The sequence below is a fragment of the Caloenas nicobarica genome, chromosome 1 (genome assembly GCF_036013445.1).
Source record: "Caloenas nicobarica isolate bCalNic1 chromosome 1, bCalNic1.hap1, whole genome shotgun sequence".
NCBI lineage: Eukaryota > Metazoa > Chordata > Aves > Columbiformes > Columbidae > Caloenas > Caloenas nicobarica.
In genome coordinates, this window is record NC_088245.1 from 214,826,736 (window position 1) to 214,948,908 (window position 122,173).

Below are 122,173 nucleotides of genomic sequence, written 5' to 3' on the forward strand. Positions count from 1 at the left end.
AAGGCTGCCCAAAAACAGATTTAGTGCAAACTCTGCAGGCAGAGAGAAGCAACTAAGGCAATAGTACTCTCTTTCACTTTGCCAAGCTCTCTGCTGAAAAAAAAACCCAGCAGTTTTGTATTTTATTTAAACAAATTGGCGAAGTCACACACTGAGGCACAACAAACCAGCTCAGCCCATTCCTATTAGTCTAACTCTGTAACAAATGTTCCCATTTTTTACTCTTTCCTCTTCGATATTTTGAGATTAAAGTATTTCTTTTCCGGAGAGATTTGGAAATAGCCTTAAAATGTTTCTTTTGTTTCAACTTAAATGGTTGTTTCGGTTGTTGTCTTCATTCAGACCTCGGTATTTCGAAAACGCTCCGAGTTATCTGTAGTAAGGGAGGGTTTTCTCTTTTCCCCCACTTACCCACTTTGCTCCCCCAGTCATCTGGAAAGATAAAGATAAAATAGAAAGCGAGAACGTGCAGAGAAAATGTTTTTCAGGCTCCCAGCGCTTCCTTTGATATTTCTCCTTCTCTCTGTTCTCACACATTGTTGGAGGAGAACGTTGCGCTGACTTGGCCGCTCGTCCGCCTCGGGCTAAGCTCATGCCCTGCAATTAGTGCACAGATGAGAAAAAGAGTTGATGGGACAAGGTGACACAAGGGTGACACAGCTCTGAGCCCACGAAGTGCCACATCTCTGTGCTCTCAAGTGCAGCGGGTGCTGTCACAGCTCCATGTCCCGGCTCACTCCAACAAGCCTCGCAGGTTTCTATCAAATGTATTGTAACAGTCATACGATTTAGATTAAAAAAAAAAAAAAAAGAACAAAAACTGCAGAGCAGGAAGTTTCTTTCAGGTTCTTCACAAGATGTTTACGCAACACATTCTTTTTGAATCACGTATATGAAAAGAATCAGTAAGACAAGCCTTTTAGTGAATTTCAGATTCTTAGAATCATAGATTCACAGAATCATTTTGGTTGGAAAAGCCCCTCAAGCTCATCGAGTCCAACCGTTCCCCAGCCCTGGCACTGCCCCATGTCCTGAGAACCTCATGTCCGTCTGTCCAACCCCTCCAGGGATGGTGACTCCAGCACTGCCCTGGGCAGCCTGTTCCAATGCCCCACAGCCCTTTGGGGAAGAAATTGTTCCCCACATCCAACCTCAACCTCCCCTGGCGCAACTTGAGGCCGTTTCCTCTGGTCCTGGCACTTGTTCCTTGGGAGAAGTAGCTATTTTACAAAAATAACGTGAGCATTTGTGAACTGAGATGAACAAACTCAGGGCCGACAGGTCTGTAAGTGAATTAAGCAGTAAAAGCGCTGGGAGGTGGTACCTGCCCAGGTATGTTTATGGGCTAAGGAAATCCCAGGCACAAATACAGGCTGGACGAGAATGGATGGAGAGCAGCCCCCAGGAGAAGGACTTGGGGGTGCTGGGGGTGAAAGATTGGCCATGAGCCGGCAACGTGCGCTTGCAGCCCAGAAATCCACCCGTGTCCTGGGCTGCATCCCCAGCAGCGTGAGCAGCAGGTGGAGGGAGGGGATTCTGCCCCTCTGCTCCGCTCTGGGGAGACCCCCCTGCAGTGCTGGGCCAGCTCTGGGTCCTCAGCACAGGACACACATGGAGCTGCTGGAGAGGGGCCAGAGGAGCCCCAGAAATGACCCGAGGCTGGAACAGCTCTGCTGGGAGGACAGGCTGGGAGAGCTGGGCTGTTCAGCTGGAGAAGAGAAGCTCCGGGGAGACCTTAGTGCGGCCTTTCAGTGCTTAAAAGGCGCCGAGAAGAAAGATGGGGACAGACTTTTGAGCAGGGCCTGTTGTGATAGGACAAGGGGTGTTGGTTTTAAACTAAAAGAAGGAGATTCAGGCCAGACATGAGGGAGAAATTGTTGGCCCTGAGGGTGGTGAGAGCCTGTCCCAGGTTGGCCAGAGAGGTGGTGGCTGAACCATCCCTGGAGACATCCCAGGCCAGGCTGGACGGGGCTCTGAGCAACCTGAGCTGGTGCAGATGTCCCTGCTCATGGCAGGGGGGCACTGGGGGAGCTGGGAAGGTCCTTCAACCCAAACTATTCTGTGATTCTCTCCATCCTTTCTCTGAACGGTTCTAATACCTGTGTATCTTGAAGCAACAAAGTAGACTATCTTGGGAAAATAACCAGAGGTGAGGCAAAGTGTTTATCACATCAACCAGTCCCAGTTTCTGCTTCCAGAGCAGAGTCTCAGTTGAAGGGCTCTGGCTTTCCATCCGTGTTTTCACAGCGCTTCTGCCTCTGTCTCTGCTTTTGCCCTCGCTTCTCTGTCCCCGCTGTCCCGGCAGCCCTGAATTAGCCCCAAGCACAGAGTTCAGACAGCACAGCCCGAGCCTGAACCCGTCACGTCACCCAGAATGTCCAACCACCTCTCCGAGCACGGCAGGAGCCCAAGAAATCACCCGACAAAACCGCCCAAAGCGTCTCCATCCCTCTGCGACAACTCCTGCATTGACCGACACCGACAGTGCGCTGGAAAACGAGGGGGAAACAAACAGCACAGAACGTCAGATAACACAGGAGACACCACACAAAGTAAGAGATCCAAATTCGGATGTATTTCTCTCAAAACAAGCCATTTTTCTGATTATTCCGGCGCCGCCTCAGAAGCCGGAGGCTGCCACCTTGCAGTGTGACAGAAAACACACGGAAAACAGACACAGCTTGCTTCCCAACGCCAGCTAAAACCCGGCCAGAAGGCAGAAAAAAGCACAATAATCTGTAATAAACTCCCAAATGTCACCGCCGATCCCAAAGCGTTGCTGTTAGCAGGCGGCAAGTCCGCAGAGGGAAGCAAGTTAGTGGCACCGACCCTTTGAGTCTGCGCTGGAGAGGAACGGAGACGGACGTACGGCTGAAAGAGCGACCAGCGAGGCCCAGCCCGGCAATCCCGGCTTGAGCAGCATCCCCTGGGCACGGGAAACCACAGATGATGGGATGACACACAGCAGGAAAAGAGTGAAATATCTAAGAATGACATGTTGTTAAAAATTAAAAAGGAAAAGTGTATCAGAAGGGGGGTGGTCAGTAGGTCAGAGAGGTTCTCCTGCCCCTCTGCTCTGCCCTGGGGAGACCTCATCTGGAATATTGTGTCCAGTGCTGGGCCCCTCAGTTCCAGAAGGACAGGGAACTGCTGGAGAGAGTCCAGCGCAGCCACAAAGATGCTGCAGGGAGTGGAGCATCTCCCGTGTGAGGAAAGGCTGAGGAGCTGGGGCTCTGGAGCTGGAGAAGAGGAGACTGAGGGGTGACTCATTCATGGGGATCAATATGGAAAGGGGGAGTGTCAGGAGGATGCAGCCAGGCTCTTCTCAGTGACAACCAGTGATAGGACAAGGGGCAATGGGTTCAAACTGGAACACAGGAGGTTCCCCTTAAATTTGAGGAGAAACTTCTTCATGGTGAGGGTGCCAGAGCCTGGCCCAGGCTGCCCAGGGAGGTTGTGGAGTCTCCTTCTCTGCAGACATTCCAACCCGCCTGGACACCTTCTGTGTAACCTCATCTGGGTGTTCCTGCTCCGGCGGGGGGATTGCACTGGGTGAGCTTCCGAGGTCCCTTCCGACCCCTGACATTCTGGGATTCTGTGAAAACTTAGGGAAGGGTCAGGTGGGATCCAGCGTGTAATCACCACGTTGTAGAGGCACTGGCATAAACGGGAGAGATTAGGCTGGATTTTACAAAGATTTGGGAGGCTTCTGAATTTATCACCGTGCCCGGTCGTGGATACTTCTGTGTATTTGATAAAACACAGGTATCTGCCTCACAAGGGGAGGAGGAAAGGGAGGCGTCAAACTCTTTAGTGACCAGTGACAGAACCCAGGGAACGGCAGGAAGATGTGCCAGGGAGGGTCAGTCGGACATGAGGAAAAGGTTCTTCACCCAGAGGTGCTGGACACTGGAACAGGCTCCCCAGGGAGGTGTCCCGGCCCCAACCTGACAGTGTTCAAGAAGAGACTGGACAACGTCCTCAGACACACGGGGTGACCTGTGGGGTGTCCTGTGCAGGGACAGGAGTTGGGCTCCATGATCCTGTGGGTCCCTCTAGCTCAGGACACTCTATGATTCTATGAAAAGAGCATCACGTATTTCCTATGATTCTGTGATTACTACCTGGGTTATAATTACAAAGTCACGTGTAAACCTGCACCCCTACCTACATTTTAGAGTTCTGGTCGTTAAAATGTGTGACTGAAGTCAACGCTGCAATGTGACCTGACGGTGCTTCTCCAGCTTCCTGCTGTCCCATGCACAGAAGATCACAGAATCATTTTGGTTGGAAAAGCCCCTCAAGATCATCGAGTCCAACTGTTCCCCAGCCCTGGCACTGCCCCATGTCCTGAGAACCTCATGTCCGTCTGTCCAACCCCTCCAGGGATGGTGACTGTAGGAAACTACCACCTTGCCAATAGAATAGGCCCAGGCAGCATCTCTCAGCAAAGCAGATTTTAATAACTATTTTGCAAGACAGGGTGTTCTACCTAAAGGTAGACACAAGGAATAGGGCAAAAAGCCCCTGCTCATATCACCCCCCAAATCCCGGCCACAAATCCCCTCCCCTGCTCCCCATGGGTTGGAAGTGCAGGTTTACAGACGCCCCACCCTGCCTCAGTTTACCCGTCTCATGCACCTAATTCTGACAACCTTACTGATTTATTTAAAACGTGGATTCCTGGCTCTTTGGTTACCCTTCCCCCTCGCTTAACTTTTTAGATACAGCCATCAGTTTGCATCCCGGGATTAGTTCGGAGAGACTTCGTTTTGCATCAAGGATTTGCATTTTTTTATTATTATTTATTATTGTTTATTATTATTTATTATTATTTATTATTTTTATTATTTTATTTTATTACCTTTTAATTTATTTATTTATTACTTATTATTCATTATTTAAATATCATTTTATTTTAATTATTTTATAATTTATTATTTTTATAATTTTTATTTTAATTATTTTATAATTTATTATTTTTATAATTTTTATTTTAATTATTTTATAATTTATTATTTTTATAATTTTTTATTTTTATTATTTTTATCATTTATTATTATTTGTTATTTATTTTATTTTTATTATTGTATTTTGTTATTTTTATAGTGTATTATTTATTATTATTATTTATTAAATTAACTTGCATTAAGGAGCCTGGTGTCTCTCTGTCCTTCCCCCCTGCTGGGGTCGGGTTCCAGGTCCCCAGTTTTGTACAAACAACATTCCTCCTTCAACGGCTCCTCACGGCAACTCCACCACTTGTTCCAACGCCCGAAAGCAGCGGAAAAAACCTCAATTTTCCCCCTAAACCCCGCGGCTTTTTTCCCCCTTTAACGCAGCACCGCCCCACCGCTTTCCGACCTCTTTTGACCCTCCCCGCCACCCGTCGGCGTCACACGGGCGCGCCGCCGCGTGACGTCACGGGCGCGCCGGGCGGGCGTTGCCATGGAGATGGCGGGCGGCGCGGAGGAGGCCGCGGACGAATGGCTGATCCAGTCGCTGCGAATGTGAGGGAACCCCGGCTCCCATCGCTGCCCTCCCGGCCCCCCCGGGCCCCATCGCTGCCCCCCGGGCCCCGCTGATCTCCTGCTCCTCCCCGCAGGTACGAGGAGCTTCACACCTTCGAGCTCCAGGCGCCCACCCGCGTCATCGAATGGGCCCGGGGGAACCGTGAGTGAGGGGCTGGGGGGGAGAAAATGGGAAATGGCCACGGAGAGGGTCATCAAGGGGAGAGAAGGGAGGTCGTGGGGTCGGGCTGGGATGCCAGGGGGGTGGCCGAGGTGCAGGGTGGGACCCCAGGAGTGGGGTTGAGGGGTTGGGGCTGTGCCGGGGTTCATAGAATCGTAAAATCACAAAATAGTGTGGGGTGAAGGACCTTCCCAGCTCCCCCAGTGCCCCCCCTGCCATGAGCAGGGACATCTGCACCAGCTCAGGTTGCTCAGAGCCCCGTCCAGCCTGGCCTGGGATGTCTCCAGGGATGGTTCAGCCACCACCTCTCTGGCCAACCTGGGCCAGGCTCTCACCACCCTCAGGACAACAATTTCTTCCTTATGTTTGGCCTGAATCTCCCTCCTTTAGTTTAAAACCATCATCCCTTGTCCTATCACAACAGGCCCTGCTCAAAAAGTCTGTCCCCATCTTTCTCATCGGCCTCTTTAAACCCTAATCTGGGTTCAGGGTTTAGGATGGACCTGGGGTCTGGCTCAGGGAGGGTGGGGTGTCCCTCACCATGTCCCTGGTTCTTCATCCCCACCTCCAAGGTGTCTGTGTAGCCGGGTATGAGGACTCTGGTGGGAACGAGATCCTGCAGCTGCTCCCGCCGCCGACGCTGCAGGCAAAGGAGACGCAGGTGGGTGTTGCAGCCAGGGTGGCACCAGGTCCCTCTGTCCCCCTTGACCTCGTGTCTTCAGAGATGGAGCTGTGCTCGGCTTCACAAGCTGTTACCTGGTCTGTGCTGCTCTGACAAGGACTTGGCCAAGTTAGAGCAGGTTTGGTAGAAAGGTAAAGCACGTAATTCACCCGGCTGCTGCCCAGTTGAGGTGGCGCAGGTTGGCAGTCAGGTCCTGTAATCCCGCTGCTCTGTGGGCAGCTTGTGCCGTGAAAACTTCATCTCCAGATCGTGGAATCATAGAATGGCCTGAGCTGGAAGGGACCCACAAAGATCATGGAGCCCAACTCCTGTCCCTGCACAGGACACCCCACAGGTCACCCCGTGTGTCTGAGGACGTTGTCCAGTCTCTTCTTGAACACTGTCAGGTTGGGGCCGGGACACCTCCCTGGGGAGCCTGTTCCAGTGTCCAGCACCTCTGGGTGAAGAACCTTTTCCTCATGTCCAAATGACCCTCCTTGGCACATCTTCCTGCCATTCCCTGGGGTTCTGTCACTGGTCACTAAAGAATTCAGTGCCTTCTCCTCCTCCTCCCCTTGTGAAGAAGCTGTTGACCGTGATGAGGTCTCCTCTTAGTCTCCTCCAAGATGTGTGAATTAAAGTGTTTTGTGGGGAAATATGACAGATGGGGATGCACAGAAAAATGAAGAAGGGACTTTCTGAGCTGCCCGAGGCTGGGGCACCACGGTGCTGAGCAGCGAGGGTGGCCCGTGGGTGTGTGATGCCTACGCTGAAGCAGAAAGTGGATCTTGGTCACTGGGTAAGTGAAAGCTGCTGAGCCAGACGTGCACAGGTGGCAACAAACCCGATCAGAGCTCTTGGCAGCAGCTTTCTCCATATGCTTTTTTTCCTTTAACTATTTTGGGGTCCTTCAATCCTGTAGCTCCTGTTGAAATCATAGAGTTACAGAATCATTTTGGTTGGAAAAGCCCCTCAAGATCATCGAGGCCAACCGTTCCCCAGCCCTGGCACTGCCCCATGTCCTGAGAACCTCATGTTGTCTGTCCAACCCCTCCAGGGATGGTGACTCCAGCACTGCCCTGGGCAGCCTGTTCCAATGCCCCACAGCCCTTTGGGGAAGAAATTGTTCCCCAGATCCAACCTCAACCTCCCCTGGCGCAACTTGAGGCCGTTTCCTCTGGTCCTGGCGCTTGTTCCTGGGGAGCAGAGCCCAACCCCCCCTGGCTCCAACCTCCTTTCAGGCAGTTGTAAAGAGCATTGTGGGCGTTACTGGACAAGAACAAGCTTTCCCAAGCAAGAATGTGTCTCGTCTCTCTGTCTTTTTTTTTTTTTTGTGGTAACTGACTGCACCAAGTTCTGCACCATTAAGTGCGAAGAAATGATTTTGCCTCTTGATTTCTAGGGCCTGTGTCCAGAGAGAGATTTCAAGGTGGAATGCGGTGCATTTTCAAACCGCCCAGTGTACGGCCTGAAACACGTTCCAGACACCAGGTATGGCCACAGGATCATGGAATCACAGAATGGCCTGAGCTGGAAGGGACCCACAAGGATCATCAAGTCCAACTCCTGTCCCTGCACAGGACACCCCACAGTTCACACCATGTGTCTGAGGACGTTGTTCAGTCTCTTCTTGAACACTGTCAGGTTGGGGCTGTGACACCTCCCTGGGGAGCCTGTTCCAGTGTCCAGCACCTCTGGGTGAAGAACCTTTTCCTCATGTCCAACTGACCCTCCCCCAGCACATCTTCCTGCCAGGAGATGGAGAGGGGGCTTGTCCACTGAGATCGAGCTCCTTTTGCCTCTTCCCAACCCGGCTGGTCAATCCTGCCAGCTCTGAGAGCAGCGTGAGTCTGAGTGAGGATTTACCAGTCACTGACACATAACGTTCATCCCAGAGCCCCATCCTGGTGTTTGCAGAGGAGGTGTTTATTGGGCTGCTCAGCAAAATGGGGTGCACCCCGCTGTTGCCATACCAAAAGCTGCAATGCTCTGGCTTTTTTGGGGGGCTGGCAGGGAAACCGAAACTGCTGCTGGATAATTTGAACCCTCAGCTTCTTCCAGGGCTGCTGGCGTTGGTGCTGGCTCAGCAGGGATCCCTCCCTACCCTGTTTCTGAGCGGCGGGGGCCTGTGGAGCTTCCCGGCTCTGCCTTTTCCATCCCTGCGTGAGCAGCTTCAGAAGGTTTTTTATTTCCTGCTGTGGGTTGTAGACCAAGCAAAAACGCTTCCCTCTGGCTGATTCAATTCACTCCTTCGCTTTTCTCCTCCTACACGAGCCCCTGTTGCTGCTTTGGGGCTCTTTGCGGCGTTCCCAGTCTAGCACTTTTGGAAAATGTGCTAATTAAATGCCATTGTGTATTAAATGCTGTGTAAAGCACCCTGGTATGAGGAGTTCTGGGATTATAGTCCTTGCAGCCCCATCTCTGCTCCATGCAGCAGGAGTGGCAGAGCACAGCCATGCTCATCAGGTTTGGGGAAAAAAAAAAGGTTGTTCTCTGCTCCTGAAGAGTTTTGTGGGGGTTTTTTATTTGTTTCCTCAGCTTGCTGGTGACGAGTGGCCCACCCGACAGCTCCCTGCAGGTCTGGCAGGTGTCAGCAGAGGATTCGGGTAAGGGAACGTGTTTCTGAGCGCGAGTAGTTTCTCAATTCAGTCCTTGCGTCAAGCTCGTCCAACTTCCCCTTCTTCCTGGGTGTAAAATGACAGAATCACAGAATCATTTCAGTTGGAAAAGACCTTTAAGATGATCAACTACAACCATTCCCCCAGCCCTGGCACTGCCCCATGTCCTGAGAACCTCATCTCCGTCTGTCCAACCCCTCCAGGGATGGTGACTCCAGCACTGCCCTGGGCAGCCTGTTCAATGCCCCACAGCCCTTTGGGGAAGAAATTGTTCCCCACATCCAACCTCAACCTCCCCTGGCGCAACTTGGGGCCAGTTCCTCTCATCCAGTAGTATGTTTACACCTGTCAGCAGCTTTCCACTTATTTGTGAGCTCTTAGTCGTACAAAAAAAAAAACCTAATCATATAGTTGACATAATATTCTCTTAATAACTCCAAGCATTAGAAACAAAGCACTTCACACATCAACTTTCACGATATATTGCGATCCACCTCAGTTCTCCAAGCCCACGTCTGCCTGCTTCTAAAAAAGTATTGTTGCTTTGTCTAGTGTTGTGAAACACTTTGAAACCACCAGAAAGGAAGTGCAAAATGTTAATGCAAGCATTCTTCTTAGTTGACAATAAACATGTTGCTTGCAACTTTCCGTGCGTTTTGCTAGATTTTTTTAAATGGCTTGTTGTTCATCCGTGCTGGATGTTTTGGAAAGAGTGGATTTATTCTGGAGCGGGGTTTGGTCATAATTGGATTTCTTATGGGTTTAGTAGGTCGCTTTTAGCTTTAGGAGGCTGTGAAACAGCTTAATCTTGTGGATTACGTGACGCCTGATGCGTTTTACAACTGCTTACCTCTCTTTCAAATAGATGTTATTAAATCCGTAAGTGCCATAGCTGCAGAAAACGACATTGGCCAACCTTGGGCTAAAATCGCAACGATTTCAGCCAAAGCCCCATGGGTCCTTCACGGCTCGAGACTCGACAGCGTCCAAATTACGGAGGTTGAATCGAGGAAAAACGTCTACACAGCAGGTATTTAAGCCAAGTCTAATGTCTGGTTTTGGAAGGCTGGGGTTTGGGCAAAGCCAAAGGTAACTCCTCAAGCAGCAAACGTTTCACTGTGTGTGTTCTTTGACACGTGCCAAAGGTTATAAAGGTATTTGCAGAAAGTCTTGTGGAAAGAGGCTACAATGCTATGATGCTGATGGTGATTTCTCAAGCTTCTGCCCCAAATTTGTGCCCTACAAGAACGCGGTGGATGGTTTCAGTGCAAAGAATAGGGTTTGCAGAGTGTTTGCTGCACGTGTTGTCCCAAACGAGGGAGGTGCTGGCCCCTTGGGGTTGTTGGAATCAGCGTCAACATCTGAGCGAGCTGTGTGTTAGTCGGTGGTCTGTCCGTGCAGGTGGTAGGAGGGTTGTTAAACCTTGTTAAACCAGCCCTGCCTTACCTTGAGGTGGTTAGTCCAGGCCTGGTTTGTTGGGGATCCTGGAGACCAGCTGCCTTCACCTACACAGTATGAGTCAGTCCCCACGCGCCTCATCCCCAAGTGAGGAAAATCACAGAATCATTTCGGTTGGAAAAGACCTTTAAGGTGATCAACTCCAACCATTCCCCCAGCCCTGGCACTGCCCCATGTCCTGAGAACCTCATGTCCGTCTGTCCAACCCCTCCAGGGATGGTGACTCCAGCACTGCCCTGGGCAGCCTGTTCCAATGCCCCACAGCCCTTTGGGGAAGAAATTGTTCCCCAGATCTAACCCCAACCTCTCCTGGCGCAACTTGAGGCCGTTTCTTCTGGTCCTGGTGCTTGTTCCTGGGGAGCAGAGCCCGACCCCCCCTGGCTCCAAGCTCCTTTCAGGCAGGTCAGAGATCAGAAGGTCTCCCCTCAGCTCCTGTTCTCCAGCTGAACCCCCAGCTCCCTCAGCCGCTCCCATCACACTTGTGCTCCAGCCCCTTCCCCAGCTCCGTTCCCTTCTCTCAACGCACTCCAGCACCTCAAGGCCTTTCTTGGCGTGAGGGGAATCGCTCAAACACTCTTTGTGCTGTCTGAGATCTGCATCTCTTTCTTTTTTTCCAGCCTCGAGAACCGGCGAGGAGCTCAGCGACGTGGCGTTCCTGGACGGGAACACGGCGCTGCTGTGCTGTGCCGAGGGCCGGCTGTGCCTGGCCGACGTTCGGCAGCCGCAGGGTCCCTTGGAGGCCGCGTCCGTCCCCTGGGCGCCGTGTGGCGAGCGCTGGCGCATGGGGGTCGCACCTCAAGGCTCCGAGTCCGGCTCCCGACCCGTCGCTCGTCTCTCGAGCGGAGGGCACCTCAGCCTGACAGACGTAAGAAAAACCTCGGAGTCCTTGGCTTGGGTGAAATGCCAATTTCCTTGTCCCAGCTCGGGTGCGGAGTTCCTGCACGTTTCCTGGGCTCCTGCTCTGCAGGGCTGCCTTGCTGTCTCAGGTACGTGCTTTTGGGCAGAGATCTCTTTTTCTGGATGATTTTTTGCTCCATATTTCTGTCCAGTTCACCCCACCTTACTTTAAACACCCTGACTGTTCAGAGCAGAGATGTGAGCTGATCACCTCCAATGGGTTCTGGGGGGCTCCCGCTTCCCTCCTGGGAGAACAAAAACCCCAAATTCTTGGCACACGCTGCGCCGATAGTGCCAGCGACAGCCTGACCGCAGCAATACCACGCTGGTAAGACCGGCTGGGCAGCAAAGCTGCCTCTTGGCCAGAGCTTTGCACATTCAAACTAGGGAATTTTCAGGCTTTTTGGGTCTGGCCTGTGTTCACCCTTGGCTTGACACGAGCTCCTCGGAGGCTTGGAAGCTCCGCTGTCGCAGGTTGTCACTCTGGGCCTTTGTCCTCGTTTCTGTCTCTTGCTGGGAGATGAGCTCGAGCCTGATAAGACTAGAGCAAAAAAATAATTCCACGGCCTCTCTGATTCCCTTTTGTTCAAGGTTTCGATGGCACCGTGCACGTGTACGACACGCAGAGCTGGGACAGCTCTGGCCGGGAAGCGGAGCCGATATTTATCCACAAAGGCCACGCGTTCGGCGGAGCGGGCAGTGGCGAGGGTCCTCCCCTGGTGACAACACACACGTGGCACCCGCAGAAACCCAGAACTTTATTGTCAGCGGCAAGCGACGGTTCCCTGCACGTTTGGGAGTGGGTTCGGCCTTGAGGGAAGTGTGGGTAGGTGATACTTTCAGTGAGACGTTGCGCGTTTCCTGTTAATGTTCTCGTTTGCGTGGGCTGTGAGGCGCCTGTTTGCGTGCGGATGCTGTTTTGAGACAGTTGTAGTGAACAGAACTGGCTGTAAAGTGTCTATATTTTAATACACTAAAGCATTTTTGATTGTGTTACTTCTCCTGTGTCCCAGCTTTCAAACGACGGCACAGACTGTGGAGTAGTTCTGTTTGCGTCCACTAGTGGAGAACATCCTGCTGTCGTTTTATCGCGGACCCATGTCGTGTCTGCGCTGTATTTTCAGAAGGAAACAGCCAAAAAAAGCGCGAGCACAGTTTGAGGAAATGGGCTGTTCTGTGGCATTTTTAACGCCCTGTTTTCCAGGCCCGAAGCACCGAGGGGAAGGATGTGCGCCCTGTGGGGTGGTGGCGTTTCGTCACTCGTGTGCGTGTCATGAGTAGCGGCCACCGCTCAGGAAATAGCAGCCTTGCAAAAAGGAACAGGAACGGCATTTTCAGCCCCAGCCTGTTACGAGCTCTACCCTCCCCCTCTGTGACTGGAGAGCACCCGATCTAGAAAAAAGGACCTTGGTATCTTTTGGCTCTTTTCCCACCAGCCGAAAGTTTAAATTTGATCAAGCTAATGTGATTTCCTGGGCCCAAGGAAACCAGGCGATGACTCCTGCAACGCCTACGCTGTTACCAAGGTGTTACTTGGGGGAATGAGAACTGTCTGCTCGTTATTCCGAATATTAAAAACAAGCGTGTTTTGTGGAGGAGGGAGTGGAGAGAGGTTGGCAGCGGGGCAAGGGAGGGGGTGTCACCTGCAAAGTAGGGAGACCCTGGTTTGTTCTGGCACTGGGGGTTCTTGTGCGGGAGCAGCCAGGATGGATCTTGTAGAGCGAGAGAACAGGAGCTGAGGGGAGACCTTCTGATCTCTGAACTGCCTGAAAGGAGCTTGGAGCCAGGGGGGGTCGGGCTCTGCTCCCCAGGAACAAGCGCCAGGACCAGAGGAAACGGCCTCAAGTTGCGCCAGGGGAGGTTGAGGTTGGATGTGGGGAACAATTTCTTCCCCAAAGGGCTGTGGGGCATTGGAACAGGCTGCCCAGGGCAGTGCTGGAGTCACCGTCCCTGGAGGGGTTGGACAGACGGACATGAGGTTCTCAAGACATGGGGCAGTGCCAGGGGTGGGGAACGGTTGGACTCGACGAGCTTGAGAGGCTTTTCCAACCAAAATGATTCGATGATTATTATTGCAGCCTTTCCGTACTTAAACAGGGCCGATGAAACAGATGGGGACAGACTTTTGAGCAGGGCCTCTTGTGATAGGACGAGGGGTGGTGGTTTTAAACTAAAGGAGGGAGATTCAGGCTGGACATGAGGAAGAAATTGTTGCCCTGAGGGTGGTGAGAGCCTGGCCCAGGTTGGCCAGAGAGGTGGTGGCTGAACCATCCCTGGAGACATCCCAGGCCAGGCTGGACGGGGCTCTGAGCAACCTGAGCTGGTGCAGATGTCCCTGCTCATGGACTCAGTGAGCTTTGAAGGTCCCTTCCCACCCAAACCCTTCTGTGATTTGCTGCCCCTCGCACTCTCAAGCTCCTTTCCAGGGTTATTTCTGGGATGGGAACACAGAGGATGGATGCAGAGCGCTCCCCGTTTTTCTGGGTGTATGCTGACGCATGAGCGGAGTTGAGGAGAGGGGAGATGGGGGCGCTGGGGTGCGGGTTGTCCTTCGGGAGGCCGGCGCTGGGAATGTGCTGAGCTGATCTGCGCTGTCTCATGGCAACAGCTCTTTGCCTGCGGGTGCTGAGGCTGAAACCTCCTCCGTTCCGCGGATAACGACACCATGGGGAAGCTCCGCACAGTTCATCGCATCCCAGGTCTCCTCCCAGCAGCAGCTCTTCCATTCCACACCCAAAACTTATCCCTCCCCAGGGGGGGATTTGGAGATCTAATGCTTTGTCACCTGTCAAAGCCACAGGTCTGTGTCACCAGCTGTCATCCAGATGCAGAGATGAGCTTCTCAGGACATGGGGCAGTGCCAGGGGTGGGGGAATGGTGGGACTTGATGATCCTGAGGGGCTTTTCCAATCAAAATGATTCTGTGATTCTATGAAATTCAACTGAGGCAAGTGTGGGGTCCTGTCCCTGGGGAGGAACGACCCCTGGCACCAGCACAGGTTGGGGTTGAGCTGCTGGGAAGCGGCTTTGTGGAGAAGGACCTGGGAGTCCTGGGGGACAACAGGGTGACCATGAGCCACCAATGTGCCCGGTGGCCAACGGTACCTGGGCTCTGTGAGGAAGAGTGTGGGCAGCAGGGCAGGGAGGTTGTTCCTCCCCCTCTGCTCTGCCCTGGGGAGGCCCCGTCTGCAGAACTGGGGCCAGTGCTGGGCTCCCCAGTTTAAGGACAAGGAATCACTGGAGAGAGTCCAGGGAGGGACAAAAAGATGCTGAGGGGTCTGGAGCATCTTTGTGCCGAGGAAAGGCTGAGAGAGCTGGGGCTGCTGAGCTGGAGAAGAGAAGCTGAGAGGGATCTGATCAATGGGATCAATATCCCAGGGTGGGTGTCAGAGGATGGAGCAGACTCTGTTCAGTGGTGCCCAACGCCAGGGTGAGGGGCAACGGGCAGAGACTGGAACACAGGAGGGTCCATGTGAACATGAGGAGAAACTTCTTTGCTGTCTCTGGAGACATTCAGACCCGCCTGGGATCCTGTGTGATCTGCTCTGGTGACCCTGCGTTATCCTGACCCCATCCCACGTCACGTAGCGCAGAGAGGACAGGGAAGGAAATTCACTTGGCTTCCTAGAGATATGGCACTTAAGCGATAGCACAGTTTGCATACATCTAAACTTCCCTTTTTTTTTCCCCGAAACAACTTTAAGCCGCCTTGTCCAGCTTGAACCAGCTTTGACAGGGGACGGGAAATGTCCAAAACAGTAAGTTCTTGCAGCTGCTGGAGACGGGGCTGATACACAGAAGTGGGAATCTCCCTTTAAAGGTGATGATGGAGAACTCGCGGTGAGGACATTGCTCCCAGAATTGCGCCACACAGACCTTTGGGCAAGCGTGGAATGTCTGATCAGAGTCGGGTTGCATGACTGGGGCGACCTTGGCTTTGCTGGAGCTGGATTTGCCCTTGGTGGGGAAGGTTGGGAAGGGTCTGGGCCTTCCCTGAGGGGCCGTCCCTCAATTCAGGCTCAGAAATCAGGGATTTTTGGCTCATCCCCCCCATCCTGGCTCCTCCCAGTCCCAGGAGGGATGTGGAGCAGAGTGGTCCAGCCGTGATGCTGCTCCAGGGACATCTCCATCCTCCTGGGACACCCACCAGGGCAGCGATGGGCTTGCCCATGAACTTGAACCACCTGCAATGCGTGGGCATCTCTGTGTCCTTCCGAGCAGAAACCGGAGGGTTTTGGGGTCTCCATCCTCACTGCTCTCCCTGGTTCCTCCTCAGCCCCTTGCTGGGAAGACAGGATTTCAAACCAAGAACAATTTGGGGGGGCTGAGAAGATGGGGACAGACTTTTGAGCAGGGCCTGTTGTGATAGAACAAGGGGTGATGGTTTTAAAGTAAAAGAGGGGGCGCAGGGGGCTCTCCCATGCTTCCCCCACATCAAAGACAATTTAGTTCACATCCCGTGGCACTTCAGCATCGATTTGTGTGTTTTCTCCGGCAGTCCAAAGCTCGCAGGCTGCAAACACACATACACACACATGGGGACATTGGGATGACACGCCAAATTGGCATCTTTGCTGGCCAAAGTCCCCTGCAGCCAGATAAGAGGGTTTTTGGGGGGGAAACCGAGGCAAATAAAGACCAGAAACCGAGCAGGGGGGTCCCAGCGCCGAGCTCGGGTCAGGCAGCAGCCGCCGGGAACCTTAATTACATATTAATCATGAATAAATTAATTTCCCAGCGCAGCTGAGGACGGGAGCGGTGGGACCGTGAGACGCTGCGCCAAATAAATCTGTTCTTCTGAGTCTGGGTTTGATTTTTGGGGTGGAAAGCGGCAGGGGGGGTCACAACCTTCCGTACCCCCCAAGCACCATCGGGTGCCACAAAAACCCCGGTTTTGCACCAGCAAAACCAATAATTGTCCAGGCGCCAGGACTCTATTTTATATATTTTTTTTTTCTTTTTTTTCTGAGTTTAATAAACTAGAATAATTTATTTGACAGAACACGGAAACATCACAGATAACGGTGGAGAAACCAAAGGAGCAGGTACCCATGACCAAGTACAAAGAAACCACTTTACAAAAAATAAAGAAAAAGAAAGAAAAAAAAAAATGTACCACGCTGCCCAACAGCTTTACCCAAAAATAACAGGGGGGGACACACACATCTCTGTGTCCCCATGGGGTGCTCTGAGGTGACAACGGCGACGGCACAATAAATAGTGAGGAACGGCCTCTGGGTGGGTGGGGGAGACCCAAAATCCATGGTGGGGGGACCCAAAATCCCTGGGGAGAACCCAAAATCCTGAGGTGGGGGAAGAGGCATTTTTGGAGCCCCCCCCAGGTGCTGGCACCGTGCGGGAGGTGACACGGAGCCCCTGTCCCCCCGTGTCACCTCCGTGTCCCCTGGTCTCACTCGGGTGCAGTGGTTCCGAGCCCGGTTCCTCCAGGGGTGTAAAAACCGAACAAACCCCTAAATTTGGGGAGGGGTTAAGGAGGATTTTGCGGGGGGGAAAAGACCCGGGGAGGGGAGACACCCACCTGTCTTCCCAGCTCCAAACCTCAGGCTGAGCTTTTGATGGGGATAAGCCAGGCTCAGGTCTTAGGCGGGGTCTAAGGGTTAAGCCAGGCTCGTGCATCCCGGGGAAGGGGACACATGCAGCAAAGGGCCAGATGGGGTGGGGGGGGACAAAGGGGACGTGCCCTTTCCCATGAGCTGGCTTGCCTAGAAAACACCCCCCCCAAAATTCTCCTGCAACCCCCCCCAGTAGCAAACTGGTCCCCTCCCAGTAGCGAGACTGGACTGATATAAAAGAGGCGGCTCATAGGAAAGGGGGGGATGGAAGGGGAGGTGGGGGGGACAAGGTGAGGGGTGCTGTGCCCCACCCCCAAAACCTCCAGCACCCCCCGCAACGGGGAGGGGAAACATCTGGATGAAAAGTGACAACACGGCACAGCTGGATGGTTATAATTGCTGTCGCCATCGGGCGATCCATAGGCTCCCGGTACAGGTAGAAATTAAAAAACAAAAACAAAACACCAAAAAAATCAAAAATTAATAATTATACAAAAAAAAAAAAAAAGCCGAATGCGACGGACGTTCCTGGCGGACGCAAAGGGGGGGACACACTCGCTTATCTGTCGTTGAGCTGGGGGGAGTTTGTCCGCTCGTCCTCATCCTCCTTGTCGTCCTTCATGCCCTTGAGCCGCTGGCGGGCGAAGTCTTCGAACACGATGTCGTCGTCGCTACAGTTTGGGGACAAAAAGGGAGAAAACGGGGGCGGGGGATTTACCGGAGGGGGGGGCGAACCCACCGCTGAGGTTTGTCCCCATGTGTTTTGGCTTCACCACGACGTTTTGGCTCTTAAACCGCCCCCCCGTTCTTCAGCAAAAAATAAACTGGTTTCTCCAAGTTTTGCCAATATTTATGCTCCGCAACCCCCCTCAAAAAAAAGCCCCCTGGCTCGGCGAGGTGGCACCTCGGGGGTGTCACCGGGGGTGTCCCCAACCCTTCACCCCTCGCAGCAAAGAATCGCAAACAACATCCCCCCCACCCCCAAAATCCACTTTTTCCGACCCAAACGCAAAGCCCGGGATTAATGGAAAGCGGGGGGGTGCGAAGCGGCCACGGCATCGCCAGGCGTGGGGACACCATGGGGACAGCGCGGGGACGCCCCCCCAGCACGACACGATCCCGGCGGGTGTTTTCTTACTGCGGTTTCTCCTTTATTTTGGTTTTATTTTTGGAAAGCCATGCAGGGGGGTGGCGAAAAGCCAGGCGGGGGGGAAGAGAAGAGAGACGGGTACGAGGTGCGATTGGGGCGACGTGCACGGTGTGGGGGGGGGGTCAACGTATTCCCCTGGGGGGGGTCCGAAATGTACATTTTTTAATCGTCTCTTACTTTGTGTCGAGCTCTATGAGGTTCGTATCAATGGGCGCTTCGTGCTCTGGAACTGGAGAGAGGCGACGGGGTTTAGTCATTGATGTCACCAACGGGGTGTGACCCCCCCCTAAAAAATCTTTGGCTGTTTGGGGGGGCGATGGGGACACCCCTGTGGTTTTAAACTTTTAAACCTGGGATTTGCTGTCCCGTGGGGCTCAATGCGGGGTGAAAATCTCCATTGGGTGTCGCTCCGGAGCGAACTGACCCCTCTGCCCCCCCCAAAAAAAAGTATTGACCCCCCCCCCCCCAAAAAAAACCCACCCCATGGCCGGGGGGGCTGTCGGACACTCACCGTCCCGGTGCGGAGGTTCCTCCTTGGGTTTGGGGTGCATGAGCGTGAAGGGCAGCTCCACCGCCACGTCACTGCAAAAATCACATTGTGGGGGGCGGAAATTTGGGCTTGGAAGGGGGAAATTTGGGGTTGGGGGGGGGGAAACTTGGGGATGGGAAGGGCAGAGTAAGATCCCACGTTTTGGCAGCCGGGGGGGCCACAAAGGTGGGTAAAAAAATGGTGTTATGGTCGTTAGAGTGATCACGTTTCTTGGTTGAGCTTGACCTAGTGGTTTGGGCTTGGCTTAAACCCCCCCTGGCTGCCAGAGGGCACGAGGGGGGGGATCAGCGGAGGAATAAAATCTGGTTTTTAGCAGCTTATCAGCAGCTGGGACAGAAAATCTGCTGGGGCTGGCGGGGGGGGACACCAGCGGGGTTGGGGGGACACACAAACACATTTTGGGGGGGACACTGGTGGGATTAGGGGGGACACGCGGGCAGGGTTGGGGGGATGTAGCAGCAGATTTGGGGGACACGCCAGCCAACTTGGGGACACATCCAAGCCACGGTGCCCATGGTGACCCCAAGGTTGGTGACACCCTGAGGACAAGCGTGGGGTGCGGGTTGCAGCGGAAGGGATGAGAGAGGGGGTGCGGTGGCAATTTGGGGGTGTCCGGGGGGGGTTACCTGGAGGCGAGGTCTCCCAGCAGGCTGGTGTGGGACAAAGGGCACAACACATCAGTCACCATCACCTAAGGACACCTCCTTGTCCCCAACCTTGTGTCCCCTCCACCCCATGAGCTCCAGGGGAGGTTGGGGGGGGGGGGGGTCCCCAAAACTCACCCTCCTCGTGACACCACCAGCTTCACCTTGACCTTGTAGGAGACGATGATGCCCAAGATCTCCTTGTTGGCTCCGTCCCGCAACCTGGAGAGGCGGGGTCATGGGGACAATCTGGGGGGGTCACAGGGTATAGGACACCAGGGGTGGGTTTTGGGGGGTGCAGGAGGCCCAGGAGTGGTTTTTTGGGGGGGGTCACAGGGTGCTGGAGCCCTAGGGATTATTTTGGAGGGGCTTGCAGGATGGTTTTAGGGGGGGTCACAAGGTGCAGGATGTTTTTAGGGGGCTCACGGAATGCAGGAGCCCCAGTGATGGTTTCTGGGGGCTCACAGGGCACAGGATGGTTTTTGGGGGGGTCACAGGGTGCAGGATGGTTTTGGGGGGCTCAAAGAGCACAGGATGGTTTTTGGAGGGCTCACAGGGTGCAGGATGGTTTTGGGGGGGTCACTGGGTACAGGATGTTTTTGGGGGGTCACAGGGCACATGATGATTTTGGGGGGTCAGAGGGTGCAGGATGGTTTTGGGGGGGTCACAGGGCTCAGGATAATTTGGGGGGTCACAGGGTGCAGGATGGCTTGGGGGGCTCACAGGGTGCAGGATGGTTTTTGGGGGGCTCACAGGATGCAGGAGCCCCAGGGATAGGCTTTGGGGGGGGTCACAACATACAGGATGGTTTGGGGGGGGCTCCCAGGGCTCAGGATGGTTTTGGGGGGTCACGGGGCTCAGGATGATTTGGGGGGTCACAGGATGTTTTCAGGGTGCTCACAGGGTGCTGGAGGCCAGGTTGGTGTCCTCGTGCTTGAGCTTCCCGTCCAGCGCCAGCCCCCGCTTCTCCCGGTTGTTGGCCAGGAAGGGCGTGAGGGTGTAGACCTTGCAGAACGTCGAGCTGGGGGCCACCATGTCGCTGGAGGGGACAGTCACCATCAGCCCCAGCTCCAAACCCCCCATCTCTGACAACCCCAGCCTGGACATCTCCAGCGCAACCTAGAGAACATCTCCATCCCATCTTCAACCTGGAGAACATCTCCTTCCCATTCCCAGCCTGGAGGACATCTCCATCCCATCCCCACCCTGGAGAACATCTCTATCCCATCCCCAACCTGGAGAACACCTCCATCCCATCCCCAGCCTGGAGGACATCTCTTTCCCATGACCAGCCTGAAGAACATCTCCATCCCAATCCCAGCTTGGTGAACATCTCCATCCGAACTTCAGATCCCACCCCAGCTTGGTGAACATCATCCCAACTCCAGATCCCACCCAGATATCTCCTTCCCAGCCTGGTGAACATCTCCGTCCCAACTCCAGCCCCAGCCTAGAGAACATCTCCATCCCACCCCAAGCCTGGAGGACATCTCTTTCCAAAGACCAGCCTGAAGAACATCTCCATCCCAACTCCAGACCCAGCCCAGATATCTCTGTTCCAGCCTGGAGGATGTCTCCATCCCAGTCCCATCTTGGTGCACATCTTCATCTGAACTTCAGATCATTCCCCAACATGGTGAACATCAACCCAACTCCAGACCCAGCCCAGACATCTCCATGCAGCCTGGTGAACATCTCCATCCCAGCCCCAGCCTGAAGAACATCTCCAGCCCAGTCCCAGCTTGGCAAACATCATCCCAACTCCAGACCTAGCCCAAACATCTTCATCCGGCCTGGTGAACATCTCCATCCCAACTCCAGATCCAACACAGATATCTCCATCCCAGCTCCAGATCCAACACAGCAACATCTCCATCCCTGCCCCAGCTTGAAGCTCATCTCCAGCTGGTGGGATGCACAGGTTGACATCCCGCATGGTGCCATCAAAGAAGGGTCTCCATCTCCCCACTCCTCCCACCAGGACCTGCTCGTTGGATGCACCATCCCACAGCTCTGAAGGTTCTGCACCAGGGCAGGAGACCCCCAAGGCTCCTTTGATGTCCCCAGGTCCCCTTGGCATGTTCCCAGTACTCACTCAGCGTCCTCCACAGCCACCGGACACTTGTACTGGGCGGTGTTGAAGAGGCAGATGTCGGCGTACTGGCGCACTGGGGGGAGAGATGGAGACATGGGGGTCGGGGACATTGGGGACGGCCACCATGGGGACAGGGACATCAGCCGGGGCAGGGGATGACATCCCGTTCCTCACCTGAGATCTTGATCTTCTTCACCGTCTTATTGGTGTTGTTGGTGACGTGGACGTTGACGCTGATGGGTTCTCCGTGGTAGTAGATCTGCGAGGAGCAACGGGCGGGGCGGTGAGGTCCATGTCCTCGCCAAGGTCACCCCACCAGTGTCCCCAGCCTGTCCTCTCCCACCTCCTTGTCCAGGGACGCCTCGAGGTGCAGCGGTTTGTCCGACATGAGGAACTGCCGCGTGGTCTCTGCCATGGGCTGGGGACCGGGTCGCTCTGGCGCATATTGGACCTTCCGGATGACCAGGCGGACCGAGTTCCTGTGGGGGGACACAGCCACAGGAGAACCCAGGCGTCCGGCTGCCCGTGGGCAGCCCTGCCCGCACGCTGCCCACGCTGTCTTGGCCCGTTTTGGGGCCAAATCCCTTTCTTCTTCTGGTCTGGGGTCATGGCAGGTTGGGGTGGTGGGTGTGTCCATCCCAACCCCGGGATCATCCCTCACCCATCCCAAGCCTGGAGAACATCTCTGGCCCAGCCCCAGCCTGGAGAAAGTCTCTGTCACTGCCCCGGCTTGGGAAACATCTCTGTCCCATGACCAGCGTGGAGGACGTTTCTGTCCCAGGCCCAACCTAGAGGACATCTCTGGCCCAACTCCATCCTGGTGAACATCATCATGCCAACTCCAGTCCCAGCTCAGCAAACATCTCCATCCCAGGCCCAGCCTGGAGAACATCTCCACCCCAGCCCCAACCTCAAGAACATCTCCATCCCACGACCAGCCTGGAGAACATCTCCACCCCAACCCCAACCTCGAGAACATCTTCATCCCAGGACCAGCCTGGAGAACAGCTCCATCCCAGCCCCAACCTAGAGGTCATGTCCATCCCATGACCAGCCTGCAGAAGATCTCCATCCCAGCTCTAGCCTAGAGGACATCTCCATCCCAGACCCAACCTGGAGGACATCTCTGTCCCAGGCCCATCTAGAGAACTTCTCCATCCTAGCCACAGCCCAGAGGACATCTACCTCCCAGGCCCAGCCTAGAGGACTTCTCTATCCTATTCCAAGCCTGGAGAGCATCTCCTTCCCAAAACCAGCCTGGAAAAGATCTCCATCCCAGCTCCAGACCCAACCCAGACATCTCCATCCCAGCCTGGAGAACATTTCTGTCCCAGGTCCAATCTGAAAGACATCTCCATCCCAGCTCCATCCTGATGAACGTCATCATCCCAAATCCAGGCCCAGCCTAGCAAACAACTCCATCTCAGCCTGGAGGACATCTCCATCCCAGTCCATCCTAGAGAACATCTCCATCCCAATCCCAACCTAGAGGACATCTCCATCCCAACCCCATCATGGAGGACATCTCCATCCCAGCTCATCCTGGAGGACATCTCCATCCCAGCCCCATCTCACCCATCGTGGGTACCAAACCGGGGTGCCCCTTCCCCACCGCCAGGTCACAGCTCCCACCAAGACCCTGAAGACGCCACCACCCAGGCCGGATGGATCCTCTCCACTCACCTCTTGTGGATTTTCTCCTCCAGGTTCTCGGCACAGAAAGCTTTGACCTCGTAGTCCACCCCGCAGGCCTGGACACCAGGAGTGGGCAGAGAAGGTGGCACAGAACCCCCTTGTCACCCCACCGTGAGGTGACCCCAACCATCTGGCCGGTGACACCGGGACGGGTGGACCTTACCTTCCCCGTGTCCTCCGGGCCCGGCTGCAGCGTGACAGAGCAAGGCAGGTTGGGGGGGATCTGGGGAGGAAACGGGGGGTCAGGAACGGGGTTGGGACCTCATTGTCCCCATTGTCACCTGCAGCCACCCTACCTCGAAGGTGAAGGGGTAGGCGTGCTCGCCCAACTTCTTGATGAGCCGCTCCTGGAGCCGCGTCAGGGGTTTCTTCTCCTCGGGCAGCGGGGGGAAGGCCTGAGCGTTGGCCACAAAAAGGTCCTTGCGGAATGTCAGGCCCAGCACGTCCAGGTCCTCACGGCCATAGCGGAAGGCGCAGGTCAGGGTGACGAAGACTGGGGAGGGGGACAAGGGGGTGGTGATGTAATGATGTGGTGGCATCATGGTTTATTGGCATCATAACGTAGTGGCATCATGGTTTGGTGGCATCATAGTGTGGTGGCATCATAACATGGTGGCATCATAACATGGTGGCATCGTGGTGTGGTGGTATCATGGTGTGGTGGTATCATAACATGGTAGCATCATGGCATGGTGGTATCATGGCATGTGTCATCATGGCATGGTGATATCACGACACGGTGATATCATGGTTTGGTGGCATCATGATATAGTGATACCATGGTTTGGTGGCATCATGACATAGTTGGTACCATGACATGGTGGGATCATGACGCATTGACTCCATGGCATGGTGACATCATGGCATGTTGGTATCGTGGCGCGGGGACATCACAGAGTGGTGACATCACAGCACAGTGATATCATGTTATGGTGACATCACAGCATGGTGGTATCATAGCATGGTGGCATCGTGGCATGATGGCAATCATGGCATGGTGACATCACAGCATGGTGATGTCACAGCATAGTGACATCATGGTGTGATGACATCACAGCACGGTGGCATCACTGCACAGTGAGATCATGTCAATGTGACATCATGACATGGTGGTACCAGGGCACAGTGGCATCATGACATGGTGACATCACAGCGTGGTGGCATCATGGCACATTGACACCATGGCATGGTGGCATCATAACATGGTGGTACCATGGTGTGGTGGCATCACAGCGTGGTGACATCACAGCACAGTGATATCACATCATGGTGACATCATGGTGTGGTGGTATCATCACGGCATGGTGATACCACAATGTGGTGACATCATGCCATAGTGACATCACAGCATGGTGACATCATGGCACATCGACACCATGGCATGGTGACATTATGGCATGGTGGCACCATGGTGTGGTGGCATCACAGCATGGTGACATCATGACATAGTGGTATCATGGCACGGTGGCGTCATCACGTGGTGGCATCATGGCACGGTGATATCACTACATGGTGACATCACAGCATGGTGACATCATGCCAGGGTCACATCATGGTGCGGTGGCACCATGTTCTGGTGGCATCACGGCTCACCCCAGTGCCACCGGCACACGGTGGTGGCTCCCAGGAGGTGCCGTGGTAGGACATGGGGACACAGCCCGGGGACCAGCGCTGGGACACCCACTGCGGGGACCCCCATTCCCAGGGGGCTGCAAAATGTCACCCGAGCCAGCCAGGGCTGGACCGGGTCCCCTGTGGTGCCACCTGGGTGTCCCCCATGGTGCCACCCGGGTGTCCCCAGGCGTGAGGGGCCCGTGGGAGCTGTTACCTTTCCTCTCCTTCAGGTACTCGGGGTCCACCAGCACCACACCATCTGCGGGGACAGCAGCGTCAGGGGACACGCCGCGGGGACAGGGGACACTGTGGGGTCAGGGGACACGTCGTGGGGACAGGGGACACACTGGTGGGGACAAGGGGACACACGCAGGGATGGGGGACATTGCAGGGTCGGGGACACGGCAGCAGGGATCAGGGACACCCCAGGGTCAGGGGACATGCCGTGGGGACAGGGGACACACTGGCAGGGACGGGGGGACACTGCAGAGTCAGGGGACACAGCTTGAGGCAGAGGGACACTGCGGGGACAGAGGGACATGCCGTGGGGACAGGGGACACCACAGAGTCAGGGGACATTCCATGGAGACAGGGGACACTGCAGGGACAGTGGGACATGCCGTGGGGACAGGGGACACCGCAGGGTCAGGGGACACCACGAGGTCAGGGGTCACGCCACGGGGACAGGGGGACACTGTGGGGACAGGAGGACACCGCGGTGTCAGGGGACATGCCAGCTGGGATGGGGGACACCCCAGGCAAACGGGACACACTGGCAGGGACAGGGGACACCACAGGGTCAGAGGACACTGTGGGGTCAGGGGACACTGCAGGGCCAGGGGACACATTGCGGGGACAAGGGACATGCCATGGGGACGGGGGGATACCCCAGGCATGCAGTGGGGACAGGAGAACACCACATGGTCAGGGGACAAGTCCAGGGGACAGGTGACACCAGGGGGTCAGGGGACACGATGGCAGGGCCAGGGGACACTGCAGGGTCAGGGGACACACTGTGGGGACAGGGAACACCCCACAGGGTTAGGGGACATGCCATGGGGACACAGGGGACACCACAGGGTCAGGGGACACTGCGAGGTGAGGGGACACGCCACAGGGACAGGGGACATACCATGGGGACAGGTAGGGACACCACAAGGTCAGGGGACACGCCATGGGGACGGGGGGGACACCCCAGGGTTAGGGGACACACTGTGGGGACAGGGGGACACCACGAGGTCAGGGGGAGATGCCAGCGGGGACAGAGGGACCCCCAAATTGAGTGTCCCACCCATGTCCCCACGTACCCACGGGGTCCACCACGTCGATGTGATCCACGAAGTCCCTCTTGCCCAGGTAGACAGTGAGCTGGGGGGGGACAGAGGGGACAGGGGTCCCTGTCACCACCCACTGGGGTCCGTCACCCCCACGGTCCCCACATGCCACCCCATCCCGGTGGCACCTAAAAGTTGGTGACATCTCCCAGGCCTGGAACCCACCCAGATGTTCCCACACCTGGTGGCACCTGGTGGCACCTCCTAAAGCCTGGAACCCACCCAGATGTCCCCAGACTTGGTGGCATCTGGTGGCACCTCCAAAACCTGGAACCCACCCAGATGTCCCCAGACTTGGTGGCATCTCTAAAACCTGGAACCCACCCAGATGTTCCCACACCTGGTGGCACCTCCAAAGCCTGGAACCCGCCCAGATGTCCCCAGACTTGGTGGCACCTCCAAAGCCTGGAACCCATCCAGATGTCTCCAGACCTGGTGGCACCTCCAAAGCCTGGAACCCACCCAGATGTCCCCAGACCTGGTGGCACCTGGTGACAAGCCCCTCCCCACCCCCGTCGTGCCTCAGTTTCCCCTCCTGCTGGCTCAGGCAGCTCACGGGGCATCTCTGGGGTGTGGAGATCCGCCTGTGCCCCCCTGGCAGGATTTGGGGGGTGTCACCCTCTGTCCCCCCATGTTACCTCCCCCTTACCTTCCCATTGGGACTGGCTTTCTTAAACACCCTGCAAGAGAGAAAAGGGGGTCAGCGGGGAGCACGTTCACCCTATAGACCCTATAGATCCTACAGACCATAGGGGGCCGGAGACCCTATAGACCATAGGGGGCCACAGAGACCCTATAGACCATGGAGGGGCACAGAGACCCTATTCCTGCCCCATATGGCACTGGGGAGCCTGTATGGTCACCCCTCAACCCTAGAGACCATAGGGGGCATAAGGTGCGTGCAAAGTGTGTGCAAGGTGCGTGCAAGGTGCGTGCGAGGTGCACACAATGTGTGTGCAAGGTGTGTGCGAGGTGCGTGCGAGGTGCGCACGATGTGTGTGCAAGGTGTGTGCGAGGTGTGTGCGAGGTGTGTACCATGTGTGTGCAAGGTGCCTTGCAAGGTGTGTGCAACGTTTGGTGCAAAGTGTGTGCAAGGTGTGATGCAAGGTGTGTGCAAGGTTTGTATAAGGTGCGTGCAAGGCGTGTGTGCAAGGTGCTGTGCAAGGTGTGCATGCAAGGTGCATGCAAAGTGTGTGCAAGGTTTGTGCAAGCTGTGTGCACGGTGCCGTGCAGGGTGTGTGCAAGGTGCGTGCAAGGTGTGTGTGCAATGTGTGTGTGACATGCCTTGCAAGGTGTGTACAAGGTGCGTGCAAGGTGCACACAAACTGTGTGCAAGGTGCATGCAAGGTGTGTGCAAGGTGTGTGAAAGGTGTGTGCTAGGTGCGTGCAAGGTGTGTGCAAGGTGTTCTGCAAGGTGCGTGCAAGGTGTGTGTGCAAGGTGCATGCAAAGTGTGTGCAAAGTGTGTGTGCGAGGTGCCTTGCAAGGTGTGTACAAGGTGCATGCACGGTGCGTGTGAGGTGCGTGTGAGGTTCACAGACACTGGGAAAGCCGGAGGGCCGGGCAGGGCCAGGCAGGACAGGCAGGACAGGCAGGGGCAGGCAGGGACGGGCAGGGGCAGGCAGGGACGGGCAGGGGCAGGCAGGGACGGGCAGGGATGGGCAGGGACGGGCAGGATGGGCAGGAGGGGCAGCGCTGCCTGCACACAGCCTGGCAGCGGCCGCTGGCTCAGGCTGTGCCAGATTATCCCTCCCGGCTGCCAAATCCCATTAAAACCATCCGAGCGGATTAACGGCGTCGGGAAAAGCACCTCCCGGGGCGGGCGCTCGGCTCTGCCCAAACCTGGGGGGTCCCGAGGGCTGCCGGGGTGGGCCTGAGTCCTGCGGGCAAGGGGAGCTGCCTGCAACCTGCTGCTGTGTGCTGCATGCAACCTGCTGCCTGTGTGCTGCCTGCAACCTGCTGCTGTGTGCTGCATGCATCCTGCTGCCTGTGTGCTGCTTGCATCCTGCTGCTGTGTGCTGCCCGCAACCTGCTGCTGTGTGCTGCATGCATCCTGCTGCTGTGTGCTGCCTGCATCCTGCTGCTGTGTGCTGCCTGCAACCTGCTGCTGTGTGCTGCATGCATCCTGCTGCCTGTGTGCTGCTTGCATCCTGCTGCTGTGTGCTGCCCACAACCTGCTGCTGTGTGCTGCATGCATCCTGCTGCTGTGTGCTGCCTGCATCCTGCTGCTGTGTGCTGCATGCAACCTGCTGCCTGTGTGCTGCCTGCATCCTGCTGCTGTGTGCTGCCTGCATCCTGCTGCTGTGTGCTGCCCGCAACCTGCTGCTGTGTGCTGCCCGCAACCTGCTGCCTGTGTGCTGCCTGCATCCTGCTGCTGTGTGCTGCCTGCAACCTGCTGCTGTGTGCTGCCTGCATCCTGCTGCTGTGTGCTGCCTGCATCCTGCTGCTGTGTGCTGCCCGCAACCTGCTGCTGTGTGCTGCCTGCATCCTGCTGCTGTGTGCTGCCCGCAACCTGCTGCTGTGTGCTGCCTGCAACCTGCTGCTGTGTGCTGCCCGCAACCTGCTGCCTGTGTGCTGCCCGCATCCTGCTGCTGTGTGCTGCCCGCAACCTGCTGCTGTGTGCTGCCTGCATCCTGCTGCTGTGTGCTGCCTGCATCCTGCTGCTGTGTGCTGCCCGCAACCTGCTGCTGTGTGCTGCCCGCAACCTGCTGCTGTGTGCTGCTTGCATCCTGCTGCTGTGTGCTGCCTGCAACCTGCTGCTGTGTGCTGCCTGCATCCTGCTGCTGTGTGCTGCCTGCATCCTGCTGCTGTGTGCTGCCCGCAACCTGCTGCTGTGTGCTGCCTGCATCCTGCTGCTGTGTGCTGCCTGCATCCTGCTGCTGTGTGCTGCCTGCAACCTGCTGCTGTGTGCTGCCCGCAACCTGCTGCTGTGTGCTGCCTGCAACCTGCTGCTGTGTGCTGCCTGCATCCTGCTGCCTGTGTGCTGCCTGCATCCTGCTGCTGTGTGCTGCCTGCAACCTGCTGCTGTGTGCTGCCTGCAACCTGCTGCCTGTGTGCTGCCTGCATCCTCCTGCTTGTGTTCTGCATCCTTCTGCCTGCATCCTGCTGCTGTGTGCTGCCTGCAACCTGCTGCTGTGTGCTGCCTGCATCCTGCTGCCCGTGTGCTGCCCGCAACCTGCTGCCTGTGTGCTGCCTGCATCCTCCTGCTTGTGTTCTGCATCCTTCTGCCTGCATCCTGCTGCCTGTGTGCTGCCTGCAACCTGCTGCCTGTGTGCTGCCTGCAACCTGCTGCTGTGTGCTGCCTGCATCCTGCTGCTGTGTGCTGCCCGCAACCTGCTGCCTGTGTGCTGCCTGCATCCTGCTGCTGTGTGCTGCCTGCATCCTGCTGCTGTGTGCTGCCTGCATCCTGCTGCTGTGTGCTGCCTGCATCCTGCTGCTGTGTGCTGCCTGCAACCTGCTGCTGTGTGCTGCCCGCAACCTGCTGCTGTGTGCTGCCTGCGTCCTGCTGCTGTGTGCTGCCTGCATCCTGCTGCTGTGTGCTGCATGCAACCTGCTGCTGTGTGCTGCCTGCATCCTGCTGCCTGTGTGCTGCCTGCAACCTGCTGCTGTGTGCTGCATGCAACCTGCTGCTGTGTGCTGCCTGCATCCTGCTGCTGTGTGCTGCTTGCATCCTGCTGCTGTGTGCTGCCCGCATCCTGCTGCTGTGTGCTGCCTGCATCCTGCTGCTGTGTGCTGCCCGCAACCTGCTGCTGTGTGCTGCCCGCAACCTGCTGCTGTGTGCTGCTTGCATCCTGCTGCTGTGTGCTGCCTGCAACCTGCTGCCTGTGTGCTGCCTGCATCCTGCTGCTGTGTGCTGCCCGCAACCTGCTGCTGTGTGCTGCCTGCATCCTGCTGCTGTGTGCTGCATGCAACCTGCTGCCTGTGTGCTGCCTGCAACCTGCTGCTGTGTGCTGCCTGCATCCTGCTGCCTGTGTGCTGCCTGCATCCTGCTGCTGTGTGCTGCCCGCAACCTGCTGCTGTGTGCTGCCTGCATCCTGCTGCTGTGTGCTGCCTGCATCCTGCTGCTGTGTGCTGCATGCAACCTGCTGCTGTGTGCTGCCTGCATCCTGCTGCCTGTGTGCTGCCTGCAACCTGCTGCCTGTGTGCTGCCCGCAACCTGCTGCTGTGTGCTGCCCGCAACCTGCTGCCTGTGTGCTGCCCGCAACCTGCTGCTGTGTGCTGCCTGCAACCTGCTGCTGTGTGCTGCCTGCATCCTGCTGCCTGTGTGCTGCCTGCATCCTGCTGCTGTGTGCTGCCCGCAACCTGCTGCTGTGTGCTGCCTGCAACCTGCTGCCTGTGTGCTGCCTGCATCCTCCTGCTTGTGTTCTGCATCCTTCTGCCTGCATCCTGCTGCTGTGTGCTGCCTGCAACCTGCTGCTGTGTGCTGCCTGCATCCTGCTGCCTGTGTGCTGCCCGCAACCTGCTGCCTGTGTGCTGCCTGCATCCTCCTGCTTGTGTTCTGCATCCTTCTGCCTGCATCCTGCTGCTGTGTGCTGCCTGCAACCTGCTGCTGTGTGCTGCCCGCAACCTGCTGCCTGTGTGCTGCCCGCAACCTGCTGCCTGTGTGCTGCCTGCACCCTCCTGCTCATGTTCTGTATCCTTCTGCCTGTGTCCTGCATCCTCGCTGCCTACATCCTGCTGCTTGTGTTTTGCCTGCATCTCGCTGCCTGCATCCCACCACCTGCATCCCACTGCCTGTGTGCTGCCTGCATCCCACTGCCTGCATTTGCTGCCTGCACTCTGCCTGCAACACGCTGCCCATGTTCTGCCTGCACCCCACTACCTGCATCCCGCTGCCTGCGTCCTGCTGCCTGTGTTCTGCCTGCAACATGCTGTCTCCATCCCGCTGCCTCCATCCCACTGCCTGCATTCTGCCTGCATCCCGCTGCCTGCATTCTGCCTGCACCTCCCCTCTGGTCTTTGACAGTGGCTCCCAGGGACCTGCTGCGTGTGACGAGGTGACCCGTGTGCCAGGGTGACCGTCACCCTCCTGCCTGTGTGTCCGGGTGACCGTCACCCCCACCCCTGCATGTTCCCACATCCCTGGAACCCTGTGTCCCTGTCCCCGCATCCCTGCATCCCCACATCCCTGTGGCCCCACGTCCCTGTGGCCCCACATCTGTGTGTCCCTGGTGCCCCTACATCCTTGTCCCCCTGTGTCCCCACATATCTGCATCCCTGGAACCCTGTGTCCCTGTTCTTACATCCCTGTGACCCCACGTACCTGTGTCCCTGGAACCCCGTGTCCCTGTCCCCTCATCCCTGCATCCCCACATCCCTGTGTCCCCACATTTCTGTGACCCCACATCCCTGTGTCCCTGGAATCCTGTGTCCCTGTCCCCTCATCCCTGTCCCCCCACATCCCTGTGTCCCTGTCCTTGTGTCACTGTATCCCTGTGTCCCTGGAACCCTGTGTCCATTTGTCCCCACAACCCTGCATCCCCACATCCCCAGAACCTTGTGTCCCTGTGCCCACATCCCTGTCCCCCCACATCCCTGTATCCCTGTGTCCCCACACCCCTGCATCCCTGTGTCCCTGTGTCCCCACATCCCTGTAACCCCATGTCCCTGTGTCCCCACATCTCTGCAACCCTGTCCCCCCACATCCCTGTATCCCTGCATCCCCAGAAATGTGTCCCTGTGTTCCCACATCTCTGCATCCCCATGCCCCTGTAACTCTCTGTCCATGTCCCCACATCCCTGTAGCCCCATATCCCTGCACCCCTGTATCCCTGGTACTCTGTGTCCCCACATCTCTGCATCCCCATATCCCTGGAACCCCATGTCCCCGTCCCCGCAACCCTGCATCCCTGTGTCCCCACATCCCTGCATCCCTGTCCCCCCTCATCCCTCTATCCCTGTGTCCTGACACCCCTGCATCCTCGTGTCCCTGGTACCCTGTCCCCCTACATCCCTGTGTCCCCACATCCCTGTGTCCCTGTGTCCCCAGATCTCTGCATCCCCACATCCCTGGAACCCTCTGTCCCTGTCCCCACATCCCTGCACCCCTGCATCCCCACATCCCTGAAATTCTGTGTCCCCATATCTCTGCATCCCTGTGTTCCTGCGACCCCGTGTCCCCAAATCTCTTTATCCCCGTGTCCCTGGAACCCTGTGTCCCTGTCCCCACATCCCCTTCCCGGGTGGCCTCTACTTGGGTTTGGGGACAAAAGCTGAGTTTTCCCAGAGGGGGCGGGATGAAAAGGCAGCGCTAACGCTGCTGTGATTAAATAAATGAGGGGAAAATAAAGGGCCTGGGCTGACTGAGGAAGGGCAGAGCGTCGTTAATCAGCATTTCCCCCTCCCCACAATTAATTAATTAATTAATCAGTTTTTAAGGCCGAGGGATTGGCAGAGCACCCAGCCCCGAGAGCTGGGGATGGAGGGGGCGATGCCACCTCCTGAGGGCAATTAACCCCGGGGTTTTTTCGGGGTAATTAACGAGGCGTTATAGAAAAGAGGGATGGGGAGCACCCTCTGCCACTCCACCGCCCTGGGGACACCCTGGAGAGGTTTCGGGGTGCCGCGAACCCCTGGGAAACACAGCCAAACGCGGGGTGGGGTGGGGAGCGGCGCTGGCTCCTGCCCAGCCCTCGTTACACAAACGAAGCCGCTAACGAACCCTGGCCAAGGCCGGATCGATGGCGGGTGCGAGCAGGAAACAATTACTCACCCGCCGCTCCACCCCGGCACCGCGGCACCCGCCCCACGGCCCCACGGCACGGGGGGAGCCCCACGGAGCCGGAGACCCACACGACCCTGAGCTATGGGTGCAGGAGCCCCACAAAACCCCATGCTATGGGTGCAGGAGCCCCACAGAATTCAAGACCGACACGACCCCACGTTACGGGTGTAGGAGGTCAGGGGTGACCCCAAATAATGGGTGCAGAGACCCACAGAGCCCAAGACCCACATGGTCCCACACTACGGGTGCAGGAGACATTCATGGTCTCGTGCCATGGGGGCAAGAGACCAGGTTGGCCCCACACTATGGGGGCAGAGAACCACAGAGCCTGAGACCCACAAAACACCATGCGATAGGTGCAGGAGCCCAAGACCTTCACAGTCTCATGCTATGGGTGCAGAAGACCAGGCTGGCCCCACATTATGGGTGCAGGAGCCCCAAAGGGCCCACAACAAACATGGTCCCACGAAATGGGTGCAAGAGACCAGCCTGGCCCCACACTATGGGTGCAGGAGCCCCACAGAGCCCAAGACCTTCATGGTCCCACACTATGGGTGCAGAAGACCAGGCTGGCCCCACATTATGGGTGCAGGAGCCCATAGAGCCCAAGACCCACATGGCTCCATGCTATGGGTGCAGGAGACCAGGTTGGCCCCATACTATGGGTGCAGAGACCCACAGAGCCCAAGACCTGCACAACCCCATGCTATGGGTGCAGGAGCCCTGCCCAGCCCCACACCATGGGTGCAGGAACCCCACAGAGCCCAAGGCCTTCATGGTCCTACGCTATGGGTGCAGGAGCTCTGCCCAGCCCCACATTATGGGTGCAGGAGCCCCATAGAGCCCAAGACCCACATGGCCCCACACCATGGGTGCAGGAGACCAGGTTGGTCCCACACTACGGGTGCAGAGACCCACAGAGCCCAAGACCTACACAACGCCGTGCTATGGGTGCAGGAGCCCTCCATAACCCCATCCTATGGGTGCCAGAGACCTGCACAGCCCCACATTATGGCTACAGGAGCCCCACAGAGCCTGAGACCCACATGGCCTGATGCTATGGGTGCAGGAGCCCTACACAGACCCACATTATGGGTGCAGAGACCCACAGAGCCCAAGACCTACACAATCCCACACTATGGGTTCAGGAGCCCTGTGGAGCCCCACACTATGGGTGCAGAGACCCCACAGAACCTCAGACCCACATAACCCCATGCTATGGGTGCAAAAGCCCTGCCCAGCCCCACACCATGGGTGCTGGAGCCCCACAGAGCCCAAGACCTTCATGGTCCTACGCTATGGGTGCAGGAGCTCTGCCCAGCCCCACATTATGGGTGCAGGAGCCCCATAGAGCCCAAGACCCACATGGCCCCACACCATGGGTGCAGGAGACCAGGTTGGTCCCACACTATGGGTGCAGAGACCCACAGAACCTCAGACCCACATAACCCCATGCTATGGGTGCAAAAGCCCTGCACAGCCCCACATTATAGGTGCAGGAGCCTGGGCTGAACCCATGCTATGGGTGCAGGAGCCTGGGGTGACCCCACATTATGGGTGCAGGAGCCCCACAAAACCCAAGACCTTCAGGGTTCCATGCTATGGGTGCAGAAGCCCCACAGATGCCCATACCATGGGTGCAGGGGCCCCAAGGAGCCCAAGACCCACACGACCTCATGCTATGGGTGCAGGAGCCCTGCACAGCCCCACATGATGGCTGCAGGAGCCCTATGGAGCCCCAGACCTTCATGGTCCCATGCTATGTGTACAGGAGCCCCACAGAGCCCCACACTATGGGTGCAGAAGCCCCACAGAGCCTGAGACCCACACAACCCCATGTTATGGGTGCAGGAGCCCCAAGGAGTCCAGGACCCACATCGCCTCATGCTATGGGTGCAGGAGACCAGGCTGGCCCCACACTATGGGTGCAGAGACCCACAGAGCCCAAGACCTTCGTGGTCCCATGCTATGGGTGCAGGAGCCCCACAAAACCACATCCTATGGGTGCAGGAGCCTGGGGTGACCCCACACTACGGGTGCAGGAGCCCCACAAAGCCCAAAACCTTCATGGTCCCATGCTATGGGTGCAGAAGCCCCACAGAGCCCCATACTATGGGTGCAGGAGCCCCATAGAGCCCAAGACCTTCATGGTCCCACACGATGGGTGCAGGAGACCAGGCTGGCCCCACGCTATGGGTGCAGAAGCGCCACAGAGACTGAGACCCACAAAACCCCACGCTATGGGGGCAGGAGCCCCACGGAGCCCCACGCTATGGGTGCAGGAGCCTGGGCTGCCCCCCAGAACACGAAAAGGAGGAAACCCAGAGCATTCCCTCCCGCTCCGGCCCTTCCTGGTGTGGAAACGCCGGAGCCACCAGGCAGGAAATCCTGTCACCGCCGGTGACTTCCCGGTGTCCCCCGTGTCACTTGGCATCGCCGCCGCGAGGCCACATCCTGCCCGCCTCGCCATTGATCCGGTGCCTTAATGAGCTCGTTAGGTACACGCTAACGATCGCTTTATTTGGCGGCTGGTAATCGAGCGGGGTCCGTTTGATGTCTGTTGGGGAGATTGAGGAGGGTTTGATTTCCCTCGGGGCCGGGGTGGGGACATCGATCGCCTTTGAACTTGGGGGCGGAGGAGCTGGACGGACGGACAGACAGTTTTTTACAGGCTCTCACGCTAATGGGGCCGGCGGGCAGATCTAATTAGTCAACGTCCTCGTTAGAAGGGACCCCCGGGGATAACGGAGCCGCCGCCGTGCAACCACATCTGCACAACCACATTTGCACGCCCCGGCACGAGCCGGCAGCGGCCGGTGGCTCCCGGCCAGGGGCGAGCCCGGAGAAAATAATGGGAGTATCGACCAGGGGTGAGCCCGGAGCGTCGCATCCCAAAACAGTGAGAGTATCAACCAGGGGTGAGCCCGGAGCGTCGCATCCCAAAAAACGAGAGCATCCTCGTGCGGCTGAACACTGCATCCCGCTGCATCCTGTGTCCCCCCACATCCCCCTGCATCCCCCCTATATCCCGCATCCCCACTACATCCTCCCTATATCCCACATCCCCCCTATATTCCCCATGCATCCGCCCTATATCCTGCTGCATCCCTGCATCCCCTCTATATCCCGCATCCCACTGCATCCACCTGCATCCCTGCATCCCCCCTACGTCCCACATCCCCCCTACATCCCACATCCCCCCTACATTCCCCTTGCATCCCACATCCCCCCTACATCCCACATCCCCCCTATATCCCACATCCCGCTGCACCCATAGCGTGGGACCGCGAAGGTCTTGGGCTCTGTGGGTCTCCTGCACCCATCATGTGGGGCTGTGCAGGGCTCCTGCACCCATAGCGTGGGGTTGTGTAGGTCTTGGATTCTGTGGGGCTCCTGCACCCATAGCATGAGGCCACTCCAGGCTTCTGTACCCAGAGGATGAAGTTTTGTGGGGTTCCTGCACCCATAATGTGGGACCATGAAGGTCTTGGGCTCTATGGGGCTCCTGCACCCATTATGTGGGGTCAGCCTGGTCTTCTGCACCCATAGCGTGGGACCATGAAGGTCTTGGGCTCTGTGGGGCTCCTGCACCCATAGCGTGTGGTCAGCCCAGGCTCCTGCACCCATAGCGTGGGGCTGTACAGGTGTCCTGCACCCATAGGATGGGTTTTTGTGGGGCTCCTGCACCCATAGAACAAGGCTATGTAGGTCATGGGCTTTGAGGGGCTTTTGCACCCATAGCATGAGATTTTGAAGGCCTTGGGCTCTGTGGGGCCCCTACATCCCGCATCCCGCTGCATCCCACTGCATCCCACTGCATCCCTGCATCCCACATCCCGCTGCATCCCACATCCCGCTGCATCCCGCATCCCCTGCCAGGCATCCCCCGGCCGGCTTGGAATTCCGCCGGCTTTTTTTTATTTTTTGCCTTGGCAAGGAAACGGCCTTGGCCGCGGGAGCCGGGATGTGTCTGGATCCTGCTTGTGATTACCGAGGAGTTTGTTCTCCAAACAACGCGCAGGAAGCGGGAGGTTCCCCCCGGCCTGGGCCACCTTCCAGGGCTCCTTCTCCTCCCCGCAACAATCCCAGAGCATCCAAGGGACACCGGAGCATCCCTGGGGACACCAGAGCATCCCGGGGGACACTGGAGCATCCCTGGGACACTGGAGCATCCCTGGGGACACTGGAGCATCCCAGGGACACTGGAGCATCCCTGGGGACACCAGAGCATCCCGGGGGACACCGGAGCATCCCGGGGGACACTGGAGCATCCCTGGGACACTGGAGCATCCCTGGGGACACTGGAGCATCCCAGGGTACCAGTCCCAAGAATTATTTGACGGGACAGGATGGGACCGTGCGGACAGCCCGGTGACATCCCACCGTGGTGCTTCCAGCCACTGGGAAGCCACCACAGGCCACCAAAGGAGTGTCACCACAGCCACCCCTGGGTGCTGGGTGAGAGGAGCCGGGTGGGGGAAATGGGGTTTTTTTGGATAAGCTGCAAATAATAAGGTGACACGTTTGGTGGTGGCTCCACCAAGTCACTTCCTCCAGCTCTTCCCACCTTTGAAGGGGGTTCGGCAAGATGTTGGGGACGGCGACACGATGACGCACGGAGTTGCACCCCCCCAAACCTGGAGACAGCTCCTGGGGATCCCCCCCACCCAAAATCTGCTCCTTGCCCCGCGTGGGGCACCCGGGGCCGCGCGAGGACCCCAAATGTCACCGAGGCCGGGGGGTGACAGACGGAGCGGTGACACCCAGGAAAAGCGGGGTGACCTCGTGGAAACCAGCAGAAATGATGCGTTTTGGGGTACCCGGCGCTAAACCAGCTCCTACCACCAAACACCCCGACCCCTCTTTGGGGTGAATCCAAGCGGATTTGGGGCTGGAGCTCCAAAAGGGACATGAGGGGGGAATTTGTCACCCTAATCCCCCCTTCCTCCAGCTCACCGGGGCACCCCAAAAATCTCCCGGGGGGGCCAAAACCGGCTGCAGATCTCAGGAACCCCAGGGGTGCTCCAGCCTCACCCCCGCTGCTCCAAAAACGCGGGGTGTCCCCCCCAACCCCCCCAATTCTGGGGGTGCCCTCCCGCTCCAGTTCTCCAAAACTGGGGATGCTGGGACGCGGGGGGATGCGGGTGCTGGGCCAGCAGCACCCCGGTATCAAACCCCCCACCCCAAAAGCTTTGGGGGGGGGGTCAGTGGGAACCCCCAAACCCCATCGTGCCCCCCGAAAACGCTGCAGCGTTTCTGGAACGTTCTGCCAAAACCAGGCCAGACCCCCCCCTCCCGTGCCGGGGTGGCATCGGTGTCACCCCCCCAGGTCGTGACACGGGTGGGGACAGAGGGGAGGGTGTGGGGGACCCCTAAGAACCCTCAATAATTAATAGTGGGGACACCCAGGGGGACGACGAGCTGTCACCGAGGGGTGACAGATGGCACCGGAGTGTCACCCCCGCCGTGACACCCGGGGAGGGGGTGTCTCAGCCCCCCCATGCACGGCCTGGGGGGGTCACCAGGGTCCCCAAACCCCAAAAAGCCCCTTCCTGGGGTGGGGTCCCCCCGGGGGTGGCCAGACGGTCCCCAAATGACGACGGTGGCAGCGCTGGCTCCCGGGGACCCCCCGAATGCCACCGGGGGTCACTCGGGGGTCCTGCCCGAACCACGAGCGGGGAAAAGCCGGGGTGCCCCCCCCCCAAACAAAAATCGCAACGACGCGACGGGACCCCGGGGGCGACCCAGGGGACCCCCCGGTAGCCCCGGGCAACCGCGGCGGGCTCGGCGCGGACACCCCCGGGGGGTCCCCCCCCCAAAACTCACCGGGTGCCTTTGTCTCCCATGGCCCCGCCGATCCGGGCAGCTCCGCCGGGAAGCGCCGAGCGGGGCTTGGAAAATTACTGGCTGGATGGTGGAGGGGGAAGAGGCGGCGGCGGCGAGGGCGCTGGGCCCGGTCCGGCCCGGTCCGAGCTCGGCTGAGATCGGCCGCGCTCGGCCGCGCTCGGCTCGGTTCGGCCGCGCTCGGCTCGGTTCGGCTCCGCTCAGCCCCCCGCTCGGTTCGGTTCGGCCGCGCTCGGCTCTGTTCGGCCGCTCTCGGGTGGGTTCGGCCCCTCTCGCTCCCCCCGGCTCTCTCAGCTCGGCCCCGTTCGCCCGGGTTCGGTCCCGCTCGGTTCGGTTCGGCCGCGCTCGGCACCGTTCGGCCGCTCTCGGGTGGGTTCGGCCCCTCCGCTCGGTTCGGCCACGCTCGGCTCGGCCGCGTTCGCCTGGGTTCGGCCCCGCTCGCTTCGGTTCGGCCCCGCTCGCTTCGGTTCGGCCCCGCTCGCTTCGGTTCGGCTCTCCTCGGCTCGCTTCGGTTCGGTTCTCCTCGGCTCGCTTCGGCCCCGCTCGGCCCGGGCGCCGCCGAGCGCAGCCCCGCGGCGCTGCCGCTGCCGCCGCCGCCTCCGCCCGCCCCCGAGCGAGCGCGGCCCCAGGGCGGGGGGCGGCGGCACGCGCGGGGCCGCAGGGGCGGGGGGGGAACGGAACGGGGCGGGGGGAGGGGGGGGTGACCGGGCTGCGCGCGCGCGGGGACACCCGGAGGGACAGAGAGGGGGAGGGGCGCCCCCGCGTGCCCGGAGAGGGACGTGCAGGGGGGGGCGGGGGGGGGGGGACACACACAGAGCGCGGGGACACGGGCACACGGGCACGTGCGTTCGTGCGTGCGCGTACACGCACCCATGTGCACGTGCATCTGTGCACGCAGCACGTGCACACCCGTGTGCACGCGTGCGCGCCCGCACAGGTGCACGCACGTAATGTGCACACAACGCGTGCGCACACGTGCACGCACACCCCCGTGCGTGCACACACTCACGTGCACACACACATACCCTCCATGTGCACACACACGTACACACGTTCACACCCATATGCACGCATGCTCACATGCACAGGTGCACGCACATAATGTGCACACTACGCGTGTGCACACACCCCCGTGCGCACACACACTCCCTCCATATGCACACACACATACACACGTTCACAACCATATGCACGCATGCACACATGCACAGGTGCACGCACGTAATGTGCACACAATGCGTGCGCACACGTGCACACATACCCCTGTGCGCACACACACTCCCTCCATATGCACACACACGTACACACGTTCACACCCATATGCACACATGCACACATGCACAGGTGCACGCACGTAATGTGCACACAACACGTGCGCACATACATGTACACACACACCCCTGTGCACACACGTGTGCACACACACATACGTGCACACACACATGCACACACACCCTCCGTGTGCACACCCCCCCCCCATCTGCACACGCACGCATGTTCACACACACGCATGCACACACACCCGGCCTTGCGCACATGCACACAACACGTGCACACACACACCTGTGCGCACACGCATACACGTGCACAGATGCACACGCGCAAACACACGTGCACACACACCCCCATGTGCACACACACACAACACGTGCACACACACTCCCATGTACACACACACTGCAACACACCCATGTGTGCACACGCATGAATGCATGTGCACACACACCCCCATGTGCACACACATGCAGACGTGTGCGCACACACGCATGCACACCCCTTCATGTGCACATGCACCCATGTGCACACACACACACGTGCATACGCACACCCCCATGTGTGCACACGCACATACACACACATGCACACACCCCCCATGTGCACATGCACACAACACATGTGCACACACACATGTGCACACACACGTGCACACACACGTATGCACACACCCCCCCCCATGTGCACATGCACACAACACGTGTGCACACACACACGTGTGCACACATGCTCCATGCAGGTCCCACGTCCCCTCTGTGGGACAGGGCACCCGACACAATGGTCCCACCAGGTCCCCAAGCCCCAGCTGCCACCGGGAGCCCTGGGGACACTGGGGACACTGGGGACTGTCACCCCATTGCTCCCGGCCCGCTCCAGCAGTGGGACCTGCCTTCACCAGCTGGGGACATGGGGACAAAAGGGCATGGGGGGGTGGGAACATGGGGGCCTGGGGACACGAGGACGTGGGGATGTGAGGATGTGGGGACATGGGTGACGTAGGGTCATGGGGGACATAAGGACATGGGGACATGGGGGACATGAGGATATGGGGACATGGGAGACATGAGGATATGGGGTTGTGGGGACATGGGGACACAAGGACATGGGGTCTTGGGGATATGGGGGACCATGGGGACTTGAGGATGTGAGGTCATGGGTATGTGGGGACATGGGATGTGCGGTCATGGGGGACATAGGGACGTGGGGATGTGTGGGACCATGGGGATGTGGGGACATGGGGGATGTGGGGTCGTAGGGGACATGGGGACACAGGGACATGGGTTTATGGGGGACATAGGGACACGGGGGATGTGGGGACACGGGGACACCCCCACCCCGGTGCTAGGCAGGGACAGGGACATCCCGTCTCTGTTCCCTCCTCCAATCAAGTACAGCCCCGCCTGCCGGCCGCCCCTCCCCTGTATCCTCATTGGCTGCCTGCCCCCATTGGCCCGCCTCCTGCAACGGAGCGGCCAATCAGAGCCGCCGTGGGAAACCCGCCACCCACGGGCAGGAGTGGGCAGGGACGGGCAGGGACGGGCAGGAGCGGGCAGGGACGGGCAGGGATGGGCAGGGATGGGCAGGAGGGGGCAGGGATAGGAAGGAACGGGCAGGGGTGGGCAGGGATATGCAGGGACAGACAGAGCAGGAGCAGGCAGGGATGGGCATGAGTGGGCAGGAGCGGGCAGGGATGGGCAGGGATAGGGAGGAATGGGCAGGGGGGGGCAGGAATGGGCAGGAGCAGGCAGGGATAGCGGGGACAGACAGGGCAGGAGCAGGCAGGGATGGGCAGGACAGTGCAGGGACAGGCAGGACAGTGCAGGGACAGGCAGGGACAGGCAGTGTCCCCACTGGACTGTGGCACTTCCCACCTGCGGCTTCACAACCCTGAGGCCTCCGGGGCAGGAGTGAGCGCAGGCAGCGGGGGGGGCCCGCCTGCAGCACCCTGGGGTGCACCCCCCTCCTGGGCAGCGTCTGCCTGCGCTGGGGGCAGCGGGGCCGTGCAGTGCAGTGCAGTGCAATGTGTTCCTGTGCAGTGCGACGTGTTCCTGTGCAGTGCAATGTGGCACAGCACAATGCAGGGTGGTGCTGTGCGGTGCAGTGCGGTGCTGTGCAGTGCAATGTGTTCCTGTGCAGTGCGACGTGTTCCTGTGCAGTGCGACGTGTTCCTGTGCAGTGCAATGTGGCACAGCACAATGCAGTGTGGTGCTGTGCAGTGCAGTGCTGTGCTGTGCAGTGCAGTGCAGTGCTGTGCAGTGCTGCAAGGTTCCGCGAGGGCACGAGACTCTTAATCTCAGGGTCGCGGGTTCGTGCCCCACGTTGGGCGCCAATAAATCTGCTGAGGCGCGGAAATTACTTTACAACCTATGAGATTGTAAAGAAGGTATGTTTGTTTACAGCGCTGGACACACGGGGGATAACTCCGCCTTAGTTCTTTAAGTGTTAGTTCTTTAAGTGTTAGTTAATTAATTAGTTAATTCGTTAATTCCCTGTATCACTGCCGTGGTTTATTGTCGCCCCGCAGCAAACAGTGACAGTGGCACATCGCCTTGCCGTGCAGCGCCGTGCAGTGCAACATGGCGCTGCGCAGTGCGCTGCCATGCATCTGCGTGCACAAGGGACACATCCCGCGCACAGGGGGGACATCCACGTGTCACCTCCCATGCACGACGCAGGTACGAGCCCCGCATGAGCAGGATAGCACCAATGGGAGCACAGCACCCTGCGGCAAGGCTGCCTCAATGGGTGCAAAGCACTTAGGTGCAGGATGGCACCCATGGGAGCACAGCACCCTCCTGCAGGATCGCACCCATGGGTGCACAGCACCCTGCTGCAAGGCTGCCTCAATGGGTGCAAAGCACCTAGCTGCAGAATTGCACAGAGGATTCACAGCACCCTGCTGCGGGATGGCACCCATGGGTGCACAGCACCTCACTGCAAGCTGCAGGCAGGCACCCATGGACGCACAGCTGCAGGCAGGGACCCCCACCCCGGGGCTGGGGACACTGCAGGGAACAGGGATGGGAGGGACACAGGGGGGTGCTGAGCAGCCCCCCCAAACTCACCCTGGCTCTGGGAAGGGGCTGGCCCGAAACTGGAGACATGCTGGATGGTGACCTGAGGGTCACTCGGGTGGGATGCCCTGGGGACACCTGCACCCCACCCAGGGGACACCGGCACCCCATGGACGTGACGAAGGGATGCCACCCGCTGCTGGTGGGATCCTGTCCTGGGGGATCCCCTTGCCCCATCACATCCCAGCACGGGGCTGGACACCAACCAGAGCCATATCCTCACCAAGTGTCATTCGAGGCGGGGGGTCCTGCACCCCAATCCCAGCCCAGGCGTGGGGCAGTTGTGTTCTGGGGGGGGTCCTGCACCTGAGCACATGGGGGATGGAGCATCCCGGGGGGGCCTAGAGCATCCCAGGGGTCTGGAGCATCCTGGGGGGGTCACAGCATCTGAGGGAGTCAGAGCATTTTGGGGCATCGAGCATCCCAGGGGGCCAGAGCATCCTGGGGGGCTTGGAGCATTTTGGGGGACTGGAGCATCCAGGGGGTCCAGAGCATCCTGGCAGGGTCAGAGCATATGGGGGGGTCAGAGCATTTTGGGGGAATGGAGCATCCCAAGGGATCAGAGCATCCCGGGGGGGTTTGGAGCATCTGGGGGGGCAGAGAATTTGGGGGGAATGGAGCATCTTGCAGGACTGGAGCATTTGGGGGCATCAGAGCATCCCGGGGGTGTCAGTGCATCCCAGGGGACCAGAGCATCCTGGGGGGATTTGGAGCATCTTGGGGGGGTCTGGAGCATCCTGGGGGTGTCAGAGCCTGAGTCCCCCCGCCCCCAGGAGGAGTTTTGGGTTGTGTAAGTGTCAACTGGGGCCACCCAGTCCCCACTGAAGCTGTGACGGGCTGGGGGTCCCCTTGCAAGACACCCGCTGCCTGCACCCCAAAACCCCAGCCTGCACCCCAAACCCCTGCCTGCACCCCCAAACCCTCCCTGCACCCCAAAACCCCAGCCTGCACTCCCAAACCCCTTCCTGCACCCCAAACACTTCCCTGCACCCCCAAGCCCCCACCTGCACCCCCAAACCCCAGCCCGCACTCCCAAACCCTTACCTGCACCACCGAACTCCTCTCTGCACCCCAAGCCCCAGCCTGCACCCCAAATCCTGGCCTGCACCCCAACCCCCTGCCTGCACCCCCAAACCCTCACCTGCACCCCCAAACCCTCCCTGCACCCTAAAACTCCAGCCTGCACCTCAAACCCCTCCCTGTACCCCCAAACCCCCACCTGCACCCCCAAACCCCAGCCCGCACTCCCAAACCCTCACCTGCACCACCGAACCCCTCTCTTTACGCCAAAACCCCAGCCTGCACCCCAAACCCTCCCTGCACCCCAAAACCCCAGCCTGCACCCCAAAACCCCTTCCTGCACCCCAAACACTTCCCTGCACCCCCAAATCCTGGCCTGCACCCCAACCCCTGCTGTCCCCTCCCTCGCACAGCTCACCCACGTTCAAGTTCAGCCCCAAACAGAAATTGTCCCTCCCTGGGGTCACCGCCACATCCTTGGGGACACCCCCACGCCCCTGACACGAGGCACCCACCGACGCGCGGCGGGGAGATCGACGTATGAAATTTATTTAGGAAAACCAAAACCCACCAAAAAAAAAAAAAAAAATAATAATAATAAAGAAGAAGGAGAGGAAGAAGAGGAGGAGGAAGAGGAGATGAAGAAGAAAGATCGTCTCCTCCTTGGGCTCCATCAGAGCCCAGAACATCCAGCGCCGCGCAAGGGGAGGACAGAGAAGCGGGGGGAGGATTTGCACACCTGCGCACACCCGTGGGGCAGGGGGGTCCGGCCGCGCCCCCCCAAAATCCATAGGGGGTTATGTACAGAGGGGGTGGGAGCCGGGAAGAGCATCAACCACCTACGCACGCCAGCAGGGGGCGCTGGAAAACTGGGGGTACAGCTGGGAAACAACCCCCCAGGATGCGGGACCCACCCCAGATCCATTTGCAACAAGGAGACCCCCCCGTGTCACCAAGTCCACCCCCCGATTGTCACCGGGCAGCCCCGGATTGTCACCGGGCTGGGGATCCCATCTGGGACGTCGATGATGGATCCGTCTTCCTCCTCTTGTAGTTTTGGGGGGTTTTGCTGCCTTCTGGGACCGTCTCTGCCCCCCAAGTGTCATCGCACGGGGGAAGGAGGGTTTTGCGGGGGGGGTCTTGTAGGCAAAGCCATGGGCCAGCAGCCAGATGTGGTCACCGGATGGGTCCTACCGGGTGGGTTTGGGCAAAACATCTGGCTCAAGGCATCTCCGAGTAGGTAAGGCAAAAGGAATTGAGTTCACGTCGTCCCCCCAACCCCCAGCTCAGTTTGGGGGTGTCCCTGTTGCTCCCACAGACACGGGGGGACCCCGAGACAACAGGCGAGGAGGCGCTGATGGAGCAGAGGATGAGAGGAGCGGCCGCCCCGCAGCCCAAATCCGGCAATGGGACCGCGTGGTGGCGCGACCAACGGCCCCATGGCTGCACTTGGGCTGACCTTGACCTTGGTGGGACCAATCCTGGTGGGACCAATCCTGGTGGAACCAACCCTGGTAGGACCAACCTTGGTGGGACCAACCCTCATACAACCAACCTTGGTGGGACCAACCCCAGTGGGACCAACCCTGGTGAGACCGATCCTGGAGAGACCAACCCCGGTGGGACAGACCCTGGTGGGACCAACCCCAGTGTGACCAACTCCGGTGGGACCAACCCTGGTGGGACTGACCCCAGCAGCTCCAGGATGTCACCATGGCACTTCCATCACTGCCATGATGACCCCACCATGATAATGTGGTCAGCGCACTCCAGTTCCTTTGGTTGAGTCACAGCTGGAGCTACCCTGGGGGGTTGGTTGAGCAGAGCCCCCTGGGGCTGAGGGGGTCCAAAAATGTTGGGTTGAGGGACTGGAAGGACAAAGGGGAGACCATCAAGGTCCATGCCTGGTGGTTGGTAGGACAGGAGGGGGCCACAGGAGGCCATCACCATCCATGCATGGTAGTTGATGGGACCAGAGGGACCACAGGAGGCCATCACTGTCCATGTCTGGTGGTGTGTAGGACCAGAGGGACCACAGGAGGCCATCACCATCCATGCATGGTGGTCATCAACCATGCATGGTGGTGTGCAGGGCCAGAGGGACCATAGGAGACCATCAGGATCCATGCATGGTGTTCAGTAGGACAGGAGGCCATTGCCATCCATGCATGGTGGTCTGTAGGACGAGAGGGACCACAAGAGGCTGTCACCATCCACACATGATAGTCTGTAGGACCAGAGGGACCAAGGGAGGATGGCAAGGTCCACGCACGGCAATCAGCAGGGCAGGAGGGATGATGGGAGACAGCAGGATCCATGCATGGTGTTAAGTAGAACTGGAAGGACCACAAGAGGCCATCACTGTCCATGCATGGTGGGCTGTAGGACCAGAGGAACCATGGGAGGATGGCAGGGTCCATGCATGGCAGTCAACAGGACCAGAGGGACCACAGGAGACCATCGGGATCCATGCATGGTGGTCTGCAGGACACAAGGAACCATAGGAGGCCATCGCCATCCATGCATGGTGGTTGGTAGGACCAGAAGGACCACAGGAGGCCATCGGGGTTCATACGTGGTGGTCTGTAGGACCAGAGGGACAGTGGGACAGCAGTAGGGTCCATGCATGGTGGTTGGTAGGACCAGAGGGACCACAGGAGGATGTCATGGTTCATGCACAGTGGTCTGCATGCCCAGAGGAACCACAGGAGGCCATCACCACCCATGCATGGTGGTCTGCAGGACATGAGGGACCACAGGAGGATGGCAGGGTCCATGCGTGGCAGTCAACAGGACCAGAGGAACCATGGGACACCAGCAGGGTCCATGGTGGTCTGCAGGACCAGAGGGACCACAGGAGACCATCAGGCTCCATGCATGGTGGTTGATAGGACCAGAGGAACCATAGGACACCAGCAGGGTCCATGCATGGTGGTTGGTAGGACCAGAGAAACCACGGGACATCAGCAGGGTCCATGCGTGGTGGTCACCACGGCAGGAGCTGTGAAGCCACCACAAGCTGGAGATGCTCATGGACGTGTTGGTCACTGGTGAATACCCATGTGCTGAAGACACGCTGGGGACAGGGTGGGGACCAGACCCTCGGTGACATCCCTAGGGGCACGCAGCCCCCCTGTGCGTGCCTCCCAGCCCTGGCACGCGTGTAGCCCTTGGAGGGGATGTGGCTCTGCCCTCAGATGTCCCCACCCCACTCTCACAGCATCACGTCCCCCTTTGAGGTCCACAAGGACCCCTCCGTGACCTGCAGCCCACCCACCATCACCCTACGCTGTCCCACCACCCCAATTCAGGAGGTGCTTTCACCACCGAGGACATCGTCCCCATTGTCACCTCATGGGGATGGGACCTGCAGCCTTAAGGCAATTGAAAGCCACCCCCCACGTCCCCCATCCCCACGGTGTCCCCCGCAGTGTCCCCCAGCCACCGAGGGGACTCCAGGGACCACCGGGGTAGAGGGGACAGTCACCCACTGGTGGGGAAGGACCTCACCATGGTGGCCCAGAGTCACCAATGTCCCCCCAAACCTCCTCCTCATGGGCTGGAGGATGAGGGTTGGGGACACTCCTGTCCCTCAGCTCCCCCCGAGTCACCCCCCTTGTCACTCAGCCCCCACCTCGGGCTGACCCCCCTCGGGCTCCAGGCAACCGTTGAGTTGGGGGTCGGGGACTTGGGGGTCGTATTCTTCATCCAGAAAGTCCAGGGAGTTGTTACTGGGCAAGCCCCGGATGGTGAATTTGTGGGACACCTTGGTCCACTGCTCCCGGTTACTGGCCACCCGCTCGTAGAGCTCTGCTGCCTTGGGGAACAGGTCCTGCAGCAACCTGGTAGGGGGACAACCCATCAGCATGGGGTTGAACCCCCCTGAGATGACTCCAACCTCCTTAGATGTCTCCAACCCCCGTGAGAGGCCTCCAACCCCTGAGATACCTCCATCCCCCTGAGGTGCCTCCAATCTTCTGAGATGCCTCCAACCCCGCTGACATGCCTTCAACCCGAGATGCCTTCAACCCCCTGAGATGCCTCCAACCTCCGAGGTGCCTCCAACCCCCCTGCGATGCCTCCAACGCCCTGAGATGCCTCCAACCCCCCTGAGGTGCCTCCAACCCTGAGATGCCTCCAACCCCCTAAGATGTCTCTAACCGCCTGACATGCCTCCAACTCTCCGAGATGCCTTCAACCCCCTTGAGATGCCTCCAACCCCCTTGAGATGCCTCCAACTCCACTGCCCCAGCCCTATTGCTTGGAAACCACCCCAAACATCTACAAGATCCCCATCCCATCACCCATATGGCCAAAAGGAGGTGGAGGGTAATGGGAAAGGTCCCCCCACCCCGGTGCCAGCCCTGGGTGGCCTCACTTGTAGATGGGCATGGCGATATGCTCCATGAAGCTGATCTGCAGCTCGGGGATGTAGGCTTTCTCCCGGTCCATCATCTCCAGCGGCCGGTTGCCCATGGCTTTCTCCTGCAGAGGTGACAATGGAGACATCAATACTGGTGGCCGTCCCCTCCCCATTCCCAGCCAAGATGTCCCCCCACACCCACCTCATCCCAGCCCCTCTTGGTTCCTGCCAAGAGCGCTGGCCAAACCCAACTGGGTGCCACCTACCAGGTCACCTTGGGAGAAGAACTCCTTGTAGATCAGCTCCTGCAAGGGACAGGCCATCAGCAATGGGGTGGGGACATCCTTGACCTTCAAGGGGTCATGTCCACAGCGTGACACTCACCGCGATCTTCCTGGTGGTCTTCCAGCCCTTGGTCTGGTCAGAGAGGTCGCAGGACGTCATGAGCAGGCAGAGCAGGAGGTTGTGATGCTGCTTGTTCTTGGGGTCGTACCCAACTGTCATGTGGATGACAGGGGTTGGGGTCACGGGTGGACTCGTCAAGGAGCCCCCACAACCCCCATCATCCCCTACATGGGGACTTTGGGGACCTCCTGTGCCACCTCCCAGCGTTGGTGGGATGAGTTCCCACCACGTCAGCCCAGGAGCTTCACCTTCTGCCATCTTCTGGAGATCCTTGAAGATGCGGAGATGGTGGGCCAGGTCGGTGGCCAAGATGATGTCCCTCATCAGGTCCAACATGCGCTGATAGTCCTGCAGGACCAGGCGAGGTGGCTGGTGTCACCGCCTCCACGTCCCCGCCATCCCGTGGGGGTGACACGGGGGGCAGTACCAAAGCTGGGGACCCACCTTGCGGGAGAAGTGGTCAAAGATGTTGCAACCTTGGCTGTTGAGGATGGCGATGGCTTGGGCGAAGTGATGCCTCTGCGGGAGAACCATAGAATCACAGGATCACAGAATGTCAGGGATTGGAAGGGACCTCGGAAGCTCATCCAGTCCAATCCCCCCGCCGGAGCAGGAACACCCAGGTGAGGTTACACAGGAAGGTGTCCAGGCGGGTTGGAATGTCTGCAGAGAAGGAGACTCCACAACCTCCCTGGGCAGCCTGGGCCAGGCTCTGGCACCCTCACCATGAAGAAGTTTCTTCTCATATTTAAGTGGAACCTCCTGTGTTCCAGTTTGCACCCATTACCCCTTGTCCTATCACTGGTTGTCACCGAGAAGAGCCTGGCTCCATCCTCCTGACACTCCCCCTTTCCGTACTGATCCCCATGAATGAGGTCACCCCTCAGTCTCCTCTTCTCCAGCTCCAGAGCCCCAGCTCCTCAGCCTTTCCTCACACGGGAGATGCTCCACTCCCTGCAGCATCTTCGTGGCTCTGCGCCGGCGGGGCGCAGGCAGGGTGCGGGCAGGGATGCTGCCGCACAACCACGGGGTGGGTTTTTTTGGGGTGTGCGGAGATCTTACCTCCATGACGGAACCTTCCGAGCTGTACAATGCGGCCAGGACCGATTTCTACAAGGCAGAGCGGGCAGAGTCACGGAGTTACGGGGGCGATGACCCCAACAAAGCCACCCCTGTCCCTGTCACCACGCGCGGCCCAACTCACCGAGGCCACCTGGAAGGAGTTATTGGTGCCCCTGTGGTCCAGGTCGTGGCACATGCAGGAGATGAAGAGGGCGAAGATCTCGATGTCTCTGCGAAAGCAGGAAGGAGGGAAACTGAGGCAGGCGGGAGGGCAGGGAGAGCCCCCAGTTGGGGACAAGGGACAGGGACTCACTCCAGGTAGTTGACGAGCTCCAGGTTCTTGTAGAGCAGGTAGCAGAAGTGGGAGACGGAGAACGCGTGCATCCAGTTGTGGTACGGGGGGTCGCGGTAGCCCTTCTTCACCATCAGGCAGAACCTGGCAGGGGACAGGCGGGGACATCAGGTGGCAGGGGTGTCACCACCCCCTCGGTGTCCCCCAGGTGGCCGTGGGGACAAGGGACCCACCGGGTGAGCGTCTGCCGGTCCATCTTGTAGGTGTTGATGAAGTTCATGTCCTGCAGCATGCTGAGGATGGCCTGCGGAAGGGGACAAATAGGGGACTGGGGATGACAATGACAGCAGCGAGGGGATGGTGGCAGCTGGGGACGGTCCCCGTGTCCCTCACCATGGAGGTGTCGTCCTCGGGCAGCGAGCGGGGGGTGTAGGTGAAGCTGGCAAAGTTGGGGTCGATGGTGGCCACGGGCTGGATGCCCTCGCTCAGCAGCTTGGTGTACTCATCGTCCGACACCTGCGGGAGCCAGTGTCCCCGAGCTGTCCCCGAGCTGTCCCCAAGCCATCCCCTGGGCCACATCAGCCCCAGCAAGCACAGAGACCCCCGGGGTTGTCACCGCCACCGCCAAATGCCACCACCACAGGGCGGAGCACGGTGGCACCGCGCCGGCAGCGAGTGTCACAGCTCATGTCCCCGTCCCTGTCCCCGCGTCACCTCACCTTCATGTGGTACATCATCATCTCGTTGGCCAGGTGGCTGCGGTACTGCGCCTCGTTCACCTTCTTGTACAGCAACGACTGCGGGCGGGAGAGGGGGGGACAGGGGCGCTGGGGGGGACAGACCCCCAAAAATCCCCCCAGCACCCAAGGAGATCCCTGGTCCCCATCCCATCCCATCCACCCCATTCTGTCCACCCCACCCCATCCCATCCCATCCACCCCATCCCGTCCCATCCTGTCCCGTCCCATCCCGTCCCGTCCCGTCCCATCCCACTCCATCCCAACCCATTGCCACCACCCCTTGTCCCCAAGGAACGGGGGCCACACACATGTCCCAGCTCTAGGACAGAGCAAGGGGACCCCCCTCAAGCCCCCTCAGTTTTGGGGCCCCCTCGGGGCCATACGTGGGCGATGCTTATGCCACAGTAGATGGAGAAGGCGGTGGCCAAGTCCTCATCAAACTTGCTGAACCAGGGACCATTGATCTTGTTGACCAGCTCGGCCACCCCGATGACCTCTGGGGACAGAGAGGCGGGGACACGGGGGACAGGATCATGACCATGCACTGGGGATGGGGACAGTGCTGTGCCTGTGTGTTGGGGACAGGATCGTGACCCTGTGCTGGGGACAGGATCGTGCCCACGTTATGGGGACAGGATTGTGCCTGTGTGTTGGGGACAGCATAGTGCCCGAGCACCAGGGATGGGGACACTGATGTGCCCATGTGTTGAGGACAGGATCATGCCCATGCGCTGGGGACAGGGCTGTGCACATGTAAGGGGACAGAATCGCGTCTACATGTTGGGGACAGGGCTGTGCCCATATGCCGGGGACAGGATTGTGCCCACATTCTGGGGACAGTGCTGTGCCAGTGTGATAAGGGACACGATCGTCCCCACGTGCAGGGGACAGGATCACGCTCATGTGTTGGGGACGGCATTGTGCCAGTGCGTTGGGGACGGGGACAGCGCTGCGCCCATGCGCTGGGGACAGGATCACACCCGTCTTTTGGGAACAGGATCGTGCCCACACTCTGGGGACAGCGCTGTGTCCACGTACTGGGGACAGGATCGTGCCCCTGCGCCGGGGACAACATCACACCCACCACCTGGTGACAACGTCCCAGGCAACCACGCCAGGACACCAAACCCTCCCCATGCAGGGTGATGTTTCCGTGTCTCCTGTGTCCCCCACGTCCCCCATGTCCCCGTGTCCCCGCACCCTGGCTCTCGTTCTTGATGGGGAAGCAGAGGATGTTGCGGGTGCGGAAGCCGGTGCTGTCGTCCACGCCGCGGTAGAAGAGCGGGTGCGAGTAGGCGTCCTTGATGTTGAGGATCTTCCCGGTGGTGGCCACGTGCCCGGCGATGCCCTGGTCCGCCGGGATGCGGATCTCGTAGCTCTGTGGTCATTGTCACCTGTCACCGCCACGGTCGCCCCCGCGGCTCCGTCCCCCTCGTCCCCGCGCTCACCTCGTCGTCCACCACGCCGCCGTCAAACACTTTGGCCACCAGCTCGTGGCTCAGCCGGTCCAGCAGGAACACGGAGCATCTGCAAGAGACGCGGCGGCCGCTGGTACCCACGGGGGTCCCACCCGTGTCACCGTGTCACCCCCTATCGGGTCACAGTCACTCACATCTCGGCGTTGCTGAGGTTTCGCGCCTCCGTGATGATCTCCTGGAGCAGGACGGAGACGTCGTCTGGGGGGGGGAACATGGTCAGGGAGCCCCCCGGGAGGTGCTGCCCCATTCAGCGCCCGCTCGCACGATGAGACGGAGGGACTCAGTGTGGACTGTGCCCACGGGGACACGGCAGAGACGGGGGGACAGCAGGGGGACAGGGGCTGCACGGAGCATAGTGCACACGTGTGCATGTATGTGTGTGTACATGCATGTGTGCGCATGCGTGTGCATGTGTGTGTGTACACTGAAGCGTGACGCAGCCTGTGCAAGCGGGCAGCAGCGTATGCAATGCAGCAGGATGCTGGTGTGTAGCGCGAACTGCAGCCGTGCGGGGGTGCACGTGTGTGTGCTTGCAGCCACGCGTGTGCTCCTGCAGAAGTGTGTGTTTGTGCAGCTCTGTGCATGTGTGCATGCATCAGCACATGCATGTGCAGGAGAGCGTGGGCGCGCAGCTGTGCGTGTGCATGCAGCAGTGTGTGCAAGCGTGCAGCTCTGTGTGCCTGCAGCAGTGTGTGCCTGCAGCAGCGTGCGTGTGGCAGTGTACACATGCGCATTTGTAAGTGCACGCAGTGCTCTGCGCTCATGCAATGTGTGTGCGTGCATGTGCATGCATGCAGCAGCAGGTGTCCATGCAGCACTGTGTGCTTGCAGCAGTGCACACATGCACACACATTTACAGGTATACACAGAGCTCTGAGCTCATGCAATGTGCATGAACACATGCATGCGTGCAGCAGTGCACGTCCGCATGCAGCTCTGTGTGCGCATCGATGCATCTCTGCAGCAGTCTGTGCAAGCAAACTTACAAGTGCACACAGTGCTCTGTGCTCATGCAATATGTGCACACGCATGCATGAAGCAGTGCAAGAATGCACACAGCAGAGCATGCATGTGCAGCTGTGTGTGCATGCAGCAGCATGTGCAGTAGCATGTGTACACGCAGCAGTGCATGTCTGCAGCAGCACGTGTGCATGCCACGCTCTGTGCTCATGCAACACGCATGCACATGGGCATGCATGCAGCAGCATGAGCCCATGCAGCAGTGTGTGCTTGCAGCAGTGCACACATGCACACATATTTACAAGTGCACACAGTGCTCTGTGCTCATGCAACATGCACGCACACATGCATGTGTGCAGCAGTGCATGCATGCATGTAGCTCTGTGTGTGCAGCAATGCATGTGCCTACAGCAGTGGGTGTGCATGCAGATCTGTGTGTGTGTGCAGCAGTGCCTGTCCATGCAGCAGGGCATGCATGCAGCACTATGTGTGTGCACACGCATTTACAAGCATGCACAGCAATTTGTGCTCATGCAATGTGTGCAGACACACGCATGAAGCAGTGCGTGTATGCAGCAGTGCACACATGCACAGTTGTGTGTGCATGCAGCACCGTGTGCATCAGTACGTGTGCACGCAGCAGTGCATGTGTTCAGCAGCACGTGTATGCATGCACATTTCTAACTGCATGCAGCGCCCTGTGCTCGTGCAACGTGCATGCACACACGTGCATGCATGCAGCAGTGTGCAACAGCACATGCATGACGTGTGCACACACCCATTTCCAAGCACATGCTCTGTCCCTGCTCATGTTCCCCCTCCTGCCACCACCCCGCAGGGCTGCCAGGGCAGGGGACACCCCCCACGCCACCAGGGGACAGGGGACCCCAGTGCCACCATCCCCTGGGGGTTCCACCCCCACCCACTCCTTGCACCTACCCAAGTGCGTGAAGAGGTTCTTGGCCACCTGCAGCAGGGCCTGGTCGGGGACAAGAGGGGGACACCCCGTCAGCGAGCGGCGTGACGCGGGGACACACACACGTGCGTGTGACACTCACGTGATGCCCACCTGACACTCGCACTTGAGCTTCTGCTCCTTCTGGAAAGCCAAGGTGCTGGTGAGCACCGTGGACGTGTAGCAGAAGCAGTGCTGGATCTTGCGCTCGTCCGCCTCCGTGTAGCTGCCAGGGACGGGGCGGGGGACAGTCCCCATGGCCAGGGACACACAGACACCTCAGTCCCCTGTCCCCACCGGTCCCCACGCCACATCTGTCCCCCCCCTTTCCTCCAGGATGATGCTCCATGATGATGATGATGCTCCACAATGATGCCCCACAATGATGATGCTGCTCCACGATGATGATGATGCTCCACGATGATGAGGATGCTCCACGATGATGAGGATGCTCCACCACCCCCAAAACCGTCCCCACCCCGGAGGGTTTGGTGACAAGGTGAGGGCCCGATCCTGTCCCCCCACCCCAAAAAATAACGAGGTGCTGCTCACCTGTCCCCGCTCAGCTTGTTGAAGGCGCAGGCCAACGCCACCACCTGGGAGGTGGCCCGGCTGATGACGGGGACGCAGAGCATGGAGGTGACCTCGCAGCCCAACATGCTGCTCAGCTGCTTGTGCTCCTCCTGTTTTGGGGGGGGACACAACACACACAGGATGTCACACCCCACCCCCCCACCGCCAAGGGACACTTTTGGGAGGGACAACCGTGTCCCCAAGGGAGCTGGTGTCCCACCTCGCTGATGTCCTTCAAGGTGATGGATTTCTTGTCCTCCACCACCTGGCCCAGGCGCCCAAAGGTGAGCTGCGGGTGGAGGGGACGGGTGACACCGCTGTCCCCTCCCTGGTTGTGTCCCCCCCGCTGCGCCACCCCCTCCCCGCTCACCGAGAAACTGATCTCCTCCTCCAGGACACGGTCCCCCACCACCTGCAGGAGATACGGGGGGACAAGGGACAAGGAGGTGACATGGGGTGGTGGCCGAGCCCCGGGGGGGCGCACAGGGACCTGCTGTCCCCACGGGGGACAATCCTGGTGACACCCACCTGGCAGAAGAGCTGGTGGTTGTCCTCGGAGACCAGCAGGAGGCAGCAGCTGAGCGACTGGGTCTCCTGCTTCAGCTGGGGAGGGGACACGGGGGTGGTTGGTGTCCCCAGACTGTCCCCAACCCCCTCCCAGGGCGGGATCCAGCCCCTCCCTGTGCCCAGGGCACCCACACAGAGCCAGATGCACCCCCCCAAAAGCCTCTTCCCTGGGGCTGATCACGTTCACTCTGGTCCCTACTGATGGCGAGGGCAAAGCTGTTCACTCTGGACCCTACTGAGGGCTGTGTACAGGACACTAGAGGGAAACCCGTAGGTTGTCTCTGAGTTTCTGTGCTTAGGGTGACACCGTTAACTCTGGAGACTACCGATGGTTGTGACAAAGCTGTTCACTCTGGTCCCTACTGATGGCTGCGCAGCTGATGCTTGAGATGTTTTTTTGCCCTGGGGGGACTTTCTCTTTTTTTTTGAAATAAAATGAGGGTCTCTGGTGTGGCCTGGGGCGAGGGGGGGCAATCGGGGTAGTCAATGTCCCCAAAATGTCCCCAGACCCCCCACGGCAGGATGTGGCCCCTCCTCATGCCCAGGGCACCCACACAAGCCACACAGAGCCAAGTGTCCCCTAAAACCTCTTCTCTGGGGCTGATCACGTTCACTCTGGTCCCTACTGATGGCGATGGCAAAGCTGTTCACTCTGGACCCTACTGAGGGCTGTGTACAGCACACTAGAGGGGAACCTGTAGGTTCTCTCTGAGTTTCTGTGCTTAGGGTGACACCGTTAACTCTGGAGACACTGATGGTTGTGACAAAGCTGTTCACTCTGGTCCCTACTGATGGCTGCGCAGCTGATGCTTGGGACATTTCTTTGCCTTGGGGGGATTTTCTTTTTGGAAATAAAACGAGGGTCTCTGGGGGTAAAGGGGGGCAATAGGGGGTGGTCAGTGTCCCCAAACTGTCCCCAGTCCTCCCCCTAGGGCAGGATCTGGCCCCTCCATGTGCCCAGTGCCCCCACACAGAGCCAGGTGTCCCCCCCTGAACTTCTTCCCTGTGGCTGATATGGTTCACTCTGGAGACTACTGACGGTTATGACAAAGCTGTTCACTCTGGTCCCTACTAATGACCACGCAACTAATGCTCGATACTTTTCTTTGCCTTGGGGGGATTTTCTCTCTTTTTTGGAACTAAAACGAGGGTCCCTGGACATGAGGCGGGGCTTGGGGGGTGGCGTCACTACTCACATAGTTGATGACCTTGAGCTGGAGCGAAGCGGCGTCCAGGTCGTACAACTCACCTGCACGAGGGGCGAGAGCGCCAGGAGGGGCTCAGCGCCCTGATTCCCCCCTCCCCACGTGTGTCCCGCCGTGTCCCGCCCCCCGGCCTCACCGCAGAGCTGCAGGATCTTGCAGTCCAGGGGGGTGTAGCCGCTGTCGGGCACCTTCTCAGGCTTGGCCAAGGAGTTTTGGGAGGAGCTGGTGGACAGGCTGACCTGGGGCCAGGGCTGCAGCTTCTGCAGGGCTTGCAGGCGCCGGAACGCCACCAGGGTCTGCAGCGGTGGCACGTGAGGGACAAGGGACAACGGGGTTGGGGACGGGGGGCGGCAGGTCCCCGGGCTGCGGGTGACTCACGTGTCTCTCCAGCGCGCGCAGGTTCTGCTCGTCCGAGTCGCTCAGCTGGCCGCAGTGAACCTGGCGGGGACGGGAGGTGTGGGGTGAGGACCCCGGTGTCCGGGTAGTGTCACCGTCCGCCCTAGAGTCCTGCCCGTGTCCCCGCGCTCACCAGGATGACGCAGACCACGGTCCCGCTGTCCTTGTCCACCAGTGGGATGATGAGCACTGGGAGGGGAAAGGGATAGTCCCCAGCGGGCACCAGGGACAGCCTGGGGTTTATGTCCCCACCATGTCCCCATGTGTCACCCACCCAGATGTCCTCCTATCCATCCATCCATCCATTCATCCATCCCTCCATCCATCCTTCCCTGTTTCCATTCATCCATCCATCCATTCATCCACAGAATCACAGGATGGTTTGGGTTGGAAGGACCTTCCCAGCTCCCCCAGTGCCCCCCCTGCCATGAGCAGGGACATCTGCACCAGCTCAGGTTGCTCAGAGCCCCGTCCAGCCTGGCCTGGGATGTCTCCAGGGATGGGGCATCCACCACCTCTCTGGCCAACCCGGACTTCCACCCATCCATCCATCCCTCCATCCATCCACCTGTCCACCTCCCTGCCTCCTTGTCCCCCAGGCACCCATCCGTCCCCATGCCCACCTGTCCCTTGCCCACCCACCTGTATGCGCACCCATCTCCCACCCACCTACCTGCACGCTGTTTTCACCTGGCCACTTCCCCATCCATCCACCCATCAGCCCACCCAACCACCTACCAACTCTCCCACCCACCCACTGACTCTCACGCCCATTTACCCACCCATCTACCAACTCTCCCATCCATCCATCCATCCACCAACCTACCCAACCCACCAACTCTTACACTCATCTACCCACCCATCCATCTATCCACCCACTCATCTGCCCACCCACCCACCCATCCACCCACTCATCCATCTACTCACTCATCCATCCATCAACCCACCCATCCACACATCCATCTACATACCCATCCACCTACTATCTCTCCTGTCCATCCACCCCTCCATTCATCCCTCCATCCGTCCACTGATCTACCCACCCACTAACTCTCCCACCCATCTACCCATTCACTCACCCACTCATCTACCAACTCTCCCATCCACCCACCCACCCAACTACACACCCATCCATTACCCACCCATCTGCCAACTCTTCCATCCACCCATCCATCCATCCACCCACTGACTCTCACACATACATGCCTATCCACACACCTACCCATATATCCACCCACCCATCCATCTACCCAAACCACCCACCCACCCATCCATCCTTCCATCCATCCATCCATCCATCCATCCATCCATATACCCACCAGTCTACTGGCTCTCCCATCTACCCACCCATCCATCCACCCACCTACCAACCCAACCACCCATCCATCCACCCACTCATCCATTCACCCACCCATCTACCAACTCTCCCATCCATCCCTCCATCCATCCACCCAGCCACCCACCCATCCATCCACCCACCCAACTAACAACTCTTCCATCCCCCTCCTCCATTCACGCATCCACCCACCCACTGACCTACCCACCCACCAACACTCACACTCATCCACCCACCCATCCATCTACCCACCCACCCACCCATCCATCCACCCACCCAACTAACAACCCTCCTATCCATCCCTCCATCCATCCCTCTATCCGTCCCTCCATCCATCCTTCCATCTCTCCATCTATCCCTCCGTCTCTCCACCCATCCCTCCTCCATCCCTCCCTCCCTCCATCTCTTCATTCGTCGTTCCATCCCTCTACCCATCCATCTATCCCTCCATCCTTCTATCCATCCTTCCATCCCTCTATCCATCCCTCCATCCTCCATCCATCCCTCCACCTCTCCATCCATCCCTCCATCCTTCCATCCATCCATCCTTCCATCCCTCAATCCCTCTATCCAACCCTCTATCGATCCCTACACCCCTCTCTCCCTCCATCCATCCCTCCATCTCTCCATCCATCCTTCCATCCCTCCATCCATCCACCCACTGACCTACCCACCCACCAACACTCACACTCATCTACCCACCCATCCATCTACCCACCCACCCACCAACCCTCCCACCCTCCCCTCCCTGTCCCCCCCCAGCCCCACCTTGCGTGCCAGGTGCCAGGGGTGCTGCCAGCGTCCCCAGCTGCTGGGCGGGGGGCTCAGCGGGGGGCAGCCCCCCACACTGCACCCGCTGCTGCCTGCGCACCGCGTCCCTGTGGGGATGGGACACCCTGAGCCACTGCCCGCGGGGACACCAATGGCCCCCCCAGGCAGGGACACCTCAGGCAGGGACACCCCCAAGCAGGGACACCCCCGGACAGGGGACCAGTATGTTTGGGGAGGGAACAAGCCACCAGGACTGCACAGCACATGTGGGCATGCGTGTCCCTTGCACACGCACAGTGCCTGTGCACGTGCGTCACCCTGTGCACACGTGTGTCCCTGTGCATGTGTGTGACCCCTGCACATGCACAGCACCGTGCTCGCGTGTGTCGCTGTGCACGTGTCCCTGTGCAAGTGTGTGTCCTTCGCACATGCACAGTACTGTGCACACGTGTGTGTCCCTGTGCATGTCTGTCCCTGTGCACATGTGTCCCTGTGCACGTGTGTGTCCCTGTGCACATGCACAGTACCGTGCACACGTGTGTGTCCCTGTGCACATGTGTGTGTCCTTGTGCACGTGTCCCTGTGCACGTGTGTGTGACCCTTGCACATGCACAGTACCATGCACATGTGTGTGTCCCTGTGCACGTGTCCCTGTGCACAAGTGTGTGTCTTGCACACGCACAGCACCATGCACACGTGTGGATCCCGGTGCATGTCTGTGTGTCCCTGTACACGTGTGTCCCTGTGCACATGTGTGTGTCTTGCACGTGCACAGCACCATGCACACGTATGTGTCCCTGTGCATGTCTGTGTGTCCCTGTGCACGTGTGTCCCTGTGCACACGTGTGTGTCTTGCACATGCGCAGCACCATGCACATGTGTGTCCGTGTGCATGCGTGTGTTCCTGCACATGCACAGCACCTCTGCACGTGTCCCTGCACACACAGTGCCTGTGCATGTGTGTCACCCTGTGCACATGTGTGTGTCCCTGTGCATGTGTGTCTCTGTGCACACACATGTCCCTGTGCACGTGTGTGTGGCCCTGTTCACATACCCCTGCATATGCACAGTGCCTGTGCACACGTGTGTCCCTGTGCACATGCGTGTGTCTCTGTGCACACACGTGTCCCTGTGCATGTGCGTGTCTCCCTGTGCACATATCCCTGCATACGCACAGTGCCTGTGCACGTGTGTCCCTGTGCACGTGTGTCCCTGCACATGCACAGTAACTCTGCACATGTCCCTTGCACACATGCAGCACCTGTGCACGTGTGTGCGTCTCTGTGCATGTCTGTGTGTCCCTTGCACATGCACAGCACCTGTGGATGTGTGTCACCCCGTGCATGAGTGTGTGTCCCTGTGCACATCCCTGCACATGCACAGCGTCTCTGCACACGTGTTCCTGCGCACATAGTGCGTGCGCACGCGTGTGTCACCTTGTGCACGTGTGTGTCCCTGTGCACACGTGTCCCTGCACATGCACAGTGTGCCCTGCACACCCTGTGCCACACCGGTGACATCTCCCAGGGAGCTCCCTGGGGGCGGCTGTGGGGACAGGGAGGGGACAGGGATGGGATGAGGATGAGGATGGAGATGGGATGGACACAGAATGATAATGGGGATGGGGACAAGGACAGGGATGGGATGGGGACAGGAAGAGGGACAGGGACGGGGACAGGGATGGGGATGGGATGGGATGGGATGGGATGGGGACAGAGATGGGGACAGGGATGGGGATGGAGACAGAGATGGGGAAAGGGTGAGGACAGGGATGGGGACAGAGATGGGGACAGGGGTGAGGACAGGGATGGGGACAATGAGGGGACAGTGAGGGGAAAGGGATGGGGACAGCGAGGGGCCAGGGCCGTGCTCACCTGAGTGTCCCCTCGGGTGGCAGCTCGTGGGGGGGCTCGTCGCAGACCAGCCGGGTGTCCCCATCCCGCAGGTAGATGCAGACGTGCTCCTGGGTAAAAGGGGCTGCGCTGTGGGACTGGGACCCCTACCCTGACCCCCACCCTGACCCCCACCCACCCCGGGCTCAGCCCTTGGCCCCCCCGAGCCCCCAGGCTGGCACTGCATGGACTGGCAGGGCTGCGTCCCTGAGTTTCCCCAGGGCTTCACCGAGGTGAGAGCCAAGGCACCCCATGCAGAAACACACGTGCACGCCCACACGTGTATGGAAACACATGTACAGAAACACACGTGCACACCCACACGTGTACGGAAACACAGCTATGTACCACACATGTGCACAAACACATGTACAGATACGCACACGTGCATAAACACATGTACATATACATACATGTACATAAACACACATATATATGCAAACACATGTACATAGACACATGTATGCACCCATACATGTGCATAAACACACACATAGGTAAACACATGTACATAAAAACACGTGCACACCCACACATGTGCATAAACACATGTGCACACCTACACATGTACGTAAATATAGATACATAAACACACGTATGTAAACCTGTCTACACACCTACACATACACAAATACATGTGCACATCCACACACATACGCAAACACGTACATACCCACACATCTGTACACCCACACACGTACATCAGCAAATGTACATACCCACACAGGTGCATAAATACATGTACACAAACACGTACACACTTACACATGTGCATAAACACATGTACATATGCACAGGTACGTAAATACGCATGCACACGAAGAGACACGCATGCACATGCACACACGTGCATGCACACACATGTACTGTGCACACCTGTGCACGCACACACCTGCACACGTGCGCCTGTGTGCATATGGACAGCGCACATGCCTGCGCACATGTATGCACACCCCGGTGCACCCCACGTGCACCTGCTCACACACATGCACGCACCTGCACACTTGCACACACCTGCACATCTGCAAACACATGCACACACACCTGTGCACATCTGCACACAACTGTGCACACACGCGTGCACGCGTACGCACACCCCTGCACACACCTGCACCTGGGGCCACTACAGGCACAGGGCCACCAGCATCCCAGGGCCACCACTAGCACCCCCGGGGCCACCAGGAGCATGGGCCACCAGCAGCACAAGGGCCACCAGCATCCCAGGGCCACCACAAGTACCAGGGCCACCATGAGCGCCAGGGCCACCACCAGCACCCCAGGGCCACCACGAGCACCAGGGCCACCACGAGCACCAGGGCCACCATGAGCATCAGGGTCACCACTACCACCCCAGGGCCACCCCTGGCACCAAGGCCACCAGCACCCCAGGGCCACAAAGTCACCAGGGGCCCTGAAGCTCCTGGGTGACCCCTGAATCTCAGGGACCGAAAGTCACCAAAGCCAACCCAAAAGCTTCAAACGGCAACCAGGGGACAGGTGACACATGGCCCCTATAGGGGGAGGACACTGAGATGGGCTCGGGCCGGGGGTCAGACCCCACCCCAAGCTCAACCAGCAGAGAATCCACCTGACAGGGTCCTCCCTCAAACCCCTGGGGGACCAGATCGGGTCTCACGTCCCCCCCGCGCCCCCACGTACCACGGCGGGCAGCAGGGTGACGAGGGCATGGCGGAGCGTGTCCCGCAGGGAGGTGACCTCGATGACGGCCCCCAGGCTCAGCAGGGCGTCCTGGGGAGAGAGCAGAGGGGGGATTAATGGGGCGGGGGCACTGGGTGTACTGGGAGCACCGCGCGGGGGAGCAGGACCGGCGGGGGTGGCACTGGCGGGGTGTCCCCAGGGTTTGGAGAACGGTGGCACTAACGTCACGTTTGGATACGCGTGGGCCTGCACGAGCCACATCGGCGTCTGCACGAGTCACATCGATGTCTGCCCTAGCCACGCTGTCTGCACGAGCCGCACGGACATCTGCACGAGCCACATCAACATCTGCACAAGCCGCGACACCTGCACAAGCCATATAGGCACCTGCACCAGCCACGATGTCTGCACGAGCCACATCGACATCGACATGAGCCACGCTGACATCTGCATGAGCCACATTGACACGGGCATGGGCCACAACATCTGCATGAGCCACAACATCTGCATCAGCCACATCTGCACAAGCCACATCAACGTCTGCACAAGCCATGAAACCTGCACAAGCCATATAGACACCTGCACAAGCCACGAGGTCTGTACGAGCCACATTGACATCCACAAGAGCCACGCTGACATCTGCACGAACTGCACGAAGCACATCAACATGTGCACGAGCCATATCGACATCTGCACAAGCCACGACATCTGCACAAGCCACGACATCTGCACAAGCCACGCTCATGTCTGCATTAGCCACATCAACACCTGCACAAGCCACAGCATCTGCATGAGCCACATTGACAACTGTATGAGCCACGACATCTGCACAAGCCACACTAACATGTGCACAAACCACACCTGCATGAGTTGCACTGACATGTGCACAAGCAACACTGACATCTGCATGAGCCACATCAATGTCCGCACAAGCCACGATATCAGCACGAGCCATATAGACACCTGCACAAGCCACGAGGTCTGTACGAGCCACATTGACATCTACAAGAGCCATGCTGACATCTGCACGAACCGCATCTGCATGAGCCACGTCGACATCTGCACAAGCCACAACATCTGCACAAGCCACGACATCTGCACGAGCCACACTCATGTCTGCATGAGCCACATCAACGCCTGCACGAGCCACGTCTGCACGAGCCACATCTACACCTGTATAAGCCACGACATCGGCACGAGCCACATCAACGTCTGCACAAGCCACGACATCGGCACGAGCCATACAGACACCTGCACAAGCCACAATGTCTGTATGAGCCACATTGACATCGACATGAACCACACTGACATCTGCATGAACCGCATCTGCACGAGCCACATCGACATGGGCACGAGCCATATCGACATCTGCACAAGCCACAACATCTGCACAAGCCACGACACCTGCACGAGCCACACTCATGTCTGCATGAGCCACATCAACGCCTGCACGAGCCACGTCTGCATGAGCCACATCTACACCTGTATGAGCCACGACATCTGCACGAGCCACATCAACGTCTGCACAAGCCACGACATCGGCACCAGCCATATAGACACCTGCACAAGCCACAAAGTCCGCATGAGCCACACCAACACCTGTATGAGCCACATCAACGTCTGCACAAGCCACGACATCTGCACGAGCCACGCTCATGTCTGCATTAGCCACATCAACACCTGCACAAGCCACAACGCCTGCACGAGCTACATCGACACCTGTATGAGCCACGACAGCTGCACGAGCCACAACGATGTCTGTACGAGCCACATCAATGTCTGCGTGAGCCATAACATCTGCACAAGCCACATCGACACCTGCACAAGCCATGATGGCTGCACAAACCACACTGATGTCTGTATGAGCCACATCAACACCTGCACGAGCCACACTGACACCTGCACAAGCCATGACGTCTGCACGAGCCACATTGATGCCTATACGAGCCACAACATCTGCACGGGCCACATCAACATCTGCACGGGCCACATCAACATCTGCATGGGCCACATCAACATCTGCACGAGCCACAACATCTGCATGAGTCACTCGACACCTGTACAAGCCACACTGGTGCCTGCACGAGCCACATCGACATCTGCACAAGCCACAATGTCTGCGGGAGCCACAAGGACATCTGAATGAGCCACATCGGCATCTGCACTAGCCACAGCAAGTACACGAGCCACACTGATGCCTGCGGGAGCCACATCAACACCTGCACTAGCCATGCCAAGACCTGCACTAGCCAAGTCAGTGCCTGCATTAGCCACACCACCCCCAGTGCTAGCCAGGCCAACTCCTGTGCTAGCCACACCCACATCTGCACTAGCCACACCAGGCTTGCACTAGCCATGTAAATACCTGCACTACCCACATCCACATCTGCACTAGCCACACCCACATCTGCACTAGCCACACCAGGCTTGTACTAGCCATATAAATACCTGCACTAGCCACGCCACCCCCAGCACTAGCCATGTCCATACCTGCACTAGCCACGCCACTCCCAGCGCTAGCCAGACCCATGCCTGCACTAGCCACACCAGGCTTGCACTAGCCATGTAAATACCTGCGCTAGCCACGCCACACCCAGTGCTAGCCATGTCCATGCCTACACTAGCCACGCCAACACGGGCACTAGCCACGTCCTTGCCTGCACTAGCCATGTCCATGCCTCCACTAGCCATGTCAATGCCTCCACTAGCCACGTCCTTGCCTGCACTAGCCATATCAATGCCTACACTAGCCATGTCAATGCCTGCACTAGCCATGTCCTTGCCTGCACTAGCCATGTCAATGCCTCCACTAGCCATGTCAATGCCTGCACTAGCCACATCCTTGCCTGCACTAGCCACGTCAATGCCTCCACTAGCCACACCACCCCCCACACTACAGAGCGAGCAGCAAATCTGGTGGCCCTGCCCTTAAATATTTGAGCCGGTGCCAGTTCCCTTGCACTAAATACCTGGGGGCCAGCCCGGCTCCATCCCCGCTCCCCACCCCACGGGGTGCACGGATCGGGGGGACCCCCCACTGTCCCCAAACCCCCCACCGAGGGGGCCCCCCGGGCAGGAAAATTCCTGCCGTTCCCCATAACCATAAATCACGGGCCGGGCGGAGGAGCTGGATAAAGCATTTCGCAGGCGCCAAGAGCTCGTTGGAGGATTAACGACCCTGCGGAGGGACGAGGATGGAAAAACTGGGGGGGACCCCGTGACCCTGCCCCCCCCCGGCTCCATTCCTGCCTCCAGCCCTTGGATAAAGATGATGTTTTATGGGAATAATTATTACGTGTATGACGGGAATAGGTGGCGGCTCCGTGTCGGAGCCAGGATTTGCTCGTGCGTCGCTCCCGGTTCTGCTGAGCTCCACCAACACCCGCAACAACCACCCTGGTGTCACCCCCTGGGGACCGTCCCCAACCCCTCGCGGGGACAATCACAGCCGACGACGTGGGTCCCGGTTGTTATTCCAACAGGGCTGCATCTCCAGTCGCTTACTCACACTGGAGACACATGCACTGTAGAATACAGCCGGGCCTGGCATGTCCGTCCCTCTGTCCCTCTGTCCCTCCGCGGCGGCTCGGCGTCCCCGTTGTGCGTGGGGGGAGAGCCCGAGCGGGACCCCCGGGGTTGTTCGGAGCATCAAATGCTGGTGGCACGCTGGGCATGGGGACGGACAGGTGGCAGCTGGACACGGGCGGTGGCTTTAATAGGGTCGGGAATGCGGGGCTGTCCCCGGAGGGGGTGGAAAAAGCTGCAGGAGCTAAAAAAACCCATCCCCGGGGTTGAGGAGGGGGATGGAGGCAGCAGGGGGGGTTTGCTGCATGGGGAGGTGAGGGGAGTGCGGCTGGCCTGGGTCCATCTCATCCCGCTTGTCCCTCTCATCCTGCTCATCCTCCTCGGCCTGTTCATCCCACTTCTCCTGTATATCCCACTTGTCCTGCTCATCCCACTTGTCCCATTCATCCCGCTTATCCCAGTCATCCTGCTTGTCCCAGTCATCCCACTCATCCTGCTCTTCCCACTTATCCTGCTCATCCCACTCATCCTACTCATCCTGTTTGTCCTACTAGTCCCACTCATCCTGTATATCCCATTTGTCCTGCTCATCCCGCTTGTCCCAGTCGTCCCATTCATGTCCCATTCATCCGGCTCGTCCCACTCATTCAACTTGTCCCACTCATCCTGCTCATCCCACTAGTCCCACTTATCCCACTCATCCTATTTGTCCCGCTCAACTCCCTCATCCTGCTTGTCCTGCTCATCCCACTCATCCTGCTCATCCCACTCGTCCTGTTCATCCCTCTCATCCCACTTGTCCCACTCATCCTGCTGTCCTACTCGTCCCACACATCCTGCTCCACCTGTGTATCCCACTTGTTCCTCTCATCCCATTCATGTCCTGCTCATTCTGCTTGTCCCACTCATCCTGCTCATCCCCCTTATCCTGCTCATCCCCCTTATTCTGCTCATTCTACTCATCCCAATCATCCTGCTCATCCCACTTATGCTGCTCACCCATTCATCCTACTTGTCCCACTCATCCTGCTCATCCCATTTATCCTGCTTATCCCGCTCATCCTGTTCATCCTACTCATCCTGTTTGTCTTGCTCATCCCATTCATCCTGTATATCCCACGTGTCCTGCTCATCCCATTCATCCCACTTGTCCCACTCATCCCGTTTGTCCTGCTCATCCCACTCATCCTCCTCATCCTGTTTGTCCTGCTAATCCCACTTGTGTCGCTCATCCCACTTGTCCTGCTCATCCCACTCGTTCTGTATATCCCACTTGTCCCACTCATCCCGTTTGTCCTGCTCATCCCCCTCATCCTGCTCATCTCATTTATCTTGCTCATCCCCCTCATCCTGCTCATCCCATTCATTCTACTTGTCCCACTCATCCTGTTTGTCCTGCTCATCCCACTCATCCCGCTCATCCCGTATATCCCGCTCATCCCACTTGCCCCTCTCATCACATTTAACCTGCTCATCCCACCTTCTCCCACTGGTCCTGCTCACCCTGCTCGTCCTGCATATCCCACTTATCCTGTCCATCCTGCTCGTCCCACTTGTACCGCTCATCCCGTTTATCCTGTTCATCCCACTCACCCCACTTTTCTCACTCATCCCGCTGGTCCCACTCGTCCTGCTCATCCCACGTGTCCCACTCATCCCACTCATCCTGCTTCTCCTGTTTGTCCCACTCATCCCATTCATCCCATTCATCCCACTCATCCTGCTCATCCCACGTGTCCCATTCATCCCACTCATCCCATTGATCCCACTCAACCCATGTGTCCCACTGCTCACCCTGCTTGTCCCGCTCATCCCATTCATCCCGCTCATCCCATTCATCCTGCTCATCCCACTTACGCTGCTCACCCAGCTTGTCCTGCTTGTCTCACTCATCCCGTTCACCCCTTTTATCCTGCTCATCCCACTCATCCTGCTCACCCCACTCATCCTGTTTGTCCTGCTTGTCCCACTCATCCCAATTTTCCCTCTCATCCCACTTATCCTGCTCATCCCACCTTGTCCCACTCATCCTGCTCATCCCATGTGTCCCACTCATCCTGCTCACCCTGCTTGTCCCGCTCATCCCATTCACGTCCTGCTCATCTTGCTTGTCCCACTTCTGCTCATCCTGCTCACAGAATCCCAGAATGTCGGGGGTCGGAAGGGACCTCGGAAGCTCACCCAGTGCAACCCCCCCGCCGGAGCAGGAACACCCAGCTGAGGTTACACAGAAGGTGTCCAGGCGGGTTGGAATGTCTGCAGAGAAGGAGACTCCACAACCTCCCTGGGCAGCCTGGGCCAGGCTCTGGCACCCTCACCAGGAAGAAGTTTCTTCTCATATTTAAGTGGAACCTCCTGTGTTCCAGTTTGTACCCATTGCCCCTTGTCCTGTCACTGGTTGTCACCCAGAAGAGCCTGGCTGCATCCTCCTGACACTCACCCCTTCCATATTGATCACCATTAATGAGAACCATTAATTAACCAGTGCTGGCTCATGGTCATCCTGCTGTCCCCCAGGTCCCTTTCCCCTACACTGTTTGTCCCACTTGTCTACACAGGGCGGAGGGGACACAGCTGTCCCCATATCCCCCCCTCAAAACTCCTCCTGATGGGGATCCCGGATGCTGCGATGTCCCTGTCATTGCCCAGGAGGTGACAAGGAGGGGGGACACGGATGGGACAGGGGTGTCATCCCTCGGTGCCAGCAGGCTGGGATCCAGGCAGCATCCCTGCCAAGGAGCTCATTAAGGGGCTAATTAAGGGGCTAATTAACCTCTCAAAGCCGGGCGGAGCTTGTTTCACCGTGCCCTGGGACGCTGGGGGTGGCAGCGAGTGGACAGGGACCCCCCCAGTTTGGGGGCTGCAGCTGGGGGGGGTCTCCGGCTCCATCCGAAGGTGTCACCGAGGATGACACCAAGGTTGGGGACACTGGTCGTGCTACAACCTCCCCCCAATTAGGAAAAAACAAACCTCACCCGGAGCATGGGCTGCCCGCCCCCCCCCGAAATATTGCACCTTTTTATTTTTTCCCCTATTTCCCCGCCCCTTTTTCATTTCAGACCATCCCATCCCCATGCATAGGGGTGCGGACACAACCCCCCTCCCATCATCCCAGGCCCCCCCAGGCTCTGCCGGACCCCCCCGGGATGCAAAAGCATCTTTTTTTCCAGCGGAGGGAATATCAATGAGAGTGAAAATGTGGCGCCTTGTTTCAGGATTTCTGGGGGGGGAGGGGGGTGACACTGGGGGGGTCTCGCATCCTTCCCCACTCCCTCCAGCACCCACTGTGTCTCAGCATCCTAAAAAGCGGGGTGTCTTTTATGGGGGGGGGGGCGGCACCTGCGCAAGTGGAATTTGCACCAGCAAGAGCTTAAACCCAGCCCTGGGCTCTGCTTTAACCAAGGGGAAACTGAGGCACGACCCTGGGGGGGTGGGGGGGCTGAGGCACCCCGAGGAAATGATTAAATTATTCATCCCAGCCCAGTTTTGCTGTAAAAAAAAAAAACAACACTGCAAGACTTCATAAATTATTTGAGTGCGGGGGCGTCCATCTCCCCGGGGGGGGGGTTGATCCGTCTGGGAACGCGGGGGAAATGATCCCAATTAATTCTGTTTAATTAATTAATGCGTTAGCCGCACCCCCCTCCGGACATCGCATCGTCTGGGCGACTTCACCCCCCATCCCAAAACGAGCCTGAGGATCCCAAATTAAATTAAACTCAGGTTCCTCAACCCCGAATTAAATTAATTAAGAGCATCCCAGATGCTGAGTCTGCACATTTTCATACCCGTCATCGCCCCCCCCGCCCCGGACCCCCCCATCCCCACTCCGGGTTCAAAGGGATGAGGATGCTTGAGAGCGCAAGGTGGGGCTGGGACAGGGACCCCCCCCATCACCCCAATTATCACTTTGCCCTGAGGTGGGTGCAGCCGGGACCCCCCCAACCCCGTGTCCTTTTTTGCGGGGGGAGTTTGCAGGTGTGAAGGACCCAAAAATCCCAGGGGAGCAACAGAGCACCCCCCCCCAAGAGCTGCAAACACCCCCCCAGCATCTCCCCGCCCGAGCATTTGCCGAACAATCTGGCGATGTTAAAAATATCCCCGAGCTGTGATTCATCCGCCTCCGGCTGCGCCGACCCCCCAGCCCCGCTCCCCTCCCGGGGGGGCCGCTCCCCGCCACCCCCCCCGGCCGCCGGTTAAATATAGCGCGGCCCGGGGGGGGTTTAGCAACGCGGGGCTGACAACGGGCAGGGGCGGGCGGAGAGCACGGGAAGGGGGAAGAGACGAGGGGGGAAACTGAGGCACGGAGCGGGGAAGCGACTCCTAAAAGCGGCAGGAAAACGCTGCGGTGCCAGGAGGGGAAACTGAGGCACGGAGCAGGGAATCCTGAAAGCGGCAGGAAAACGGTGCGGTGCCGAGTGGGGAAACTGAGGCACGGAGCAGGGACTCCTGAAAGCGGCAGGAAAACATTGCGGTGACGAGTGGGGAAACTGAGGCATGGAGCGGGGAAGCGACTCCCAAAAGCAGCAGGAAAATGTTGCGATGCCAAGTGGGGAAAGTGAGGCACGGAGCAGGGACTCCTGAAAGCGGCAGGAAAACGCAGCAGTGTCGAGCGGGGAAACTGAGGCACGGAGCAGCGACTCATAAAATCAGCAGGAAAACGCTGTGGTGCCGAGTGGGGAAACTGAGGCACGGAGCGGGGAATCCTGAAAGCAGCAGGAAAACGCAGCAGTGTCGAGTGGGGAAACTGAGGCACAAAGTGGCGACTCCCAAAAGCAGCAGGAAAACGCTGCGGTGCCGAGTGGGCAAACTGAGGCACGGAGCAGCAACTCCTAAAAGTGGCAGGAAAACGCCATGGTGCCACGTGGGGAAACTGAAGCACAGAGCAGCCACTCCTGAAAGCAGTGGGAAAACGCTGCGGTGCCGAGTGGGGAAACCGAGGCACGGAGCGGTGAAGCGACTCCCAAACGCAGCAGTAAAATGCTGCGGTGCCAAGTGGGGAATCTGAGGCATGGATCAGCCGCTCCTGAAAGCAGCGGGAAAGCACTGTAGTGCCGAGTGGGGAAACTGAGGCACGGAGCAGGGAATCCTGAAAGCGGCAGGAAAACGCAGCAGTGTCGAGTGGGGAAACTGAGGCACGGAGCGGGGAAGCGACTCCCAAAAGCAGCGGGAAAACGTTGCGATGCCAAGTGGGCAAACTGAGGCATGGAGCAGCGACTCCCAAAAGCAGCAGGAAAACGCTGCGGTGCTAAGTGGGGAAACTGAGGCACGGAGCAGCAACTCCTAAAAGTGGCAGGAAAACAGTGTGGTGCCAGGAGGGAAAACTGTAGCACGGAGCAGTGACTACTGAAAGCAGCAGGAAAACACTGCGGTGCCAAGTGGGGAAACTGAGGCACGGAACAGTGACTCATAAAATCAGCAGGAAAACACAGCAGTGTCGAGTGGGGAAACTGAGGCACAAAGTGGTGACTCCTGAAAGCAGCAGGAAAACACTATAGTGCCCACTGGGGAAACTGAGGCACGGAGCAGCCACTCCTGAAAGCAGAGGGAAAAAGCTGTGATGCCAAGTGGGGAAACTGAGGCATGGAGCAGCAACTCCTAAAAGTGGCATGAAAACGCTGTGGTGCCAGGTGGGGAAACTGAGGCACGGAGCAGGGACTCCTTAAATCAGCAGGAAAACGGTGCAGTGCCAAGCGGGGAAACTGAGGCAGGGAAAGGATTCCTGAAAGCAGCAGGAAAACACTGCGGTGACAAGTGGGGAAACTGAGGCACGAAGTGGTGACACCTTAACACGTCAGGAAAATAGTGCAGTGCTCAGTTGGGAAACCGAGGCACGGAGCGGTGACTCCCAAAAGCAGCAAGAAACCACTGTGGTGGCAAGTGGGGAAACTGAGGCACGGAGCAGGGACTCCTTAAATCAGCAGGAATACAATCCGGTGCCAAGTGGGGAAACTGAGGCAGGGAAATGATTCCCAAAAGCAGCAGAAAACACTGCGGTGACAAGTGGGGAAACTGAGGCAGGGAAATTATTCCTGAAAGCAGCAGGAGAACACTGCGGTGGCAAGTGGGGAAACTGAGGCACGAAGTGGTGACACCTTAATGCGTCAGGAAAACAGTGCAGTGCTCAGTGGGGAAACTGAGGCACGGAGCGGTGACTCCCAAAAGCAGCAAGAAACCACTGTGGTGGCAAGTGGGGAAACTGAGGCACGGAGCGGTGACTCCTGAAAGTGGCAGCAAAACGCTGTGGTGCCGAGTGGGGAAACTGAGGCACGGAGCGGTGACTCCCCAAAGCAGCAGGTCCCGTTCTATCTATTCCCCCGGGAATCTATCAGAGCTGGGGGGGGATATGGAAGCAGCACCCCCAGCGCTGGCCACGCTCCAGGACAGCGGCCCGGCCGGACAGACAGACAGACAAGAGCCAGCAGCCCCGCCGGGAAGCCATCCATCCATCGCCAGCCCTGCCTGCCCTCCCAAATTACATTGCTTTAATTAAATCAGGCAGCAAAGAACCTGTAACCCGAGGTAGCTGCTTAATTAGCTCATCTGTTATCGGGGGGCTAATGAGCGCTAACGGGAAGGCCGTGCTCGCTCCTCTCTTGCCTCCCCACGCTCGTTTGCTGCGGGGTCCTGGTGCAGCAGATGGATGGGGAGCCTGGCACGGAGCCCCCCCAAAAATAACACCCAAGGCGCCCTGCACGCCCACGCCTGCCTCAGTTTCCCCAGTTTGGGGTGGCGCTGGGACTGGGTTTGGGTGGGAAGGGCTGAGCCGAGCCTGGCGCATCCCTGCGCCAACTTAATCTCGGCCTTAAGCAGAATGCGAGAGGCACAAGGAGCTGCCTAATTGCACCAGGATGAGCTGTTGGCTTCTCCTTAAATGGCGTTTTAAAATAATTTCGGGTGCTTTTGGTGTATTAGTGGGTCCCAAGCTGAGCGGGCTGCAGCAGAATCACAGTTGCAGGGAGCGGTGGCTGGCGCGGCATCGGTGTTTGCACAAGGCAGTTTGTACAGAGCAGTTTGCACAGGGCGGTTTGAATTTGCACAGGGAGGTTGGCGTGGGGCAGTTTGCGTGGGGTATTTGCACGGGGCTATTTGCACAAGGTGGTTTGCACAGGGAATTTGCACGGGGCAGCTTGCACAGGGCCATTTGCACACGGGGGTTTGCACGGGGCAGTTTGCACAGGGAATTTGCACATGGTGGCTTGCACGGGGCATTTGCACAGGGGCAGTTTGCACAGGGAATTTGCATGGGTTGGTTTGCACAAACCAGTTTTGCACGGGGTGGTTTGCGTGGGGTGGTTTGCGTGGGGTGGTTTGCGTGGGGTGGTTTGCACAGACCATTTGCATAGGGTGCTTTGCACAGGCCATTTGCATGGAGAAGTTTGCACAGGGCATTTGCATGTGGCATTTCCACGAGCCATTTGCACAGAGCAGTTTGCATGGGGTATTTGCATAGTCCATTTGCCCAGGGTGCTTTGCACAGGGCGATTTGCACAGACCATTTGCAGAGGGTGGTTTCCATGGGGTAGTTTGCACAGATCATTTGCACAGGGCAGTCTGCAGAGGGCACTTGCACAGGGTGGTTTGCACAGGCTATTTGCACAAGGCGATTTGCACAGGGCACTTGCACGAGGCGGTTTGCACAGGGCATTTGCACAGCATGGTTTGCACAGACCATTTGCACAAGATGGTTTGCACAGACGGTTTGCACCGGGCATTTGCATGGGGTATTTGCACAGGGTGGTTTGCACAGACCATTTGCACAAACCAATTTGCAGAGGGCATTTGCACGGGGTGATTTCCACGGGGTGGTTTGCACAGGCCATTTGCACAGGGTGGTTTGCACAAGGCCGTTTGCACAAGGCGGTTTGCACAGGGAATTTGCACATGTCGTTTGCACAGGGAATTTGCAGAGGGTGGTTTGCACAAGGCCGTTTGCACAGGGAATTTGCACAGGGCACTTGCACAGGGTGGTGTACAGAGACCATTTGCACGGGGTGGTTTGCACAAGGCAATTTGCACAAGGCAATTTGCACAGACCATTCGCACGAGGCCGTTTGCACAGACCGGGCCCAGGGGACACCAACTTGCCTTGGGGACACCGCCACCTCGAAGCACTTTTTCTTAATTTTAATTTCACGAGCCGATTTTCCCAACCTCGTGTCGCCACCCCAGACCTTGGGGGACGCCCCCCAGGTCGTGTGTCGTCTCCCCCCCGTCCCGCTGTCCCCTCCCCTGATGTGACGGGGAGGCCAAGGTCAAGGTCGCTTCCTGTTGATGTCCCTTTGTCGGGCGCAGGACAAACGGCCGCGACCGTGACCGTCCCTCCTCAAGGATTTCCCGTCCCCAAGAACATCGTGGCCCTTCTTGGAACAGCCCGTGTCCCCTGGCCAAACGATTTGTCGTTAATTAGTCGTCGCTAACGAGCGGAGCTGGAAGGGGCCGGGGGGTCTCTCGCGTCAGGAAGCGACGGAAATTGGGATTTTGGTGAGAAATTAAATGGCGAGGAGTAGATCTATTAAAAAAATCCTGCCCAGCCCTGGGGACGCAGCACCTTGGGGACAACCGTGTCCCCTCCCCACAGCCACCTGGGATCCCCCAGGTGCATTGGAGGACCCCGCTCAGCGCCATGTCACCTGTCCCTAAGCCATGTCCTGTGACAGGGACATGGACCCCGCTCAGCACCATGTCACTTGTCCCTAACCCATGTCCCATAGTGGGGATGGGGACAAAAACCTCACACAGTCCCATGTCACTTGTCCCTAACCCATGTCCCATAGCGGGGATGGGGACAAAAACCTCACACAGTCCCATGTCACTTGTCCCTAACCCATGTCCCATAGTGGGAAGGGAGACAAAGACCCTTCTCAGCCACATGTCACTTGTCCCTAAGTCATGTAACCTGGCAAGGAGGGGGACAAGGACCCCACTCAGCCCATTGTCACCTGTCCCTAATCCATGTCCCATAGTGGGAAGGGGGACAAGGACCCCTCTCAGCTCCATGTCACTTGTCCCTAAGTCATGTCCCATAGCAGGGACAGGGACAACAGCCCCTCTCATCCCCATGTCACTTGTCCCTAACCCATGTCCCATGGTGGGGAAGGGGACAAAGACCCCATTCAGCCCCATGTCACCTGTCCCTAACCCATATCCCATAGCGGGGACAGGGACAAGGACCCCTCTGCGCCCACCACCTCCTGCCCCAGCCCGTTTGGGGACACAGCGTCACTGCAGTGACACCCTGGTGCCCCCAAGCTGCGGTGACAATAAATAAAGCGTTGGAGGACGGTGGCAAGTGGGGACAGGGGGGGACAAGCCACATCCTGGCAGGTGACACATTAAGAGCATCCCTGGTCCCCGTCACCTCCATCCCGAGGGACAGGGACACTTGTAGCCACCACCGTGCCCACGTTGGCACCGACACTTTGGCGCTGTCACCAGCCAAGTGTCACTGTCACAGTGTCCTGGCAGCGCCGGGGGGGAGCTGGCACCATGTCACCATGTCACCGCGCGCATCCCGGGGACGCCGCGTTCCTGGAAGGCTTTTCCCTGGCACACTGTCCCCTTCCTGTCCCCAAATGCCACCAGATGGCTTTGAAGGCCATTCCTCGACGTGGTGGCAAAGCCCCAGGTGGCTCGGAGGGACGGGGACAACCAGGTCCCGTGTCCCAAAAGTGGGGGGGTGACATCGAGCCGTGGGGCGGGAAGGGGACACACAGCATTCCCGCATCCCCTCCTGGCGCTACCGGGAGCTGCGCGCTCATTAGGGAGCTCGTTAATTAGCCTCTGATGGGAGCTGGGAAAATTGAATTCCCGGCCATCTGCAGCTGGGGGGCGGCGGGGGGGAATTTAATTTGGGGAGCAGGACCCTGAGCCGCCTCCCGCGGGGATTTTTGCTCTTTTATGTCCCATTTTTGGTGACGGGATCCAGCTCTCGCCCACCCTGTGAGTGAGGGGTCTCGTTACTCAGGTGGGGAAACTGAGGCACGGCCAAAGCCCCCCGTTAAACGGGGCTCCCCACACAGGAACGTGTTTAATGGATCAGCACCCAGCTGGGGGTCCCATCACCCCTAAATCACTGATCCAGACAACCAGCAGCACCCACACCCCAACTCCTCCATTCCGGGTGCTCAGGGAACACCCACACCCCAAATCCTCCATTCTGTTTGCACCAGCAGCACCCACACCCCAATTTCATCCCTGGGTGCACCAGCAGCACCCACACCCCAAATCCTGCACCAGCAGCACCCACACCCCAAATCCCACACCAGGAGCACTCACACCCCAAATTCTCCATCTTTGGGGTGCACCAGCAGCACCCACACCCCAAATTCTCCATTCTGGGTGCACAGGGAGCACCCACATCCCAACTCCTGGGGGCACCAGGAGCACTCACACCCCAAGTTCTGCACCGGCAGCACCCACACCCCAAATTCTCCATCCTGGGTGCACCAGGAGCACCCACACCCCAAATCCTGCACCAGGAGCACCCGCACCCCAAACTCTGCACCAGCAGCACCCACACCCCAACTCCTCCATCCTTGGGTGCACAGGGAGCACCCACACCCCAAATCCTGCACCAGGAGCACCCACACCCCAACTCCTCCATCCTTGGGGTGCACCAGGAGCACCCACACCCCAAATCCTGCACCAGCAGCACCCACACACCAAATCCTCCATTCGGGGTGCACCAGGAGCACCCACACCCCAAATTCTGCACCAGCAGCACCCACACCCCAACTCCTCCATCCTTGGGGTGCACAGGGAGCACCCGCACCCCAAACTCTACACCAGCAGCACCCGCACCCCAAATCCTGCACCAGGAGCACCCACACCCCAACTCCTCCATCCTTGGGGTGCACAAGGAGCACCCACCCCCCAAATCCTCCATCCTTGGGGTGCACAGGGAGCACCCGCACCCCAAACTCTGCACCAGCAGCACCCACACCCCAACTCCTCCATCCTTGGGTGCACCAGCAGCACCCACACTCCAAATCCTGCACCAGCAGCAACCACACCCCAACTCCTCTATCCTTGGGGTGCACAGGGAGCACCCACACCCCAAATTCTGCACCAGGAGCACCCACACCCCAACTCCTCCATCCTTGGGGTGCACAGGGAGCACCCACACCCCAACTCCTCCATCCTCAGGGATCCCTGGGATGCACCCCCCACCCCTCCCCAGTTTGGGGGTCCCTCCGTGCCCCCCCGTCCCCGCAGGGTGTGGGAGGGCCCCCCCGCGCCCCACGTCCCGGAAAGACGCGTCTTTGTGCGGCCGCGGCCCTTTTCCTCCCCTTTATTGCCCCGGCCGACGTGTTTGCGTCCGCCGGAGGAAACGCCACCAGCGCCGGGACACGCATGTCCCCAACACCGCCCGTGTGTCCCCAACGCCGCCCGTGTGTCCCCCCCGTCCCACCGCCCCGGGCCCGCGCGTGGGGAAACTGAGGCACGAACCAGCCCCGGGCACATTGGCAGAGAACAGGATGGGGACTGGGGGGGAAGCGGCATCTCAGCGTGTCCCCCCCCAGCCCCTGGGGACATCATGTCCCCCCCCCAGCCCCTGGGGACATCACGTCGTCGTGCCCCCCCCCGCCCAGCTCCTTCCTGCTGCAGACACGTTATCAATTAGCGTTTGATTCATTAGCCGGTCAGCGGGTAATTGCATTGGGAGGAAGAGGAGGCACAGACATCTTCAGCCTCACCCCATTGCGGGGGGGGCGGCAATAAACCCCCCAAGCCCTTTATAGCCCCTAAATCCGCCCCCCCCCCCAAGCTCAGGGATGGGGTTCAGCACCCAGGACATTGGGGTCCCGGGGCATTTTGGGGTGTTTTGAGAAGGGGAAGAGCCTGGTAGGTTCTGCCCCCCCCGCGCCCCTCCCTCCTCATGTCCCTTTGCTACTGTGACCCGATACGTGTGTCCCCCGCCCAGGGTCCCCCCAGTTTAAAACCAGCCCCCCCCCGGTGCTTTTTCCTCCCCCAGGACTCAGGGTTGTGGCTCCAAAAAGGGTCCCCTCATGGTTTTTGGGGGGGGGGCTCGGTGACCCCCCCCCCCCCCAACTCCGAGCACCCAGAGGGACCCCACGTCCTGTCCCCGCGCCGGGGGGCGCCGGGTCTGGGTGTCCCCCAGGCTCCGCCCCGCCCCACATGTGGGGGTCACGGCCCTGGCCCCCCGGGGGCCAGCCCGGTCTGTTCCTTCCCCTCCGTCAGCAGCTTTGGGCCCGTTTCCCGCTCGGCGTTTCCTTCCCTTCCCAAAGGCCTTTGAACCCACGGACCCCCCCGGGACCCCCCCACCCCAACCTGACCCCCCCCCCCCCCCAAAAAAAGGGGGGTGAACCCCCACATGGCTCCGGGTTAGGGGGGAAAACCCACAGTTTTTACACCCAAACCCATTGGCACCGGGGTCAGGGACCCGGCACGACAGACAGACGGACAGTGGGGGGGGGGGTGCTGTGGGTTGGGGTGACCCCCCCCCCCCCCCAAATCATCCCTTTCCCCAAATTTGGATGAGTTTCAAGAATTTGAAGACGTTCTCCCACCTGCGGACGGGGGTGCACCCCAAAATATGCAACTCCCCCTCCCTGAAAAGTGCGAATCGGACGGGAGGACATCGGGGGGGGGCTACGGGGCTCCCCAATTCCCAACACCCCCACGGTGGGACACAGCGAGTCCTTGGGGACACAGAGCAGAGTGGGGACCCCCCCAGACCCACATTCCCAAGCGCATCCCCCCCCCCCGCCCCCCAACACCCCCAAACCAACGGGTCCCCCCCAGGCGCACGGGACCCTTGTCCCCAAAGCCAGCAGCCCCCCCCAGGGCCCCCCCCACGCCGCGGGGGTGTCGCTCACGGTGTCCTGCAGGGTCCCCATGTCCGTGCGGCGCTGGGGACCCCCCCGCGGCGGGGGCAGGATCGGGACCGCCCGCTCCAGCCCATTTCCTCCGGTGTCCGCACCCCCTGTGTCCCCCCCCCCCGCCACCTTCCCGCGGGGGGGACACGGAGCTCAGCGTGTCCCCAAGCGGGGGACACACACGCACGACCCCCCTTTGCCGTTCAGCCCCCCCCGCGGCTCCGTGCCTCAGTTTCCCCAGCGGACAGAAGCCCGTTCCCGGTTCTTCGGGGGGGGTCGCAGCGTTTTGCGGGGGGTGGGAAGCTCGGAAACCGACACCCCCCCCCCCCCCGGCACGGATTGCTCCGCTCCCCCCCACAGCGCTCCCGGTGTCCCCCTCCAGAATAATCCCGGGGACCCCCACGGGAGTGGGGGGGGGACACGAGGGGACACCCGTGGGGGGTCTCGAGTGGGAGATGAGTGTGGGGGGACACCCGTGGGGGGGTCCTGGGGCCGAGATGAGTGTGGGGGAACACGAGGGGACACCCGTGGGGGGGTCTCGGGTGGGAGATGAGTGTGGGGGACACGAGAGGACACCCGTGGGGGGTCTCGAGTGGGAGATGAGTGTGGGGGGACACCCGTGGGGGGGTCCTGGGGCCGAGATGAGTGTGGGGGAACACGAGGGGACACCCGTGGGGGGGTCTCGGGTGGGAGATGAGTGTGGGGGACACGAGAGGACACCAGTGGGGGGGGTCTCGAGTGGGAGGTGAGTGTGCGGGGACCCAAAGGGACACCCGTGGGGGGCTTTCGGGTGGGAGATGAGTGTGGGGGGACACCCGTGCAGGGGTCCTGGGGCCGAGATGAGTGTGGGGGGACCCAAAGGGACACCCGTGGGGGGCTCTCGGGTGGGAGATGAGTGTGGGGGGACACCCGTGGGGGGGTCCTGGGTGGGAAAGGCGTGGTGGGGGGGGACACGAGAGGACACCAGTGGGGGGGTCTCGGCTGGGAGATGAGTGTGGGGGAACCCAAAGGGACACCCGTGGGGGGGGTCCCGGGTGGGAGCGGAGTGTGGGGGGGACACCCGTGGGGATCGGGGCGGGGTCCGTACCTGGAGCGCCTCGTCGCCGGGCACCGCGTCCTCCACCTTCAGGAAAACCTGCTGGCCCCGTCTGAAAAAGGGCAGGAGGGCGCTGAGGAGCCGCCGCAGCCCCAGCCCCAGCCCCAGCCCCGGCCCCATGGCGGCTGCGGCTCCGCTCGGCTCCCCCCGGCCCCCCCGGGCCGGCGCTCCCCGCCCCGCCCCGCGCTCCGCTCCGCACCTGCTGCCCCGCCGCTCGGGGGGACACGGGCTGCGGGCCACTGCCCAGCGTGGGGAGGGGTCGGGGCATCGCTCCCCAGGGCAGGGTGGGGGTCGGGGCATCGCTCCCCAGTGCAGGGTGGGGGTCGGGGTGGGAGTCTCCACATGGGGCGGGGGTCGGGGCGAAGGTCCCCGGTGTGGGGAGGGGCCGGGGAAGGGGTCCTGGTGTCGAGAAGGGATCGGGGCATCGCTCCCCAGTGTGGGGAGGGGGTCGGGGTGGGGGGCCCGCTGTGGGGAGGGGGTCGGGGTGGGGGTCCCGCTGTGGGGAGGGGTCGGGGTATCGCTCCCCAGTGCAGGGTGGGGGTCGGGGTGGGAGTCTCGATGTGAGGAGGGGGTTGGAGAAGGGGTCCCAGTGTGGGGAGGGGTCAGGGTGGGGGACCCGCTGTGGGGAGGGGCCGGGGAAGGGGTCCTGGTGTCGAGAAAGGATCGGGGCATCACTCCCCAGTGTAGGGTGGGGGTCGGGGTGGAGGTCCCCAGTGTGGGGTGGGGGTCGGAGTGGGAGTCTCGATATGGGGTGGGGGTCGGGGCGAAGGTCCCCGGTGTGGGGAGGGGACGGGGCATCAGTCCCCAGTGTGGGGTGGGGGTCAGGGTGGGGGTCCCCAGTGTGGGGCGAGGGTTCGGGGCACTGCTCCCAGGTGTGGGGTGGGGGTCCTACTGTGGGGAGGGGGTCAGGGCATCGCTCCCCAGTGTGGGGTGAGGGTCAGGGTGGGGGTCTCGATGTGAGGAGGGGGTTGGAGAAGGGGTCCCGGTGTGGGGAGGGGGTCAGGGCATCGCTCCCCAGTGTGGGGCGGGGGTCAGGGTGGGGGTCTCGATATGGGGTGGGGGTCGGGGCGAAGGTCCCCGGTGTGGGGAGGGTATAGGGGAAGGGGTCCCAGTGTGGGGTGGGGGTCAGGGTGGAGGTCCCAATGCGGGGTGGGGGTCAGGGCAAGGGTCCCCGGTGTGAGGCGAGGGTTGGGGTGGGGGTCCCCAGTGTGGGGCGAGGGTCAGGATGAGGGTCTCCCGTGTGGGGGCGGTTACTGGGTATCACTCCCCGCTGTGGGTCGGGAGTCCCCAGTGTGGGGCGGGGGTGGGTGTATCAGTCCCTGGTGTGTGGGGGGGGTGCTCCCGCTACGGGGCGGGGGGCGAGCAGGGCTCTCCTATGGGGCAGGTACCGGGTCTGGAATCTGGGGGGGGACACAGCACCCCCCCATGTTAAACCCTCCCCTTGTGCGGTTTGGGGTGGAGGGTTTGGGTCGGGAGGTGTAGGAGTCGCCCCCCATTCTCCCCCCACATCTCCAGCTCCCCACCAAGGGCTGTTAAACTGGAGTTAAACCAGCCTAAGCCACCAGATGGGCTAAATCAGAGTTAAACCGGCCTAAGCCATCAGATGGGCTAAATCAGAGTTAAACTGGCCTAAGACACCAGACTGGCTAAATCAGAGTTAAACTGGCCTAAGCCATCAGACCGGCGAAATCGGAGTTAAACTGGCCTAAGCCCCACATCCTGCACCCCACAGTGTGCACAGTGCACCCCACACCCCACCTTCTACATGATGTGCCCTCTAACCTGCACCCCACATCCCTCTCTCTGCACCCCAAACCCCTCTCCCTGCACCCCACATGCTGCATGCTGCACCCCACATTCCTCCCCCTGCACCCCACATTCTGCACGATGCACCCCACACTCCTCTAACGTGCACACCGCACCCCACACCCTGCACCCCAAACCCCTCTAACCTGCACCCCACATTCCTCCCCCTGCACCCCACTCCTTGCACCCCACTCTCTGCATGCTGCACCCTACACCCACCTGTGCACCCCAAACCCCACTCCCTGCACCCCAGAGCCCACTCCCTGCACCCCACATCTCCACACCCTAAACCCCTCTTGTTGCACCCCAAACCCCTCTAAGCTGCACCCCACAGTCTGCAAGATGCACCCCCATCCTGCTCCCTGCACCCCACGCTCCTTGCACCCCACACCCCTTTTACCTGCACCCCACATTCCTCCCCGTGCACCCTACTCCCTGCACCCCACTCTCTGCACGATGCACCTCGCACCCTGCATGCTGCACCCTACACCCCTCTAACCTGCACCCCACATCTCCTTGCACCCCACATTCTGCATGATGCACCCGCATCCCGCTCTCTGCACCCCACCCCATGCTCCTCGCACCCCACACCCCTCTAAACTGCACCCCACATTCCTTCCCCTCCACCCCACTCCCTGCACCCTGCACCCCACACCCTGCACCCCAGAGTCCACTCCCTGCACCCCACTCTCTGCATGATGCACCCCTCTAACCTGCACCCCAAACCCCAGTCCCTGCACCCCAAACCCCTCTAACCTGCACCCCACTCTCTGCATGCTGCACCCCAAACCCCTCTCCTTGCACCCCACATTCTGCAAGATGCACCCACATCCTGCTCCCTGCACCCCACGTCGTTGCTCCCTGCACCCCACACCCCTCTAAACTGCACCCCACATTCCTCCCCCTGCACCCCACTCTCTGCGCCCTGCACTCCACACCCTGCACCCCAGAGCCCACTCCCTGCACCCCAAACCCCTCTAACCTGCACCCCACTCTCTGCTCCCTTCACCCCACACCTCTGCACCCCAAACCCCTCTCCTTGCACCCCACATTCTGCAAGATGCACCCACATCCTGCTCCCTGCACCCCACCCCACGCTCCTTGCACCCCACACCCCTCTAACGTGCACCCCACATTCCTCCCCCTGCACCCCACTCTCTGCGCCCTGCACCCCACATCTCCGCACCCCACACTCCGCGCCCGCCCCCGGGGGTCCCGGTTTTGGGGGGTCTGGCGGCCGGTGGAGCCGCAGGGCCATCTAGTGGCCAAAGCCACCGCGGCCAGCCGGGGGGGTCACACCGGCCGGTCCCCGCCGGGACCCCCAGCACCTCCCGCTGCCCCCGCAAGGGACACAAGGGTGACACGGCCGTGGCTGCGGGGAGAGGGACACATTATCCGGGGGGTGGCACAAGGGGATGGGTATGTCACCCTGGGGGTGGCACAGAGCGATGGGCACCCTATCCTGGCAGGTGGCACATGGTGACGGGCACCTTGTCCCCAATGATGGCACCTGACGATGGGCACGTCACCCTGGGCAATGGCACATGGCGATGGGGATGTCACCCCATGTGATGGCACACGGCGATGGTCACCTCACCCTTGGAGGTGACACACGGTGACGGGCACATGACCCTGGGTGGTGGCACATGGCAATGGGCACCTCGTCCCAAGTGATGGCACATGGTGATGGGCACGTCACCCTGGGTGATGGCAACACAGCAACGGGCACCTCATCCTGGGAGGTGGCACATGGTGACGGGCACCTTGTCCCAAATGATGGCACCTGTCAATGGGCACGTCACTCTGGGTGAAGGCACATGGCGATGGGCACCTCGTCCCAAGTGGTGGCACCTGGCAATGGGGATGTCACCCTGAGTGGTGGCACATGGTGATGGGCACCTTGTCCCCAATGATGGCACCTGGCAATGGGCACGTCACCCTGGGCAATGGCACATGGCGATGGGCATGTCACCCCAAGTGATGGTGCATGGCGATGGTCACTTCACCCTTGGAGGTGACACACGGTGATGGGCACATGACCCTGGGTGGTGGCACATGGCAATGGGCACCTCGTCCCAAGTGATGACACATGGTGGTGGGCACGTCACCCTGGGCAATGGCACATGGCGATGGGCATGTCACCCCAAGTGATGGCACATGGCGATGGTCACCTCACTCTTGGAGGTGACACGTGGTGATGAGCATGTCACCCTGGGTGATGGCAACACAGTGATGGGCACTTTGTCCTAAATGATGGCACCTGACAATGGGCACATCACCCTGGGCGATGGCACATGGCGATGGGCACCTCACCCTTGGAGGTGACATGTGGCGATGGTCACCTTACTGTGGGTGGTGGCACAAGGGGATGGGCACCTCTCCCCGGTCACGAGGCCACCCGCGGCCACCCCGGGTGACAGTCCCTCCCCAGAGGAGCTTTTCTCTGTCCTGGGGCCACCAGAGCCCCATGGTGTGGGCAGGTGCCCCCCTGCCTCCCTCCTGCCCAGGCCACCATGGGACCCACCAGGTCCCCAAGCTCAAACCCTAGGGTCCCCAAGCTCCTGGGGACACCCCACTGCAGGGACCTGAGCGTCACCAGTCGGCTCTGCCCAGCCCGGACGGATCCTGCCAGCGCGGGTGCGGGTCCTGTGGGGCTAGCAGATTCCCTATGGGGCTAGCAGATTTCAATGTGGGGCTAGCAGATTCCCCACAGGGCTAGCAGACTGCCCTATGGGGCCAGCAGATTCCCTGTGGGGCTAGCAGATTCCTCACTGGGCTAGCAGATTTCAATGTGGGGCTAGCAGATTCCCCACAGGACTAGCGGATTTCAATGCGGGGCTAGCAGATTTCTCTACGGGGCTAGCAGATTTCAATGTGGGGCTAGCAGATTCCCCGTGGGGCTAGCAAATTTCCCTATGGGGCTAGCAGATTTCCCTTTGTGGCTAGCGGATTTCAATGTGGGGCTAGCAGATTTCTCTACGGGGCTAGCAGATTTCAATGTGGGGCTAGCAGATTCCCCACAGGGCTAGCAGATTTCCCTATAGGGCTAGCAGATGACAATGTGGAGCTGGCAGATTTCCCTATGTGGCTAGCAGATTTCAATGTGGGGCTAGCAGGTTTCAATGTGGGGCTAGCAGATTCCTCACAGGGCTAGCAGATTCCCTACGGGGCTAGCAGATTTCAGTGTGGGGCTAGCAGGTTCCCCGCGGGGCAGCCCCCAGGCTGGCAGGGTCTGTGCCGCACCTGGCGTGTCATTGTCACCAGAGCCACCCAGGAGCAGGTGCTGGGCCCGGCACAGCTGGCCCAGGACACGGAGCCATTGCCGACCCGCACAAGGGGACAGTGTGGGGACGTCCCCCGCGTCCCTGTCCCCAAGCGCTCGCCCGAGGGAGCCTGGAGGCAGGGGATGGGGACATGGGGGTGCTTGGCAGGGGGACACAAGGGTCCTGGGAAAAGGGGATGGGGACACGAAGGTGCAGGGACACGGGGGGGCTGGGGACAGGGGATGGGACACTGGGGTGCAGAGACACAGGGGATGGGACACAGTGGTGCCTGGGGACAGGGGAGGGGGACACAGAGGTGCAGGGACACAGGGGTGCCTGGAGTGGGGGACGGGGTGAGGGGACACAATGAAATCTGGGGACAGGGGATGGGGACACAGGGGTGCAAGGACACAGAGGTGCCTGGGGACAGGAGAGTGGGACACAAGAGAGTGGGACACAGGGGTCCTGGGGACAGGAGAGCTGGACACAGAGGTGTGGGGACACAGGGATGGCTGGGGTGGGTGACACAGTGGTGGGGGGGGACATGGGTCTTGGGGACACGGGATGGGGACACAGGGGTGCAGGGGCACAGGGGTCCTGGGGACACGGGATGGGGACACGGGGGTGCAGGGACACAGGGGTCTTGGGGACAGGGGATGGGGACACGGGGGTGCAGGGACACAGGGGTCCTGGGGACAGGGGATGGGGACACAAGGGTGCAGGGACACGGGGCTGTGGGGACAGGGGATGGGGACACGGGGGTGCAGGGACACAGGGGTCCTGGGGACAGGGGATGGGGACACGGGGGTGCAGGGACACGGGGCTGTGGGGACACAAGGACACGGCAGTCGCACTGGGGCGCTGCCCCTCAGCCCACACTCAACGCACCGCAGCTCATTAACCACCCGCCTTAATTAGGAGCCACTCCGGCTCATCGCCTCATGCACCCCGGGAACTGTGTCCGTCAGCCGGGAATGTCACCATGGGACGGGGACAGGGATGTCACCATCGGATGGGGACACGCACGCATTTCCTGGTGGTTTCCAGTGTTTCCTGGCCGCATTTCCCACATTTCCCTTCTGTCTGTATTTTTTTCCCCCCTATTTTCCTATTTCCTACATTTCCCCTCTGTATTTTTCCCACATTTCCCCTCTGTCTGTATTTTTCCTCTATTTCCCACATTTCCCCTCTATCTGTATTTTTTCCCTTATTTCCCTGCTTAATGCTGCTTAATGGGCATCAGAAGGAGCAAAGTGCGCCCAGGCTGGTAAATGCTAATCCTTATTTCCCACTAAAGATAACGAGAAAAGAAAAAAACAAACCCAACTTTTGGTGTTTGACCCCCGCCCCCCGACTCGTCTTTTCTCCTGGGGTTGCCCAAACCCGAGGGATTTAGGCCGGGTTTAAGATGCAAAGCTGAGCTCATGTAGTCCTGAAAAACCAGCAGCACTTTTCCTCCTGCCCCAAGACCCTTTTGCAGGTCAGATCTAAGAGGGGGAAAATGCAGAAAATTCCCCCCCCAAAGCAGCATGTTTGGGTGTACTGGGTATACTGGGAACACTGGGGGACCAGCCAGTGGGGAAACTGGTTCAGGGCCACTAATTGAGCTCATTTATCTACAGCTAAACCGAGGGGTTATTTCCCCGGAGCTGTTAATTTGGGGGACTCTGCCAGCTCGAAATTGAGGCAGAAATACATAAATCTGTTCTAACCCCCCCGGGCTGGTGTCCCCCCCAACTGTGGGGGTGTCACCCGGCGCTGGCTGCCGATCGGTACTGATCGATCTCTCATTTATTGCTCGCAGAAGGAAAGCGACAATGGTTTTTCTTTGATTTTCTTGACTGATGCTGCATCCCACTCCCCCGGGGATGATGGGGGGGCTGAGAATTGGGGGGGTGTGCACAAGTGTGTGTGCGCCGGTTTGTGTGTTACGTGTGTGCATGCCAGGGGTGTGCGCGCAAGGGGGGGGTGTGTGCAAGGCGGGGTGTGTACAAGGGGTGTGCATGCAAGGGGGTGTGCAAGGGGCTGTGCGTGCAAGGGAGTGTGCATGCAAGTGGTGTGCGTGCAAGAGGGGTGTGCATGCAAGTGGAGTCCATGCAAGGGGGGTGTGCATGCAAGTGGAGTCCATGCAAGGGGGGTGTGCATGCAAGTGGAGTCCGTGCAAGGGAGGTGCATGTGCAAGGGGAGGTGCATGCAAGGGGTGTGCGTGGAAGGGGGTGTGTGCAAGGTGTGTGCATGGAAGGCAGGTATGCATGCACCAGGGTGTGCACGCAAAAGGGTGGGTGTGTGCAAGGGGGGATGTGCATGTATGGGGCATGCATGCATGGGGTGTGAGTGCAAGGGGATATGTGCATGGGGGTGTGCGTGCAAGAGATGTGCATGCAAGGGATGTGCGTGCAAGGAGGGGGTATGTGCAAGGGCGTGCATGCAAAGTGCATGCATGCAAGGGGTGTGCATGCAAGGCGGTGTGCATGCAAGGGGTGTGCATGCAAGGGGTGTGCATGCAAGGAGGGGGTGCATGCAAGGGGTGTGCATGGGAGTATGAGTGCAAGGGAGGTGAGCATGCACAGGGGTGTGCGTGCAAGGGAGTGTGCATGCATGGGGGATGTGCAAGGGTGTGTGTAAGGGGTGTGTGCATGGACGGGAGTGTGCATGCATGGGGTGTGAGTGCAAGGGGGTGAAAGGATGTTTGTGTGTGTAAGAGGGTGTGCAAGGAGGTGTGTGCATGGGGTGTGAGTGCAAGGGGGCATGCATGCAAGGGGTGTGCATGAGTGTGTGTGCAAGGCGGGTGCACTTGCGATGCACAGGGGGCATGTGTGTATGTGTGCAAAGGGGATTCACAGATGGGGCTGTGTGCACATGGGGGGCGAGTGCACATGGGGGTGCAAAGGGGTGTGCTTGTGTGTGCACTTGGGTGTGCAAGGAGGGGGGTTCATGCACAAGGGGGTGCGAGGAGGGCGGTTCATGTCTGCAGGGGGTGCACACACGCAGACATGTGTGCGTGCCAGCGCAGGGCGCGCACGTGCACGGGGTGTTCGTGTGGGTGTGTTTGGGGGGACACGTGCAGGCTCGTGAGGTGGGGGTGCACACACAGGGGGTGCACACGTGTTGGGGTATTTGTGTGCATCGGATGCATCACTGTCACCCCCAGAGCTGTCACTCCTGTCACCCTGTGAGCCCCATTGTCGCCCAAGGGGACGCACCCGCAGGATCCGATCACGCCACAAACCCGGGACCGAGCAGGGACACCCGTGTCCCGTCACCCGTCCCCTCAGCAGGGACAGTCCCCAGGAGGTCCCAGCTGCAGGGACCTGGTGGCACCGGGAAGGTTTTGCTGATGTTTTCATTATCGTCACCGGATCTGGAGCCGGTTGACGAAGGGACCCGCGGAGCCAGCCATGAATTAGTGATGGAGCCCTGGGGGGGTCTCTATGGAGACAGCTCGGGGGCCGGGGGGAGCCCGAGCTAATTAGGGGGACGAGCGCGATGGCAGAGTCCCCTCTGGTCCCTGGTACCCGATGTCCCTTCCCAAGGTGGCGGCTGGGCCGGCTGGGGGGGGTTAAATGGCTGGTTGCCATCCCTGTCCCCCCGGCACAGACTGTCCCTTGTCCCCTGAGAGCATCCTGCATGGGGGGTGGCAGAGCACAGAGCCAGAGGGGACGGGTGACAGCCGTGGGGACAGTGTGTCACCAGGGGGACAGTGTGTGCCCAGGGGGACAATGTGTGTCCAAAGGGACGGTGTGTGTCCAAAGGGACGGTGTGTGCCCAGGGGGACAGCGTGTGACCAAAGGGACAGTGTGTGTCCAAAGGGACAGCGTGTCCCCAAAGGGACAGTGTGTGCCCAGGGGCACAGCGTGTGACCAAAGTGACATTGTTTGCCTGGAGGAACATGCATCTCGGGGACAGCGTGTGTCTGGAAAGCCACCGCACACCTGAGGGACAGCGCGTGTCTTCGGGGACAGCGCGTGTCTGTGTTCGGGGACAACCGCACGTGCCGTTTGGGGACAGCAGGTGCCTGAAAGGACAGCACGTGCCCGGAGGGACAGCGAGTGGCTCAAGGGACAGCGAGTGGCTCAAGGGACAGCGTGTCTCAAGGGACGGCACGTGTCGGGAGGGACAGCAGCTGCCCGAAGGGACAGCCATGCGTCTGGTGGCACAGCGGCGCGTTTTGGGGACAGCACGTGCCCGGGGGACAGCGTGCATTGAGGGGACAGTGTGCATTGAGGGGACAGAATGCAGTGAGGGGACAGCGTGCATTGAGGGGACAGCGTGCAGTGAGGGGACAGCGTGCAGTGAGGGGACAGAATGCAGTGAGGGGACAGCGTGCATTGAGTTGGACAGCATGCAGTGAGGGGACAGCATGCAGTGAGGGGACAGAATGCAGTGAGGGGACAGTGTGCAGTGAGGGGACAGCGTGCAGTGAGGGGACAGACTGCAGTGAGGGGACAGCGTGCAGCAGGGGACAGCGTGCAGCAGGGGACAGCCAGCACCCCAGGGTCACCTCCAGCCCCCGAGCCCCCAAAAACACAGACTCGAGAGACTGACGCTTAGACCCTGACCTGCCTCCAACCCCCCCGTGCCTCAGTTTCCCCAAACCAGCCCTGACCCCCCGCAAGCCCCCGCAGCTTCCTGGGATCAGCACAGTGACCGCCCCCCCCCAGAGCGTAATTTCCTTTTTTTCTTGTCTTTTTTTCCCCATTTCATCACTATAAATCTCTCTTCCGTCCCGTTCGAGGCGCAAAAACGAGAACCGGAGCGTCGGAGCCAGGCGGGCGATGTTCTTCCCCAAGCACTTACGCAAATCGTTAGCGCGTTAATGATCGCGCCGCGCTAATGATCGCGGCGCGCCCGGCTGATTCCAGCAGGTCCCGGCGCAATGAGGAAGCCCCCAGCCCGGGCGGGACAGACGGACAACGGGAATTTATTGCCGGATTAAATACCGGAAAAATAATTGAGATGCGTTAGCGACGCGCGCTGGCCGCGCTCCAGGATGCGGGGACTTGTGTCACCCACTCCTGTTTGTCCCCTCCCCTCGTTTGGCGGTGGCTTTGCTTGCAGGTGACAGTGGCTTGAGGTGCCACCGCTTGTGTTTGGGGACAGTGGTTTCCATCAAATTGGAGATTCCGGAGGAATTTGGCGCACGGGGAACCGGTGTCCTCGTCCCCAACACCCACGTCCTCATCCCATCAGACCGGAGTGACACTGTCACTTAAGGAAGGGACACTCTGTGCCCTGTCCGCAGGGATGCTTTGGAACACCCCGTGCCTCAGTTTCCCCTTCCAGACCCTTCCCTGCTGGGCTTCTCCTCCTCTGAGGCCACTCGGGTGTCCCCAAGGACACGGGCAGGACTGTCCCCAAGTCCCCCCACAAGGGACCCCGCCATGGCAGTGACACCAGCTGTCCCCTCTGACAGGTCCCCACTGCTGTCCCCAGGATTGTCCCCAACGCAGCACAACTCTCCATTGAGCATCCCATGCTGGCACCTGCCCGCTCTAATTCCCCCTCGTTACGTCTCCTTCGTTAACGACGTGTTCACTCGCTAATTTAACCTGGATTAAAACGGCCTCGCTCGCTTATTCTCCTCCAATTAATTTGTTCATCGCTTCTGTTCCCAAATTAATTCGTCAGGCGCCGAGAACAAACAGCAGCACCCGGGGTCTGGGAAGGGATCGGGATTAATTAACCCGCTGGGATTAATTGGGGCTGATCGCAGGGTGGGGACACGGAGCTGGGGAGCGGGGGGGAGCAGCGTCCCCATGTGTCCCCCCCGAGCATCCCACGGGGTTGGGGACGCGGGGTTGGACACACGGGCTGGTGACACGCGGTTTGTCACTTCCCTCGGGAACGCGGCGCAGGGGACACAACGTGGCACCTCTGGGGGTGTCACCAGGGCGGGGGGACACACGGGGAGGGGGGTTAACGGTGGGTACAGCGCGGGGCTAAAAATACGCGGTGACTTTTTTTTCTGGATTTGCTCTAATGAGTCACTCGCTTTAAGTAATTTAATGCTCGTTACATAATCACTTTCATTTTCAGCTGGGGAAAAATGGAAATTTTTCTTTTTTTTTTTTTTTCCCTCTTTTTTTTCCCTTTTTTCTTTTTTATTTAATGAAAAGGGTGCTTAGCTCAAGCTCCGGCCATTTTCCCGGCTCTTTCCTGCGTTTTTTCAGCGCGGTGGGGACGGGATGGGCTGAGGGGCCCGATCCGGGGCGCCCAGCACAGCCGTGTCCCCCCCAGGCTGGGACAAACACCCACCAGTGCTCCCAGTGTGGCCCAGTAAGCCCAGTGCCACATCCCAGTTAACCCAGTGCCGTGTTGCAGCAAACCCAGTGTGGTGCCCCAGGAAACCCAGTGCCATGTCCCAGTAAACCCAGTGCCACGTCCCAGTAAACCCAGTGCCGTGTACTAACAAGTCCAGTGCTGTATCCCAGCAATCGCAGTGCTCCATCCCAGTAAGCCCAGTGTTACACCCCAGCAAGCCCAGCATGGTGCCCCAGTAAACCCAGTGCTGTGTCATAGAATTCCCAGTGTCGCGTCCTACCGAGCCCAGTACAGTGCCCCAGGAAACCCAGTGCCATGTCCCAGTAAACCCAGTGCCGTGTCCTAAAAAGTCCAGTGCCATATCCCAGTAATCCCAGCTCTGCATCCCAGCAAGGCCAGTGACATGTCCCAGTAAGCTCAATACCAATCCCCAGCAAGCCCAGTATGGTGTCCCAGTAAACCAAGTGCCGTGTCCCAGTAAACCCAGTGTCATGTCCCAGCAAGCCCAGTGCCACATCCCAGTTAACCCAGTGTCATGTCCCAGCAAGCCCAGTGCCATGTTCCAGCAAATACAGTGCCACATCCCAGTTAACCCAGTGTCATGTCCCAGCAAGCCCAGTGCCATGTTCCAGCAAATACAGTGCCACATCCCAGTTAACCCAGTGTCATGTCCCAGCAAGCCCTGTGCCATGTCCCAGTAAACCCAGTGCCGTGTCCTAACAAGTCTAGTGCCGTATCCCAGCAATCCCGTCACTGCATCCCAGTAAGCCCAGTATAGTGTCCCAGAAAACCCCGTGCTGTGTCCCAGCAAGCCCAGTATGGTGCCCCAGTAAACCCAGTGCTGTGTCATAGAACTCCCAGTTGCATCCTACCAAGCCAAGCACAGTGCCCCAGCAAACCCAGTGCCATGTCCCAGTAAACCCAGCGCCACGTCCCAGCCAGCCCAGTGCCGTGTCCTAATGAGTCCAGTGCCATATCCCAGCAACCCCATCACTGCATCCCAGTAAGCCCAGTATAGTGTCCCAGAAATCCCAGCACCATGGCCCAGCAAGTCCAGTACAGTGCCTCAGCAAACCCGGTGCCATGTCCCAGTACACCCAGTGTCATATCCCAGCAAGCCCAGTATGGTGCCCCTGTAAGCCCAGTGCCATGTCCTAACAAGTCCAGTGCCATATCCCAGCAATCCCATTGTTACATCCCAGCAAACCCAGTATGGTGTCCCAGAAATCCCAGTACTGTGTCCCAGCAAGCCCAGTGCCATGTCCCAGTAAGGTCAATACCAATCCCCAGCAAGCCCAGTGCCGTGTCCCAGCAAGCCCAGTATGGTACCCCAGTAAACCCGGTGCTGTGTCCCAGCAAACCCAGTGCTGTGTCCCAGCAAACCCAGTGCCGTGTCCCAGTAAACCCAGTGCCATGTCCCAGTAAGCCCAGTGCCATGTCCTAACAAGCCAAAGGGAAGGGGATCCTGGGCACCCTTGGCACTGGGTCAGGAGTGAGGGGCTCCAGCTCAGACTCCGTGAGACTGGGATCTACTGGCGGGGGGGTAGGACCCCCCATCTCTACCCCAGGACTCCCCCTCATCCCCCCCGCCAGCCCTCACTGCCACCACAGCGGGGATGGGGGGGGGACACTCGGGTTTGGAGCTGCAGCCGAGGAATTAACTCCGCCAAATGTTTTATTTGTGTAGGAATGCAATTATGCTAATTAAAGCATATCTGTAATTACAGCACTTAGTGGCCCGTAAGTGCACAAGTGACTTTGGAGGAGCTGCAAACCTGGAGGGTGGCTCAGCCCCGGAGCCAGCGGGGTCCTGGGCAGGGCGAGAGCCGCTGTCCCCATGGGAGGTGACAACGGTGACCTTGGCGCTGGCAGAGCTGGTCGCTGCCTGTGCCCTGCCAGGGAAAATGGGCAGCGGCTTCAGGCAGCACGTGGGAGCGAGCTGGGGCTTGTCACCGAGGATGCTCGGGGACAGCAGGACAGATCGGTACCCACTGCCTCATCCGGGCACTCATCACTGCATCCCGGTACCCATCACTGCATCCCTGCACCCATCACTGCATCCCAGTACCCATCACTGCATCCCGGTACCCATCACTGCATCCCTGCACCCATCACTGCATCACTGCACCCATCACTGCATCCCAGCACCCGTCACTGCATCCCTGCACCCAGTGCTGCATCCTAGCACCCACTGTCGCATCCTGGCACCCACCACTGCATCCCAGCACCCAGTGCTGCATCCTGGTAACCAGTGTCACATCCCAGTACCCACTGCCACATCCTGGCACCCACCACTGCATCCCAGCACCCAGTGCTGCATCCCGGTGACTAGTGTCACATCCCAGTAACCAGTGTCACATCCCAGCACCCATCACTGCATCTGGGCACCCAGTGCTACAGCCCAGTAACCAGTGTCACATCCTGACACCCACCACTGCATCCTGGTAACTCTGCTGCATCCCAGCACCCACCGCTGCATCCTGGCACCCACCACCACATCCCGGCACCCACTGCCGCATCCCAGCAACCACTGCTGTATCCCGGTACCCACTGATGCATCCCGGCACCCACCCCTGCATCCCGGCACGCATCGCTGCATCATAGTACCCAGTGCTGCATCCCAGCACCCATCACCACATCCCAGCACCCATCACTGCATCCCAGCACCCACCACTGCATCATAGTACCCAGTGCTGCATCCCAGCACCTACCACCACATCCCAGCACCCAGCGCTGCATCCTGGCACCCACCGCTGCATCCCAGCACTGACGGCTGCCCTGGTACCCAGTGTCACATCCTGACACCCATCACCGCATCCCGGCACAGACACCTGCCTGCATGTGATGAGGGGGGTGAGGACCACGGCAAGGGGACGCGATGGGGCAGAGGGGACATGCCGAGGGGACACGGGAGAGCCTGGGGCAGGGGGAGCAGCAAACCCGGCGTGTTTGGGGCTGGCGGAGCGGGAGGCAGCGATGCCCCCACACCCGAGGTGACGTCTCCTCCATCCTCCAGCTGCAAAGAGCACCCGGAGGTGACCAACCTCCCACGCTGGCACCCGCCGGCTCTGATTTTATCTTCCTCAACCTCAAGCAGTGACAGAAAATTGCCTGTTTACTGCGATCGCCGAATGATTTCACTGAGGGGACGGTTCCCAGCACCGGCACTTGGTGCCCTGTGGTTAAGCATCACCACGGTGCCCGCAGGCAGGACGGGCAGGGACGGCTGCTGAGCTCCCGCGGGGTTTAATTTGGAGCCCTCATCAGCTCCGGGTAATTACAGACCTGCATATTAATGGGCAGGTGCTGCAGGATGCCGGGTGGTGCCACACGCCAGCTGGCAGGAGCGCGGGGAGGGAAGGGGAGCGGTGTCGCCGACGCTTCGCCGGCTGCGATTTATTTGCTGAGCAAACGTATCGAGCCCTAAGTGCCTCCGAGAAGGGCCGAGCTCTGTTTGCTCGGCAAACGTGCTTTGCTGGGTGCTGCCTGGCCCTGGAGTGTTGGGTCCGGTGCTGCCTGCGCTGCCAGGCTGGACAAGCAGCTCCTCGGGGCTTCGAGGAGCCGCAGGAATGCAGCCTGGACTCGTTCCATAGGGCTGGAAAGCCAGGAAGCCCTGCAAGCCTGCAAATATCCATTGCACGGCAGCAATGCAAGTGTGCAAACCCCCATCCCCATTGCACAGCATCTCTGCAAGTCTGCAAATCCCCATTGCATGGCAACCCTGCAAATCCCCATCTTCGTTGCATGGTAGCCCTGCAAATCCCCATCCCACTGCATGGCAGCTCTGCAAATCCCCATTGCATCGCAGCCCTGCACCTCCCCATCCCCATTGCATGGCAGCTCTGCAAGTCCCCATCCCATTGCACGGCATTTCTCCAAGTGTGCAAGTCCCCATTGCTGCTGCACAGCAGCCCTGCAAATCCCTGTTGCATGGCAACCCTACAAATCCCTGTTGCACAGCATCTCTGCACGTCTGCAAATCCCCATCCCATTGCACGGCATCCTTGCAAATCCTCATTGCACAGCAGCCCGATTCCATTGCATGGCATCTCTGCAAGTGTGCAAATCCCCTTTGCACAGCATCTCTGCAGGTCTGCAAATCCCCATCCCATTGCACGGCAGCCCTGCAAGCCTGCAAATCCCCATTCCTGTTGCACGGCAACCCTGCAAATCCCCATTGCACGGCAGCCCTTCAAATCCCGATCCCATTGCACGGCATGTCTGCAAGTGTACAAATCCCCATTGCGCACAGCTCTTCAAATCCTCTTTGCATGGCATCTCTGCAGATCTGCAAATCCCCATCCCACTGCACAGCAGCCCTGCAAACCTGCAAATCTCCATCCCTTGTTGCATGGCAGCCCTGCAAGTGTGCAAATCCCCATCCTCTTTGCACAGCAGCCCTGCAAGCCTGCAAATCTCCATTGCACGACACCCCTGCAAATCCGCATCCCATTGCACGGCCTCTCTGCAAATCCGCACTGCATGACCGCCCTGCAAGTGTGCAAATCCCCATCCCATTGCACAACACCCCTGCAAACCTGCATATCCCCATTGTACAGCAGCCTTGCCAGCCTGCAAATCCATACTGCATGGAAGCCCTCCAAATCCCCATCCCATTGCACAACAGCCCTACAAGCATGCAGATCCCCATCCCTTGTTGCGTGGCAGCCTTGCAAGCATGCAAATCCCCATTCCTTGTTGCATGGCAGCCCTGCAAATGTGCAAATCCCCATCCCTTGTTGCACAGCAGCCCTGCAAGCATGCAAATCCCCATCCCATTGCATGACACCCCTGCAAATCCCCGTCGCACGCCATGCCCGCCAGCCTGCAAACCCCCATCCCCATCGTGCTGCACCCCAAGACACCAGGACCCAGCTCGATGAGAGCAGGAGGGTGTCCCCAAGCCCCCCATTTCGTTGTCCCCAAGGGGTGACACCGGGAATGCCGGGTGACACGAGCTCTGTACGGGAGTGTCACCACCTCGGGGACCTCCAGGCGATCCCACCGGCAGCAGCAGCGCCGGGTGCGGCAAGGGGGAGGAGGAGGAAACACACGGTTACCCCGGATCTCCAGGGAATTGTCCTCAGATAAATGGAGCGTTCCAGACTCTGCCAACTCATCCTTCAATTAGTTGGTTTAGCTGATAACCAGGGGAAAGAAAAAAAGAAAAAAAGGCAGCCGGAGGTGATGTTTTAGCCTGTGTTCGTTATCTTCCCAGCGCTGGTTTTCATCTTTCCTGGGTTTTTTTATCCCCTTCCCCAAGTCTCTTCCCCATCCCAGCTCCCGACCGGCCCTGCTGCTCATCCCGAACATTTGGGGTGTAAAGTCCCCCCATCGGCGCCCATCGGTGAGATGCTGGGGACGCTGGTGCCGATGGAAGGGTGAACAGCCCATCCCTGTGATGGGCACGGAGATGTCACATCCTTCAGTGACATCTCTGGTGTTGCCAAAGCCACCGGCACCCTGGGGACCAGCCTGGTGACAACGAACTTGCACCGGGGTGGCCGGATCCTGCTGTCGGAGTGGGTCGGGCTATTAATGCCAGATTTCACTTTTTAGGAATGAATGAATTTTCTGCAGGGTGAACTGCTGGCCCTGGCCCGGCAAGTGTCCCCATCCCCGTCCCCTTCCCTTTGGTGGGGTCCCCATTGCTGCAGGGGGACAAAACGGCGTCCCCAGGGTAGCACCTTGGGGACAACATCCTCACCGTCCCCTTGGGAGCATTGTGCCCCCTGCTGCGCCCACAGATTTTTGGGGTGCGGGAGGGATGGCAGTTGGGGGGACACACGGCTGGGGGTCCCCCCTGCTCAAACATGGGGGTTTGCTCCCGGTTCCCGCGCACGAGCGTTGCACAAGCGTTGCACGAGCGTTGCACGAGCGCGCCCAACTCCGCGCGTCTTGCCAGCCCACGGACCTGCTGTCCCATCCTGCCACCACCGTGGGGACGAGGGGGGGTCCCTGCCAACTCCCCACCTCCACAGAGCCCCCCCCATCCTCACCGAAACAGCCCACACATGCACAGCTCCCACGCTATCCCCGCGTGCGGGAGAGAACCCCCCTTTTTCCACCCCACATCTCCCGGGACCCCCTTTTTCCACCCCATGTCCCTCAGGACCCCCGTTTTCCACCCGATGTCCCCCAGGACCCCCTTTTTCCACTCTGCATCCCCCAGGACCCCCCTTTTCCATCCCCGCGTCCCCCGGGGGGAGCGCAGGCAGCTGGGCAGCCCCCCAGGGTCACTCCGTCCATCTGGCACAGGCAGGATCGGAGCCTTCCCAAGGGGTGTCATTTGCCTGGGGACACCAGCAGCCCCCCCTCGGCGTGTCCCTGACCACCACCCCCCAGGGTCCCAGCGCTCCCAGTTCAGCCCCAGTTCCCACCACCTGCATCCCGGTCCCCGCAGCATCCCCCGGAGCGGGTGCTTGTTCACGTTCGCGGTTGCAAATCCTGGCTTTGGCCAAGGGAAACCAGCACCTAAAGGGCACCTTAAGGTGCTGGTGCTTATTTTGGGGGGTGCCTGACCCCCCCTAGCTGGGCTGGGGGTTCCTTTAGGGTAGGAAGCTTGTGAAATCCCCATCAAAATTCCATCTGCAGAGGCAGAACGAGCCCAAACGCATCATTCCCAGGGGTGTGGGAGGGCGGCAGGTGATTATAGCTATAGCTATAAGGCTCAACTTTAGTCTTAGCCCTAGGCCTAACCCAGGTGCCCATCACCCTGGCGTCTGACACCCGGAGGGACCCACAGCTTTGGAATCACTGTGGCTTCCAACAGCTTGGGATGGGCTTTGTCCCCAGGCTGTGGGACTCAGACCTAAACTTGGCCTTAACCCTAACCCTAGCACTAACCCTAAATGTAAACTTTAATCTTAGCCATCGTTCTAGCCTTAAACCTAGCCCTAAGCTTAAATCTGGCCCTAACCATAATCGTAACCTCAGACCGAGCCCTAGCCCTAATACTAAACCTAATCTTAGCCTTAACCCTAACCATAGCCCTAACCTTAGGCCTAGCCCTGACTCTAAACCTAACCTTAGTCTTAACCTCAACCATAACCCTAGCCCTGACCCTAGCTATGAACCCTAAACTTAGCCTTAGTCTTAGCCCTAATCCTAACCATAACCCTAACCCAGCCCTAATATTAACCATAACCCTAACCCAGCCCTAGTCTTAACCATAACCCTAATCCTAGCCCTAATCCTAATGCTAGCCCTAATCCTAGCCCTAATCCTAACTGTATCCTTAGCCCTAGCCCTGACCATAACCCTAATACTAAAACCAACCTTAGCCCTAAACCTAACCCTGATCTGCCCTAGCCCTGACCATAACCCTAATCCTAACCCTAACCTTAGCCTTAAACCTAACCCTGATCTTCTCTAATCCTAGCCCTAAATTTAGCCCCAGCCTTAACCCTAATCCTAACTCTATCCTTAACCCTAGCCCTGACCACAACCCTAATCCTAAAACCAACCTTAGCCCTAAACCTAACCCTGATCTTCACTAACCCTAGCCCTAACCTTAGCCCCAGCCCTAAGCCTAATCCTAACTCTATCCTTAACCCTAGCCCTGACTATAACCCTAAACTGAGCCTTAGCCGGGTCCACTCAGCATGCCCCAGAACTGCAGCCCCCGCACCCCAATTTCCCTCCCGACCAGCACCCCGAGGTGCTGCCGAAGGACTGGGGGGGGGTCCCCACATCCCATGGCCCCCCTGGGATGATCGCGCCTGGGGTCCCATCACCCGTGTGAGCACCCACAGCTCCTCCGGCAGCGACAGGTCAGAGATTTCTCACCCGGAATAGCTGATAATATTAATCAAACCATCAGGGATGTGCCACCCCCGGGCTCGCACCGGGAGATTGACGACTTCGGCGGTGCCGACACCTCTCCCCATCGCCGGAGCCACCTGAGCTCTTATTTAAAGGCTTATCAGAGAATCGCAGGATGGTTTGGGTTGAAGGACCTCCCCAGCCCCCCCAGTGCCCCCCTGCCATGAGCAGGGACATCTGCACCAGCTCAGGTTGCTCACAGCCCCGGCTTCACGGCTCCCACATCGTTTTTCCAAGCGGGAAGGATGCTGCCATCGGTCTGGCTGCGTTATCACCAGCAAAAAAAAAAGAACCGGGTTAAAACACAGCAGAAAAAACGCATGTCCTGGCGTCAGTTTTGGGCCCCTAAGGACAAAAAAGGCCTTGAGGGGCTGGAGCGAGTTGAGAGAAGGGAACGGAGCTGGTGAGGGGCTGGAGCACAAGTGTGATGGGAGCGGCTGAGGGAGCTGGGGGTTCAGCTGGAGAACAGGAGCTGAGGGGAGACCTTCTGATCTCTGAGCTGCCTGAAAGGAGCTTGGAGCCAGGGGGGGTCGGGCTCTGCTCCCCAGGAACAAGCGCCAGGACCAGAGGAAACGGCCTCAAGTTGCGCCAGGGGAGGTTGAGGTTGGATGTGGGGAACAATTTCTTCCCCAAAGGGCTGTGGGGCATTGGAACAGGCTGCCCAGGGCAGTGCTGGAGTCACCATCCCTGGAGGGGTTGGACAGACGGACATGAGGTTCTCAGGACATGGGGCAGTGCCAGGGCTGGGGAACGGTTGGACTCCATGATCTTGAGGGGCTTTTCCAAGCCGGACGATCCTCTGGTTCGATCACCTCGCAGCCCCGAGCGGATCCATCCAACTCTTGGCAGAGGCCGGTCCCCGCAGAGCCAGCGCGGCAGCCGCCCAGCCCCGCGCGGGCTCGCGTCCCACGGCACGCCCCCTGTGCTCCCCGTGTCGGGAACCGACCGCCTGAGCTCTGGAATTCTTTCATTTTCTCCTCCTTACAGAACACGCTTGGAAACCGCCTCTCTAGAACTCCTTAGCCTAAGTCACTAAGTTTGCCGTGAACTTTTTGAATAATGTGCCTCGTGAAGCAAAAAAAAACCCAAAGGACCCCAGGATTTGCTCGAGCAAGAAGATAAAGGAGCTTTTGATGGTCGAAAAGAGCTGCATCTCTAGATATAAGTCAAGGAACGGAACGGCGCATCTAAGAGACCCGAGCAGTAGGTGCAAAACAGCACCTGGAGGTCAGGACTTGGATTAACGTCAGGTCTGGTTGGTACAAACACAAATAATTACCCGTGGAGATGAGAAACGGCTCATCTGATGGAAACAAAGAGACCCCAGACTCTAACATTTTTTGAGGTCCGAAGGGTGGGAAGTTCAGACCGTAAAGGGGATAGTTGCCCGGGGTTTTCTTCATTCGGGGTCCCTCTTCTGAAGTCGCTCAGTTTGACGCGGTACCGCGTAATAAAATTATTTATTTTAGAAGAATAATGCCGGCATCTTCACCCCATAGCAACCAGACCCCCAAGCTCCGGGGACGGGGACCCTTCCAGACCCCTCTGCCGATGACCAAGGCGGCCGCGTTCGCCCGGCGACAGCTCAATAAGAGGGTTTTTTTCGGGGAAATAAAAAATAAAAAAGCCCTTCTCAGTCTTCGCTTTTCAAAAGCTCATTATAAATAGCTCCTCGGTGTCTTCTGAGTCACCCAGCTGAAACGTGCACGCTAATCACACGCCGGGAAGGGGCTGGGGAGCGATTACAAGCCAGGGGAGGTTTTTCTGGCTAAGTCATCATTTCTGTGACAGGGCTGAGCTGGCAGCTGCCGTTTTGCCTTGTTTTGTGCGGGTTTTTTGGGGCTTGGTCTGGTTTTTTTTCCGGTCCTCGGGCGCAATGGTCCTTCACGGCATCTGGCAAGGAGAAGGCTTTGGGGATGCCGAAACGCGCCGTGAGGCCGTTGGTATCGCCCGGGTCAAGCCCTGCGAATCCCCTGCCCCGGCCAAAAGAAATTCAGGTTTTAATAAAACGCACCCGCCCAAAAGCACCTCCTTTTGCCGCTTGATTTATTATAGAAAGTGCAACTTGAAAAGAGACCCGGAAGGCTTGGACTCACCCCAAAAACGCTGCCCTGTGTCCTTTCCCCTCTGCCCGCGCAGGGTTTGGGGATGGGAGCAGGACCGAGGGCTCGTGCTGCCCGAATCACCACCCCCCGGGATAGCCCTGAGCCAAAACCGGGCGATTCCCGCAGGCTGCCGCGCTAATCCATCCCTCGAGGATGCTACAGGGGGGTGACAAGGTTTGGGGACACCGTGATGCCATCGTGGGCCATCACGAACCGGGAGGACCAGCCAGACACCCCCGACCCAGGCTCCAACCCCCCAAACCAGCAAATTTTGGGGTCATCACCCATTCTGCAAGGCAGGCGAGACGGCCCCCACCCGCTTTTGACACCTCGGCCGGGGGGTCCGAGCGGCCAGGCTGCCCGTGTCCTGCGCTCTCCACCTCCCCAGCACCGAACACCCCCCCGCTGCGCAAACGGAGCCGCAGCAGCAGACAAAGCATCTCCCAGCGCTCTCCATCCCCCCTCCAGACAGCCCCATCCATTAACAAGGACAGCTCAGCCCTTCGCAGGAAAAAAAAAATAAATAAAATAAAATTAAAAAAAGCCGGACAGGCAGAAAGTCACAGGCAGCTCCGGGCCCTGCCTGCGCGTCTGGCCGCAGCCCAGCGCGGCTTTCGGCGAAGCCACGTGGGAGCTGGGAACGGAGACAAAAGCGAAAGCAGGGACCGGAGGGTCGGAGGAGAGCGGGATGCAGGAGGGATTCCCGGAAAGGGATGCTGCAACCGCAGCTGCATCCGCAGCTGCATCCATCGCTGCATCCGCAGCTGCATCCGCCGCCATCCCGGGAATCCTGCATCCCCGCCGGTGCAGCTGCTGCCCTGATGGATGCTCATCCTCCTGGAGAGGATGGAGCAGTGCAGCTCCCGGGGGATTGGGGTGGAGATGCTGGCCGGGGTCACACTCGGTGCTGTCACCCTGGTCCCCCATGTGCCATCACGCCCGGCGGAACGGGGACCGGACTGATTCCCTGCATCTGCGCAAGCATCTGGCCGGCAGCCGACAAGCACCCGAGGTTAATTCCCCGACGCTTGAAAAGCACTCGTTGCTCTGAGAGCTGAGGATGCTCAGGAGGATGCTCAGGGCCAGGAGGGGAAGCTCCTGGCTGGGGTGTCCCCCATCTAAGGGATGTCCCCGGGGGAAGGAGATGTGCACGGTGCCAAGGAGATCGCTTCTCCTCCATCCTCGCGCCACTGAGCTCCAGCGCCGGCTGCGACAATGCGGGTGATGCTGAAGTGCCCCAGACACCTCCCATCCGATGTGCTGGTGCAGAAGGGAGAAGCACAAACAGCCCGAGGCTTCGCAAAAGCTCGGAGGCCTCCAAACGGCAGCCGAAACGCTTTGCCGGGCAGTTCGTGCCCTCCGTGTCCCAGCCCGCTTTGCTCCGTGGGTACCTGCAGAGTTAATGTCACCGGAGCGAGCCAGAGAGTCACAGGGTGCTTTGGGTTGGAAGGGGACACGAAGGGACGTCGAGGCTGACCCCACATCTCTGCCATGACTCCAGGACTAACAGTGAGAATGCACGAGGTGGGGAGGGACCAGCGCTTCCCCCGCTGTGGCCCTGCAGCAGGTGGGGACATCGGCAGCATCACGAATGTCACCTCACGCCACCAGCCTCTCCCCTGGGCACCCGCCGGGCTGGGAAACTGGAGGAAGCAGCTCCCAGGTGGGAGGAAAAATGGGGACAGTGTGTGACACGTCACCTCTGCACAAGTATTGGTGGGGACACGCTGTCCGGGTGCTGGCATTGACCTGGGGACGCACCGTCCGGGTCCTGGCATTGAGCTGGGGATGCACCATCCAGGTCCTGGCACTGATCTGGAATAACCAGTACAGACACTAACACACTCCCTCAAAGATGAAAAACCACCTTTGTCCCCTCGTGGGACACCGGGCCCTTCCCTGCGCCGTGTCCCAGGCAGGATGGGGCCCCTTGTCGTGGCTCCATCACCCGCCTGGCACCGACCCCGTCACCGGCGCAGCGCTGGGCACAGTGACACCCACATGTCCCCACGTCTGCTCCTGGCAGGCAGCAGCAGAGCTGGCCCAGGCGCGGGCAGCCCTGCCTGCTCCCCGAAGGGAACCTTGACCCCTTCCCAGCCTCCGCTGCGCCGGGTCCTTCCCCGCAGGGATGCTCAAAGCCGCATCTCCTCCTCCGCGTTTGCAATCCGCGGCGCTCGGCTGCTTCTCCCCCATCCCCGCCGGCTGTCGGGTGCTCTGGGCACCCTGGCATCCCACTAACCGGGTCAGGAGCCGCCCGCCTGGGAACACGCTTCCCACCGGGGAGGGGAAAAACGAGGAGGAAATGGGTTAAAACGTGACCTGGATAATGCAAAATGGCACTTGAGCGGCGAGAAATCAGAGCTCGTCGGCTGCTCGCGCCGGAGACCCGGCCCCACCGGTGGGTCCCGGCCCCACGCAGCATCCCCAGCTCGGCAGGGCGGGCAGCAGCGGCGCTGAGCTCTGCCGGCACAGAATGAGCCGGGATTAAACAACGCGGGGCTGGAGCGGAGGCAGAGAGCCGGCAGCATCGCCCCGCGACGCTGGCCTCACCGCAGACACCCGCTCCAGCCAAGGGGGCAGGCGGCTGCACGGCCAAGGGCATCGTCTGAACGCTCTTGGGAAGATTTTCCACCTCTAGATATCCACAAACAGCTCTTAGGGGGGCCACGAGGTTTTATCCTGGGGAAGCATCTTGGCTCACCCGCCGTTCCCGCCCTGGGCAGCTCGAGGGGCGCAGCCAATTTGGCTGCACGAAGAAGTTTCTACAGCACCTACTGTTCCTAAAAACCGTTAGACAGCAACCGCGAGTCCACAGAGGCGTTCCAGCCGGGGGAAACGTGGGGCTAGCGTGGCATTTCAAGACCTTTGTGTGTTTTGCTTCAAGAAAAAGGACACGGGCGCATGTGCTGGCGGCGTCAGGAAAGGATCTCTGCAGGGAACAAAGCACACGCAGCGAGCCGGGGGAGAAGGATGCTGCCCGCAGAGCGACCCAGCGCCCACGGCAGCACAGGGGGATCAGCTCTAAGCCCCACACCACGCATGGGCAGCAGAGATATCGGAGGCGATTTTTTCCTCCCGACAAACTTCTCAGCTGAAGGTCACCTCGCGAAGGTGCGAAAGCCTCGGTGCCGCCGCAGGGAAATGCGTGGGGGGCCGGGACAGGAGCGCGCGGCAGCTTCCCACGCGCCCCGATGGTCCCGTCGTCACCGAAAGCTCCAGGAGACCTGAGGCTGCTCCAGGGAGGTGGCACCGGGGAACGGTGGTCCCGGCGCAGACGGTGCCTGAGCACATGGAGCTGGCGCTGCCAGACAAAGGAATCCAAGCGCTGAGCATCCTTCCCCCTCGTCCGCTCACACCCGCATCCCTTCCTCACCCCTCTGGCAACGCGGGGTCTGAGCCCAGCAAGTGCAGGGTGGGGGAGAGGAAGGGATTTGGAGCACCCAAGATCTCCCGAAAGCCGGGGAGGCAGAGCACCCACGTACTGCGAAGCGCCTGAGCACAGTCTGCTACCCGGCAGCTGTGAAGCCTCGTGAGCGCCACACACACGCGCGCGTGCGGAGCCGGGGGGCTCCGCCATCCTCAGCCGAGCCCGTGGGCGATGGGGATTCAGGTGCCGCGTGCTTCTCGTGGGCATCGCCCTTCACACCGCGCCATCCCTTACCGAGGCCACCCCACACTCGCACGCGAAGCCCCTCGTGTACCCCCATGGCCCCCGGAGCCCCTGCCCCGACTCGCCGCATGCGACAGCGGGACCCCCAGACCTGTTGCGTGGGCGGGCGGGTGTGTGCGGACTTGCCTTGTGTGGAGGTGCCAAAACTCCGATTCAGAGGCCTGACCTGTATTTCACAAAGTCACCCGCTTTCCCCCCCCGCGCCCCAGCCCACCACCAGGCCTTCCGCCCCCCCCACGGGTCAAGGGTGACTCACAAAACAGAGGGATGCTTTTCACACCAGCCCTCCGGCACAGCTGCCAGCGATGACCTGCCCTGGGCTAACACAGGTGGCTAGTGGGGAAATGAGGTGGGGGGGTCGCAACTGCTTGTCATGCCACCTCCAAGGCAGCTGTCAGGCAGGAGGAACTTTTTCCTGCCTCCCCGATATCTCAGCATCACCCCCGGAGCATCCCTCCCTCTCAGCGCGGTCCCCCCGCATCCCCGCTGCCGGCGGGAGGGGACTCACAGGTCAGATGCGGCCGCCTGGTACGGTTGGCTCCGGCAGAGGATGGAGTGTCCGCAGCCCTGGCCCATGGCTCCGCATGCTTCGGCAGCCCTACCAGCTCGGCGAGAGCAGCCAGGAGCCGCCGCTGCTGCCGCTTCTCGGTGCTGCCTGGGAGCGGAGCCTCCCGCGCCTCCAGCCCGCTGCTGTCACCGAGCCCGATGCAGAGCGAGGCGTGCGGGAGGGGAGGGCGGAGTGGGGGGGGAGGCGGCGCTGATTGACGGCTCCGCTGCGGCTCCGCGGGGTTGGGCGGGGACCGAGCCGCTCCCCGCGGAGGGGCCGAAGGGGTCGGCACCTGCCGCCCGCCGCCGCCCGCCGCGGGGCGCGCCCGTCCTCGCCCGCTGCGCCGCGCCGCGCCGAGGGGCCCCCGCCTTTGTCTGGTGAGGCACAGCGGGCCCTGCCCTTCGCCGCGCTCCCCGCGGCGGCAACCGCTCTGCCGGGCAGCGGGTCCTGCTGGAACCACAAGCCCGTTCCGCCCTGCTTCTGTTCCGAGGGCATCGGGTAGCACAGGGCAACACTGTGCAGCACTGGTCCCACAAGTCTCTGCCCCAGGGGTTCTGGGCAGCACCGGACCCATAAGCGGGTTCCTTCCGCAGGGGCACCAGGCAGCATTGAGCAGTACGGGGCAGCACCGGTCTCGCAAGCAGGTCCCTGCTCCAAGGAGACTGGGCAGCAGCAGGCAGCACCCAGCCTGCAGGCAGGTTCCTTTCCCGAGGGCGCTGGGCAGCACTGAGCAATATCAGCCAACACTGAGGTCCCCGCCAGGACAGTGCCCTCGGGCAAGCGGGTCCCAGCGCAGGTGACACAGGTCTGACCACGCAGGCCCCCGACACCGCCAGCGTGGAGCTGCTGGGTGCAGGATGCTGCCCACCGCATCGCACAGCTGGGGCCGGGAGCAGGGACGAGATGCTGAGCCCTCGGCCGCCCGGCGTGGGCGAACCGCAAGTTCGAGCCTGCCCCAGGCCCCAGCCCAGTCCCCGGCTCCTGCTGCACCACCCCGTGCCTCTGCCGTGCTGTGACCTTCCGAATCAGCACGGCTTCCCTCCGGAGTCCTGCCCGGCGCTCAGCCTTTGCATGGAGAGGAAACGGCCTCAGGTTGCGCCAGGGGAGGTTGAGGTTGGATGTGGGGAACAATTTCTTCCCCAAAGGGCTGTGGGGCATTGGAACAGGCTGCCCAGGGCAGTGCTGGAGTCACCATCCCTGGAGGGGTTGGACAGACGGACATGAGGTTCTCAGGACATGGGGCAGTGCCAGGGCTGGGGAACGGTTGGACTTGATGATATTAAAGGTCTTTTCCAACCAAAATGATTCTGTGATTCTATGAGTGCAGCACCCAGCACCACCAGAGCTTGTCTTGGCTGGGCTGGAGGAGTCACTGCCCCGTCCATTCAGGCTGCAAGGACACGGGGTGGGTTTGTCCCTCACAGCCGCAGCAGGATCTCCTGCCCTGGGCCTCCCGGCGCTGGGGACTCTCAGGGTGAGCTGTCAGCAGGGTGGGAAGGTGGCAGAGGGGAGATTCAGGTTGGACATGAGGGAGAAATTGTTGCCCCTGAGGGTGGTGAGAGCCTGTCCCAGGTTGGCCAGAGAGGTGGTGGCTGAACCATCCCTGGAGACATCCCAGGCCAGGCTGGACGGGGCTCTGAGCAACCTGAGCTGGTGCAGATGTCCCTGCTCATGGCAGGGGGGGCACTGGGAAGGTCCCTTCAACCCAAACTGTTCTGTGATTCTATGATCCCATGGTCAGAGTCCAGGAGACACCTTGGGCAAGTGTCACACATATTCACCCTTGCTCATAAACTTGGTCTTGGCATCTCTCGGCAGCATCGTCCCTCTGCGGGTACCTGCATCTCTACCCACTCTCCATCCACTGCCCAGAGGTACCAACTCCCATCCCAGGACCTCGGCTTCATGTAGTGAGATTTTGCACCAAAAAGAGATATTTTGCTCGCTTTTCACTTGCCTTGAGCGTCTCCATCCTGCCCCAGGGTCACTTTTGGTGGGGAGAGGGGAGGAACATGCTTTAAAATCAACGTGGGTACGCGGTTCCTTGCCCCATCGTGAACCCACCAGCTGGGACATTAAGAGCGGTGACAGATATTAAGAGATTAGCGCTCGAATCACATCAGTTCCTGCCAAATTCGCAAGGATTAATATCCCCACGGTCTACATAAATAGGCAGCGTATCGTATCAATTACACGAGATCCTCTGCCTGCCTTGTCCGGAGGGGGAAACCCAAATTTCATGCCAAGTAATTTGGGATTATTTTAGGGGCCATCACTTCAATCTAATCCCTATTTCCATCCTGACTCGTGGCTTTAATGACTTTTCCATCCTCTGACTGAGCTCACCTGGGTTTTTGGAGCACGTCATAGGATCATTTTGGTTGGAAGAGACCGCCAAGATCACCGAGTCCAACCATCCCTCGCTCCTTTGCCACGTAACACCACCGAGCCTGCCAGCGCGATGGAGCCGCCTCTCCGCATCATCTTGGCACGAGAACATCCACGGGGAGTCCCCTCATTCCGCGGAATAAACAGTTCCCATGGTTGTTAAGCCCAGCCTTATTTCCAAGAGGCGTTTTTGTCTGGCGTCGGTCCCCGGCACGAAGCTGCGGAGAAGCTCGGAGAAGGGCTGGGGGCAAGGGCACACCAGAAAGACCCATCCGGCTCCAGATGTGGGGCCAGGGCCTCCACATCTGCATCTTCCCAGCGTCCGAATCCCTCCGTGCAGCCGGTGGGATGCCTGGCTCTCTCTCCTATGCAAACGTTATTCCCGCTGTTTAAAAAAACGTGGTTTTCTCTGCTCCACATCCATCCGTAGTATTTTCTCCTCGAAAGAGAGACACGGTTCCTCCTTTCAGCCCCAGGGGTCTCACAAATTCTGAGAAATTCAAATAGCCTGGTGGAACGCTTCCTCTGCTCCTGAAATATTTTGATGCATTTCACTAAAAATTCCCAGTATTGGGTTGTGGGGTTTTTTGTTTGTTTGTTTGTGGGTTTGTTTGTTTGTGTTTTTTTTTTTCCCAGATAAATCCCTGCTCGCTCTTGCTTGGAAGCACCCAAGAGGGCTGGAGCTGTTCCTTGAGGAGCCGAGGGATTTCTGGCTGGTTTCATAAGCAACCAAGAGCTGCGGAGGTGAGGGACATCGCAGAGATTTCAGGGCGGTGTGAACAGGCTGCCCAGGGCAGTGCTGGAGTCACCATCCCTGGAGGGGTTGGACAGACGGACATGAGGTTCTCAGGACATGGGGCAGTGCCAGGGCTGGGGGAACGGTTGGACTCCATGATCTTGAGGGGCTTTTCCAACCACAATGACTCTGTGACTCTATGACCTTCAGGTGGATGCTGGTTTGGAGGTGTCGAAGGCAGAGGATCCCAAAGCACTGAGCTTCAGCTTTCACGCCACGTCTTGAGGAGGTTTCTCAGCAGGTTTCTCCACCAGCCTCAAGCAACGAGATTTCTGCCTCTACTGCAGGTCCCCGTCATTGTGATGGAGACGTCCATCTGGGCCCGGCATCTTTTCCGTACCCGCCAAAGCTTCTCTTCTGTCGGGTGCTGTGCATTGTGGGCAGAGACTTCTCCACCCAAAGGAAGAAATTGTTGCCCTGAGGGTGGTGAGAGCCTGGCCCAGGTTGGCCAGAGAGGTGGTGGCTGAACCATCCCTGGAGACATCCCAGGCCAGGCTGGACGGGGCTCTGAGCAACCTGAGCTGGTGCAGATGTCCCTGCTCATGGCAGGGGGGGCACTGGGGGGGCTGGGAAGGTCCTTCACCCCAAACTCTTCTATCGTTCTATGATTCTCCTGCTCCAAGGGCTTCATCTGCTCCAGCCCCAGGGATGGAGACAACACAACCTCTTTGGGCCACCTGCTTGATGGTGGGGAGGTTTCCCCATATTCCCGGCGCGACCCTCTGTGCTTGCTGTGGACACCCACGCGAGCTCCTCCGTGCGTTGCCCGCAGCCCCCACGCCACGTTAGGACCCCGTCATTATGACCGCAGCACCCTGCAATTCCTCCAGCACCCACCAGCTCCGAGGCCACCTCCACCTCCTCTCCTGGCTGCTGGGGCTCCACGGAGTGGGCGAGGTCAGCAAAACCCACCGAGAAACCTTCTCCATGTGCATCCATTTTTTATGACCTTGCCCCAAGGAGGGCGACGGTCCTGGGAGGGTCTGACACGGAGTTTCCTACAAATCCCTCCTATTTCTCCGCGCGATTCTGCGTTAGATGCAGCAAACACCCTGTCCGTAGAGTTCACGGCAATCCCCGCTCCCGGCACTGCCACGGGCTCTATATCTTTATTTATTGCCAAGAAGACGAAGAGCTGCCGGCGTTTCAAAGGCATCATTAAAGTTACATGCCCTCGCACCGATATTTGCGGCGTGAATACAAAACAAGCCACGCTTTCGGCTTCTCCTTCGCAACGGCATTGAATTTTTGTTGAGCTCTGAATAGCTGGGCATTGTCCTCGGGTGCTCATTGTGCAGGATATCAATTCCCCCGCTAATGGAGACGTTTGTTTGCCGATATAGAGCAATTTGCCCTGCAGATACCTTCTCGACAAAAGGTCTCGGCATCGCTGCCGCCGGAGAGCGATCCGCTCCCTTGTTGGGCACGTTCCTTCCTCCAGAGGATGCTCAGCCCAGCATCCCGGGACGGTCCTGGGGACCGAGCCCAAACTCTATTTTCTTATTTCCAGCCGCAGGGGCTGTCTCTTAGTCACAGAACCACAGGATGGTTGGGGTCGAAGGGACCTCTGGAGATCCCCCAGTCCAATGCAGGGTCACAGAGCAGATCGCACAGGATCCCAGGCGGGTTTGAATGTCTCAGAGCAGGAGACTCCACAGCCGCTCTGGGCAGCCTGGTCCAGGCTCTGGCACCTCCCAGCAAAGAAGTTTCTCCTCATGTTCACATGGACCCTCCTGTGTTTCAGTCTGTGCCCGTTGCCCCTCACCCTGGCGTTGGGCACCACTGAACAGAGTCTGCTCCATCCTCTGACACCCACCCTGAGATATTGATCCCATTGATCAGATCCCTCTCAGCTTCTCTTCTCCAGCTCAACAGCCCCAGCTCTCTCAGTGTCTCCTCATCACAAAGATGCTCCAGACCCCTCAGCATCTTTGTGTCCCTCCCTGGACTCTCTCCAGTGATTCCTTGTCCTTAAACTGGGGAGCCCAGCACTGGCCCCAGTTCTGCAGACGGGGCCTCCCCAGGGCAGAGCAGAGGGGGAGGAACAACCTCCCTGCCCTGCTGCCCACACTCTTCCTCACACAGCCCAGGTACCGTTGGCCACCGCGCACATTGGTGGCTCATGGTCACCCTGGTTTTCCACGCCCTGAGCCCCCAGCCTGGGCAGGAGGGAGGAATTTGGGGAAGAATTCGTGGTTTTGCACAATGGGTACACGAGCGCTGTGCATCCCGGCTGCCCTCCTGGGATGGATGTGGCCCTACGGAATGTGGCCGATATCGCCCATATTCCCACCAAAAGAAGCGGCTGGTCCCGCCACACCTGTAAAAATGTCTTTGAGAAAGTTCCATTCCAGCAAGTTTTGTTTTGTTTTGGTTTGTTTCGTGTTTTTTCTCCCCTATCTGATTTTTCCACCGTTCTCCCCAGCACGCTCGCAAAGCCGACGAGTCTTTCAGGGATGGAAGAAAGTGGGGAAGCGGAGAAAGAGCTTTTTCCATTTTCACTGACATTTATCCTGAGAACAGAAAAAGAACAGAAAAAGAACAGAAAACAACACCCAGAGGAACCCGGAGCCTTGTTTTTTATCGCAAGGTCGGTACAAGCTGTTCTCAAAAAAAAAAAAAAAAAAAGGAAAGAAATCCTCGATGATGGGGAAAATGATTTCCCACGTCTGCAGGTACAACAGAGCGGGCTGAGCAGGGAGAATCCGCCCCCCAGGTATTTTGGGGCAGGGATGGGGGTCCTGGGGAGATGTTTGGGGAGTTCGTTGGGTGCAGCATCCCAAGAAGATGCTCTTGCTCATGCCCACCCACCCCATCTTGTGCCAAAACCCGTTTCCCTCCCCAAAAAGCAATGGGGAGCAAAGGGACACAGTGGGGACGCTTGGGGCGTCTCGGCATCCCCCACCCCACCAGAACGGGGGTGACGGGAGCAGCGCAGCGGCCGAGGGAGCGGAGGATGAAAAGATGCTCGGCCCAGATTAGGGACGGGAAATTAAAACCCGGCGTCGCGGCGGGGAGAGCGACGGGCTCGCCGGCTCAGCCCAAGCACCGGCACGGCACCGGGGGGCTCCGAGCCCCTGCTTCCCTCCCAGCGACCCCCTGGGAAACACCCCACCTCTATTGTATTTTATTTTGTTTTATTTTGTTTTGTTTTATTTTATTTTATTTTATTTTATTTTATTTTATTTTATATTTTGTTTTGTTTCGTTTTGTTTTTTCCCCATTTTTTGCTGTTGGTGACGGTGGCACCAGGATCTGGCTGGGAAGGGGAAGGGGAAAGAAGGAGAAAGGGAAGGATGGGGAAGGGAAAGGAGAGAGGGAGAGGGAGAAGGGAATGGGGAAGGGGAATGGGAAAGAAGGGGAAAGGGGAAGGGAAAGAAGGGGAAGGGGAAGAAGGAGAAGAGGAAGAAGAAACGGAAAAAAGAGAAAGGGAAAGGGAAAGGGAAAGAGAAAGGGAAAGGGAAGAAGGAGAAGGGGAAGAAGAAATGGAAAAAAGGGAAAGGTGGAGAGGAAAGGGAAAGGGAAGGGGAAGGTAATGAGGAAGAAGAAGGGGAAGGAGAAGAGAAGAAGGAAAGAGGGGGAAAGAAGGGGAAGAAGAGGGGGAAGAAGGGGAAGATGAAGGGGAAGAGCAAAGGAAAGAAGGGGAAAGGGAAAGGGAAAGGGAAAGGGAAAGGGAAAGGAAAAGGAAAAGGAAAAGGAAAAGGAAAAGGAAAAGGAAAAGGGAAAGGGCGGGGTCTGAGCCACCTTCCCCATCTGGTTTCACCCCGTTGCCGCTGCAGACTGGTCCCAGCCCCGCCGCCCCGCTCGGTGACAGGGACAGCAGACGGGTCCCAGTGCCGCATCCAGCGCTCGGCACCGAGCCCGCCCTGCAGCGCCTGCCAGCGTCCCCTGGCAGGGGACAGGGACCGCGGATGTCACACGGGTGCCCTTGCCCGGCGCTGACCGGGGGGACACTCTGCCCCCCCTTTTCCAACCCCCATTGTCACCGCCCAGCAAACGCTCCCCACATCCCGGTCCCATGTGTCACCAAGATGCGGGGGTCCCCAATCCCCCGGTCCCCAGTCCCCACTGCCGCCCTGTCCCCCGCCCAGAGGTGGGGGTCCCTCCGCTGCTTTGGGGGTGCCGGGGTGGGGGGGCCTTTCCTTCCTGGGTGGGTTGTAGGTGAGGTTGGGAAGGGCTGGGGACAGGGGACAGGGCAGGGACGAGGCAGCCTTGGGGACACGGGAGGAGCCACACGGGGCTCTGTGCTCCTGGAGAGGGGGTGTCCTGGTGACATGTACCCAAGAGTGCTGGGGGAGCTGAGATGGGGTGTCCCTGCACTTTCGGTGTCCCTGCACCCTCAGTGTCCCCTCGGCATGTCCCCTGGTGCACCCTCAGTGTCCCCACACCCTCGGTGTCCCCTCGGCATGTCCCCTGGTGCACCCTCAGTGTCCCCACACCCTCGGTGTCCCCTCGGCATGTCCCTGGGTGCACCCTCAGTGTCCCCACACCCTCAGTGTCCCCTCGGCATGTCCCCAGGTGCACCCTGTGTGCCACCTCAGTGTCCCCTTGGCATGTCCCTTGGTGCACCCACAGTGTCCCCACACCCTCGGTGTCCCCTCGGCATGTCCCTTGGTGCACCCACAGTGTCCCCACACCCTCGGTGTCCCCTCGGCATGTCCCTTGGTGCACCCACAGTGTCCCCACACCCTCAGTGTCCCCTCGGCATGTCCCTTGGTGCACCCTCAGTGTCCCCACACCCTCGGTGTCCCCTCGGCATGTCCCTGGGTGCACCCTCAGTGTCCCCACACCCTCAGTGTCCCCTCGGCGTGTCCCCAGGTGCACCCAGGGTGCAGGATGTGCCCACGAGCATCACCCCCGCCACGGCCCCATCCATGTACCGGGAAAAAAGCGCGGGTTAAAAAATCACACCGGGTGGTTGCCAGGGAAAAATCAGGCAGGGGAAAAAAAAAAAACAAATTAATCCAATCAGCCCCTTGGCCAGGAAATCAGCCGCGTTACCAGCCGTCTCCTTCACGCCCGGCTTGGTTCCCACAAAAGGGACCCGCGAGGGACACATCGCAGGGACGGATGGCACAGAGTCCCTGCCAGGGCTCGTGCCGGGTGACAACGAGGTGACGCTGCCACACGAGCCCTGTGATAATCATCTTGTCGGGGAACAAGCCTCCGGGGAGCGCGGGGTCGGTGGCATCAACGCACATGGGGATGGGTTTACCTGGCGTCCCCAGCCGGGTCACCCTCTGCAGTGGGGACACCCTGTGCTGGCAGCGGGTCCCTTGGGACAGGGGACATGGAAGGGACGTCAAACCCGCAGCCTGGGGTTTGGGACATCTTCTGTGCGGTCTGGGAAATGTCCCCTCCGCCTCCTGTCCCCACCCGCAGCGTCCCCAGCCCTGAAGCCCTGAGCTGGGGGACGCTCTTACTCCCACACATCGTCCCCCCGAAGCCACGAGGAGTGTCCCCAAGGGATGGCACAAGGCCACTTCCCAAGGGTCTCCTTCATGATTCACCTGCCCACGAGTGGGTAGGAGGGAGCTCAGCCCCCCCAGGAGGTGACAACGTGTCCCCTGGGTGACAACCCCGCTCTGGGGCGTCTCGGCGTGGGGAAAAGCTGGGTTGAGGTTCCCGGGGCGGCGGGGGGACGTGGTGACAACCTGGGACCATGGAGCGTCCCTCCTCGGGGGGGACCTGGTTGGTCCTTCCCAGCGGGTGACAGCAGTGACATCCCTGGGGAAGCCATCGCGGTGGCCTGGAGCTCCTGGCCGTGGTGACCACAGGGACAGGGAGGTGACACGGCCGTGGTGACCACAGGGCTGGGAGCAGGGATGGGGAGGTGACACAGCCGTGGTGACCACAGGGACAGGGAGGTGACACGGCCGTGGTGACCACGGGGCTGGGAGCGGGGACAAGGAGGTGACACGTGTCCTTTGGGCTGGACACATGTCCCCAGCGCCAGCCCTGCACCAAGGTGCACCGAGCCGGGGGTCACATCACCCAGCAAACGGTGACACGGGGACACCAGACTCTGTCCCCACGGCTGGCGACAGCATCTCCCCAAGCGGGTGCCACCCCTGGGGGTCTGGTTGTCACTCCACACCGGGGCTGAGCTCGGTGGCAGCGATGGATGTGGCACGCAGGTTTGTCACCGGTGGGCCGGTGGGGACAGGCGTGGTGGCACACGGGGCTGGGCCAGCAGCCAGGGCTCGCAGGTAGCCATGGCAACCTCCCGGCGGGATGCTGCGCTGATAAATAGCCAATTTGAAGTGATTCTCCTCAAAAAGCTTTTTCTTTTTTTTTATGTGTCTGTGCGAGCAAATTTTTCTCTTTTTTTATATTATTATTTTCTTCTTCTTTTTTTTTAACTATTCTTTTTTTTCTTTTATGCCGCATTCAAGGCCTGAGCGCTGGCGGGTGCTGGTGACTCGCCACATTCTGGATAAACGCGTGTGCATGTGAGTGTGCGCACGTGTTTGGATGCACGGGCACGTGTGCTGCTCGTGCACACGCGTGTCTGTGTGTGTGTGCAGATCCCTGCACGCCGTGTTGGTGCAAGCAGCTCCGCAGCAGAGTGTGCTTATGCACACGTGTGTGTGTGTGCAGATCCTTGCACATCGTGTTGGTGTGAGCAGCCCTGCAGCAGGATGTGCTTGTGCACATGTGCGCATGAGATTGTGTGCAGATCGGTGCACACCGTGTCGGTGCAAGCATCCCCGCAGCAGCATGTGCTTGTGCACACACGTGTGCATGAGGTTTTGTGCATATGTGCAGATTGGTGAACTCTCTGTCAGTGCAAGCAGCTGCACAGCAGCATGTGCTTGTGCACACGTGTGTACATGCAATTCTGTGTGTGTGCAGATCCGTGCACACTGTGTGGTGCAAGCAGCCCTGCAGCAGCATGTGACTGTGCACATGTGCATGTGTGCAGATCGGTGCACATCACAGCAGTGCAAGAATTCCCTCAGCAGCACATGCTTGCGCACACACATGCACATGTGTGCAGATCAGTGCATGTCGTGCTGGTGTGAGCATCCCCGCAGCAGCATGTGCTTGTGCACACACGTGTGCGTGGGATTGTGCGCATGCGTGCAGATCGGTGCACGCTGTCTCAGTGCAAGCAGCTGCACAGCAGTATGTGCTTGTGCACACGTGTGCATGGGATTGTGTGCAGACTGGTCCACACTGTGTCAGTGCAAGCATCCCTGCAGCAGCGTGTGCTCCTGCACTCTACATGTATGTGCAGATCTGTGCACACCATGTCGATGAGAGCATCCCCGCAGCAGCGTGTGCTTGTGCATACATGTGTGCACGGGATTGTGTGTGTGCGCAGATCCATGCACATCATGTCAGTGCAAGCAGCCCTGCAGCAGCATGTGTTCGTGCAGTCCGTGTGTGTGTGTGCAGACCCGTGCATGCTGCCTTGGTGTGAGCTTCCCTGCAGCAGCCTGGGCTTGTGCACACACACATGCATGTGATTGTGCATGTGTGTGCAGATCAGCGCACTCTGTACTGGTGCAAGCAGCCCTGCAGCAGTGTGTTTGTGCGCACTCCGTGTGCGTGCAAATCTGTGCATGCCGTGTCAGTGCAAGCAGCCCTGCAACAGCACATGCATGTGCACACGTGTGTATAGATTGGTGCACACCATGCCAGTGCAAGCAGCCCCTCAGCAGCACGTGCTTGTGCACTCCACATGCATGTGTGTGCAGACCAGTGCATGCCGTGTCGGTGCAAGTAGCCCTGCGGCAGCATGTGCTCGTGCACATACGTGTGCATGGGATTGCGTGCAGATCGGTGCACACCGTGTCGGTGCCAGCATCCCTGAAGCAGCATGTGCTTGTGCACACGTGTGTGTGTGTGCAGATCTGTGCACACTGTGTCGGTGCGAGCAGCCCTGCAGAAGCGTGTACTTGTGCACACACGCATGTGTGGGATTGTGTGCATGCAGATCAGTGCGCGCCATGTCAATGTGATCATCCCTGCACCAGTGTGCGCTTGTGCGTATGTGTGCGTGGGATTGTGTGTGTGTGCAGATGGGTGCACACAGCCCTGCAGCAGCATGCGCTTGTGCACACACGTGTGTGCATATCCACGCACGCCGTGCTGGTGTGAGCATCCGCGCAGCAGCACGTGCTGGGGCGCACACGTTTGCACGCGATTGTGTGTGTGTGCGCAGATCGGTGCGCACCGTGTTGGTACGAGCAGCCCTGCAGCAACACGTGCTTGCGCACACGCATGTGCATGGGATTGTGTGCATATGCATGCACATCGTATTGGTGTGAGCAGCCCCGCAGCCCCGTGTGCTCATGCACACACGTGTCGGTGTGTTAATCCGGGCACAGCCCCATGTCGCCCTGCTCTGTCCCTCTGGGGACTGTCCCCGGGGTGGCACAAGGGGAAACGGGGACATTCTGGCACCAGTGACCCAAACCTGCTGCAGTGCCTGCAAACCAGCTTTGGCTGCAGGACTCAGCGATTCTCTATTTTCTATATATTAATATTCTATTTCTGGCTGTCCCACGTGTCACCCATGTCCCTGGGGGTCCCATCCTGCTTCCCTCAGCTCTGTCCCCAAGCCCGGGCAGGGACGGAGCGGTGACACCGCGGGGTGGGTGGCGATGCCACCGGAGAGATGGAAACCTCGGTTATTCGGAAATAAAAGCGAATCGATGGCAGCTTCGTGGAGAAGGACAAACCCGGCTCCTCCTCATCCGCCCTCCCTGTCCCCAAAAAGCCCCTGACACCCATCACTGTCACCGAGTCCCCCCAGCAGAGGGGACCCCCCCATCCCATGGGACCCCCCCAGGCAAATCCCCCGGCACAACCCGCCTCTGCACCCCCTTCCCCCCCACCCCAACATTTATTGGAGTTATTTCAATTCTCTTTATTTTTCCTGCTAAGCCGTGAGCGGCGAGTGGGCGGCTGCTGGGGCGGGAGGAGGGGAGTGCGGGGGGCACATAAAAGGCTTCAAAAAATGGGCCCCCCCCCCCCGCCCCATCAATTTATACCCTTAAACCCCCCGCAAGGGAGCCTTGTCCCCCTTCCCCACCATGGAAACCCCCTTCCCAGCCCTCTGGATGAGCTGGAAAGGAGTCGAGATGCCGGGGGGGGTTTGAATTTTTAATTTTTCCCCAAATCCTTCCCCAGTTTGAGCCCATTTTTTTGGATGGGTAAACTGAGGCCGGAGGGAGGGTTTGAACCCCCAACCTGGGCAGCCCTTGGGGGGGGGACACAGCCGCCCCAGCTCCAAAAAAATAAAAAATCAGGGGTGGAGAAAAGGAAGGAGGGAAAGAAAAGGGAGGAAAAAAGGCTGAAAAGAAGCCGGTGACAGTTTAATGAGGCGGCTGATGAAATAATGAGGGTTTAAAGTCGGTAAAGTCTGGGGAATGTGGGAGCTGATAATTTGCTGAGTTTATTATTGGGGGGGGGGGAGCAGCTCGGCGGGCTGTACGTAGGGGACATGTGGGGACAACCCAGGGGACAGCTGTGACGTCGCGTGGGGCATCGCCCCGCTCCCTGTAGGGCACCCGGGGCGCGGGGGGATCATGTGGGGTGACCAACCCCCCAAAAAGGCAGCAGCTCCAGTCTGGGAGCACAAAGTGCCCTCCTTGTTCCTTGGGGACATTTGGGGACATCAGACACTGAGCCCAATCCGGCTGCACCCAGAGCAGGCAGCACCCAGTGGTTTATAGTGCTCCGTGCCTCAGTTTCCCCCTCCGCAAAGGGCTGAGCTCCCGTAGCCATGAAGAGCCACCGGGTTGAGGCTGGAGGGGCTCGAAATCACCCACTGCTGCGGGGAATGGATCAAGTTGTTTGCAAGTGACTCGGCCATCGATCACACGGTGTCACGCGGCGCTCGCCCCCGCCGCTCTACGTATAGCGGGAGGTGCAGGGCGGCCCCATCCAGCCCGTTCTGCAGACACAGGCGCTCAGCCGGGCTGCTGGGGCTGAGAACGGAGCAGCTCGGTGGAGCTGTGGGGCTGCAAAGTGCCCTGAGCCGCTTCGTGCCATCCCTGGGCTCGGGGATGCGAGGATATGGGGTTCCCAGCATCACTGCTGCATCCTCATATGGGACATCAGCTCCGGGTCATTTCACCAAATAATCAAGGGGATGTGGGAGCGAGCACGGGATCAGGCGCTAAACGTGCCCGTGAATGTCCCGTGTGTGGGGGGGGGGTGATGCGTGGGTGTGCAGACAAGTGCACGACGACGTGCAGACACCGGGCGAGTTGCAAATGAGCACGTGCAACACAGAGCAGCCGCTGCAGACGTGGGGGTGTGAGCAAAAATGCAGACGCTGAGCACATGTTGCACGTGTTGAGCACGCGTTGCAGGTGCTGAGCACATGTTGCATGCACTGAGCATGCGTTGCAGACCTCAGGCATATGTTGTAGATGCTGAGAACAATGCAGACAGTGAGCATGCGTTGCACACATTGTGCACGTGTTGCATGCACTGAGCATGCACTGCAAACACTAAGCATGTGTTGCACACACCAAGCATGTGTTGCATGCACTGGGCATGCACTGCAGACACTGAGCACGTGTTGCAGACGCTGAGCACGTTGCATACACTGAGCATGTGTTGCAGATGCTGAGCATGTTGCATGCACTGAACACATGTTGCAGATGCTGAGCATGTGTTGCAGACACTGAGTACATGTTGCATGCACTGACCACATGTTGATGACACAGCATGTGCTGCAGACATGGAGCACACGTTGCATGCACTAACTGTGTAGTGCAAACACTGAGCATGCGTTGCAGACACCGAGGATGCATTGCATGCACTGAGCACGTGTTGCAGATGCTGAGCATATGTTGCATCTACCGAGTACGCATTGCATGCACTGAGCATGTGTTGCAGATGGTGAGCATGCGTTGCAAGCACTGAGCATGTGTTGCATGCACTGAGCATACACTGAAGACACTGAGCACACATTGCAGGCACGGAGAATGCATTGCATGCACAGAGCACACGCTGCAGATGGTGAGCATGCGTTGCAAGCACTGAGCATGCATTGCAGGCACTGAGCATGTGTTGGAGACACTGAGCACATGTTGCATGCACTGAGCACACACTGCAGACAGTGCACTGAGCACGTTGCACACGCTGAGCCTATGTTGCATGCACTGAGAACACGCATGCACTGAGCATGTGTTGCAGACACTGAGCACACGTTGCATGCACCGAGCATGTGTTGCGGACGCTGAGAACTGTTGCAGACATTGCAGACACTGAACACACATTGCACACACCGAGACCACGTTCCCCACCTCAAGTCCACGTGCGGACGCTCAATGCGAGTGCAAGCAGCAAGTGCTGTGCACCGACGGGCACTGTGGGCACCGAGCCGGCTCCAAGCGCCCGTGCAGCACCCACACTCACGCCACGTGTCCGTCAGCACCTGCCACTGTCATCGCTGTCACGCTGTGGCAGGAACAGCCCTGACCAGCAGCTCGGCTGGTTTGGAGGCCAAGCAGAGATTATTTGGCCCCTGGAACAGGGCAGAGTGAGGGGGGGTGTCCTGGGGTGGAAAGGTGGGAAGGAGAAGGACAGATGGACAACAGTGTAGCTGGAGGGACAGGTGGCTGCTGAGCGGAGGTGGGATGATGGAGGGTGCAGGGATAGAGGGAGGGAGGGATGGGTGGATGAGCAGATGGATCAGGGGATGGATGAGTGGGAGGATGGGTGGGGGAGAGACGAAGGGATGGAGCACAAGTGTGATGGGAGCGGCTGAGGGAGCTGGGGGTTCAGCTGGAGAACAGGAGCTGAGGGGAGACCTTCTGATCTCTGACCTGCCTGAAAGGAGCTTGGAGCCAGGGGGGGTCGGGCTCTGCTCCCCAGGAACAAGCGCCAGGACCAGAGGAAACGGCCTCAAGTTGCGCCAGGGGAGGTTGAGGTTGGATGTGGGGAACAATTTCTTCCCCAAAGGGCTGTGGGGCATTGGAACAGGCTGCCCAGGGCAGTGCTGGAGTCACCATCCCTGGAGGGGTTGAACAGACGGACATGAGGTTCTCAGGACATGGGGCAGTGCCAGGGCTGGGGAACGGTTGGACTTGATGATATTAAAGGTCTTTTCCAACCAAAATGATTCAATGGATAGATGGATGGGTGGATGGAGGGAGGGATGGATGGATGGATGGAGGGATGGATGGAGGGATGAAGGGATAGATAGATGGATGGAGAGATGGATGGAGGGATGGATGGATGGATGGATAGAGGGAGGGAGGGATGGATGGATGAAGAGATGGATGGAGGGATGGATGCATGGAGAGATGGATGGAGGGATGGATGGATAGAGGAAGGGATGGATGGATGGAGGGATGGAGGGATGGATGGATGAAGGCATGGAGGGAGGGATAGATGGATGGAGGGATGGATAGAGGGAGGGATAGATGGATGGATGGCTGTAGGGATGGATGGAGGGATGGATGGATGGGTGGAGGGATGGCTGGAGGGATGCATATAGGGATGGATGAAGGAATGGATGGAGGAATGACTATCTGTACAAACCTGAGCACTAACAGCACTTCACGGCACATCCCTGGGGTCTGGCACCCACTCCACGGGGCCACAGCAGCCGGGGGGTCACCGAGCCGGCGGGGGGGTGGGGACGCCGGTGCCTCCCCCCTGTTGGCTCCATGTCCCCTCGCAGCACCGGGTGACACTGCAAACCTGCAGCAGGGTCTGTGGGTGGGTGACAGCCCTGTCCCGTGTGTGTCACCAAGGGGGCTCAGCGTGAGGAGGGGACAAGGAGACACCCCGGGCCACCGCAGGCAGCGATGCTCCCAGCCCCCTGCTGCCCACCCAGCCCCTGCACCCCTGGGTTCAGGATGGGCTTGGTCGTGGGTTTAGGGTGGGTTTAGCATCGGCTTGGTTGTGGGTTTAGGGTGGGCTTGGTCGTGAGTTTAATGTGAGTTTGGCTGTGGGTTCAGGGTGGGTTTGGCCCTGGGTTTAGGGTGTGTTTAACATGGATTTGGCTGTCGGTTTAGTGTGAGCTTGACCATGGGTTTAGGGTGGGCTTGGCCGTGGGTTTAGCATGGGCTTGGTCATGGGTTTAGGGTGGGCTTGACTGTGAGTTTAATGTGAGTTTTGCTGTGGATTTAGGGTGGGTTTGGCCCTGGGTTTAGGGTGGCTTGGCTGTGGGTTTAGGGTGGACTTGTTTGTGAGTTTAATGTGGGCTTGGCCATGGTTTTAGGGTGGGTTTGGCTCTGGGTTTAGCATGGGCTTGGTCATGGGTTTAGGGTGGGCTTGACTGTGAGTTTAATGTGAGTTTTGCTGTCGGTTTAGGGAGGGTTTGGCCTTGGGTTTAGGGTGGCTTGGCCATGGGTTTAGGGTGGGCATTGCTGTGGGTTTGGTTGTGGGTTTAAGCTGAGCTTGGTCATGGGTTTAGGGTGGGTTTAGCATGGGCTTGGTCATGGGTTTAGCATGAGCTTGGTCATGTGTTTAGGGTGGGCTTGGTTGTGAGTTTAATGTGGGTTTCG

General features: G+C 59.2%; 3 protein-coding genes across 3 annotated transcripts; 1 reads left to right on the forward strand and 2 right to left on the reverse strand.

Moving 5' to 3' along the window:
- The first annotated feature begins 5,442 nt into the window (after positions 1-5,442).
- WDR73 (WD repeat domain 73) lies at positions 5,443-12,708 on the forward strand. Its single transcript, XM_065649264.1, has 8 exons — positions 5,443-5,510; positions 5,606-5,673; positions 6,264-6,352; positions 7,755-7,843; positions 8,891-8,958; positions 9,836-10,000; positions 11,046-11,414; positions 11,917-12,708. The coding sequence occupies exons 1-8, from the start codon at positions 5,449-5,451 to the stop codon at positions 12,138-12,140; spliced, it is 1,134 nt and encodes a 377-aa protein (XP_065505336.1). The 5' UTR covers positions 5,443-5,448; the 3' UTR covers positions 12,141-12,708.
- Positions 12,709-16,327: 3,619 nt separating this feature from the next.
- ARRB1 (arrestin beta 1) lies at positions 16,328-38,640 on the reverse strand. Its single transcript, XM_065634467.1, has 16 exons — positions 38,529-38,640; positions 26,630-26,660; positions 25,954-26,014; positions 24,861-24,905; positions 23,329-23,525; positions 23,196-23,255; positions 23,021-23,088; positions 21,681-21,816; positions 21,512-21,596; positions 21,338-21,410; positions 20,144-20,281; positions 19,381-19,464; positions 19,225-19,248; positions 18,560-18,630; positions 18,226-18,277; positions 16,328-17,569 (listed from the first exon to the last, which is right to left on the reverse strand). The coding sequence occupies exons 1-16, from the start codon at positions 38,546-38,548 to the stop codon at positions 17,458-17,460; spliced, it is 1,257 nt and encodes a 418-aa protein (XP_065490539.1). The 5' UTR covers positions 38,549-38,640; the 3' UTR covers positions 16,328-17,457.
- An 8,894-nt stretch (positions 38,641-47,534) lies between these two features.
- PDE2A (phosphodiesterase 2A) lies at positions 47,535-80,160 on the reverse strand. Its single transcript, XM_065627338.1, has 30 exons — positions 80,024-80,160; positions 62,570-62,659; positions 60,893-60,981; positions 59,016-59,125; positions 57,045-57,100; positions 56,894-56,953; positions 56,652-56,811; positions 56,507-56,559; positions 55,272-55,346; positions 55,114-55,155; positions 54,964-55,032; positions 54,723-54,853; positions 54,285-54,396; positions 54,155-54,194; positions 52,390-52,453; positions 52,226-52,304; positions 51,978-52,155; positions 51,161-51,273; positions 50,757-50,834; positions 50,431-50,553; positions 50,271-50,341; positions 50,059-50,181; positions 49,888-49,975; positions 49,746-49,793; positions 49,128-49,202; positions 48,932-49,031; positions 48,663-48,775; positions 48,545-48,583; positions 48,294-48,400; positions 47,535-47,757 (listed from the first exon to the last, which is right to left on the reverse strand). The coding sequence occupies exons 1-30, from the start codon at positions 80,150-80,152 to the stop codon at positions 47,535-47,537; spliced, it is 2,838 nt and encodes a 945-aa protein (XP_065483410.1). The 5' UTR covers positions 80,153-80,160.
- Positions 80,161-122,173: the final 42,013 nt, after the last annotated feature.

What these genes read in the sequence shown, in the direction of transcription:
- WDR73 (XM_065649264.1), top strand. Translation starts at nt 5,449, where the DNA reads ATGGAGATGGCGGGCGGCGCGGAGGAGGCCGCGGACGAATGGCTGATC. An exon ending in TGCAGGCAAAGGAGACGCAG is followed by an intron (nt 6,353 to 7,754) that starts GTGGGTGTTGCA and finishes CTTGATTTCTAG; the next exon opens with GGCCTGTGTCCAGAGAGAGA. An exon ending in GGTGTCAGCAGAGGATTCGG is followed by an intron (nt 8,959 to 9,835) that starts GTAAGGGAACGT and finishes TCTTTCAAATAG; the next exon opens with ATGTTATTAAATCCGTAAGT.
- ARRB1 (XM_065634467.1), bottom strand. Translation starts at nt 38,548, where the DNA reads ATGGGAGACAAAGGCACCCG. An exon ending in GTACCTGAAGGAGAGGAAAG is followed by an intron (nt 23,526 to 24,860) that starts GTAACAGCTCCC and finishes CCCCCTCCCCAG; the next exon opens with TCTTCGTCACCCTGACCTGC. An exon ending in GGAACCTCCGCACCGGGACG is followed by an intron (nt 18,278 to 18,559) that starts GTGAGTGTCCGA and finishes GCCTCTCTCCAG; the next exon opens with TTCCAGAGCACGAAGCGCCC.
- PDE2A (XM_065627338.1), bottom strand. Translation starts at nt 80,152, where the DNA reads ATGGGGCCGGGGCTGGGGCTGGGGCTGGGGCTGCGGCGGCTCCTCAGC. An exon ending in AGCTCAAGGTCATCAACTAT is followed by an intron (nt 55,347 to 56,506) that starts GTGAGTAGTGAC and finishes TCCCCTCCCCAG; the next exon opens with CTGAAGCAGGAGACCCAGTC. An exon ending in TTGACCACTTCTCCCGCAAG is followed by an intron (nt 49,032 to 49,127) that starts GTGGGTCCCCAG and finishes CTGGTCCTGCAG; the next exon opens with GACTATCAGCGCATGTTGGA.